The sequence below is a fragment of the Salmo salar genome, chromosome ssa24 (assembly GCF_905237065.1).
Source record: "Salmo salar chromosome ssa24, Ssal_v3.1, whole genome shotgun sequence".
Lineage (NCBI taxonomy): Eukaryota > Metazoa > Chordata > Actinopteri > Salmoniformes > Salmonidae > Salmo > Salmo salar.
Genome location: NC_059465.1, coordinates 20,096,860 through 20,235,000, shown reverse-complemented (window position 1 = coordinate 20,235,000; position 138,141 = coordinate 20,096,860). Strand labels below are relative to the sequence as shown.

The 138,141-nt window shown below is 42.5% G+C and overlaps 3 protein-coding genes and 2 long non-coding RNA genes across 9 annotated transcripts in view; 2 read left to right on the top strand and 3 right to left on the bottom strand.

Annotated features, from left to right (window-relative positions):
- The window catches only part of LOC106585594 (bone morphogenetic protein 1), a 68,569-nt gene extending 25,387 nt beyond the window's left edge, over positions 1-43,182 (bottom strand). The window contains exons 1-8 of one of the 3 annotated variants that reach the window (XM_014171981.2): positions 42,815-43,182; positions 11,716-11,829; positions 11,378-11,462; positions 10,948-11,091; positions 10,531-10,648; positions 8,948-9,126; positions 8,683-8,788; positions 1,168-1,292 (exon numbers count right to left, since the gene is read on the bottom strand). In XM_014171981.2, coding sequence (XP_014027456.2) covers positions 1,168-1,292; positions 8,683-8,788; positions 8,948-9,126; positions 10,531-10,648; positions 10,948-11,091; positions 11,378-11,462; positions 11,716-11,730 — 772 coding nt within the window. In that variant the 5' untranslated portion in view covers positions 11,731-11,829; positions 42,815-43,182. Of the gene's footprint in view, positions 1-1,167; positions 1,293-8,682; positions 8,789-8,947; positions 9,127-10,530; positions 10,649-10,947; positions 11,092-11,377; positions 11,463-11,715; positions 11,830-29,909; positions 29,929-42,814 lie in introns of those variants that run through there. The other 2 variants (XM_014171980.2, XM_045706703.1) reach the window with 2 other exon arrangements.
- Positions 43,183-48,146: 4,964 nt separating this feature from the next.
- On the bottom strand, positions 48,147-59,078 carry LOC106585595 (KAT8 regulatory NSL complex subunit 3). 3 transcript variants are annotated; one of them, XM_014171982.2, is made up of 20 exons: positions 58,738-59,077; positions 57,934-58,203; positions 57,569-57,739; positions 57,297-57,387; positions 56,957-57,142; positions 56,707-56,838; positions 56,299-56,415; positions 56,089-56,187; positions 55,853-55,924; positions 54,839-54,913; positions 54,534-54,691; positions 54,263-54,326; positions 53,882-54,064; positions 51,385-51,541; positions 51,034-51,111; positions 50,440-50,616; positions 50,122-50,209; positions 49,800-49,927; positions 49,283-49,389; positions 48,147-49,187 (listed from the first exon to the last, which is right to left on the bottom strand). In XM_014171982.2, exons 2-20 carry the CDS (start codon positions 58,143-58,145, stop codon positions 48,951-48,953), a joined length of 2,532 nt encoding a protein of 843 aa, XP_014027457.2. In that variant the 5' UTR covers positions 58,146-58,203; positions 58,738-59,077; the 3' UTR covers positions 48,147-48,950. The 3 variants fall into 3 exon arrangements, with proteins under 3 accessions (XP_014027457.2, XP_014027459.2, XP_014027458.2); XM_014171984.2 differs by lacking the exon at positions 49,800-49,927 and having other exon boundaries at positions 58,738-59,078; XM_014171983.2 differs by lacking the exon at positions 49,800-49,927 and having other exon boundaries at positions 49,283-49,373.
- An 11,466-nt stretch (positions 59,079-70,544) lies between these two features.
- Positions 70,545-77,136, bottom strand: LOC106585597 (uncharacterized). The gene is made up of 4 exons (XR_001323985.2): positions 76,984-77,136; positions 71,966-72,053; positions 71,737-71,842; positions 70,545-70,730 (listed from the first exon to the last, which is right to left on the bottom strand). It is a non-coding gene; the product is annotated as an uncharacterized lncRNA (long non-coding RNA).
- A 216-nt stretch (positions 77,137-77,352) lies between these two features.
- LOC106585599 (uncharacterized) lies at positions 77,353-79,219 on the top strand. The gene is made up of 3 exons (XR_001323986.2): positions 77,353-77,642; positions 78,087-78,174; positions 79,142-79,219. It is a non-coding gene; the product is annotated as an uncharacterized lncRNA (long non-coding RNA).
- Positions 79,220-80,546: 1,327 nt separating this feature from the next.
- Positions 80,547-137,122, top strand: LOC106585598 (anthrax toxin receptor 1). The gene is made up of 18 exons (XM_014171985.2): positions 80,547-81,191; positions 96,613-96,684; positions 96,885-96,956; positions 97,880-97,961; positions 98,136-98,169; positions 98,326-98,405; positions 103,676-103,744; positions 103,868-103,948; positions 105,008-105,068; positions 105,734-105,832; positions 119,825-119,894; positions 120,015-120,093; positions 120,327-120,422; positions 121,998-122,039; positions 123,883-123,978; positions 124,239-124,406; positions 125,149-125,229; positions 134,761-137,122. The coding sequence occupies exons 1-18, from the start codon at positions 81,031-81,033 to the stop codon at positions 135,253-135,255; spliced, it is 1,938 nt and encodes a 645-aa protein (XP_014027460.2). The 5' UTR covers positions 80,547-81,030; the 3' UTR covers positions 135,256-137,122.
- The last annotated feature ends 1,019 nt before the right edge of the window (positions 137,123-138,141 follow it).

Below are 138,141 nucleotides of genomic sequence, written 5' to 3'. Positions count from 1 at the left end.
TGCACAACGGTCAGGAAGAATTTTGGACCATTCCTCTTTCCACAAAACTGTTTCAGTTCAGCAGTATTCTTGGGCTGTCTGGTGTGAACCACTCTCGAGGTCATGCCATAGCATCACAAATTGGGTTGAGGTCAGGACTCTGACTGGGCCACTCCAGAAGGCATATTTTTTTTCTGTTGAAGCCATTCTGTTGTTGATTTACTTCTGTGTTTTGGGTCGTTGTCCTGTTGCATCACCCAACTTCTGTTGAGCTTCAATTGGCAGACAGATAGCCTTACATTCTCCTCCAAAATGTCTTGATAAACTTGGGAATTCGTTTTTCCGTCGATGAGAGCAAAGCAGCCCCAAACCGTGATGCTCCCTCCACCATACTTTACACTTTTGCAAACTTCAGATGTGCAGCAATGTTTTTTTTGGACAGCAGTGGCTTCTTCTGTGGTGTCCTCCCATGAACACCATTCTTGTTTAGTGCTTTATGTATGGTAGACTTGTCAACAGAGATGTTAACATGCTCCTTATATTTATGTTAGTCTTTAGCTCACACTCTAGGATTCTTCTTTACCACATTGAGCATTCTGCGCTGTGCTCTTACAGTCATCTGTCCTTTACAACCACTCCTAGGGAGAGTAGCAACAGTGCTGAACTTTCTCCATTTATAGACAATTTGTCTTACCATGGACTGATGAACATCAAGGCTTTTAGATATACTTTTGTAACCCTATCCAGCTTTATGCAAGTCAACAATTCTTAATCTTAGGTCTTCTGAGATCTCTTTTGTTCGAGGCATGTTTCACATCAGGCAATGCTTCTTGTGAATAGCAAGGCAGCTCTAACCAACATCTCCAATCTCATCTCATTGATTGGACTCCAGGTTAGCTGACTGCTGACTCCAATTAGCTTTTGGAGAAGTCATTAGCCTAGGGCTTCACATACTTTTTCTAACCTACACTGTGAATGTTTAAATGATGTATTCAATACAATAATTTGTGTATTATTAGTTTAAGCAGACTGTGTTTGTCTATTGTTGTGACTTAGATGAAGGTCAGATAAAATTTGATGACCAATTTATGCAGAAATTCAGGTATTCAGGTAACACATACTTTTTCTTGCCACTGTATACACCAAAATGTGTTTGAATATTGTTTGCAATAATTGTACTGTTCTTACTGGAACACTTGTAGAGTTTGCGTGCCTGTGTGATATCCCCTTTGCTTAGCCTTGTCCTCTGGCCAATTGGCGGTCTCACTGCATTGACATCATAGCGTGGCAGGATGGTGTCCAAGAAGATTCCTCTGCATTTCAGGAGAAGAGACCGCTGTTAGATCAAAACACTGCATAACCGAGAAGGCACTTGCACATACACACTGGTACACACTTTCTCAGAAAAGACACCATTCAGAGGGCAGTGGTGAACCCTAAAGATCCATCAGCCAGCGGCTGAACTTCTGACACTAACACTGACAGTAGGCATTATTCAGTGATTTACTGAGGATGCTGACATTTATGGAAGCATCAGGCCACAGCTTTACCTGTGTGAGTCTGGCAGCCTGCAGCCAATAGGGCCTGAGCTAAGGAGTGCGATATACTGTATGGGGAGCATACAGTATATAAAACACAGTTGTTGTTTTTTATTGATATGGTGCCAAAACACCACAAAACATGCACTGGAACATTATGCCAGTTAAGAGAGTGGACTGAGTGTGATCCCAAGCCGTGCTGCCCAACAATGTGGTCTCAGGGCAATTTGTATTATTCTGTACATAAATCTGTGACACTCCTTTTAGTATGATATGATACGTTAGGTTACATTATAAATGGAATAACATACAATAACATACGTACTAGAGGATGTGTAGTATCATACGTCTTACTCGGTGGTATAATATCATACAAATTGGATGATGTACCTTCTCATACATCTTGGTTGACGTATAATATTGCACATCTTTATCGGAGACCAGGTTGCTTGTTGCGCCGTAACAACAAAGGAGAATTATGGGGAGAATTTACTTGGCGGTTAGGAGAACTAAAACAACAAAGGTTAGGCGAATTTATGTAGAAGGTTAGGTGAATTGGGTTAAGTTTAGAATATGGGTTAGGGGAGAATATTGGTTAGGGGAAGGTTAGGTAAAACGCTACAGTGGGACCCGACGCAACTCGAGCATTCAAGCTTTGGATTGCTAGACTGTCACAGATAACGCTCACCCATCCTCCCCGACCAACCTCCCTACTGTCGTTTCTGTCTCAAGTAACTAGACCATTAGTAGGTATCATACATCTTGGTGGTGCTCAGAAACACGTCAAGTATATTTTGTATGGCTCTGAGGCAAGGCGGTACCCATTCAATTTTTCTCATCAGTGAACTCAGCACAGAGAAGTGGAGCCACACCCATCAGCAGACCCATGACCCTTATCAACACTGTCAAAAACAATGACCTAACTTCAAATATTATTATATAAAAAAACAACCAATTGACTGTTACTGGTCAGTGGTCCCCTCCAAGGCTGTAGGAATGTCCTCCTCAGAGAGAGGAGGTAGTTCAAACAGGTCTGGGGGTCAAAACTGACCTCCTACTGACCTCGTCATGTGTGCTGTGCAGATGGAAGAAAAACACTATCCAATTCCAATACTAAAAACCAAACGCCCTCCTCTGACAACTCTATGGGAAAATCTAAAACTTGATTGGTTTGTTGTATGGACAACAGGAACATTTAGCATAAGGATTAAAAGTCCAAAAGAACAAGAACAATTAGAAAGATGTACAAAAATCGCATCATGGTGGCTTGCCTTTGGCTTGAAAAGGAGTCCAGAACAGTTGATGCTGAAAAACCAGACCTTTTCACACCACTTTCTCACTTGACACTTTGCTAGTTTATCATCTCCTTTTCTCTCTCTGCAATGGTGAGCAAAGCCTGGTTCCTGGCTGTTCCCATGGTGACGTACCCATCAACGCCAGGCATGTGCAAACAGAGCAGCCTGAGCTAACAGTTTAAGCACTGTCTGTCTGTCTGCCTGCCTGCCTCCAGGAGCCCGTAAGCTGGCTGTCGGTGAACAACGCCACTCCAGCCAGTGTCAGAGCAGACAAAGGGCACACTGGCAGCTCTTTATTTGAGTTGGCTCTGCTTTATGCACCAGGCCTGAAAAATGTCCCCAGCGCAGAGGGGCGGATAAAGCCCAGGGTTGGGTAACATGCCCCAGACAAAAAGCATGGGGAGCTGCCTTACTTGTCCCCAGGAGACACTTCAAAACATGAGGGCTCCCCATGAAATCTTACCAACAACAATCTCGGCAAAGGCCCTGGCTTCCCACGGTGATTTACAGTAAAAACGCTGTGCAAACACACAGGCTAATAATGGGGAAACAAAGCTAGACATTGGGACAGGTACATCAGCATCAGAGGAGGTTGGTAACACCTTAATTGGGGAAGACGGGCTCGTGGTAATGGCTGCAGCGGAATGAGTGGAATGGTATCAAATACATCAAACACATTGTTTTCATGTGTTTGATGCCAATCTATTTGCTCCGTTCCAGCCATTATTATGAGTAGTCCTGCCCTCAGAAGTCTCCACTGATCAGCATGCAGGGGAAGTGTAAACTGGAAACTGAGAAAAGCTAACAGGAGTCCCTTGTCTCCTAATAAGGTGCTCTGAAAACACACTGACCACGCTCTCAATACAATCCATTACTTTTTCATCTCTAAACAGTGAAATCATTAAATAAGGCTGGCTATACTCAGGGAAAATAGGACATGCTCAGAGAGGTTGAATGACAATAGAGCAGAAAGCATCAACAATCACAAACCTGCTTCATTGTCATCCCCTGGAAAGCACATTGCCTGTACAGTTAGAAAAATAAAGGGCTAGGCAGCCCATTCTGTGCAGTGGCCTGAAAGAGTGTTTGTATCCAATCTCAGCCTCCTTGAAGAGAAAGAATCTCTCCCGGTTTCCCAGAATCCAGTTGCCACGCGCACATGGCAGGTTATTTGGGACAGGCTGCAATAGGAGGTATTGAGGAAAGGGCCAGCCTCGGTGAAAAAAGGGCAGAAAATTTTGAACAAAAGGAGAGCCAACAGCTGGTTCTCATACCAGAGAGCTGTGTAGTAATGATTCCAGTCTGGTCTGGCCACCCTCTCCTCCAGCTCTCACTCGCCTTGCATGTACCCAGGCTCACATTACATTCACACTGGGAAGCAGGGGCATGCCAAACCCCTTCCTGCAATTGGGAAAGAGGCATTGAATTGGAACAACAATCACTCCTGCCGATGTCTGTAGCTCTAGACAATTTCACATTTTGTTTATGTAAAAGATCTTTCGAAGAAAGTCCACGTCGAATTGCACAGCAGGTACCAAAAATGTATCACACACATGGCTGAGGGAGGGAACCGCATGTTACCGGTATGTTAAACTCAGTGCCAGGGTATCCCCCCCATTGTCATGCAATCCACTATAGACTGCACACTGCCTGACAAGGATGTCATGCAACCTTCATGCTGGGCTTGTATCACTTATGTAATGACACCAAATTTACAGCTCAATCTCCAACTCAGTCCCAAGTGGACCTTTTTGGCTTTGCTTTGATCTAACGGAAACAGACAGAAACAGTGCCAAACTGCAGCCTAAAAAGCGAGGAGATGGGTAAAACCCAAATAAGCATGCAGTCGTCATAGAAGCTGGGCTGGTCCAAATCTCAAACAGCCACTATGACACCACTGTCTGTATCTGTGACTAACAGGACAGCATCTGGAGAGATTTCCAGATGCATCCGACAGGGAGTCTGGGAGAAATAAAGAGGTCAGCTGGCACAGAGGGACGCACTGGCACAGTGCAGTACCAAAAACCATGACACATGCACTGCTCTCCTTTTCAAGCATACTTCAAGGACAAGAAGCAATTTTGTGAAATATGAATTTCAAATCGCAGCAGCATGTACTACAACAGCACTTAAAGAGTTTGGTTTGAGTGGATAACGGTCTTCCTGCTGTTTAGTATTACATAGATTCTACTGAAAAAAAAAAAATCTTAGAGGGCAAAGTGTGACAAAAATAGAATCTTAACAGATTCTATCTCCGTGGCCATGAAAAAAAAAAAGCCGTGGGATCTTTTACACTCCTTTTGCCCTTTATAAAAGCTGCACAAACCATCTATGACGCCTTGATCACAAAGGCCACAATAGATCAATCATATCAACAATTTATTGAAAAATCTATAGCTTGCAGTCAGAACGCACCTGAAAACAGGATCAGTTTGATTCTGTACTCTCAGAGATTTGACTTGTCAAGTCAATGTCGGGGAAATGACATTGAATGGTCTCCATTTCCACATGGAGACCTAAACATGTTTATGTGATCATTAGTGGTTGACCTAAATCATGCTAGCAAGTAGACCTGACTTTTTTTTTTTTTTTACACCAGGGAGCCATGAAGCTAGCCAGCAGACACCTTGGGAATAAAACCCTATAACCTCCTAAAGAAGCCTGGTATGTGGGATCATGTTGCTAACGACGATCAAAGCCACTTCAAAGGGGCTCTATGTGGCATAATGAGGCAGTTCACACTATGAGAGGAGAACTTTTACAAGGAGCTTCACAGAGGTATGAGTGTGCCATGTAGCCTGATGTGCTGCAGCAGGGCCACTGGCGCTAGCGGCTCTACCTGAACCTGGGGTTGGATGTGGAGGTTTACTGGGCTGCTGCTACACACACAGGCTGCTTGAGCCAACCAAGGGAGTGATAATTGGAACAACCTGTGGCTGTGGGTAAAAGCTGGCTCATCAAAAGGTAGACACAATCAAGCCTTATGGGTAATTCCACGGAAACGGAATTGCACTGAGACTCAGATTTTTCCACTTAAAATGTGCGCCACACAAAAACCATTGATTTCAAAGTTTAACAAACCATATAACTCTACGCACAAAACCTTTTTTTTTTTTACACTGACATTTTTACCCCCAAAAAAATTTCCTGGAAGAACTTTGCAGATGTAAAGTTCGGTAACAGAATTTTGGTGAAATCTCCCTCAGTTCTCTGTGTCCAAGTTTTCCAAAAACTCTTAACTATCTGCTCCGAATTAAGATTCAAAGACGTCTGCAGAAAGAATGGGGTGTCAGCTATGACATGACACATTAACTTTGAAAAAATCTACTTTGGTTAGAGTGGATTTACACCTGGTAACGGAATTGCGGTAACGGAATTTCATCTTGGGTCCATGATCTGTACTACACAGAAATGCATAATTATGGATATGAATGTCATTCTCTTCATGGTGATGTATCCTGAACAGGTACACAAAGGTAGAAATATGCAATATCCTCTTTTTCATATTTGGGTATTATTCCGCCCCGAAACAAGACCAAATTTGGTTGGTCCAGACCGTACCAAATCTGAACCAATCATAGACGTCTACATTTCACAACTTTGGACATTAAAGTACAGCACAGTAGCCCTCAGGAGAGTAGAGGTCAGTACAGTACATTATTGTGTACTCAACTCTAGTGTGTACTGTATTTTTTGGAAATTCCTTTACTGATTTTTTAACAGAATTGAGTTTTAATCACTTAATAATTCATAAACAAAATTGATATCAGTAAAAAGACTATAACTAATTCATAGGTCTACCTTTACTTGTCACTTCTGTGAACTTTCATTATCCTCCCTCCTAATGAGGGAGAGAAATTTAAAAATATATTTTGGTGACAGGTTTTTGGTAACAGAATGTTTATGCACAAGGCAGTTTCTTATGCTAGGCATACACTACATGACTTCTAAAATCGTAACAATTTGGACATGCTCACATTTCGCCATTTCCTTTCACAGATCTTTTCATTCCATCCACATTACAATGATTGATCCTACCCTGCGTCTCTCGGTTTTCGGAGGAAAAACATTCCGACATGCAAATAGTGAGTTGCTTTGTAAGTGTGCACATAATTATGTGCAGAAACATAAAAACACGAGACAGAGGCGCAGAATACCTATTATGAAAATATGAATAATATTTTGGGTTTCTGTCATGGTAGGACATAGAGGTAATATTGTTGGATTTCGTTTTGCATGACATGCTGAATACTCATTGGCTATTGGCAGCAGCCCTTGCCCAATTGCGTCGCAGCACTGCTACTACAAGATGATCGACCAAAATTTCAGATATGTCCAAAAATTCTCGGGACATCCGACAGGGGTATGGAACAGCCATCATTGGTGCGGCCTTGATCCGCGCGAACTATGCCAGTCCCGACCTACTGATCCTAGCTCAAATTCATAGGATTTCACCCCAATTATCAAAATGAATCTGGGACGGCCAAAACATGCCATGGCAAAATCGTGTAGTGTATGCCTGGCATTAAACTTACAGATGGCTGAACCATTTCTCCTAAACTAAATATGTGTTGATATTAGTTGGTAGGCGTCTTTATTATCTTTATTATTATGTTTTCTAAGACCCCATCTGTTTGACCAGAAATCAAAGCCTTCGCTTAATTCAACATTTTAGGATGGAAAATGGTTGAAAAATGTATATATGCCTTAATTTCTCAAAAATATAGACTCTTAGTTTTCATTTGACACCCAATTTGACATGCTCCTATGAACTTCACATGTTGGTGCTCATGGATCCTTTTACATGGAAATAGCCTTATCCAACAAATACCCCCCTTAATACATAGCTGCCACTGGACAGCGTCCCCACTGAGAGACGTAGCTACCTGAAAGACTGGAAGCAATCAATATGATATATGCCTAACCACATAATACAAAACAGACAGGCATTGTATTACATGGGGATGGTAAAGCATGCTGCAGTTTGTGTGCATTGATTTTTGTAGGTGCCCTTCTACTACTAGACTACAGATGGACTGGGTAAGGTGGGCTATACAAGATCAAAAAGTTGGGGCTGTCTAGGAAAACGTATAAAACATTCACCAGGATTGAAAGCGAAAGCTCTGTAATCCTGCTCTTTCTGGGCCCCAAAAAGCTAAATGGGCCAGATGTGTCAACTCTAATGACACGTTACTCCAGGCATCCTGGTGGATTACACTTTTTTACCCTTAGAAATCTCATTACATGGACAAGCAATATAATCCGTTCTGCATCTCACAGAAACCACATCAGTTTACCCCCTGAGCATTTCCACTGCATGCTCAAATGTAAGCGGTGACTGTTGAGAGAGTTAAAAGATCCAAGCCAAAATAAATTGGCGGAAGAGAGAGAAAGAGTAGACACTCCCAAAAAGTATTATATTCTGCAGATGTTCTTCCTTTAAGCCAAGGCACTGACACGTTCATGAGGTCCATCACTGAGTTGTGTCTTTGTCCTGCTTCCCTGTACTTTAAATTCATCAGACCAACCATCATACAGGCTAAGTAACACTGACAAGTCAGCAGTATATTTGTCCCCCAGGCTATGAATGTCAGCAGGTCATTAACTGAATAGTATCTAAGCTTCAATTTGCGCCACCTTTCCTAAGCCTTGAAGTCAGCCCCTGGCTCTAAAATTAAACAAAATAATGGAGAAAAAAAAGAGACATTGACACATTGTAGAACTATGAAGTGACTCACATGGAAAAGACCTGAAGTGAGACATGAGAGCAAAAGTGCCAGTCTGGGAAACTGCTCTCTGGCCTAAACTGTAACTGATTTCCATGATGTCTGTTCTGCTGTGTATGAAGTGGAACTTGACCCATCTCCTACCTTGAGAATGTATTCCTGGCATAGTGCATGATGCTGTCAAAGTCATACACTTCACCCAGAGAGTCCACCTCCCCTGGCTCCATCTTCAAGAAGTTATACTCCTGTCCTGTGAATGGAAGCAAGAAAACAGATACTGAAACCTGAAACCCACCATTACCTCAAATACTGTACCAGAATACTAAATAGCAAAAGCGGGAGGCTATCTCCTAGAAAGGGAAAGATGAGTGGGCTGTTCCATACACAGCCGTCTACAAAGCAGTCTTACCTGGCTGGATGTTGTCCCTGATGATGCTGACGTGTTCGTCTCTGTCGGGCCGGGTGTGCTCGTGCCAGAAACCAATCACGTGGCCCAGCTCATGCACCACTATTCCAAACTTGTCACAGTTCTTTCCTATGGAGATGGCCTGGGGACCGCCACCCCTGCGGCCCACATAGGAACAGCACCTGCAGGGTCCAACACACAGAACAAAGATCAGAGACAGGTCAACAGGCAGGGTAACAAGCTAGTTCAAAGACTGTGGTAACTGGCTACATATTAGACTAAACTAAGTCACTTTTAACTTGGCAGACACAAAGATGAGAGCATTAGCTCAAGATTGGCCATCGTGCTTACCATAGTACTATGTAAATGCTACATTTCTGTGTACATCTCAGTCATGTATTAAGAACTTGGTGAACTTCGTGTTACACCGGATATATAGAACTTTACTTCCACAAACATGAAAGTGTAAACCAGAAGGAGTGAACAAATAACGAATAAGCCAAGTGAAGTAGTCTATGGAAGGAATCCCTGTTCCTGGAGAGAGGCAGGGTCTGACCTCAACAGTTTGTGGTTCAACTCACATCTCTAATGCATATATACAGTATTAGGAAGAGCATTCTTAACAGACTTTCTAGCACGTCATAGGAAAACTAGCGGAGGTGAGGGGACCCTACATCCTAATACAGTGGTGACATTCATTGATGTGTGCTTCACTGTAGATGGAAGGTTACAATGTGTGACAGTGAAGGCTGGCTGACTTTAGACTGCAGGGCTCTCCCTCTCTCCCTCCCTGACATGAAAGGGTCAGTGTGGAAGCCTGGTCCATGGACACACACACCGCACCCCCGTAGGCCAACCAGCCTCTCTCTAATTACTGTGAGCCAGGCTTTCCTGAGACGGGCCTTGAACTTTGCACAGGACAGATGGGGCCTGCAGCAGGCCAGCCCAGAGCCCAGGCATTCCCACTAACTGCGGCCGCCTGAGTGGATAATGTCATCCCTGTTACTCTGGAGGACAGTTACCAGGCTAAAAATGGCTATCAACAGCTGGGTGGAAAAAGGTCAGTTTATGCTCCATATCCACTCTTTAATATGTTCTTCTTGGTAACGGATTTACTGTACATGCAGAGCCAGAGTATAACGCCATCAACGTGGCTACAGTTTTTGTGTGAAATCTTTTGAACTTAAAAACATGCATAGCTGGGAAAAGGACAAAATGTATAATGTGGAATTACGGGTTATGGTAAAGCTGAGGATGTCTCCCTTGGGTGACATTAAAAAAAACATGTGTGACACCAGTGCTCAGTGAAATAATTGCCTGAACTATGAGGCACAGCATGCATTCCTTGGGCATGAATGGCCATCTTTCTCAGGACTTGCAGGGGGCTGCAATTAGCACAACTCACACAGACAGACTGTGGACAGAGGGGATGAGTCAGCACTAAAGGACAATGGAGGAGTGGTAAGGAAAAGTACTTAAGCGATAACTCATTATGGCTGTGTGGATAAAGAACTGTCATGTCTGAGCAGGCTGACCAGCTACACTTCCTTCCTGAGGGAAGTGAGCCCAGGCCTGCGTGGACTTACCCACACGGACGGTAAGTGAACACAATGTAGCTCTCCTCTGTTGTCCTTTCGATAAAGGTCACGCAGGTATGCTTCTCCCAGTGACGCATGGCCTGGCGGAATATCGCCCGCTGGCTGCCTGAATGTGACGGGAAGAAGGGAGGAGATCAGTGAGGCTGACGTCCATAAATCACATAAAAAGGAGGATAAAATACCAACGCTAACAGCTTGCTCGTAGTGCCAAATTCATCCCAAGTAAAGTTAATAAAAAATATTATGTCCAATAGCTGCCAAGACATTCATTTTAATGTAGTGGATGCAAGTATGCTGAAGTATGCTTAATGGACACCAGCTACCACCTTTTAGTAGGGTACTATGTTACAGGGCGCATATAAGACACATAGGGCAAGTAAACAGCAGTGATGATGTGGGACTTACCACTGAAGTTCCCACTGATGACATAGGGAATGACACCTTCTGGCCACACCCTCTCAGGTCTGGAGGTCGCCGCCCTTTTCCTGCGGTGTGATCCTTGCCGGTTTGGCAATGCTCTGTTTCGACTGGACTCATTGGCAGAAGACCCTGTCATTCCCAATTACCAGCCAAAGATGAGGTTTGTACAATATAATCACAGAAAACCACCAAATTAAAAAGTTCAACTCTGGTGAGAACATGGTAAAAACCATGATGAGATTACAACATTTCAGCTGTTCCTAAATGGTAAAGAGATGATAATGACAATGAAGCATGCTTTATAACTTTGTTGAGCATTTTCTTTACATAAACACTTTGGGAGTGCTGGTGATAAACATGCTGTTTGTTTACAACAGGTGTCTTGGCCAACCCAGTGTTGGAGAGGAGTCATCACCTGGTGCTGAGTGGTTCATGCATCGTATGCATCTTCCTGGCAGATGCACTGGGAGAGAGTTACAAAGCCTCCTTGCATAATTGGCCTTGAGGTGGGAAAATGTGGGAACTATTTAACTGAATGCAAGTTTTCTTTCTTGGACTGGTTTGTATTGTATCATTAAGGAGACATTTTAGTCAGCACTATATAATAGCACATGCAATAATGGAGTCAGACTTTTAGAATTGATGACAGGCACGTTTACAAGAAAATGCACGCTTTAAGGCTATGGCGATAGGCCTTAGTCTTTATTCTCAGTAACCATGACCAGGTCAGCCAGCCTCACAGCTCTTGCTCACCTGTGGTTGTCTCATTGAAGGTCTGGACGGTCCGTTGGGCCACGTTTATAATCCGGTCCACCTTAAACATGCGCATGTCCTCCTCATCCAGAGCAATGTCTCCCCAAAAGGCAACTGAAACAGACACACAAAGAGAGAAAGCAAGTCAGACATATTTAAGGCGTCTTTACAATATTGTTTTGCACCATTCAATAGCCTCAAGGTTTTCCTGCTCTGCAGTCCGACAAACCCTGTCGATCACATAGGCATCCATTAAAACAGAGGGTGAAAAAGCTAGACATTCTCTCCCTCTCACACTCCCTCCCTCCCATCTCTTTGGCCCCCTCTCCCCTCTCGCAAACAGACACACAGAGTTGTGAAACAGCAGTTATGTGAAAGTTTGAATAACAGGAGAGGAATGTGGTCTGAATCTCAGAGCTCTATAAGCTCCAAGCTAAATAAGTCATACCATCAGGGGAGGGAACATCTCTGTATGACATTCAGTGGAGGACATATTCAATCAATTAATGAGAACTACATTCAAAAGCTTTCAGATCAGCATACCCCAGATGTGCTGGGTCAATCCAGTTGCCGTTGAGAAAACTCTGGGGGAATATTTCACTTTGTACCGTTAATGAGTCCTCGAGCAGACCTAATACTGTAAGATGCTGCCTCAATACTGTATATGGGGCACCTTGAACAAGTAATAAGTTCTTAATGAGGCCAAGGAGAAGGAAAAATAACCAAACAGTCACCCTTTATGAAGAATGGTATTCCTTGCTAAATGCCCTATTTCTTCGGCAGTTTGGGCAGGAGTCCTCTCCACAGATACAGGCCGCTCTGTTTTAAAAGCTTTTAAACCAGCACGTTTGCTGAATTTACGTCCTGTCCCGTGTGCAGGAGTGGACCATACAACTCTATGCACAAGTACTGCTTTAACAATTTCCACAATTTTTCTTTACAAAACACATTTAGTTGAAGAACAGTGCAGATGCAAAGTTCAGTAGCAGAATGACGGTTTGTGCTGTTGTCACCTAACTTTGCATCTGCATTGTTTTTGTAAATGTGTTTTGTAAAATGTTAAAGTCGTCCTTGTGCATAGAGTGCAAAGTTAAACAACCCATGCAAATCATTGGTTTTTGTTTGGCATACATTTTAAAGTGACAAATCGAGTCTCAGCATCATTCTGTTCCTGTGGAATTGCCCTTCTGGGAACTGCTTTACTGGCAAAAACAACATCAACTGCTATAGTGAAAGATGGATAACTAAAAACTGACAAACTGTGGTCTGGGAATCAAAGTGAATGCATCTTTTCAGGGCTTAAGGTTGTTTTTAGAACTCTACAACAATCATCTAAGACTGTTATAACTGAGCTATCATTGGCCCGACCATTAATAACAGTCAGATCGTGGTGTGCGTTTGTGTCAGAGAGAAAAGACGACGAAGGAAAACAATAGAGGAAAAAACTTTTTAGCTTGTGTCCCTTATCCACCAGAGGATAATTATTTAGACAATATGTAGCTGGCTGAGATGTAGCCACAGTCTCACACAAGCAACAGAGGGTCGGAGAGGGCATGTTGTGGGCTAGCAAGATTACAAGCTAATGACAGCAATAAGAAAAGGTGTAAATCTTTGCCTGCAACTTATTGCATGCTCAGAGCTCAGCGGGCAGGTTTAAAATACCATAAGTCAAAGGGATCCTATCATTTGCACTCAGAAAAATGCTCAATCACTGTGAGTGTCACCAAATCCCCAAAACATTAAAATAGACTATTCGTACTCAGCTCTAATATGGACACTCTGTGCCAAGAGTATACAGTGCCTTCAGAAAGTGTTCATACCCCTTGACTTATTCCACATTTTGTTGTGTTACAGCCTGAATTCAAAAACGATTAAATATATTTTTTATCTCTCACCCATCTACACGCAATACCCCATAATGAGAAAGCAAAAATATGTTTTTCGAATGCTTTGCTAATTTATTGAAAATTAAATATAGAAATATCTCATATACATAAGTATTCACACACACGAGTCAATACTTTGTAGAAGCAGCTTCGGCAGCGATTACAGCTGGGAGTCTTTCTGGGTAAGTCTAGGAGCGTTGCACACCTGGATTGTACAATATTTGCACGCTTTTTACAATTCTTTAAGCTCGGCCAAGTTGGTTGTTGATCACTGCTAGACAGCTATTTTCATATCTTGCCATATATTTTCAAGACGATTTAAGTCAAAACTGTAACTAGGCCACTCAGGAAAAGTCAATGTCGTCTTGGTAAGCAACTCCACCGTAGGCTTTATTTGGCATTGTGCTTTAGCTTATTGTCCTGCTGAAAGGTGAATTTGTTTTATTCCATTACTTTTTATCCCAAAAAACTCCCTGGTCTTTGCCGATGACAAGCATACCCATAACACGATGCAGACACCACCATGCTTGGAATTAGGCCTCATTGGTCTCATGGTGAAATTCCTGAGTGGTTTCCTTCCTCTCCGGCAACAGAGTTAGGAAGGACGCCTGTATCTTTGTAGTGACTGGGTGTATTGATACACCATCCAAAGTGTAATTAATAACTTCACCATGCTCAAAGGGATATTCAATATGCTTTCTTAAAAAAACTCCATGGTCTTTGTGGTTGAATCTGTGTTTGAAATTCACTGCTCATCTGAGGGACCTTACAGATAATTGTAACTGTGGGGTACAGAGATGAGGTAGTCATTCAAAAATCATGTCCTGAACTTATTAAGGCTTGCCATAACAAAGCGGTTGAATACTTATTGACTCAAGACATTTCAGCTTTCTTTTAAAAATGTATTTACCAAACATTTCACTTTGACGACATGGGGTATTGTGTGTAGGCCAGTGACACAAAATCTTAATTTAATCCATTTTATATTCAGTAACACATTTGCATAAAGTTTATTATTTAAATTAATAGGATTCATACAATACATTTAGAGATTTTTTATACTTTCAAAGACATTCAATTTGACTCCTCAGTTTCCAGGAAATCCGCCAGTGTTTTAATGTCCCAGGTTCATAATTTTGTCTTTACCTTCAACTCCGCCTATCCATGCAAGCCTATGGGGTCCCCTGGGGAGCAGCACTAGCAGAACACCCATTGGTTAAACTTCTAACGGACAGACCCCCATCAAAGGGAGTTGTTTCTAATATCTATAGTTAATTAATTCTAGCAGCACAAAAGCCATTAACTCTATCCACTGTATGGGAAAAGGATTTTACACTTGCTGACAGACAAATAAATTCGGAGACAGTGTGGAAAAATATATCTGGATCATCTAGAAACCCCAATCACCAATTAATTAATAAAAACATATCTGGTGGTTAGAGCGTTGGGCCAGTAACCAAAAGGTTGCTGGATCGAATCCCGAGCTGATAAGGTAAAAATCTGTCATTCTGCCCTTGAGCAAGACAGTTAACCCACTGTTCCCCGAAGACGTGGATGTCGATTAAGGCAGCCCTCTGCACCTCTCTGATTCAGAGGGGTTGGGTTAAATGCGGAAGACACATTTCAGTTGAAGGCATTCAGTTGTACAACTGACGAGGTATCCCCCTTTCTATCTAACACCTCAAAAAATACATCACAAGGGCATTAGTCCATCGCCATTATGTGAGTTCTGCACAACAGGGGACCTTGGTACTTTTTAGCATATGCTGTGGATATGCCCGGGGGGGGGGGGATGAATTCTGGGGGAAAGTCAACAATGTCATCTCTGTACTTATAGATAAAATAATGCCATTAGATCCAATAGTGATGTTGCTCTGTGATGACTCTGATTTGCACTTGTCAAAACGCCAACAGAGAGTGTGGTTGGCAGGAACCACAGCTGCTAAGAAGATTATTGTACAAAGGTGGATTCCACCTCATCAGTTACCATTGCAATAATGGTTGCTCACATTTAAGAAAATTGTACTTATGGAGCTCTCCACGGCCAGGATCCACCAGGGCCAAGGTCTCCACTCTGGACACATGGAAAAAAGCAGCAGCGGACATTTCTGAACTCTTAACCAACGGGCCTTTACATCCATGAAATTACTATGTAATATAAATGTATTTGTTTTTATTTCATGATTTATTTTACTTTCTATTTTATTTTTAAAAGCGGTGTGAATACTTTCTGAAGACATTGTAACTGATCACTACAAGCTACCAGCTGTCCATACAGTATGCAATGGATACAAACTGACTGTTACAATGCTTTTATCCTCTTGTTCTTACTTTTGATTCCAAGAACTGACAGCATTAAAGGATGAGAGAATAGAAAGCACTTCGACAAAACCAACATCAATTTGGGGCTGTCACCGAGAGGACAGGGAGCACTCTTTCCACAGTGGAAGATAAAAATGCAGCTGCAATTTGATGACTTAATTTATGAGAGTAACCCTGCTTTACCTAATACGTAATGCTACAGTAATACTAAACTGAGTTACACACAGTTATTAACATTGATTTATTGGCCTAATGCTAGAACCAACTAACCACACAACAAGTTGCAGGATTGTCCCCACCCCCACGCCACTGCCGTGCACAGAGGGCTAATGTACTTTCCGTCCATGGCTGAGACCCACTCATCCACAAAACATTCTGGGGACAAGCTCTTAATCCAGCATATAATTGTTCCCTGACAACAGCTAAGATTGAAGTGAGCAAATGCACAGCCCCGGCGGCATTAGGTCTCATTTCCCCCGGGCTTCCCAGTCGTCCTGGAGACGCTGCAGGTTTAGGGAAAGTCTCCCAGGGATTGAAAATTAATCCCCTTGTCTACTGGCTTTAATTATCCACGGACACAGACAGAATCTGTGGATTCTTCAATATGGAGCACCGGGCAGAGGACAGGATGGCAGTCATTGCACTGGCCAGTTGAGTGAGTGAGTGAGTGAGTGAGTGAGTGAGTGAGAGAGAGAATCATTATTGAGCACAGCACTGCCACCACTCTCTTTCGAGCAACATTCATTACCTAACTGACAACAGCTGCAACGATGGAATTAATTTCAACAGAAATGTAAAGGTTGAACAATTTGATAATTTCCGCTCTAAGAGATCGTTCCATTCCAGTTTAAAGATGATATGGTTCTCAGTGTCCTAACATTAACATCTATTGTGGAGAAACACAAACAACAGGCATTTTCATTTACGTGCCACACTTAGTGGCTGGGACAGAGATGCTGTTCATCACTGTATGGGACATACTGGAAAGATAAAAACAGCCTTTGATTAAACATTTGATTGATTGCACTTTGTGCGTTACACTTTCTCCCTCTCCTCCCCATCGCTGGAATGTGTCTTTAGATCATCTTAACCATCATAATAGCTTTCATCTCAGACCACCCCCATCAATCAGTTTGGCCCGTCAGATTACGCACGAGATCTCTATCAAATTAAACACCATTTGATTCAGGGAATTCCCAGGACACGGCCTCCTTGGTGTAAGATACACACCATGACTGAATTGCAGATTTGCGCAAACAAAAACCATACAACTTTATGTACAATGACTACTTTTAAGAATTTTCACTCAACATTTTACAAAAATACATTTACTAGAAGAACTGTGCAGATGCAAAGTGTGGTAACCGAATTTTGGTAAAATCTCCCTCAGTTTTTTATGTGACCATGTTTTAAATAAACTCAGAAATATCTGTTCCGAATTAAGATTCAAAGATGTCTGCAGAAACAATCGCCTGTCACCTATGACATGACACCTTGAGTTTGAAAAAAATCTGTGGTTATTGAACTACAGTAAGTGAAGTGTATTTATACCTGGTAACAGAATTTCATCATGGGTCCCTGATCTGAACACAGAAATGCAAAATTATGGATATGAATCTCATTCTCCTCATGGTGATGTATCCTAAATAAGTACACAAAAAAGGTAGAAATATGCAATATCCTAATTTACATATTTGGGTATTGTTCTACACACTTGCTATTGTTTTAATAAGCTCCGACACCAACCAAGACCAAATTTGGTTGGTCTGGACAACACCAAATCTGAACCAATCACAAATTTGAACATCAAAGTACAGCACAGTGGAGCTCAGTAGAGTACAGTGCAGTACAGAACAGTAGAGTAGAGTTCAGTACAGCAGGAGTTTTCAAACTTTTCTTGCCCAGGGACCCCCCCGCCCAGGAAAACCTGCAACCCAGGGACCCCCATCATCCCACTGCCAGCAGCATACCACCATGCATCCCACTGCTAGCTTGCCTCTGAAGCTAAGCAGGGTTGGTCCTGGTTGGCCCCTGGATTGGAGACAATATGCTGCTGGAAGGGTTGTTGGAGGGCCAGCACTCTTTCCTCTGGTCTAAAAAACAAATATCCCAATGCCACAGGGCAGTGATTAGGGATATTGCCCTGTGTAGGGTGCCGTCTTTCATGGGATGTTAAACGGGTGCCCTGACTGTCTATGGTCATTAAAGATCCCATGGCACTTATCATGAGAGTAGGGGTGTTAAGCCCGGGGGCCTGGCTAAATTCCCAATCTGGCCCTCATACCATTATGGCTACCTAATCATACCCAGATTTCAATTGGCTAATTCATCCCCCTTTCTCTCCCCTGTAACTATTCCCCAGGTCGTTGCTGTAAATAAGAATGGGTTCTCAGTCGTCAACTTACCTGTTAAAATAAGGGTAAAATAAAATGTAAAAAATCATATGTTAGCAAAAATTTTAATAAAGAGTGACGTCTTGTCTTATCATCAAGTCAACGATAATGGCAAGTAGAAGTAATCAACATTTTAAAATGAATAGATTTGGTAGACAGTTTCATTATTTTAATTAATTTTGACCTCCCCACAGTTTATTGGAAGAGGACGTGTAAACTCTAACAGTCTATTCAGTAGAAAAATATCTTGGCGGCATAGAGCAAATGTTGCTGTTGCAAATTTTCTGCAATAAAAACAAAACAAATACACTGAGCTGAGAGAACATTTAGCAGTTTTGCCATGGCTAATGCTGTGTTCCTTTGCTCAAACATTATAACAAAACTCAATGGGCTGTGCCTGAATGGCCATTAACATTTCATTTATTTTTTTTAATTCTTCCTGACTGTATAACTTATTTCATTGTTAGTTCTCAAATAACTATTTTATCTGCTTGCCCAGAGTTGGATAAACAGGAAGAGCGAGCATGCTAACTGTTCCCGTAGACTTCCAATCATTGTGGTAGTTGGCTTGTGAATATCTAATAAAAAATGTAACCCTGCAGTAGAGTATAGTTCAGTACATTATAGTGTAGGGCTGTGACGATACCGGTATCGCAATATTTTTTCCATGGCAAAAATGAAAACGTGACGTAGGTCAAACTCCTTGGTCCTTTAAGAACCTGCTGTATGTTAAATAGTGTGCTAAAACTTGGAAAATAAATGTGACTCTGGATCACAACATAATGATGTTTGTTTCCAACTGTCACGCCCTCTCTATTTGGGTAGGTCAGGGTGTGATTTGGGTGGGCATTCTAGATTATGTTTATCTAGTTTCTTTTTTCTATGTTGGGGTTTTTGTATGATTCCCAATTAGAGGCAGCTGGTCATTGTTGTCTCTAATTGGGGATCATATTTAAGTAGTTGTTTTTCCCACCTGTGTTTGTGGGAGATTATTTTGAGTTAGTGCATGTTGCACCTCTGTCGTCACAGTTTGTTGTTTGTTTATAGTTTATTGTTTGTTTGGCTAAGTTTCACAACATAATAAAGATGTGGAACGATATTCACGCTGCGCCTTGGTCTCCTCCTTACGACGGACGTGACACCAACATGCTGTTTTCTTAAATAAGTTAAATCCGCTTCGTGTTTTGGTTCCTTGCCACGATACTAACGAGTATCGCGATGCTGGTATAGTCCCGGCCCGATTAGTGTACTTTTTTATTTTATTAATTTTTTATTTCACCTTTATTTAACCAGGTAAGCTAGTTCAGAATAAGTTCTCATTTACAACTGCGACCTGGCCAAGATAAAGCAAAGCAGTGCACACAACAACACAAAGTTACACATGGAATAAACAAGCGTACAGTCAATAACACAATAGAAAAAAAATAAAGTCTATATACAGTGTTTACATATGGCGTGAGGAGGTAAGGCAGTAAATAGGCCATAATAGCAAATGAACACTGTTGTGATAGATGAGCAGATGGTGATGTGCATGTAGAAATACTGGTGTGCAAAAGAGCAGAAAAGTAAATAAAAACAATATGGGGATGAGGTATGTAGATTGGGTGGGCTATTTACAGATGGGCTATTTACAGCTGCAGCAATCGGTTAGCGCTCAGATAGCTGATGTTTAAAGTTAGTGAGGGAAATATAAGTCGTCAGTTTCAGCAACTTTTGCAATTCGTTCCAGTCATTGGCAGCAGAGAACTGGAAGGAAAGGCGGCCAAAGTAAGTGTTGGCTTTGGGGATGACCAGTGAGATATACCTGCTGGAGCATGTGCTATGGATAGGTGTTGTTATCGTGACCAGTGAGCTGAGATAAGGCGGAGCTTTACCTAGCATAGACTTGTAGATTTTCTATGGGATTAAGGTCTGGAGACCTGGAGCCAGTGGATTTGGCGACAAGTATGTAGCGAGGGCCAGCCAACTAGAGCATACAGTGGGGGAAAAAAGTATTTGATCCCCTGCTGATTTTGTACGTTTGCCCACTGACAAAGAAATGATCAATCTATAATTTTAATAGTAGGTTTATTTGAACAGTGAGAGACAGAATAACAACAAACAAATCCAGAAAAACGCATGTCAAAAATGATTTGCATTTTAATTAGGGAAATAAGTCTTTGACCCCTCTGCAAAACATGACTTAGTACTTGGTGGCAAAACCCTTGTTGGCAATCACAGAGGTCAGACGTTTCTTGGAGATGGCCACCAGGTTTGCACACATCTCAGGAGGTATTTTGTCCCACTCCTCTTTGCAGATCTTCTCCAAGTCATTAAGATTTCGAGGCTGACGTTTGGCAACTCGAACCTTCAGCTCCTTCCACAGATTTTCTATGGGATTAAGGTCTGGACACTGGCTAGGCCACTCCAGGACCTTAATGTGCTTCTTCTTGAGCCACTCCTTTGTTGCCTTGGCCGTGTGTTTTGGGTCATTGTCATGCTGAAGTACCCATCCAAGACCCATTTTTAATGCCCTGGCTGAGGGAAGGATGTTCTCACCCAAGGATTGACGGTACATGGGCCCGTCCATCGTCCCTTTGATGCGGTGAAGTTGTCCTGTCCCCTTAGCAGAAAAACACCCCCAAAGCATAATGTTTCCCACCTCCATGTTTGATGGTGGGGATGGTGTTCTTGGGGTCATAGGCAGCATTCCTCCTCCTCCAAACATGGCGAGTTGAGTTGATGTCAAAGAGCTCCATTTTGGTTTCATCTGACCACAACACTTTCACCCAGTTGTCCTCTGAATCATTTAGATGTTCATTGGCAAACTTCAGACGGGCATGTATATGTGCTTTCTTGAGCAGGGGGACCTTGCGGGCGCTGCAGGATTTCAGTCCTTCACGGCGTAGTGTGTTACCAATTGTTTTCTTGGTGACTATGGTCCCAGCTGCCTTGAGATCATTGACAAGATCCTCCTGTGTAGTTCTGGGCTGATTCCTCACCGTTCTCATGATCATTGCAACCCCACGAGGTGAGATCTTGCATGGAGCCCCTGGCCGAGGGATATTGACAGTTCTTTTGTGTTTCTTCCATTTGCGAATAATCACACCAAATGTTGTCACCTTCTCACCAAGCTACTTGGCGATGGTCTTGTAGCCCATTCCAGCCTTGTGTAGGTCTACAATCTTGTCCCTGACATCCTTGGAGAGCTCTTTGGTCTTGGCCATGGTGGAGAGTTTGGAATCTGATTGATTGATTGCTTCTGTGGACAGGTGTATTCTTTACAGGTAACAAGCTGTGCTTAGGAGCACTCCCTTTAAGAGTGTGCTCCTAATCTAAGCTCGTTACCTGTATAAAAGACACCTGGGAGCCAGAAATCTTTCTGATTGAGAGGGGGTCAAATACTTATTTTCCTCATTAAAATGCAAATCAATTTATAACATTTTTGACATGCGTTTTTCTGGATATTTTTGTTGTTATTCTTTTTCTCACTGTTCAAATAAACCTACCATTAAAATTATAGACTGATCCTTTCTTTATCAGTGGGTAAACGTACAAATTCAGCAGATCAAATACTTTTTCCCTCACTGTACAGGTCGCAGTGGTGGGTGGTATAAGGGGCTTTGGTGACAAAACGGATGGCACTGTGATAGACTGCATCCAATTTTCTGAGTAGAGTATTGGAAGCTATTTTGTAAATGACATCGCCGAAGTCGAGGATCGGTAAGATAGTCAGTTTTACGAGGGTATGTTTGGCGGTGTGAGTGAAGGAGGCTTTGTTGCGAAATAGGAAGCCGATTCTAGATTTAATTTTGGATTGGAGATGTTTAATATGAGTCTGGAAGGAGAGTTTACAGTCTAGCCAGACACCTAGGTATTTGTAGTTGTCCACATATTCTAAGTCAGAACCTTCCAGAGTAGTGATGCTAGTCGGGCGGGTGGGTGCGGGCAGCGAACGGTTGAAAAGCATGCATTTGGTTTTACTAGCGTTTAAGAGCAGTTGGAGGCCACGGAAGGAGTGTTGTATGGCATTGAAGCTCGTTTGGAGGTTAGTTAACACAGTGTCCAAAGAAGGGCCAGATGTATACAGAATGGTGTCGTCTGCGTAGAGGTGGATCAGGGAATCACCCGCAGCAAGAGCGACATCGTTGATATAAACAGAGAAAAGAGTCGGCCTGAGAATTGAACCATGTGGTACCCCCATAGAGACTGCCAGAGGTCCGGATAACAGGCCCTCCGATTTGACACACTGATCTCTGTCTGAGAAGTAGTTGGTGAACCAGGCAAGGCAGTCATTTGAGAAACCAAGGCTGTTGAGTCTGCCGATAAGAATACGGTGATTGACAGAGTCGAAAGCCTTGGCCAGGTCGATGAAGACGGCTGCACAGTACTGTCTTTTATCGATGGCGGTTATGATATCGTTTTGTACCTTGAGCGTGGCTGAGGTGCACCCGTGACCAGCTCGAAAACCGGATTGCACAGCGGAGAAGGTACGGTGGGATTCAAAATGGTCAGTGATCTGTTTATTAACTTGGCTTTCGAAGACTTTAGAAAGGCAGGGCAGGATGGATATAGTCTATAACAGTTTGGGTCTAGAGTGTCACCCCCTTTGAAGAGGGGATGACCGTGGCAGCTTTCCAATCTTTAGGGATCTTGGATGATACGAAAGAGGTTGAACAGACTGGTAATACGGGTCGCAACAATGGCGGCGGATAATTTTAGAAAGAGAGGGATTGTCTAGCCCAGCTGATTTGTATGGGTCCAGGTTTTGCAGCTCTTTCAAAACATCTGCTATCTGGATTTGGGTGAAGGAGAAGCTGGGGAGGCTTGGGCAAGTAGCTGTGGGGCGTGTGGAGCTGTTGGTCGGGGTTGGGGTAGCCAGGAGGAAAGCATGGCCAGCCATAGAGAAATGCTTCTTGAAATTTTCAATTATCGTGCATTTATCGGTGGTGACAGTGTTACCTAGCCTCAGTGCAGTGGGCAGCTGGGAGGAGGTGCTCTTATTCTCCATGGACTTTACAGTGTCCCAAAACGTTTTGGAGTTAGAGCTACAGGATGCAAATTTCTGTTTGAAAAAGCTAGCCTTTGCTTTCCTGACTGACTGACTGCGTGTATTGATTCCTGACTTCTCTGAGAAGTTGCATATCGCGGGGACTATACGATGCTAGTGCAGTCCGCCACAGGATGTTTTTGTGCTGGTCGAGGGCAGTCAGGTCTGGAGTGAACCAAGGGCTATATCTGTTCTTAGTTCTACATTTTTTGAAAGGGGCATGCTTATTTAAGATGGTGAGGAAAGCACTTTTAAAAAAGGACCAGTCATCCTCGACTGATAGGATGAGGTCAATATCCTTCCAGGATACCCGGGCCAGGTCGATTAGAAAGGCCTGCTCGCAGAAGTGTTTTAGGGAGCGTTTGACAGTGATGAGGGGTGGTCGTTTGACCGCGGACCCATAGCGGATGCAGGCAACGAGGCAGTGATTGCTGAGACCCTGATTGAAAACAGCAGAAGTGTATTTGGAGGGCAAGTTGGTCAGGATAATATCTATGAGGGTGCCCATGTTTACGGATTTAGGGTTGTACCTGGTGGGTTCCTTGATAATTTGTGTGAGATTGAGGGCATCTAGCTTAGATTGTAGGACTGCCAGAGTGTTAAGCATATCTCAGTTTAGGTCACCTAACAGAATGAACTCTGAAGATAGATGGTGGGCAATCAATTCACATATGGTGTCCAGGGCACAGCTAGGAGCTGAGGGGGGTCTATAACAGACGGCAACAGTGAGAGACGTTTTTCTTTAGAGATTCATTTTTAAAATTAGAAGCTCAAACTGTTTGGGCATAGACCCGGAAAGTATGACAGCCTACAAAGTTCTATCTCTAGAGTAGATTGTAACTCCTCCCCCTTTGGCAGTTCGATCTTGACAGAAAATGTTGTAGTTGGGTATGGAAATGTCAGATTTTTTGGTGGCCTTCTTAAAACAGGATTCAGACACGGCAAGGACATCAGGGTTAGCGGAGTGTGCTAAAGCAGTGAGCACGCAACTATAGTGTGCTCTACTGTGTACTCTATTCTACTGTACAATACAGGACTGTGCTGTACTGTACTACACGACACTGTACTCTACTTTACTGTCCAAACTTGTGAAACATAGACGTCTATGATTGGTTCAGATTTGGTTCAGACCAGACCAAATCTGAACAAATCATGGACGTATATGTTTTGGACAAACGAAGGCCGGTCCGGACGGCCAGGGCGGACTGACCAAACTACTTTTCAATGTCCATGGACTTCCGGTGTCGGACCGTGCACAGCGGGTGAGGATGTTGGTTACAGTAAATGCCTAAATCAGCGGTGGGCAACTCCAGTCCTCGAGGACCTGATTGGTGTCACGCTTTTCTCCATCCCTAGCAAACACAGATGATTAATCAAATTGCATTCTAAACTGAAGATCATGATTAGGTGATTATTGGAGTCAGGTGTGTTAGCTGGGGCTGGGGCAAAACTGTGACACCAATCAGGCCCTCGAGGACTGGAATTGCTGTCAGTAAGATCCGGGAGAGATTACATTCATTGGAGAGAGAGAGGAGAGAAGAGGGAGAAGAGAGAGAGACAGGGGTTGTCCAGATTTTTCACACTTGCTTTGACTATCAGATGACAGAAAGAGAAAGTTTCAGCTGAACATAACAGTATGCCAGTGGAAGGGAGGACAGTAGCAGGTGACTCTGGTTTGTGACTACTGTACTGTGCTGTCCAAACTTGTGAAACATAGACGTCTGATTGGTTCAGCCAATTCAATTGCAGAAATTCTGTTAACGATTTTTCTGAAATTCTGTTACCGATTTGGTAACAGAATGAGTTTATCACTTAATTCAGAAACAAAATTGATTTCAGTAAAAACTCTAATTGATAGTTCTAACTTTACTTGCTAGTTATGTGAACTTTCATTGTCCTCCCTCCTCAATTAGAAAATATCTTAAAGATATTTGGGCTTTTGGCAACAAGGCAATGTTTCTTAAAATTACAGAACGCGGACAACATTTTCCTTAACTAAATATCAGTGTTGATATTAGTTGGCAGGGGTCTTTACTTCCACTTCATTGTGTGTTGATGTATTTCTAATAGCTTTAAATATTTCTTCTGGCAGATGTTTTCTAAGACCCCATTTCCCTCTGTTTGAAAAGAAATCAAAGCCTTTGCTTATTCCACATTTTTAGGATGGAAAATGGTAGAAAAATGTATATATGTATTTAATAATAAAATAAAATAAACAGACTCTTGGCTTCCATTTGACATGCTCCTATGAACTTCACATGTTGGTGCTCATGGATCCTTTTACATGGAAATTACCCTTACTGATCCTCTTTACTGATTATTCTCCCTGTGTGACCACCAGGACACCACATCTGGTACAGTAAAACTACAAACAACCTCTAAAAACCAACACCACTTTCACATAAAGGAAAGTAGGATCACTAGGAGACCTGGACTTCTCTAGTACTCAGTTTGCCTGAAAAAAAGTGATATTTTCCTATCGAAGACCCTGAGATGAGATCTGGAAAAGAACAGCTGACGTGGGCTTGAAATGCATTACAATGAAATGGCAATGCCTCTCACAGTGAGGGTGTTTTGAAAACAAACATGCATTTGAATTCCAATGGCAGCCAATAGTGTATTGCGTTAAGATGATTACCATCTGATGAAAAGGGCAAGTATCACTTTTCAGGTTTCATTCTGTGAATGCCAACCCTATCTGACTTCACACATGTTGGCTACAGTGTGGCAGCAGGGTGATACACTACACTCATGGCACATTTCCACATAGGATTTACCCAAAAGGCTCAGACTTTTCTGTTTCCATCTACGCGGGCCGGCACCTGTGTCTCAATGGGCCATGGCTCCGGCAGACCTGCTCTCACTTGGGGCCAAAGCTAGGCCACTGGTACTTTTCAGATATCATTTAAATAACAATGGCTAACTGTGAACTTCAACACCTTCTCACAACGCAACTGTTTTGATTGCGCAGAGGTTGTTGATTCTGATCTTTCCCTGTCAGCCCTAGCTATGGAAACATATTTTGTTACACTTAGTATACACTAGGGTAACACTGGTTTTCGAGTCAAAATGAGGCATCATTGTGCCTTCTGTGGCTGTATCTTTAAAATTCCTGAGAGAAAAATACAAACAAAATATCCAGGCACCACGAATAGTGAGGCAAACAGTGTTACAGTCTATGAAAAGCTTATAGTAAGAGGTGATTGGTGGTATTATGGAAGGTGGGAGTCTTGTAAATATTGTGCCCCTCTCCTTCTGTAAAAACAACTCCAGCTGTTATTCTTGAGCAAATGCTTACCTTGATACTTCCTCACACTGCAATTTGAGCCCAAGGCAGGAGAAAAAAAACATAACTAAAGGTGTAATTAGGAGAGATTCCGGAGAAGCCTCAGGCTAAAGCCCCAGATTCTAAGAGGGGATTACACTCCAATAAAAGCCTAGAAGTCTCATCAGGCACCACAGCAGAGATCAGTCCAGAGTCATATTATTGACACCATGAAGACAGCTTCAGCTGGAGAGCCACATGTCCAGAGCCTGTCTCTTCTAACGTATTTCAAACTCCATCAGGCCCATTAGCAGGATCTGATTTCCCACATTTATCCATGTCTAAAATGTCATCTTCAAATCATGACTGACATCGTGTTCTCCAATAACTCCCATATCGTATCTTTGCGATGCATTTTTATGGCTAGTGAAGAGTGGTAGCTACATAAGGTACAAATCAGAGATTAGAGAATTTACTTTAGAATTATCATAGTCATTAGTCAAGCTGAGATAGGCTTAAATATGCATTGTGTCATGAAGAGACATCCAAGCTTCTTTAAATAAATTAAAAAGGAGACTTTTAAAGAAACTACAGGTGGGGAAAACACTATTTCCAGATGAACAGTAATGGAGCTCAAATGAATAATTCAGACAAGTCAAAATGAATGACAAATGGGACTGAACTGTAAAGAAGTTCCCTTTTTGCTTGTTTAGCTCCTTATTATTGTTGCTTAATTAGGCATGCTTTGAGTCATTTAAATGAGCACTCCCAGAGCATTTGTTATTTCTTAGCATTGACAACAAACATATTGTTCCCACTAATGCACCCAGATTATGACCACACCATGGCACCCTAATCACCTGAAAATTACAGGAGCAAACCTATTGATGTAAACTACATTATGTGTGGGCTGGTTTGTATACGTTTCATCTTCCATGCATGGCTGCAAAGCCTTTAGATAACTAATTGCCTTGGGAGCTTTCTAGAAGCAGGTCCCAATAGTAACTAAATGGAGTTGTTCTATTTATTATTATTTGAAATTGTTTTTTTTGGGGGGGGGGTAGATCAGCATTAATACTGCAGATAGATTGTGGATTCCATCAATGTAATTGTCTGCACCATTTCCAAGAGTGTGCAAAGCTTTTTTGGTTACTACATGATTCCATATGTGTTATATCATAGTCGTGATGTCTTCACTATTATTCTACAATGTAGAAAATATAACAAATAAAGAAAAACCCTGGAATGAGTAGGTGTGTCCAAACCTTTGACTGGAACTGTATATATTGAGAAACAGACGCCTCACAAGTCCTCAACTGGCAGCTTCATTAAATAGTACCCGCAAAACACCAGTCTCAACGTCAACAGTGAAGAGGCGACTCCGGGATGCTGGCCTTCTAGGCAGAGTTCCTCTGTCCAGTGTCTGTGTTCTTTTCCCCATCTTAAGCTTTTCTTTTTATTGGTCAGTCTGAGATATGGCCTTTTCTTTGGAACTCTTCCTAGAAGCCCAGCATCCCGAAGTCGCCTCTTCACTGTTGACGTTGAGACTGGTGTTTTGCGGGTACTATTTAATGAAGCTGCCAGTTGAGGACTTGTGAGGCGTCTGTTTCTCAAACTAGACACTAATGTACTTTTCCTCTTGCTCAGTTGTGCACCGTGGCCTCCCACTCCTCTTTCTATTCTGGTTAGAGCCAGTTTGCGCTGTTCTGTGGAGGGAGTAGTATACAGCGTTGTACGAGATCTTCAGTTTCTTGGCAATTTCTCGCATGGAATAGCTTTCATTTTTCAGAACAAGAATAGACTGACGAGTTTCAGAAGAAAGTTCTTTGTTTCTTGGCCATTTTGAGCCTGTAATCGAACCCTCAAATGCTGATGCTCCAGATACTCAACGAGTCTAAAGCAGGCCAGTTTTATTGCTTCTTTAAATCAGAACAGTTTTAAGCTGTGACAACATTATTGCAAAAGGGTTTTCTAATGATCAATTAGCCTTTTAAAATGATAAACTTGGATTAGCCAACACAACATGTCATTGGAACACAGGAGTGATGGTTGCTGATAATGGGCCTCTGTACGTCTATGTAGATATTCCATTAATAAAAATCTGCCGTTTCCAGCTACAATAGTAATTTACAACATTAACAATGTCTACACTGTATTTCTGATCAATTTTATGTTATTTTAAAATGGACAAATCTTTTTTGCTTTTCTTTTAAAAACAAGGACATTTCTAAGTGACCCCAAACTTTTGAACGGTAACGTTAGTATATAACATTCTATTGGTTGCAAGAATTTTGTATAATAATTTAAATGGAAAAACTAAAAGTTTTGAATCCAGCGTTATTTTGTGTATTAGTTCATAAACCATGTGTCATGGAATCGGTACATCGAAAATCTCTTCCCAACTATTTTGTAATATATATATGGCACAGCTGTTAATTGTTTGGTCCTTAAATGAAACTAGTATACCTTTTTAACCAATTTTTCTTTAACCAATTTCGGTCTTTAATGCAGGGCCGACAAGTTCTTTACTTTCTCCCCCTTCCACTTGCCTCTTCCATTTTTGCGGTATTGCTGCAATAAGCACACCTTTCCATATAGTTTTGTTAGCTGCATGTATGACATAACTCCACCAGTCATATTTATGATATCATTTACAAAGACTATACCGTTAATTTATTTTTCTCCAAAAATAAGAGATGGAGAGTTTAGTTCTAAAATCAACAAACCATATAACAGACATTAAAAAACTATTGGTTTACAACAACGCTGATATTTTAGATGTTTTTGTTTTGTTGAGTAATATAATCACCTATCAAATTCTCTCCCAATGACAAACATCTGGCTCTTGCTGTCTAAATCACACAAGTAACATTTCACTAGATCTGTTAGAGAATAACCTTACCCGCTGGGATCACATTTTTTGAGGAGTGATTTATATTCAGTGATTTAAATATCCAGGTTTTGAACCCTTGAGTAGCACATGTGAGGTCTCTTAGAGAACATGGCCTCAAGCTACAAGCTCCCTCTGGGGCACACTATCAACAGCGCAGGACACCTGAAATTAATTAGGGAATTATCCAACTAGACTCTTCAGATGACAAAGACATCAGAGTAGACAGCTGCCTTCCAAACATCCCCTATCACCCATGATCCATTGTTTATTATCAAGTCAGAAACTATCTCATAGTCAAATGCATAAGTAATGGTGGGGATGATTAAAGGCTTGGGTTGACTGCATGCATGCAATCCTCAGGGCCAGTTAACAGCTCCTAGATAAGCTGCCAATGGGCTTCACTCACCTTATGCTGGCGTGGCCAGTCTGCCCAGCCTGCCCTCCACCTTCCAGCAGCTCTGCCCTGGCATGGCGTGAATGACCTACAGTACAGTCTGTGGGAACTGCTAGGGACAGTCAGAGGGGAGAGGAGGGGGGTGGGGGAGACAGGAAAACCACTTGCATAAGCGAGGGCTGCTTGAGGCTGGTCTCCTCCTCACCCTCCCTATAGGCTACAGCACGTCTCTTGGTAACGCTTACAGCAGAGGAGCTCAAATGCAGGGCAAAGCCTGTTGTAGCCCACAGACTTCAAATTAAATGATGTCAGAATACAAATTAGAAGGATATATGATTTAAAATCCAACAGACTCATCCCTTGAAAGAAGCTCCTTGGAGATTAAGTCATCTACCCCATAATGCAAACTCAAATGTCACGTCAGTTTCTGCTCTCTTGAAGATCTATCATGATTTAAATACAGGAGACATTGAGCGTGACTTGCATTTTTTATATAGAATTATAGAATCCACTCATTTTTTATAAAGAACTATTTTATATAGAAAATGAGTGGATCTAATCTTAATAGGTTTTTACAGTAAACAAGTTGCTGGGATGCTGCCATGGTTGGAGCTCTGAACTAAGGCGTTTTCCATCAGATAACCTGTTTTAAAATGGATTTTCCCCATTTACAATTTATATTAATCAATTTGTAATGTTAGCAATTCTATTTTGCTCAAGTAAACAATTTATTGTTGAACTTATTGTTTAATCTTGTAATCTTGTAAGCGCACTAACCACTGTTGACCTAAAGCTAACCTTGAAAGCAGCAGACTGCTATCAAATTGACTAAATGCAATGGTATCCTTTAGTAAAAATCGATACAGGCACTAGCGATGGAACACTACACCACTGTCGATTGCTGACAGTGGTTGTCACCTTTTGCGAGAGAGCATGAGTAAGTCAGTGAGCGAGTCATTGAGTGAAGAAGTTTGAGTGAGACAGCTGAAATGGGGCGGAGGCTAGAAATGGGTGGGTGTTGTACTTAACCGTCTTTCCAGAACCTGTCCTTAACATTGCCCACGGGTACGTGTGAACATATTAACCCACTGTTCAAATGATGATGGGACTGGTCTACCATCACTACTAAAATAAGTAATTTCTTGACATGTGTGATTCCTTGACATTTGTTTGTTTGATTTTGGTCATTTGCTCTGTCTAGACAAATTAAAGATATCATGTTAGGTCAATGGAATAAGCAACGAGCAAACAACTGACACCTCGGACCTTTGATCTTTAGCAAACACTGCACATTTTTGTTTATGTGGCATCCTCAATTCCAGCCCATTCAAACCTTACTTGAAGACATACTTGGTTACATTTAGGAATCCCACTTGGAGCACTTGTACTGATTGATTTACTCTGCTTCCAGGGGGCTCCTAACCATTCAATCCCGATTTGAAGACATACTTGTTTACATTTAGGAATCCCACTTGGAGCACTTGTACTGATTGAGTTACTCTGCTTCCAGGGGGCTCCTAACCATGAGTCATGTGTCAGTTATCCTCTTGCATATCAGATCCCACATTTTCCTATTTATAAGTAAAACAATTTGCCTGGACAACTGAGATGACAAATACTATAACTTTGCTCCCCTAAACACATCTATGTAGATAGTAGAGGAAGCAACCTCTTGAACCCCCTGTAAAAACATCTCACGTAATCACGCCTTACTACATACAAGAAAAGTATAAACAAGCTATATGAAATTAGAGCAATGTGTGTGTGATGGATTCTGTATTGCAAAACACCACTTTTATTATGTTCTGCCTCTGGTCATTTCCATGTAAAAGGACCCATGAGCACCAACATGTGAAGTTCATGGGAGCATGTCAAATTGGGTGTCAAATGAAAGCTAAGAGTTTATATATATATATTTTATATACAATTGAAGTCGGAAGTTTACAAATACATTTAAACTCCGTTTTTCACAATTCCTGACATTTAATCCTAGTAAAAGTTCCCTGTTTTAGGTCAGTTAGGATCACCACTTAATTTTAAGAATGTGAAATGTCAGAATAATAGTAGAGAGAATTATTTATTTCAGCTTTTATTTCTTTAATTCCCAGTGGGTCAGAAGTTTACATACACCCAAATAGTATTGGTAGCATTGCCTTTAAATTGTTTAACTTGGGTCAAACGTTTCAGGTAGCCTTCCACAAGCTTCCACAATAAGTTGGGTGAACTTTGGCCCATTCCTCCTGACAGAGCTGGTGTAACTGAGTCAGGTTTGTAGGCCTCCTTGCTCGCACACGCTTTTTCAGTTCTGCCCACAGATTTTCTATAGTATTGAGGTCAGGGCTTTGTGATGGCCACTCCAATACCTTGACTTTTCTGTCCTTAAGCCATTTTGCCACAACTTTGGAAGTATGCTTGGTGTTTATACTTGCGTACTATTGTTTGTACAGATGAACATGGTACCTTCAGGCGTTTGGAAATTGCCCCCAAGGATGAACCAGACTTGTGGAGGTCTTAGATCTTGGCTGATTTCTTTTGATTTTCCCATGATGTCAAGCAAAGAGGCACTGAGTTTGAAGGTAGGCCTTGAAATACATCCACAGGTACACCTCCAATTGACTCAAATTATGTCAATTAGCCTATCAGAAGCTTCTAAAGCCATGACATCATTTTCTGGAATTTTCCAAGCTGTTTAAAGGCACAGTCAACTTAGTGTATGTACATTTCTGACTCACTGGAATTGTGATACAGTGAATTATAAGTTAAATAATCTGTCTGTAAACAATTGTTGTAAAAATGACTTGTGTCATGCAAAGTCGATGTGCTAACTGACTTGTCAAAACTATAGTTTGTTAACAAGAAATTTGTGGAGTGGTTGAAAAACTAGTTTTAATGACTCCAACCTAAGTGTATGTAGACTTCCGACTTCAACTGTACGTACGTACGTACGTACGTACGTACGTATGTATGTATGTATGTATGTATGTATGTATGTATGGGAAACTATGCAGTATTTTTTTTTTTTTATGTGTTATTTCTTACATTGTTACCCCAGGAAATCTTAGGTTTTATTACATACAGTCGGGAGGAACTATTGGATATAAGAGTAACGTCAACTCACCAACATTACGACCAGGAATACGATTTTCCCGAAGCGGATCCTCTGTTTGGCCCACCACCCAGGACAATGGATCGGATCCCAGCCGGCGACCCAAAACAACGGCGCCGCAGAAGAAGGGGCAGACGGAGCGGTCTTCTGGCAAGGCTCCATAGACGGGTACATCGCGCACCGCTCCCGAGCATACTCCTCGCCAATGTCCAGTCTCTTGACAACAAGGTAGACGAAATCCGAGCAAGAGTTGCCTTCCAGAGAGACATCAGAGACTGTAACGTTCTTTGTTTCACGGAAACATGGCTAACTCGTGACATGCTATCGGAGTCGGTACAGCCACCTGGTTACTTCACGAATCGTGCCGACAGAAACAAGCATCTCTCTGGTAAGAAGAAGGGCGGGGGTGTATGCCTTATGATTAACGAGACGTGGTGTGATCATAACAACATACAGGAACTCAAGTCATTTTGTTCACCTGACTTAGAATTCCTCACAATCAAATGCCGACTGCATTATCTACCAAGAGAATTTTCTTCGATCATAATCACAGTCGTGTATATTCCCCCCAAGCAGACACATCGACGGCCCTGAAAGAACTTCATTCAACTCTATGTAAACTGGAAACCACATATCCTGAGGCTGCATTTATTGTAGCTGGGGATTTTAACAAGGCTAATCTGAAAACAAGGCTTCCTAAATTCTATCCGCACATCGATTGCGCAACATGGGCTGGCAAAACCATAGATCATTGTTATTCTAACTTCCGCGATGCATATAAGGCCCTCCCCCGCCCTCCATTCGGAAAAGCTGACCACAACTCCATTTTGTTGCTCCCAGCCTATAGACAGAAACTAAAACAGGAAGCACCCGCGCTCAGGTCTGTTCAACGCTGGTCCGACCAATCTGATTCCACGCTTCATGATTGCTTCGATCACGTGGACTGGGATATGTTCCGCATAGCGGCGGACAACAACATTGATGAATACGCTGATTCGGTGAGCGAGTTCATTAACAAGTGCATCGGTGATGTTGTACCCACAGCGTCTATTAAAACATTCCCAAACCAGAAACCGTGGATTGATGGCAGCATTCGCAAAACTGAAAGCGCGAACCACTGCTTTTAATCAGGGCAAGGTGACCCGGAAACATGACCGAATACAAACAGTGTAGCTATTCCCTCCGCAAGGCAATCAAACAAGCTAAGCGTCAGTATAGAGACAAAGTGGAGTCCTGCGGGCTCTCCTTCACTGCAGCCAACGTGAGTAAAACATTTAAACGTGTTAACCCTCGCAAGGCTGCAGGCCCAGACGGCATCCCCGGCCACGTCCTCAGAGCATGCGCAGAGCAGCTGGCTGGTGTGTTTACGGACATATTCAATCAATCCTTATCCCAGTCTGCTGTTCCCACATGCTTCAAGAGGGCCACCATTGTTCCTGTTCCCAAGAAAGCTAAGGTAACTGAGCTAAATGACTACCGCCCCGTAACACTCACTTCCCTCATCATGAAGTGCTTTGAGAGACTAGTCAAGGACCATATCACCTCCACCCTACCTGACACCCACTCCAATTTGCTTACCGCCCCAATAGGTCCACAGACAACGCAATCACACTGCACACTGCTCTAACCCATCTGGACAAGAGGAATACCTATGTAAGAATGCTGTTCATCGATTACAGCTCAGCATTTAACACCATAGTACCCTCCAGACTCGTCATTAAGCTCGAGACCCTGGGTCTCGACCCCACCCTGTGCAACTGGGTCCTGGACTTCCTGACGCTCCACCCCGCTGATCCTCAACACTGGGGCCCCACAAGGGTGTCTCAGCCCTCTCCTGTACTCCCTGTTCACCCAGGACTACGTGGCCATGCACGCCTCCAACTCAATCATCAAGTTTGCAGACAACACTACAGTGGTAGGCTTGATTACCAACAACGGCGAGATGGCCTACAGGGAAGAGGTGAGGGCCCTCGGAGTCTGGTGCCAGGAAAATAACCACAACAGTCAATTTTAACAAAACAAAGGAGATGATCGTGGACTTCAGGAAACAACAGAGGGAGCAGCCCTCTATCCACAGACGGGACAGTAGTGGAGAAAGTGCAAAGTTAAGTTCCTCGGCATACACATCATGGACAAACTGAAATGGTCCACCCACACAGACAGCGTGGTGAAGAAGGCGCAGCAGCGCCTCAGGAGGCTGAAGAAATTCGGCTTGTCACCAAAAACACTCAAACTTTTACAGATGCACAATCGAGAGCATCCTGTCGGGCTGTATCACCGCCTGGTACGGCAACTGCTCCGCCCATAACCGTAAGGCTATCCAGAGGGTAGTGAGGTCTGCACAACGCATCACCGGGGGCAAACTACCTGTCCTCCAGGACACCTACACCAACCGATGTCACAGGAAGGCCAAAAAGATGAAGGACAACAACCACCCGAGTCACTGCCTGTTCACCCCGCTATCATCCAGAAGGCGAGGTCAGTATAGGTGCATCAAAGCGGGGACTTCTATCTCAAGGCCATCAGACTGTTAAACAGCCATCAATAACATTGAGTGGCTGCTGCCAACATACTGACTCAACTCTGGCCACTTTAATAATGGAAAAATGTATTTAATAAATGTATCACTAGCCATTTTAAACAATGCCACTAATGTTTACATACCCTACATCACTCATCTCATATGTATATACTGTACTCTATACCATCTACTTCATCTTTATGTAATAAATGTATCACTAGCCACTTTAAACAATGCCACTTAATATAATGCGTACATGCCCTACATTACTCATCTCATATGTATATACTGTACTCTATACCATCTATTGCATCTTGCCTATGCTGTTCGGCCATCACGCATTCATATATTTTTATGTACATATTCTTATTCATTCCTTTACACTTGTGTGTATAAGGTAGTTGTGAAATTGTTAGGTTAGATATTACTGCATGGTCGGAACTAGAAGCACAAGCATTTCGCTACACTCGCATTAACATCTGCTAACCATGTGTATGTGACAAATACAATTTGATATATATTTGTTTTTTTAATTTTAATTTTAATTAAGGCATATATAAATTAACACAATGTTGAACTAATATCAATATTTAGTTTAGGATCACTTTTTCTGCCTTCTGTAAGTTTAAGAAACATTGCCTTGTGCTTAGAAATTCATATCTTTAAGATATTTTCTAATTTCTCTTTCCCTTGTGAGGAGGGAGGATAATGAAAGTTCACAGAAGTAACAAGGAAAGGTGGACCTATCAGTTAGTTTGTGTTTTCACTGATATACATTTTGTTTATGAATTATTAAGTGATTAAAACTGAAGTCTGGAACCCTCTCTCTCTCTCTCCATCTCTTTCCTTCTACCTCATCCCCATACTATTACTTACCCTCTTGCACCCCAGTATCTCTACTTGCACATCATCATCTGCACATCTACCACTCCAGTATTAATGCTAAATTCTAATTATTTTCACCTCTAGAGCCTATTTATTGCCTACCTCCCTACTCTTCTACATTTGCACACACTGTACATCGATTTTTCTATTTTTCTTTTGTGTTATTGACTCTGTTTGTTTATGTGTAACTCTGTGTTGTTGTTTTTGGTCACACTGCTTTGCTTTATCTTTGCCAGGTCGCAGTTGTAAATGAGAACTTGTTCTCAACTGGCCTACCTGGTTAAATAAAGGTGAAATAAAATAAAAAATAAAAATGAACGCGACCTCTCCCAACTCTTACAGACACCTACCCATGAGCCCCCTCTCTTTCCTATGTAATTCTATAACCAGCATCCTCCACCAAATCAGAACCATTCATAGATGGCTATGCTTGGACAGCACAGTACAGTAAAGAAAAATAAAGTAGAGCTTAGTACAATACAGTTGAGCACACTATAATGTGCTGTACTGAATCCTATTTAGCATACATCACCATGAAGAGAATGACATTCAACATATCCATAATTATGCATTTCTGTGTAGTATAGATCAGGGACCCATGATGAATATCCGTTACCAAGTGTAAATCCACTTCACTTACTGTAGTTCAATAACCAAAATATATATATTTTTAAAACGCAAGGTGTCATGTCATAGCTGACACCCAATCATTTCTGCAGACATCTTTGAATCTTAATTCGGAGCAGATATTTGGAAAACGTGGTCACATAAAAAACAGAGGGAGATATTCCTGAAATTCTGTCCCAACTTTGCATCTGCACAGCTCTTCCAGTAAATGTGTTTTTGACAAATGTTCATTGTACATTTTTAAAAGTAGTCCTTGATCATAGCGTTATATGGTTTGTTCAACTTTTAAATCATTAGTTTTGGTTTGGCATACATTGTAAGTGAAAAATCTTAGTCTCAGCGCAATTCCGTTTCCATGGAATTGCCCAAATATAGTGGCTGGTATCATGCTCAACCCAGCTTCTACTCAGTAGTTTAACAGGACAAAGAATCCAGGCCACTGGACTGAGGATACATGAAGACAGAGGAGGAGAAGTAGGAGGAGGAGAACTGAACTAACAGGGACATGAAGGACTTTACACATACCCTTCGTCTGCCTGATGCTGTCAAGCACGAACGAGACAGACACAAGCGCCAAGCAATTTAAGTACCAGGAGCCATGTCTCTTGTCTGTACCATAAATGCCTTCAGCAGATGGGGAAAATTATCTCTAGAAATTCACCAAAGACACTTTGGGAGACAGTGAATTCACAGCACATTGTTTATTACGATGACAACTGAGATATGCTCTTCCACACAAAATATATATGCCTATTCTGTTCTGAATGTTGTCATATTTGTAGAAATAAACTAGCCAGAGGATGGTGTAATCAGATCTTGATGTAATCAGAATGTATTGATTGGATTTAATTAGGCTACACATCTTACCTGGGTTATAAATGAAGCACCCCTACAACCATAGCCATAGTTTGGGGGTGGGGGTGGTGCAGCTCAGCTAAACCTAGGGTATGGCAAAGCGGGGTGTGTAGAAATACACCCGCCAGTTGAAGCTCATTTACTCTACTTATACACAATTTTAAAACAATAAAATGCTATTTGGAGAACAGCAAAAACAAACAGAAATGTCCCCCAGGCATTATCACGTCAATATTAGGTTTAAATTTCTGTGAAATGGCGTGTACAATGCACTACTCAACCTCATACATATGCTACACAGACTAATTTAGCCTACTTGGGGAACAGCGCAACATGAAGAAATAGATGCAGAATACACGCTATCAAGGCCGACATTGACACTATGCCAGAAAAATCCTGCACATGTATTGAAATAAAAGGCATACATAAAAGGAATTACTTAGGCCTACAATCGACAAGGTCAAACAACTCGACCAAGGAATGACGAAAAACCTACGCATTAAGGCAGCGTTCGTGATTCAGCACCGCTGAATGGACAGCGCCTCGGTACAGGTAGTGTATCTGTATGTAAATAGTCTGTCTGTAAACAATTGTTGGAAAAATGACTTGTGTCTTGCAAAAAGTAGATGTCCTAACCGACTTGCCAAAACTATAGTTTGTTCTCAAGAATTTTGTGGAGGGGTTGAAAAACAAGTTTCAATGACTCCAACTTAAGTGTATGTAAACTTCCGACTTCAACTGTATATATAATTTTAAAAAGCAGCCAACAAGTGCTCAACATATGTGGGAACTCATTCGAGACTGTTGGAAATGCATTCCAGGTGAAGCTGGTTGAGAGAATGCCAAGAGTTTGCAAAGCTGTCAACAGGGCAAAGGGTGGCTACTTTGAAGAATGTATAAAATACAATATCTTGATTTGTTTAACACTTTTTGTGGGCACCACATGACTCCATATGTTTTATTTCATAGTTGGGATGTCTTCACTTTTATTCTACAATGTAGAATTAGTAAAAATAAAGAAAAACCCTTGAATGAGTAGGTGTGCCCAAACCTTTGACTGGTACTGTGTATATATCTTGGCTGTTGTTTGTTTACGTGGTATTTCTCTCATCATATGGATAGTCTCCCATAGCCTAGGTTGTAGGCATAGCCGTGGGAAGTAGGGGTGCTGCTGCACCCCCTGAAAAATTGGAATAAAAAAAACTATATTATGCACTGGGCCTTAACCAGTTCTGTATTAGCATTTCGATATAGCCGTCTCTAGCGTGCCGAAAAATCTCAGCACCCCCCTCCAGCAGAGGCAACAACAAGAAACGTAGACTAAAATCATACCAATCCATATTTAAAATTGCAATGGCTGTTTACCTGTAAAGGCTGGCTTTAGGACCATGCAAAGCATTGGAGAGCAGCTTCTAGCCTGTGCGCCTTTTTCTGTCACTTTTAGAAAGCAGAGGGCAGAGACAGTGCCATTTCCTTTGCCGATAAGCTGTTTAGGCAGTGTGCTGATTGCTTTGAATTTGATGTTGGCATTTGAACTTGGTCTTGTAAGCCTTGTTGTAATCTGATAGCCAGGGGTTCATTTTAATTGGGAGGAGGGGAGTCCTTTTTTGAAACCAAAAGCTGTTTTATTGCTATTAAAATATAGGTTGTGATAGCTGTAAGCCTAATTTATTATTTTCATTTATTCGTCCAGCAGGCTATCGCAATTTTGGTTTCAAGTAGGCCTATTGGTATGAAAATAAACTACTGAACAAGAGCATTTTCCAAAAATACATGTCTTGTTTTTGGTTTCGAAGACAAAAACAATTGCAGGCTATAACAAATGTGCAGTGACAGAATGATAATTGAGATCATGCAAATAATTAATGATTATCTAGTTGGGCTAACTTTTTTTACTTCTTGCTATAGCTGGCAGTACCTACAGTTGAAGTCGGAAGTTTACATACACTTAGGTTGGAGTCATTAAAACTCTTTTTTTCAACCACTCCACAAATGTCTTATTAACAAACTATAGTTTTGGCAAGTCTGTTGTGTCATGCACAAAGTAGATGTCCTAAGTAATTAATCCAACAATTGTTTACAGACATATTATTTCATTTATAAATCACTGTAAAACATGTTTTTTACATACACTAAATTGACTGTGCCTTTAAACAGCTTGGAAAATTCCCGAAAATTTGGTACAAAAGGTACAGGTACAAAAGTATCTATATCCACAGTAAAACGAGTCCTATATCGACATAACCTGAAAGGCCGCTCAGCAAGGAAGAAGCCACTGCACCAAAACCGCCATAAAAAAGCCAGACAACGGTTTGCAACTGCACATGGGGACAAAGATTGTACTTTTTGGAGAAATGTCCTATGGTCTGATGAAACAAAAATAAAACTGTTTGGCCATAATTACCATCGTTATGTTAAGAAGAAAAAAGGGGGAGGCTTGCAAGCAGCTTGCAAAGATCGTACTTTTTGGAGAAATGTCTTCTGGTCTGATGAAACAAAAATAAAACGGTTTGGCCATAATTACCATCGTTATGTTAAAAAGGAAAAAGGGGGGTGCTTGCAAGCCGAAGAACACCATCCCAACCGTGAAGCACGGGTGGCAGCATCATGTTGTGGGGGTGCTTTGCTGCAGGGGGGACTGGTGCACTTCACAAAATAGATGGCATCATGAGGATGGAAAATTATGTGGATATATTGAAGAAACATCTCAAGACATCAGTCAGGAAGTTAAAGCTTGGTTGCAAATGGGTCTTCGAAATGGACAATAACCCCAAGCATACTTCCAAAGTTGTGGCAAAATGGCTTAAGGACAACAAAGTCAAGGTATTGGAGTGGCCATCACAAAGCCCTGACCTCAATCCTATAGAACATTTGTTGGCATAACTGAAAAAGCGTGTGCGAGCTAGGAGGCCTACAAACCTGACTCAGTTACACCAGCTCTGTCAGGGGGAATGAGCCAAAATTCACTGAACTTATTGTGGGAAGCTTGTGTAAGGCTACCCAAAACGTTTGACCCAAGTTAAACAATTTAAAGGCAATACTACCAAATACTATTTGAGTGTATGTAAACTTCTGACCCACTGGGAATATGAAAGAAATAAAAGCTTAAATAAATCATTCTCACTACTATTATTCTGACCTTTCACATTCCTAAAATTAAAGTGGTGATCCTAACTGACCTAAGACAGGGAATTTTTACTAGGATTAAATGTCAGGAATTGTGAAAAACTGAGTTTAAATGTATTTGGCTAAGGTGTATGTAAACTTCCGACTTCAACTGTATGTATGTATGCATGCATGCATGTATGTATATATACACACACACACACACACACACACACACACCCCTTAAAATAAGTGGATTTGGCTATTTCAGCCAGAGCCGTTGCTGACAGGTGCAGAAAAAAAAAGAGCACACCGTCATGCAATCTCCATAGACAAACATTGGCAGTAGAATGGCCTTAATGAAGAGCTCAGTGACTTTAGCGTGGAACCGTCATGTGATGCCACCTTTCCAACAAGTCAGTTCGTCAAATTTCTGCCCTGCTAGAGCCGCCTCGTTAACCGTAAGTGCTGTTATTGTGAAGTGGAAACATCTAGGTGGAAACGTCTCGGAGCAACAACGGCTCAGCCATGAAGTGGTTGGCTACACAAGCTCACGGAACGGGACCGCCGTGTGCTGAAGCGCAAGAAAATCCTCTGTCCTCGGTTGCAACACTCACTACTGAGTTCCAAACGGGCTATTGAAGCAACGTCACCACAAGAACTGCTCATCGGGAGCTTCATGAAATGGGTTTCCATGGCTGAGCAGGTTCACACAAGCCAAAGATCACTATGTGCAATGCCAAGCATCGGCTGTAAAGCTTGCAGCCATTGGACTCTGGAGCAGTGGAAACGCGTTCTCTGGAGTGATGAATCACACTTCAGCATCTGGCAGTCCGATGGACAAATCTGTGTTTGCCAGGAGAATGCTACCTGCCTTAATGCATAGTGCCAACTGTAAAGTTTGGTGAAGGAGGAATAATGGTCTGGGCCTGTTTTTCATGCTGGTGTCCACATATTTTTTGTCATGTAGTGTATAATTAGAAGATCACATAGGCTCCCAATTAATGTCAACAGAATTGGGATTTTGAGTGGTCAGAAATGGAGATCATACATGAGGATAAAATAAACCAGGTGTGGACTCAATTACAGCACCCCCTCCAGCCGCTTGTTTTCAGTGGTCACATGAACAGCCGGTGAAGTATTAAATGCACGTCATTTTGCGCAATGACAAAACCAAGTGGGTAACACTGGAGCCTCATAACATACTAAAATGCAGCGTTTTTCTTCACGATTAAGGCCTACTTAAGTGAACGTAAGATCGGTAGAATGGATTATAATAGTTTCAATTGACAGTTCAATAGGTGGTTATTTGATGCTCTCCAATGGATCTTTATTCTTCCAAGTTATAGCCTAACTCCTTAATCTCTTTAAATAGGCTATTCTAAAAATGCCATAATGTTTTAACTACACAGAAATATCATACATCGAAAATACTTTCTATAAAGATGACAACACTTTTAAACTAATAACATGTTTGCATTATGCTCCAGTAAAAATTCAAAACTTTTTTTTCTTCCATGCTTTGAACATTATACCCTGAGAAATGACAATGTCCTTATTTTATTTCAACGAGTGCCAGCTTTCCACCACCAGCTATGTCAACAGTATGTTATGTTCAACGCGTGAATCAGCAAAACTATGACAATAGGTCAAAAATAAAGACATTTAAAATATCCTTATACCTTTTAAAACTCGATTCACCGCTGTCATCTCCAAATGCATTTCCTTCACTGACCACAAGCTTCCAGACACACAAAAGCATTTCGTGGCATGTTTGAGCTCCACATAAATGAGGTAAATAGCGTTCCAAAATCTTACCAGCTTTACAGGGATCCTTATAGTCGATCACATCTGATGTGGCAGTGGGCTCCACATAGTAGCTTGTTTCAATTGCTTCTAAATCGATCGCAGATATCATGCAAAGGCAGGGAAGAAGAAACAAACATCTCGTTGTGAGATCCATGATTCGTGAGTGGGGGGTAGGTTACAGCGAAAGACGAAAAATAAGAGATAAAGAAAAAGGGACAGAAGGAGAGAGAGAAAATGGGAGGTTTTGGGGAAATTAGATCTCTCCGGAGGGCGGGTTTAAAATCAGAGCTCAGCCTCTCCACAAAGTCTTGATTATGGGGCAGTGATTCGCTCCCTAGTCGTGCTCCGGCAAACTTCGGTGATCGTGGCACATCATCACGTTGGGCTCTATGGAGAGGAGCCACAGCGATGGGGGCCCGTACCTACTCGTCGGGAGAATACTTATTTATCTTAGTCTTTAAATACAATCCCTAAACTTAACAAACATGATTGCATTGTGTAAACACATTTCATTTCAACAGCACAAGATCGAAATGTGCATGGTCAATACTGGAAAATTAAGAGCAACCAGTCTTATGTTTTTGGGTACCATGTGTTCCTGTACATATGAGAAATAAACTAGACTTGATTTGTGTAATTTGAAGGTAAGTCGAAAACCTATCATTCCAAAGTTACAAATAACATTTTGTTTCATCATCCCAAATGATCACACCCCTCTGCTCCCATAGTCGATATATAAAGAAAGGCCAATGGAGATGGATTGACACACACAGCACACATACTTTTATTCCTGGCTGGCATTGTCATCACTAAACTACTCAGGTGATATAAGTCACACAGTTCATCGTGTATTTTGTCTAGTTGTAAAGAGACATTAAGCTGTTTATCAGAGACAGGCTTCCCCAGACACAAGGCAGAACCCTTCCGTAGATGTGACAAAGATACCACAGCCTTATTATCACTTGATGAAATCTATAAATCAGATATCAAACTAACTATGCAATTAGAGACAAAAATAAAAAGGGAGTTATAACTCATACTGTGTATCATTAAGAACCAGAGTTAAAACAGTAATGGTTTTTACTGAGTTGAGCGCCACCTGTTGCCAACACATGGAATGATCATATTTTACACCAGTTATAGAAATATTTTACCTGACAAGAAAAACACAACTTATTAGTAATCTAAAAGTAAACACGAAGGATGACAAAGATTGATTATTTCATTATTAACTGAATACAAATGACTCGACAGCAAACATGTAAAATATCAAACATTCCTACCTGTTCCACTGATCATGATACTGCACAAAATGATCAATTGTGCAAACTTGAATGTAGACAATTCAAAGTTTGCAAAAACATGTAGATCAGTCTGCAAAGACAAATGAGTTAGCGTTTGATTTGTCATTGCTGAGTTAGCATTTGATTTGTCACGTGTCTCATCCCAGTGATTTGGGAGTGAACAGGATGGAGCTGTGTTGACTAAATACAAGTGACATTTTGACACAAAGATCCTGATCAAATGTGGCCTGAATCATTTCTCAGTAAGTGGGGGTCTCACTCAGTAAGCATGGGAAGCAACCAAGCAAATATGTCCGTTTTGGAGATTTAAAATACACTACATGGCCAAAAGTATGTGGAAACCCCTTTCAAATTAGTGGATTCAGCTATTTTAGCCACACCCGTTGCTGACAGGTGTTTAAAATCGAGCACACAGACATGCAATCTCCATAGACAATCATTGGCAGTAGAATGGCCCGTACTGAAGAGCTCAGTGACTTTCATCGTGGCACCGTCATAGGATGCCCTGCTAGAGCTTCCCCGGTCAACTGTAAGTGATTTTATTGTGAAGTGGAAATGTCTAGAAGCAACAACGGCTCAGACGCGAAGTGGTAGGCCACACAAGCTCATAGAACTGGACCGCCGAGTGCTGAAGAGCATACAAATCGTCTGTCCTCGGTTGCAACACTCACTAAAAAAATCTAATCAAATGTTAATTGATCACATACACGTTTAGCAGATGTTATTGCGGTTGTAGCGAAATGCTTGTGTTCCTAGCTCCAACAGTGCAGTAGTATCTATCTAACAATTTAAACAATACACAAATCTAAAACTGAGTTCCAAACTGCCTCTGGAAGCAACGTCAGCACAAGAACTGTTCATCAAGAGCTTCATGAAATGGATTTCTATGGCCAAGCAGCTGCACACAAGCCTAAGATCACCATGCACAATGCTAAGTGTTGGCTGGAGTGGTGTAAAGCGCGCCGCCATTGGACTCTGGAGCAGTGGAAACATGTTCTCTGGAGTAATGAATCACACTTCACCATCTGGCAGTCCGACGGACGAATCTGGGTATGGCGGATGCCAGGAGAATGCCATCTGCCCAAATGCATAGTGCCAACTGTAAAGTTTGGTGGAGGAATAATGGTCAGGGGCTGTTTTTCATGGTTCGGGCTAGGCCCCTTAGTTCCCGTGAAGGGAAATCTTAACGATACAGCATACAATGACATTCTAGAAGATTCTGTGCTTCTGACTTTGTGGCAAAAGTTTGGGGAAGACCCTCTCCTGTTTCAGCATTACAATGCCCCCTGTGCAGAAAGTGAGGTCCATACAAAAATGGTTGGTCGAGATTGGTGTGGAAGAACTGGTCTGCACAGAGCCCTAATGACTGGTCTGCACAGAGCCTTGATCTCAACCCCATTGAACACCTTTGGGTTGAATTGGAACGCCGACTGCGTGCCAGGCCTAATCGGCAAACATTAGTGCCCGACCTCACTAATGCTCTTGTGGCTGAATGGAAGCAAGTTCCCCCAGCAATGTTCTAACATCTAGTGGAAAGCCTTCCCAGAAGAGTGGAGGCTGTTATAGCAGCAAAGTGGGGACCAACTCCATATTAATACCCATGATTTTGGAATGAGATGTTCGACGAGCAGGTGTCCACATACAAAGCTTAATGTAGAAAGTGTTTGAGACAAACACTTGCAGACCACATTATAGATCACTCTGTGGTAGGAGTGAAACATGGATTGCCTGAAGGAATGGATATTACCATGAACTGTGGGGAGGTTAGTCCAACAGCAGTCTCTGGCTGTCTTCCTGACTGGCATACTTATCCCCTGTTTATCACAGACAAAGCCTGGCTTATATAAGAGCTAAAACATACTCTCTCCTCTATCTTGTCTGACTGTTACCCATGTGTGTAATGAAGACACAGTGCAGAAGAATAAGGTATGAAGATAATGATGTGCTTGTTCAATGCTTCACTACTAGCCAATGATGAGCTATTCAAACTTACATGAAAAGCTCAAAATGATGGTGAACCTCTGTTATAACAATCATGTCCTCTCACCTTGCTCTTGTTCCATTTAAAAGTCAAATGTTTGTGATCTGTAAATACACATTTACAACACAGGAGTAGTCCACCTATTAATAAACACAATCAATGTCACACACATATTTTTGAAACATCTTGCCAGGCCAAAAAGCTTTATAGAATTCCTCTCATGAGATGGAGGTCAAATTATAAATTAATTGACCCAACTGGAGCCAAACAAAGTTACAGAACAAAGCATATAGAAAAAGACTGTTAGGGCTATCCTTTTCAATGATGCTGAGGATTCCAAAATGTGACAAAATACCTTCAATATTGTATGCCCTCAACTGTCAACATATGGCAGTTGGGTTGATGGAGAGTGCCTGTAGCAGAATGGAGACTCATCCACTATACAGCTAGTCATCTCAAACCATGGGGAATGAATCCTTTACGTAATGCAGTGTTCATCTGCTGCATTGGGGTGGGAGTAGACATAAGGGCAGGGGGTACATAAACTAACCCATATCTACATATCTGAATAGTCAGATCATAGCTCCGTTCAGGATGATGGCATCACATTTGGCATCTGGCATGATTCAGTCATCACGGTCATCATTAGGTCATCACTGAAAAAGAGGATATACAGTGTACAAAACATTAAGAACACCTGCTCTTTCCATGACAGACTGACCAGGTGAATCCAGGTGAAAACTATGATCCCTATTTGATGTCACTTGTTAAATCCACTTCTGTGTATGAAGGGGAGGAGACATGTTAAAGAAGGATTTTTAAGCCTTGAGACATGGATTGTGTATGTGCCATTCGCAGGGTGATGGGCAAGACAAAATATTTAAGTGCCTTTGAACAGGGTATGGTATTAGGTACCAGCTGCACCGTTTTGAGTGTGTCAAGAATGACAATGCTGCCAAGTTTCACACTGAACAGTTTTCCTGTGTGTATCAAGAACGGTCCACAACCCAAAGGACATCCAGTCAACTTGACAATTGTGGGAAGCATTGGAGTCACCATGGGCTAGCATCCCTGTGGAACTATTGACACCTTGTAGAGCCCATGCCCTGACAAATTGAGGCTGTTGTGAGGGCAAAAGGGGGTACAACTCAATATTAGGATATGTTTCTAATGTCTGTTCCTATATGTTCCTAACGTTTTGTACACTCAGGATATTTGGTAACAATCCATTGTTTTAGAAAATGTGATAAAAGTTAAGATATGTTTGCTGTTTGTGAGGAGACAGACTTTCATATCAGGATGTTTGGACAGCATTCGTGCCACCCACAGCCTAGCCCAGTGCAGTCATTCTGCTGGGCTGTCCTCGCAGCGTCACAATTATATTTTTGGGGGCTCTCAGCCCTGCTGCCAACACACAGAGATGGCATGGGTTACACACCTACTCAGATCTTTTAACTAGATCTGGGTGTCAAGCTTAGTTCAGACAGAATTTTCCCTCAGACACAGCAAAGCAGGCAACTTTCCAACTGACATTCCTGAACAGCGAGTGTCTAGCAGTGTTAATCCGATGGGGGAAAAAAATATTTAAATCAGATCAAATATTTCTTCAAATGAAACTAAGTTCCCAAGGGCGTATTTGGTGTTTTGGCTGTATTTTCATGTCTGGCTTGCTTTTCTCAATGACAAGAACAGTCCATGTCAAGAGACGCAGTGAGGAAAGATCTCAATTGCATACTCCTCGCGTCCTCTCTCCTTCTCAAAACCCATTGGATGAGAAAGCCAGAGGTCCCTGTCCTCAAATGGGTTTTGTGTAGAGGACACGAGGTGTATGCAATTGAGATCTTCCCGTATATACAGGATTTCTACTGGAGTATGTAGGGATAAAAATAACTTGTTTTAGTCTTAGCGTAAATGATTCATCCAGGTTCGAACTTTACACAGAATTACAGAAATAAGCCTCCAAAGACAACAGCAATCCTGGGGAAGGAGTGGAAGACTTGGATATCTTAACAGCAACATCCATTTCTCAATAAAAAAATAGGAATGAAAACATGGGTTATTTTCCAGTCTTTATTGCAATGATAGAAACAGAGATGGTATGCCGGATGTGAATATTATTGCCTTCAACTCTTCTATTCCCTCCAAAGTGAGTCTGTGGGTCCTTGTGCGCATCTGGAAGTATGGCTGCTGCTTGCAGGTGATTTATATAATATTGTAACATGAAGACTATCTTTACCGAGTGGACGTATGTGGTGAAGAAATTCATTCTGAACAGGGCCATTGACATATTCTGTAGTCATGTGACATTTAGTCATTATTAAAATGCATTCATTTTTGGCCCTCCTGATTCACAATTCTTGTGATATCGATTTTGTATCAAGAGTTCCATGTATTCAAAGCAACATCACGCAAATATGAACATGCCATTGACGGATTCTCATGTCAGCATTTCGAACATTTACATTTGACATACCTGCAGACTTCCATTGATTCAGGAACAATAACTATTAAACTTGACTTCATCAAACCTAATTCTAATGTCACATCCCCCCGGATCATGGTATTCATTGAGGTTTTCTTTATGGCTCTTTCCAAACATGAACATTTGTACAAAGTACAAAAACACATCCCGTACAATACAAATCTATATACTCGATATTACACGGCTGCAAGTCTGGCTTTTCAGATACTGACAACACCTAGGATCTTCATAGATGACTATCTGCATACACATTACTGATCATGCTGTCCACTATCTGTGTCACCCATCTGTAGTGTGGCCAAAGTGAACTGGCAATAGGGCCCGTCCTGCAATTCTAGCTTTCCCGAAACAAGGGGTTAAGGAGTTAACCCCGGGCATTCAGCGTGGCCGCCGTGGTCTGGCAGTTCGAGACGTACCGGCGCTCTGGGTGGAGATGTGTGGCAGGCCGGGGAGGCCACTCGCCAGCTTGGCCAGCCCGCCGTTGTTGAGTAGCTGGTGGATGGCAGTTGTCTTGGTCAGCCCTCCAGTGGAGACCACAGGCACTGCCCGGATCAGAGTGCTGCTGCCAGTACCTTTGGAGTTAAGAACCTGACCCTGGGGCTTCCTACCGAGGGCCTAGGGAGAGAGGAGAGGTAGAGCCTGTCAGTAACAATGAGTCAGCACACACAGACACAAGGATACTTTTAGCAGGTTTTTGAGGCCGGTTGTACCTGAATGCTGCCCATGCTAGCTGTTGTGCTGGGCAGGCTAGGGGATTTGGTCACTATCTCCTGTAGACTGAAACTTAGGCCGTGGAGGAGGCTGCTGGCAGAAGGTGCTGCACACAAACACAGCGAGAATGATTCAGCACAGTTCACATTTAGACACAGTCAATATAGGAAGCTCAACAACACAATTGCTGGTGACGACAGTTGAGAACCACCCCTATTTGTCCATTCAAAATAACGACCTTGAAAAAAACAACCAGAGACATTGCAGGGGTAACGCAAAAAGTAATCAATAACATTGTTTGCGCAGATCGGTTCTCGTGAAGTGCTCAAAATCATGACATAAAACAACTCCACTTTAGTCCCATTCTTTTTACATTGATTCTCTGTTCCTCTGCATAGCAACTAAGACATCTGTGAAAATATACTGTACAACATATTTGGTTGTAGTTCAGTGTTCTGTGAGATAGATCTGCTGCAGTGCCGGGTTAGGACAGTCGTGCAGGCAGGTAGGAGATACCTTGGGCAGTAGCAGGAGCTTGCACCTGGACTTGTGAGGAGGACCCTGACACCATGCAACTCTGCAGATTGTGGAAAGAGCTGGAACCTGAGCTCTGGGCACTAGACACCCCTGTCAGACTACCAGACCTGCATTAACACACACAATCAATCTACTCAAAGTTGCTCCGATAAACAGAGCTGCTGTGGTAGCTACCCTCCCCATAGTTTATTTTCTATACAATAACTTCCAACCAGTTCAGAACTCAATCCGTTTGCAGCACACACCACTGCCCAACGGGAGAGAGTTTGGAAAGTTGGAGATCATGGTGTGTCAGGCCTACCGCGGGGCTGTGAGGAGTCCAGAGACTTCCTTGGCTCCAGACACAGTCTGTCCCACAGTCACAGTCAGGGGCTTCCCAGAGGGTGCCACTGCATTGGAAAACAGACCATGAAGAGAATAAGCCAAATCTGATTGGACAACGCCACAATATAACATTGACAATGGTTTCTAATGAGTTTTGAAATGGTGGAAATGACTATGATCCATATAAGCCCTACAAATATTTAAATTAACTTGGAAACAATTTCTAATTTTTCTTTACTGAATCATTCATTTAGAGGAGCAGAAAACTGCCCAAACTTAAATCTGAGCCAGTTACCTTCCTGTGCTGCAGAGCTGACAGCGCCCCCTGCGGTCTCTCCATGCAGGATGGTCACCTTGATCTTGGCTCTCTTTGAGGCCTTGGTGGGAGTAGGGCTGGGCGTCTGCCTCCTCTTCAGATGGGCCTTCAGCTCGTCTCTCTCCAGGCTCTCAGTCTGCTCACTGGATACAGGCACTGAAACACAGACAGACATCACTGACTGGGATATACAAACCAGACCACTTCAACCCTGATAGAAATTCTCAAAATTGTTATATGACCCTGTAAAAAATGTACATCAATTATCTGGTAACCTAACGTAGAAAGCGTAAAAGAAACATCTAAAACTAGTTCCCCTACATACTGGTCTTGACGAGAAAAAAGAAGTAAAAAAGGGAAGGTTCTCTTCTGCATTGTTCAATAAGTCCAGTAAATGTGGAGGAGTTCAGATGGAGTGTCACCTTGTTAACGTCCAAAAGCGGAAGTCGCGTCATAGGCTCTTTCCATTTCCCCTGAAAACCGGAACATCCAGTAGTTGGGGACTCGGCAGAAGCTAATGATCTGGCAGTAAGAGGGAGATGGCAGACAGAAGAGAAAAAAGGAGATACTTACCAAAGATACAGGAGGGAGCGCCAGGGGGAAGATTTTTCCTCACAAGCATGTTTTGTTTCATAAAAGCAGCAAACTGGGCTGGAATGAATTAAAAAGGTAGAAGGAATAGTAGAAAGAGAAGGGATGAAAATATATCAGTCATGTTCCATTGTGCCCTTCTGTTGTCGTGACTGCTCTAACAAGATTCATGTCTAAGAAAACTATTTTCACCATTCAATATTTCATTCACATTTTCCCAAGCCCACATTGTCAATGGAGGTGACTGACTCATTAGAACAAACTCACACAAACAAATGTGTCAAATGTGAAAGCTGTGTGTGTGTGTTCATGCACGCTAGTAAGCCCACAAACCTTGTGCCTGCTTGTGTGTGAGCACCGTCCCAGACCGCTGCATATGGGTCTTGAGGAGTTGTGTGGCGGTGATCAGGCTGGACTTCTGTGCCGGGGACAGTCCCGAGGTCTTTGGCTTTGGGCCGGAGGTGGGACTGCTGCATACACTGGACCGGTCCTGAGGACACAACCAGAAAACACGGCTAATCAAATGAGCAGCAATGTACACTGAGTGTACAAAACATTAGGAACACCTGCTCTTTCAGTGACAGTCTGATCAGGTGAAAGATATTATCCCTTTTTGATGTCACTTGTTAACCCCCTAAGGTCAATGTCTGCACCTCGTGGAAATGGAATTAGCGTAATAATACAAAATCCCCATACGAATCTGTCAGCCTAAGCTACATATGTTTCTTTTATTTGGATGCCGTCTCAAGCCATCCAACACAATCTCACTCAATTCATGCAAATATGTACAAAAAGTATTTCAGCAGATTTTGTGATTTTGTGTGTGAAAAGACCCCAAAAATTTAACGACTTAATTCGTAGGAAAATAATTATTTGTGGGCAAACTTCGGAACAATCTTTTGAAAGTTAGAGCAATGCATGATGGGCAATGATGTTCTACACTGACTTTTCTTTCTGACCCACATTTATTTATATAATAAAAAAATGAAGTGATAACGACCCTTCAGTAATTATTCAGACCCCTTGGCTTTTTTCATATTTTGTTTCGTTACAGCTTTGTTCTAAAATGTATTACATTGTTTTTTTCCCCCCTCAATCTACACTAAATACCCCATAATGACAAAGCAAAAACAGGTTTAGACATTTTTGCTAATTTATAAAGAATAAAACAGAAATATCAAATTTACATATGTATTCAGACCCTTTACTCAGTACTTTATTGAAGCACAAGCCTGGCACACCTGTATTTGGGGAGTTTCTCCCATTCTCTGCAGATCCTCTCAAGCTCTATCAGGTTGGATGGGGAGCGTTGCTACACAGCTATTTTCAGGTCTCTGCAGAGATGTTCAATCGAGGTTCAAGTCCAGGCTCTGGCTGGGCCACTCAAGGACATTCAGACTTATCCCGATGCCACTCCTGTGTTGTCTTGGCTGTGTGCTTAGAGTCGTTGTCCTCTTAGAAGGTGAACCATCGCCCCAGTCTGAGCGCTCTGGAGCAGGTTTTCATCAAGGATCTCTCTGTACTTTTCTCTGTTCATCTTTCCCTCGATCCTGACTAGTCTCCCAGTCCATGCCACTGAAAAACATCCCCACAGCATGATGCTGCCACCACCATGGTTCACCGTAGGGATGGGGCCAGGTTTCCTCCAGATGTGACGCTTGGCATTCAGGCCAAAGAGTTTAATCTTGGTTTCATCAAACCAGAGAATCTTGATTCTTTAGGTGTCTTTTGGCAAACTCCAAGCGGGCTGTCATACGTCTTTTACTGAAGAGTGGCTTCCATCTGGCCATTCTACCACAAAGGCCTGATTGGTGGAGTGCTGCAGAGATGGTTGTCCTTCTGGATGGTTCTCCCATCTCCACAGAGGAACTCTGGAGCTCTGTCAAAGTGACCATCGGGTTCTTGGTCACCTCCCTGACCAAGGCACTTCTCCCCCGATTGCTCAGTTTGGCCAGGTGGCCAGCTCTAGGAAGAGTCTTGGTGGTTCCAAACTTATTCCATTTAAGAATGATGGAGGCCACTGTGTTCTTGGAGACCTTCAATGCTGCAGACATTTATTGGTCCCCTTCCCCAGATCTGTGGCTCGACACAATCCTGTCTCGGAGCTCTATGGAAAATTCCTTCTACCTCATGGCTTGGTTTTTCTCTGGCATGCACTGTCAACTGTGGGACCGTATATACACAGGTGTGTGCCTTTCCAAATCACATCCAATCAAGTCTCATAGCAAAGGGTCTGAATACTTATGTAAATAAGGTATTTCTGTTTTTATTTTGAATACATTTGCAAAAAAATTTAAAACCTCTTTTTTCTTTGTCATTATGGGGTATTGTGTGTAGATTGCTGAGTTGTTATTTTAATTTTATACATTTTAGAATAAGGCTGTAACATAACAAAATATGGAAAAAGTCATGGTGTCTGAATACTTTCCGAAGGCACCGTATGTGCCATCCAGAGGATGAATGGGCAAGACAATATATTTAAGTGCCTTTGAACAGGGTATGGTAGTAGGTGCCAGGCACACCGGTTGGAGTGTGTCAAGGATGGCAATGGGGCAGAGTTTCACGCCCAACAGTTTCCCGTGTGTATCAAGAATGGTCCACCACCCAAAGTACATCCAGCTAACTTAACACAGCTGTGGGAATCTTTGGAGTCAAGATGGGCCAGCATCCCTGTGGAACGCTTTTGACACCTTCTAGAGTCCATGCCCCGGTGGACTTAGGCTGTTCTGAGGGCAAAAGGTGTTCCTAATGTTTTGTACAGTCAGTGTATATAATTCCTAGCATTACCTTGCTAGTTTTCCTAAGCGTGACTGAGTGATGCAGGATGTACCTCGGAGCCTGAGATGGGTACTCTGAGGGCAGGGGAAGAGGGGCGGGCCCTCTCCAGGTCAAAGGGTAACTCCCGCCAGGGCTGCTTCTTCTTCTCTGTGTCCAGGTCCCTCAGCTCTCCGGAGCCGTGGCCGTGGCTCTCCGCCCGCTCCAGCACTCCCGACAGGAAGTCTGCTATCTCATCCTACACACGAGAGACAACAGGCATGTATATCTGCATCAAAAGCATTTCACTGACACTATATGTGAAGAGTTTGATGGCCATGGATTAATTCTCAAAATTCATTGGAGTTTTTGTAGAAACTCCTGCACTTAGCCAACATTGTCTGAATAAAACAAACATGGTTCCTTTCCAAGACAAGGACAAGAAAAATGGACCAACCTGAATGCAGCGATCCACCATGGTCTGTGTTAGTCCCTCTGATTTGATCTTTGTTGAGTTGATTCTGAGGAAAGACACCATTTAATCATGACTGAGAAATAAACTGAAATGCCCTCAAATTCTTCAATTGAATAGCCATGCAGAAAATGACTATGAGCAGTCAACAAGTTTAAAATTGCTTTTTAAAATTCCAATGTCTTCATATATATTTCAATAGCGTGTGAAGACCACTAACCCTCCTCAGAGTAAACCCAGGGTAGGCTTAACCCACCTGAGGTTGTCTTCAGCTCCCCCCACCACCACCATGCTGTTGTCGACTCTAAGTTTCTCTCGGAACTCCTCCATGGCCTCTGTGCCACACTGCAGAGCGTTCTGACCAACCACAAACAGCACTGGGGTCTTCATGTCCAGTAAGGGGTCGTCCACATCCTGCCAGTCAACAATACAAATACAGTCAATAGAAGTCTATGACTCACATCCCTGACCGGTGAAAGAATGTTGAAACTGTAAGACAAGTAGAAGCATCATATTCTAATGTCTCCACAAGGCAGAAAACATTTGAGCATATTTCCTTACCCCTCTTGACCCATTGATTGTTAGCAGAGGAAAGCCAAGACACACCACAGCGGTCAGGTACTCCATGAGGGAGACCTGGGTGAGGACAACCACGTCAATATGTGCACCAGTGTCACATCCACCCATCGCACACATCAAACCACGGATTGGTTTTCAATAACCAACAGATGTATATCTTTCTGAGCATCACAGAGAATACTCTTAGAAAATGCGGACACCATATATACTGAACAAAAATATAAACGCAACATGTAAAGTGTTTGTCCCATGTTTCATGAGCTGAAATATAAGATCACAGACATGTTTCATATGCATAAAAAGCGTATTCCTCTCAAATGTTGTGCACACATTTGTTTACATCCGTTAGTGAGCATTTCTCCTTTGCCCAGATAATCCATTCACCTGACAGGTGCGGCATATCAAGAAACTAAACAGCATGATCATTACACATGCATCTTGTGCTGGGGACAATAAAAGCCCACTCTAAAAATGTGCAGATGTCTCAAGTTGAAGGAGCGTGCAATTGGCATGCTGACCTCAGGAATGTCCACCAGAGCTGTTGCCAGAGAATTTCATGTTAATTTCTCTACTATTAGCCGCCTCCAACGTCATTTTAGAAAATTTGGCAGTACGTAATACGGACCTCACAACCGCAGACCACATGTAACCACACCAGCCCAGGACCTCCACATCCCGCTACTTCACCTGCGGGGTCGTCTGAGACCAGCCACCCGGACAGCTGATGAAACTGAGGAGTATCTGTCTGTAATAAAGCCCTTTTGTGGGGAAAAGCGAACTCTGATTGGCTGGGCTTGGCTCCCAAGTGGGTGGGCCTATACCCTCCCAGGCCCACCCATGGCTGCGACCCTGCCCAGTCATGTGAAATTCATAGATTAGGGCCTCATTTCTTATTGACTGATTTCCTTATATGAACTATAACTCCTTGAAATTGTTGCATGTTGCGTTTATAAGTGTTCAGTATAGACATAGACAGTATTCATAAAGCAGCCTTACGTGACAGGCGATGAGAGCTCCCACATTCCAGCCAACCAAGATAATGGGTTTGTGAGGGAAGTGACTGTGGACCTGGTGAATAAATGCATTGAAAAGCAAATGAATAGAAGCAAATGAATAGACAGATCAGTCTGGTACATAATATTCAAACAACAATCTCAAATTAGTAGCAACGGTCAAATCCATTAGGAACATTAATCTGGATACACAACTTCAGATTCATAGAACAGCCTTACCTCCATGACTTTGGCGCGGGCTGTGGCCAACAAGTGCTCCAGACACTGAGTGATGCCCACATTGGCTCCACTGTTTACATGGGTATTTACTGGGATGACCTGGGATAGACACATTATACAGTAATTCAATTACTTGCCCAAAAGCCTATTGGGTGTGAATAAAACACAGAGACGCAGTCACACTTGAGTATGAATAGAATAGATACAAACCTTTCCCAAGCAGGAGAGTTGTGACTGCCAAAATCTAAATCGGCGTGGGGTAGAAAGAGCAGGATTGGTGGGACCTGATGGTACAATTAAGATGAGTGGGGAGCCAGGAAGCTTGCTCTGCAATACAAACAAGCACAAAGATAGGCATCTGGTTATCATCACATCATTTGGGAAATGTAATCAAAGTAGTGCAAATCAAAACAGTGGTCAAAGTAAGACAGTTAGCCGAATAAAACAGTATAAAAATGAAACTACTAAGAGCTTTCTCTTACTGCCACAACTATCACTTTCATCCCTATTATAATTTGGAATGTGTGTTTGTTTCCATTGTCCTATTCATTCTTTGACTGCAGTGAATTCTGATTGCTCCCAGCACCACTGACAGGGATATCAGCATTAGAGACGTACCGGTTTGTTGTGAGACAGAACGCCCACGGCTGGATCCCAGGGCCTCTTCAGGAGCAGAGAGAGGGCTTCTGCACCAGCCGCTCCAGTCTTTACTGACGACGTCAGCAGCATCCTGTCAATCAGCAAGGGCAACTGCACAGACAGAGAGGAATGGTGAATCATCCTGATAGAATGTATCCCTCTTTATAAGAATGCATGTGTCATAACATCAAAGTATAATCACATTTTGAGAGAGAGAGATAATGAGTACCTTGCTCTTGAGTGTCTGCAGTACGTCCAGGTAAGCAGCCAGCATGGCCAGACTGAGAGACTCTATCAGGGTGCTGTGTAGCCACTGGGTCAGTTTGGTGTCCCAGTTGACACTGGCCAGTGCATGGCGCACCTTCCGGGCACATTTGTCCACAGCAATCCTGCGCAATACTGGCTCATTGGATGCCTACGAGTCAGAAGGGATGGTGAGACAACAGGGACAGGAACTTTGATAGTCATTCAAACTGAAACATGTCAATGCAATATTTTCGTGTTGAATCACTTTTAAAACAAAATCGGCACCACATACAAAAGCATTTAGGTGGTGTTTATGAACTCACATTTTCATTGGCAAGCCGGGCCAGTCTTTCAGCTTGCAGAGCTTTCAGCACCTTATTAAATAACTTGTTTTGAGTGACCGACCATCCAGCCCTGTAATACAAGCAGTGTGTACCAGTAATGAAGTTTGAAGATGATCACTATTTGCAATGGAGATTGAGACACATTAATAATTTAGGAAAAAAGTGTATACAAGAGCTGAGCAAACAAGGCAACTGCACCACAGAAAACTCTATAGGGTTATTCAAAGGGATGTTGGGTAGAGGCCACTCACTTGTTGATGCGTTCGTCCCAGTCATCAGGGGGTGGGGGACCATCGGCAACTGTGCGAGCAAATAAAACATGTCGCTCACACTCCTTCATAACACTGCGTGCTTTCTGGTTGTCATAGAGTGGAATAGGTGTAGGCGTGACAGATTCCACATCTATTGACAGATCTGATTCCCTGCAAAAGACACAAACATACTTCAGTCAATGTTATCCAGTTTTAGCAGTCACTTAATTATTGCCTTGATAAAGTTACAAAATTAAATTTGTTCTGAGGCAGAAAGATGGACATGTCTTCAGTGTTGTCATATGTGTGCATAAAATAATTTGGACATTGAGTCATTAGTGAGGAATATGAGGGTTGACACTCACGGAGTGGCATCAGGTTGGCGACGGGGTGTGACGAACAGCATGCGCGTGGGCCGGGCACTGCTGGCGTCCGGGTGGACATTCCATGGCTTGGCATAGCTGTGGTCCAATAACACCAAGTCCTGCTCACGCTCATGAACAGACAACTGGAACATCAAGGATGTACCCATCCTCTGCGCTGAAGTCTGGAAGTCCCTGTCCCCACTACGGTACATCCTCTACTGGAGCCCCAAGGCCCTACAGCTCTGGCAGAGTGGTCCTTTCAACACAAGCCTGAAGGGGGAGGCACCATGATCAATATCATATACGTCAAAACATAATGGGACATCACGTCATGTGAGTTGGACCACTCATCTTTAACCCACAGCTGGTTCGTTACAAGCATCCTTCTTATGCATTGGCTTAATAACCAACTTTGTAACGCTAGCTAGCTGGCTAGTTAGCTAACGGTATTATTTTAGCTAGCTAGATTCTTTAGAGATGTTCTCATAATGTTGATAGCATGCAACATGCGTTTGCTTCATGCATGGCGGAGAGCGAGCTGTGCGCTGTTGACGTTACTTTATTATGTAGCTGGCTAACTTGCTAACGTAAGCTAGCTACATGGCCTAGACAGATGCGCTAACTCTAACTAGCTAGTTAGCTACCTAACAACACGAAATATGCATTACACTAACGTTAGCGCATAGCTTACAGAAGGGGTAACTAACAACCATACCGGGCATTACAACGTGGCTACATAGCTAGCTAACTTGGCAAGCATAGTCGCATTAAAGCTAGCACGCGCTAGTCGTATTGGCTACTCACCTTTTCATACTACTACCATTGATAGCATTATGTGATTGCAATCGAAATATCATTTAGTCCAAATTCAGTCAAATATAAACGTCAAAATCTAAATTCCGTGTAAATGTTCACATTTGAGGACTACTCGGCCTCGGGTTTCTATAAATCATTGATTATAGCCGACTTCCTTTTGTTTTGAGTGGGCGCGTGCCACTGTCAGTACACGGATGCAAAACACCGCCTGGATAGCTATTTCCTACGGGCGGTGCATGTACTGGGGTCTTGGCCCGCGCCTGCTCTGAACCCTGAAAAGCAGTGGCTCTATGTAAACCAGATGGTGAAGAATGTATTAAAAATCTACTCAGTACACAATTGTCAGAAAATGTCATAGAAACTGCATGGTGGATTTCCGTACGACGTTTACCAGTGCGTGCCGTAGTAAAGTGGAGCTGTTTTGTTCAAAGTACATTTTGTCCTATGCCTAATTGTTATGATGATGAGAGTTTAGAACACATTTTATGGAACTGCTACAACACACTGTAAACCATGTTATGTAATAATGAATTGATGTATTGATGTGAATGCTGATGTGTATTTATATGAACTATTATGATTGCAAAATGTAAAAACAGTCGATAAATATGATTTTAAACCAATAACCCCTTACCCTAATTCAAACCCTAATTGTATCCCTAAATCTAACCACTTAGCTTAAAATAGTCTTTGTCCTCATGGGGAAGTGGGAAATGTCCCCACAAGGGATAATTTTCCTTTATTTTACTATCCTTGTGGGGACTTTGGGGTTTTAGGTCCCCACAAGGATAGAAGAACCCCCCCCCGCAACACCACCACACACACACACAATTTTTTTAAATCTGAATTATATTTTTTATTGATATTTTACTGGCAGTAAATGAGAGACAACACCAATAACTTCCCCACACCACCAAAGTACAGGCATGGCACAGCTCGATCATTCTTAAATACATCATATTTACACCTCTTCATATCAAGTTCCGTCATGCAGTCATTTGGAACGTTGCAGGGGAATGCAGCCCTACACCAAACAAATCAAATTAGCAAATTATATTGTACAGTTCTTTATTTTCATTAGAACCAACAGTGAACTACTTTTATTCCAACAAACTGAAATGGTAAAGACAACTTGCCATGATTATGACCATTTTTAACAACATGTTTGAATCATGTTTCTTACGCATGGCAGCACATCTCATCCACTGTTCCTCCACCTAGATCCTAGAGAATGCCATGTACCATCCACATGGTCCTGGCAATGGATCATGCCTAAAAAGACACCATGTGATTCATCAGAGTAGGCTTCCTAACACAGCACTAGTTTCTGAAATGTAAAACATAGTTGACATTCTTCTCATTAATTTATGCTCTATAGGCTAATGTAGGCCTATATGTTTTGTCTTGTTTGTTGAGGGGTTGTTGTCTTGTCCTTTGCCTGGTTTCATATTTTGAAAGATGACACGCAGCATGGGACAGTGGAGGCAGAGCAAACAGGATTACAGCTAGAGCTGTACCTATAGGAAATGAGAGAACAATCAATAAGCCCTACAGATAGATTTTCAGTTACATTTTTGTTCCACATTGTGTTAGCAGTTTAGTTTCTCACTCACTATGACTTTGCCTCAATGCCCTTTACTTCTCAGCTTATTATCTGACATACCTAAAATGTAGCTGAATTAGATATTGTCGTATTAATAATATCCCCAGAGTCTATTGACGCACCGGTACGTCAATATAAGTAACATAATAAAACAAATCTGTCAGTTTAAGCTAGATATACAGTATCTGCATTTTTGTTGCATGGGCTGCATCTCAATCAATCGCATCCGCCTATAAGCGTCTACAAGCTCCACTTCATTGATGTGCGTACACGTGGGTGGAGTCGTTTTTTTGTGGCAGCGGACTCTTTAGTTTCGTTCCACCCAGCGAGGAAGTCCATCTTGTGTAGTGTATATCCACTAAAGGGCTTGGTGAGCCAGATTATCTTACCAAGGGGAGGAGGCACTCTTTGGCTCTAGTTAGTAACGACATTTGAACTTCCAATCTGGTGTTATGCCTGTTTACAAATACGAGGAAGCTACCTAGCTACATGTCAGCCTAGTCTGGTGTTATATGCTTTACGACACTACTTTCTTAACCACAGAAGAAACAAACATGTCTCTATTTGAATTGCAATTGCTGCAAAATGGGAAGAAATCCCCAGAGATTTTGGGGATCATTGGAATTATCAGTTTTGTGCAGGAGCTGTCAGTGCCGGGAAAAATATTCGGATCCGAGCTCCGGCAAACTCGGGCAGCGAGTACTACAACTACAAGGGCTTTTAAGCAATGGTCCTGAAGGCAGGCTGCGATCCAAGGTACTGCTTCACCATGATCGACGTGGGCATATATGGTCCGGAGGGAGATGCGGGAATCTTCTCATGACGCAAGTTTGGCTCCCAACTCATTGCAGGCCAGCTGCCGCTACCAAGGCCGGAGTGCTTGCGGGGAACCCAAACATAGAGCCCATATTTCTTCGTGGGATACCAGGCATTCCCTCTGAGGATAAACCTGATGTGACCATATCCAGATAAGATATGCTAACTAAACTCAGCAAAAAAAGAAACGTCCTCTCACTGTCAACTGCGTTTATTTTCAGCAAACTTAACATGTGTAAATATTTGTATGAACATAACAAGATTCAACAACTGAGACATGAACTGAACAAGTTCCACTGACATGTCACAGTTGTCGTATGGATTGGACCAAAACGTAGCGGGAATATTTATACTCATCTTCTTTTTATTTTGAAGAAGGAGAAACAAATAAATACGTATATATAAAAGAACAAAACGAAACAGTCCTGTCAGGTGCAACAAACACTAAACAAGGAACAACTACCCACAAAATCCCATAGAAAACACACCCCTCTTAAATAGGACCTTCAATTAGAAGCAACTAGGAGCAGCTGCTTCCAATTGAAGGTCAACCCAACAACACCACATAGAAATAGTTATACTAGAACTAACATAGAAATAGACTAACAAAGAACATAGCCCAACAAACCCTGAAACACTCTAAACAAACACCCCTCTTAAATATGAACATAGCCCAACAAACCCTGAAACACTCTAAACAAACACCCCCTGCCACGTCCTGACCAAACTACAATAACAAATAACCCCTTATACTGGTCAGGACATGACACATGTGACTAACAGAAATTGAATAATGTGTCCCTGAACAAAGGGGGGGTCAAAATCAAAAGTAACAGTCAGTATCTGGTGTGGCCACCAGCTGCATTAAGTACTGCAGTGCATCACCTCTTCATGGACTGCACCAGATTTGCCAGTTCTTGCTGTGAGATATTACCCCACTCTTCTACCAAGGCACCTGCAAGTTCCCGGACGTTTCTGGGGGGAATGGCCCTAGCCCTCACACTCCGATCCAACAGGTCCCAGACGTGCTCAATGGGATTGAGATCCGGGCTCTTCTCTGGCCATGGCAGAACACTGACATTCCTGTCTTGCAGGAAATCACGCACAGAACGAGCAGTATGGCTGGTGGCATTGTCATGCTGGAGGGTCATGTCAGGATGAGCCTGCAGGAAGGGTACCACATGAGGGAGGATGTCTTCCCTGTAACGCACAGCGTTGAGATTGCCTGCAATGACAACAAGCTCAGTCCGATGATGCTGTGACACACCGCCCCAGACCATGATGGACCCTTCATCTCCAAATCAATCCCGCTCCAGAGTACAGGCTTCAGTGTAATGCTCATTCCTTCGATGATAAACGTGAATCCGACCATCACCCCTGGTGAGACAAAACCGTGACTCGTCAGTGAAGAGCACTTTTTGCCAGTCCTGTCTGGTCCAGCGACGGTGGGTTTGTGCCCATAGGCAACGTTGTTGCCGGTGATATCTGGTGAGGACCTGCCTTACAACAGGCCTACAAGCCCACAGTCCAGCCTCTCTCAGCCTATTGCGGACAGTCTGAGCACTGATGGAGGGATTGTGTGTTCCTGTTGTAACTCGGGCAGTTGTTGTTGCCATCCTGTACCTGTCCCGCAGGTGTGATGTTCAGATGTACCGATCCTGTGCAGGTGTTGTTACACATGGTCTGCCACTGCGAGGGCGATCAGCTGTCCATCCTGTCTCCCTGTAATGCTGTCTTAGGCGTCTCACAGTACGGACATTGCAATTTATTGCCCTGGCCACATCTGCAGTCCTCATGCCTCCTTGCAGCATGCCTAAGGTACGTTCACGCAGATGAGCAGGGACCCTGGGCATCTTTCTTTTGGTGTTTTTCATAGTCAGTAGAAAGGCCTCTTTAGTGTCTTAAGTTTTCATAACTGTGACCTTAATTGCCTACCGTCTGTATGCTGTTAGTGTCTTAACGACCGTTCCACAGGTGCATGTTCATTAATTGTTTCTGGTTCAACACGGTGCATCCACCCCACGTTTGTTGACAACTCCAGACACACTGGGGACCTGCGTCCAGGAGAGTGGAGACAGCTTCCTGGACCCAAGAAACATGTAAATGTTGGAGTGTGGCTTGGAAAACATGCGTACATAGGCTCTCTTCTTCTGGTTGATGTCTGTTCATATGTCATGTTGTGAGCTACACATTTGGTTTTGCTGTTTGGATTTTGCTATTTTTCTTATTCACATTTTACAAATCACAATAAAGACTACTATAATGAAAGTCACTTCATCCTTGTTGTTTAAGTTTTTCATCTTTTTTGGAGGCTAGACCTTCAAGACATATACCTAACCTTGTGTCATGGGTGGTGGCCTTTCAATGAGGACTTTCCTGCTATGGTAAATGGGTGAGAATGGCTGTCCAGCTGTAGACAATAAGGCTAGACCCTCGAGTCATTAACCTGATCTACATAACACAAGGTTGTACATGGTCATGTGTAGTGAGTGGCCTTTCAATGGAGAACTTCCTGCTATGGTACATGGGTGAGTATCCAGGTGTAGACAATAAGGGCAGACCCCCGAGACATTAACCTCATCTGCATATCTCATGTACAAAGCAGTACAAGTTTACTGAGTGACTAATTCAAAACAGTAATGTTTTCTGTCACAAGTACAAATAACCAATATGTATTTACTCTCACAAGAGGAAAATAGTGATATGTAAAACAATGTAATACACAGGTGAAAAGTGTGATGAAAGTAACATGTGAATGAGGAAATACAATAAGTTTAAATATATATATATACATACATACATTTGAAGTCGGAAGTTTACATACACCTTAGCCAAATACATTTAAACTCAGTTTTTCACAATTCCTGACATTTAATCCTAGTAAAAATACCCTGTCTTAGGTCAATTAGGATCACCACTTTATTTTATGAATGTGAAATATCAGAATAATAGTGGAGATAATGATTTATTTCAGCTTTTAATTCTTTCATCACATTCCCAGTGGGTCAGAAGTTTACATACACTCAATTAGTATTTGGTAGCATTGCCTTTAAATTGTTTAACTTGGGTCAAACGTTTCAGGTAGCTTTCCACAAGCTTATCACAATAAGTTGGGTGAATTTTGGCCCATTCCTCCTGACAGACCCGATGTAACTGAGTCAGGCTTGTAGGCTCCTTGCTCGCACACGCTTTTTCAGTTCTGCCCACAAATTGTTTATGGGATTGAGGTCAGGGCTTTGTGATGGCCACTCCAATACCTTGACTTTGCTGTCCTTAAGCCATTTTGTCACAACTTTGGAAGTATGCTTTGGGTCATTGTCCATTTGCGATCAAGCTTTAACTTCCTGACTGATGTCTTGAGATGTTGCTTCAATATATCCACATAATTATCCCACCTCATGATGCCATCTATTTTGTGAAGTGCACCAGTCCCTCCTGCAGCAAAGCACCCCCACAACATGATGCTGCCACCCCCGTGCTTCACGGTTGGGATGGTGTTCTTCGGCTTGCATGCATCCCCCTTTTTCCTCCAAACATAATGATGGTCATTATGGCCAAACAGTTATATTTTAGTTTCATCAGACCTGAAGATATTTCTCCAAAAAGTACGATCTTTGTCCCCATGTGCAGTTGCAAACCATAGTCTGGCTTTTTTATGACGGACTTGGAGCAGTGGCTTCTTCCTTGCTGACTGGCCTTTCAAGTTATGTTGATATAGGACTCGTTTTACTGTGGATATAGATACTTTTGTACCTGTTTCCTCCAGCATCTTCACAAGGTTGTTTTACTGTGCTGTTGTTCTGGGATTGATTTGCACTTTTCGAACCAAAGTACGTTCATCTCTAGGAGCCATACTTGCGTACTATTACTATTTATACTTGCGTACTATTGTTTGTACAAATGAGCGTGGTACCTTCAGGCGTTTGGAAATTGCTCCCAACGATGAACCAGACTTGTGGAGGTCTACAATTAGGGTCTTGGCTGATTTCTTTTGATTTTCCCATGATGTCAAGCAAAGAGGCACTGAGTTTGAAGGTAGGCCTTGAAATACATCCACAGGTACACCTCCAATTGACGCAAATTATGTCAGAAGCTTCTAAAGCCATGACATAATTTTCTGGAATTTTCCAAGTTGTTTGAAGGCACAGTCAAATTAGTGTATGTAAACTTCTGACCCACTGGAATTGTGATACAGTGAATTATAAGTGAAATAATCTGTCTTTAAGCAAATGTTGGAAAAATGACTTGTGTCATGCAAAAAGTAGATGTCCTAACCAACTAGCCAAAACTATAGTTTGTTAACAAGAAATTTGTGGAGTGGTTGAAAAACTAGTTTTAATGACTCCACCTTGGCCAAATACATTTAAACTCAGTTTTTCACAATTCCTGACGTTTAGTCCTAGTAAAAATTCCCTGTCTTAGGTCAGTTACGATCAGCACTTTATTTTAAGAATGTGAAATGTCAGAATAATAGTAGAGAGAATGACTTCAACTGTATATAAAAAAGGGGAATAAAACAAAGTAGATTACCCACCACCCTAACATGTGAATAAGACAAATGCACACAACACCAGTTTTTGGGGTGAGACGGAGGGCTCTGTCTCACTCGAGAGCGGACGGAGCGGACAAACAGTACTGATCGATGTTCCTATGAAAGTACATTGTCATGTCCCTGAGAAACAGGAGACATTGATCAGCAGGAGTCATCCATCTGCTGCATAGTGTCCAAAAGACCCACAGCTGTCTTCCTCTTCCGGCCATTGCAGCTGGGTCGGGGAGATGGGGCGGAGGTTAATGGAGTTGCAGGGCAGAGATCAAGGGTGCGCCTGGACGGTACTTTGGGTGTTGGTGAAAAGGGCCTGGGCGTTGGGAAAGGGACCGGGGAGGTGATGAACCAGGCTGGGGAGATGATTAATTAAGGGGCGATGAACCACCTGTAGATGGGCCCTCGGGGCTCTGCTCTGTCTCTGGGCTGTCCAAGACACCAACACCCTCCCACACCTACAAGCAGATGGCGAGTACATTAGAATACAATGCAAACAATCTTAAAACATATCCATGGTCTCCTTTGAGTTAAAATGTTTAACCAAAAGAACTGACTTTATAAACATATCAATCTAATTATGTTTGAACTAGCCCATGCTAATCATTATGATTTGACAACACAGGCACTGAATATTTCCCAATCCCAATTTCTCCTATCCAGAAAAGAGCTGATTTCACATGTTCTAACTAGGTCTGCTAAACATAAAATCACAAACACATACAAAAGATCTCGGCTTCATGACGAGTACGTTAATGGTGATCTGGCCTACCACTGTTGTGTCGTCAGCAAACTCAATGATGGTGTTGGAGTCGTGCTTGGCCACGCAGTCGTGGGTGAACAGGGAGTACAGGAGGGGACTAAGCACGCACCCCTGAGGGGCCCCCGTGTTGAGGATCAGCATGTGTGTTGTTGCCTACCCATACCACTTGGGGGCGGCCCATCAGGAAGTCCAGGATCCAGTTGCAGAGGGAGGTGTTTAGTCCCAGGGTCCTTAGCTTAGTGATGAGCTTTGTGGGAACTATGGTGTTGAACGCTGAACTGTAGTCAATGAACAGCATTCTCACATAGGTGTTCCATTTGTCCAGGTGTGAAAGGGCAGTGTGGAGTGCGATTGAGATTGCGTAATCTGTCGATCTGTTGGGGTGGTATGCGAATTGGAGTGGGTCTAGGGTTTGATGGATTTGATGTGAGCCATGATCATCCTTTCAAAGCACTTCATGGCTACTGTGGTAGTCATTTAGGCAGGTTACCTTCACTTTTCTTGGGCACAGGGACTATGGTGGTCTGCTTGAAACATGTAGGTATTACAGACTCGGTCAGGGAGCGGTTCAAAATGTCAGTGAAGACACTTGCCAGTTGGTCCGCGCATGCTCTGAGTACACATCCTGGTAATCCATCTGTGAATGTTGACCTGTTTAAAGGTCTTGTTCACATCGGCTACGGAGAGCGTGATCACACAGTCGTCCGGAACAGCTAGTGCTTGCATGCATGCGTCAGTGTTGCTTCCCTCGAGCATAAAAGGCATTTAGCCCATCTGGTAGGCTTGCGTCACTGGGCAGCTCACGGCTGGGTTTCCCTTTGTAGTCTTTAATAGTTTGAATGCCCTGCCACATCCGATGAGCGTCAGAGCCGGTGTAGTAGGAGTCAATCTTAGTCCTGTATTGACGCTTTGCCTGTTTGATGGTTCATCTGATGGCATAGCAGGATTTCTTATAAGTGTCCCGCTCCTTGAAGTGGCAGCTCTAGCCTTTAGCTCGATGCGGATGTTGCCTGTAATTCATGGCTTCTGGTTGGGATATGTACGTACGGTCACTGTTGGGACGACATTGTCGATGCACTTATTGATGAAGCCGGTGACTGAGGTGGTATACTCCTCAATGCCATTGAATGAATCCCGGAACATATTCCAGTCTGAGCTAGCAAAACAGTCCTATAGCGTAGCATCCGCGTAATTGACCACTTCCGTATTAAGCGAGTCACTGGTACTTCCTGCTTTAGTTTTAGCTTGTAAGCAGGAATCAGAAGGATAGAATCATGGCCAGATTTGCCAAATGGAGGGCGAGGGAGAGCTTTGTCTCTGTGTGTGGAGTAAAGGTGGTCTAGAGTTTTTTTTTTCATCTGGTTGCACATGACATGCTGGTAGAAATGAGGTAAAACGGATTTAAGTTTGCCTGCATTAAAGTCCCCATGCCACTAGGAGCGCCACTTCTGGATAAGCATTTTCTTGTTTGCTTATGGCCTTATACAGCTCGTTGAGTGCATTCTTAGTGCCAGCGTCGGTTTGTGGTGGTAAATAGGAAGCTACGAAATATATAGATGAAAATTATCTTGGTATATAGTTTGGTCTACAGCTTATCATGAGGTACTCTACCTCAGGAAAGCCATACCTCAAGACTCCCTTAATATTAGACATCGCGCACCAGCTGTTATTGAGAAATAGACACACACCCCCCCAGCCCTCGTCTTATCGAACGTAGCTGTTCTGTCCTGCCAATGCATGGAAAGCCAGCCAACTGTATATTATCCGTGTCGTCCTTCAGCCACAACTCGATGAAACATATGATATTACAGTTTTTAATGTCCCATTGGTAGGATAGTCTCGAACGGAGCTCATCCAGTTTATTCTCCAGTGATTGCACGTTGGCCAATAGAACGGATGGTAGAGGCAGGTTACCCACTCGCTGATGAATTCTCACAAGGCACCTTGATCTGCTCCCCCTTTATCTCCTTCTTTTCTTGATGCGAATGCAAGGATTTGGGCCTTGTCCGGGAGCAACATTAAAGGAAAATCTTTGTCCAGTTAGAGGTGAGTAATCGCTGTTCTGATATCCAGAAGCTATTTTTGGTCATAACAGACGGTAGCATCAACATTATGTACAAAATAAGTTACAAACAATGCTGAAAAACCCCCACAAAATAGCACAATTGGTTAGGAGCCTGTAAAACAGCAGCTATCCTCTCTGGTGCCATTTTGAACATACAAATAGTTTTTTCTTCACTTGTTTTCCAAGGTGGTGTTATTCTTCCTCACACATGAAATGGCTCCTCCAAACTAGAATAATGTCTTTGTATGGGTGCAGAGGCTCCTGGTTGTGCCCAGCGTTACCAGCTGTCAGCACCACCAGCAACCTTACAGCACCAAGCAGGACTGTTAACCAGGAGCCTCTGCACTTCCTTATTTCTGTGTCTTCATCCAGTATTCTTCAGCATTGAATAGAAGTTATCCGAAAGGGTGCAGTGGCTGCAGTGGAAGCACTAGCGGTTCTGGGGGAGATGGGAGTATGAAATAATTTTTACATAACTAATTTTTGCTATCGTTCTTTTTTTTACATCCTTTATTAGACAGTGGCAACGATGATGATTATGAACATGGTCTTTGCCTGCTAATAGGGATAAAAATGATATGACAACAATAACGTCTAATGTAACTGGCCACTCTAACAGTACAACTGGCCCCAGCTTGGCCCCACCAGTTGAAATGGTCTAGAACCGCCACTGAATGGAAGGCAGAGAGTTCTCTGATGCTATGAATCCAGTCTGTCTCAATTGAGTCAGGAGGCTCTCATCACTGGGTTGGGGACAAGCACAGGCTGCACACACATGCACTGAGCCTCACAGCAGCGCACTTCTCTTATCTTGTTCTTTTCTTTTGCTCTTTCTTACTGTTGGGAAATAGGACAGGGGAAGTGTATTCCAGGCAGCTCCAGAGAAACCTATGTAATTGTGTCTAACTTAAAGTCTCCTTCCACAACTCTGACTTTATTTTCCTTTTTTCACATGGTTGAAGAGGTAATGAAGACAGAGAAATAAAGGCAAACTATTCCCTTCTACTGCCACCTAGTGGTGATAATCAGTGTGACAAGGTTCTATACCAGGAGCTCATAAGATCAGGTCAAATCACATTTTATTTGTCACATGTGCCGAATAAAACAGGTTTAGAATTTACCTGAAATGCTTACTGTAAAGTCTACATTTGTTATATTCGGTGCATGTGAAAAATAAAATTGTATTTAATTTGATATGAGCTCCTGGTATGGAACCTTGTCACACTGATTGTCACCACTAGATGGATAGTTTGTCTTTCTGAAAGTTTCAGTCTGAGGGTTTACCTGAGGAGTATAATATAAAGCAGCATAAAGGTGTTAGCCAGCTAACTTGCGTAAATATACTGAATTAATTTTTATTGTGTAGAAAGATAGGCTTGTAATGGTCTAACTGATTTAACAAACGAAAAGACATATGTACCTTTAGCTTTTTTAATAAATAAAATCAATAGTCATTTCTGGTTGCTTATCAAAGTTAGTTGGCTAACTCATTGATTATGCTTTGTAGTAAATATCTCTGGACTTCAAACCTGTTACGTTCAGTTTCTTCTAAATTGGGAATAGATTAACTAAACATTTCATAACCACAAAACAAATAAGTCAATGACCTGAAACAAACACTGTCAGTACATGGTGTGTGTGGACTTAAGGGGGACATCTGAATTTAAGGTCCTTTATGCAACAATGCAACACTGCAAATAGCCATTTTAAGTCGTTTTTTTACTGGCTTGAACTAGACCTTACAAAAACACTCTCACATCTTTGTGTATTGATATTTTTCTGGCAGTAAATGACAGTTAACATCTATCATGATGTTCTTGAAGTAAATAAAGCACGGACACCCTAAGGTGAGGTGTTGAATAACAGAGGATGATCTATACAAATGAAACAGAAAGTTGCTCACTAACACGCATCTTTCTTTTTCATTTCTATCATGATGTTTTTACCATTTCTATTCAACCAATACAATGAATCAGACACCAAAACCTTCACATTTGACACAAAGTAAGCTGACAACATATTTTATTCATTGTATACTGAGAACACAGTGAAGTAAACAATTCACTTCCCCACAGAGCCGAAAATAGGGCATGAAATTGAGGGATCACTCTTCTTAACCACCTTGAATTCACATGCCTTTTGGTCCCACTCCTTCATGCAATCATCAGGAAAATCATTGGGAGTTGCATACCTGCAATCAAACAATCAACACCAGCAAATCATTTTGTTGTGTAAATCAATTGAATTTCACTCACCCAGTCTATTAATTATCGCCTGAGATTGCTTGTGTGGATATATTGAGAAGATAACAATGGGTTGTATATTTGTGACGTAGAAGTCCGTCACTGGCCGCGGGCAGCATTTGGTACTTTAACGCACGCACACATTCATCACTCCTCCCTGCTCCATTATCAGATAAGTTAACTTCTCTATCTTAGTACATACATTTCACACTTACTTCAGTAACCAGTTAGGGTATAAAGAAATAAAGACAGGTGTTCATATTTAATATTAGCAATATTTAGTATACTTATCGATGTTATGGATGAGCGCGGTTGTTTGTTCTGTTCCTCTCTCTCTCCATCTCTATAGTTTACGGGTATGCTGGATAAGGACCCGAGCTAAGGGAATTGGGCTTACTTTGTAGTGCCTGACCGGAATGGCTCATTAATGTCAATGGAGATATTGGAAGACACTGTCAGTAGTGATGTCATTTTGTAAATGTTATATTGTGATGTTGTTTCATAAACGTGTTGCAATATATATTTTGGTATGTTTAGATAAATGGAAACTGTAGGTTGAATAGGTAATTGCTTAATTAATTAGTGTTAATTGGTCTGAGGGGAGGGGCTACCCCTACAAAAGGAGCCTCTCTTTCAGTTCAGAGTGGCATTTTGGATTGAGCTGTGGGTGGGGCAGCTTTGTTGTTAAGCTGTCCCATAAGGTATATGTTTGATGGCAGTGCTGTTGTTTTTGTTCCGGAATCACTATGTAAATAAACACCTTTGCACAGAAGAATTTTTGCGGCTCCGCCATCTTTTTATCTTTTATAGAGGTTAGGTTTTCCAGTTTAGCCTTCTGGCCTACTCTACGTGACAATATTCCTTTAGTGTGACAATACAGACTGGGAAGGCTGAGGGCTACATAGACCATGCATTTGGTGGGTGCTAGAATAAAGCTGTGTTTACTGTCCTTACCCCTGGCAGCATGTTAAACAATCACAGTCCATGCAATCACTGTTCCTCCAGCGGGAACCAACAGGATGCCATGTCTTGTCCTTGTCGTCACGACAATGGGTTCTGCCTAAACAAGAAAACAATTTAAAATATTGTGTAGGTTTGTTGTCTTTTCCAATGTACTAGCGTAATTAAAAAATGTTTGTGTTTATGTGGGTGGTTAGCTGGTTAGCTTAGTCTTTTACTTTACCCGGGTCAGAAGTCATAGCTTTCCTGTAGCAATAAGCATGGAACAGTGGCAGTAGCGCACACAGGATTAAAGCTAGGGCCAAGGACCTCTTCACAGGGAGAAGGGAGGGAAAACGTATGTTATTGAGGGGAATAAACAAGCCATTGGTCTACCGTTGAACCTTCAAAACATTGAAGATAAAGAACTAGAAAAGGGAACTGACACATTTAAACATGTTAAAATAATTGTTAATTGACCCTACTCTAGAAAATAAATACTGGTAACTTTATTTTTCCAATGTCTTTTCTCTATTGCGTCGTTTAAATCCACCATCCATTCAGACTCAAACAAAGGGGATTTTGCAGTATTTATTTTTATGTCCACATTATCATATCAAAATGAAACCCCATTAGGCTACTTGCAGTGCATTTGGAAAGTATTCAGACCCTTTGACATTTACACATTTTGTTACGTTACCACCTTATTCTAAAATGGATAAAATATTTTTTTCCATCATCAATTTACACACAATACCCCATAATTCCTCTTTGGAGATGGGAGAACCTTCCAGAAAGACAACCATCTCTGCATCACTCCACCAATCAGGCCTTTATGGTAGACTGGCCAGATGGAAGCCACTCCTCAGTAAAAGGCACATGACAGCCCGCTTGGAGTTTGTCAAAAGGCTCCTAAAGGACTCTCAGATCATGAGAAACAAGATTCTCTGGTCTGATGAAACCAAGATTGACCTATTTGGCCTGAATGCCAAGCATCACATCTGGAGGAAACCTGGCAACATCCCTAAGGTGAAGCATGGTGGAGGCAGCATCATGCTGTGGGGATATTTTTCAGCGGCAGGGACTGCGAGATCGAACATATCTGAAGAGACCTGAAAATAGCTGTGCAGCAACGCTCGCCATCCAACCGGACAGAGCTTGAGAGGATCTGCAGAGAAGAATGGGACAAACTCCCCAAATTCAGGGGTACCAAGCTTGAAGTCTTGAGGCTATAATCGCTGCCAAAGGTGCTTTAACCTCTACGGGATCGGTGTCCCTAAACCAGGACGGTTGTTGCTAATGTATGCTAATGTGACTAGAATGAAGTAGTATACAACAGCCAACTTTCCAGGATATAGACATGTCTTAACTGGGCAGAAAGCTTAAATTATTGTTAATCTAACTGCAGTGTCCAATTAACAGTAGCTAGTTTAGTTTAAAAAATAACATGGCGTTTAAGGAGAGTGTACAACAACAACAAACTTGTATCACTGCAACTGATTTGATACGTTCACCTCTGAAGGTAAATAATGTACTTAAATTCAGTAATCTTGCTCTGATTTGTCATCCTGAGGGCCCCAGAGATAAAATGTAGCATAGTTTTGTTTGATAAAATCAATTTTTATGTTAAAATGTAGGAACTGATGCCTACAGTTTGACCCCACTGCTGTCTCTGGATCCACACGCACCTCAATCGGCCATCTAGATGTGTGAAAGTTAGTGTATAAGCGAATGATCCATCATGTATGACATTCCTGGGAGCTTGTAAACTTGAATTCTTTATAACCATAGCATTTTTGCATGTTCTCAATAGTTATGTACTTGAAAATGTATCAATTGACCAATTAGGCACATTTGGGCAAACTTCTAGCAGACACGATACAAAATATTGTGCAGTAATGTAATTCTTCACTGGATCAGTCTGAAACATTGCACACACACTGCTGCCTCCTATCTGAAAATATGGCCTTTCTCTTGCATTTCAAAGATGACGGAACAAAACATTTTTGGAAAACGCATGTTTTTTTGTTTGCGCAGTATAATACTTTACTGTGAGGACAGACGCATGGAGACGAGAAGCAAGAACAGGGAGTGAATATTTAATGGGTAAACAGAAATAAAACAAAATAAGGACCGGGTCTGGACAAGGGGAACATAATGACATTAATGCTGACACGGGGATGAAACTGAGGAAGTGACAGATATATGGGAGGCAATCAATAAGGTGATGGAGTCCAGGTGAGTCCAATGAAGCGCTGATGCGCATAACGATGGTGACAGGTGTGCGTAATGATGGGAAGCCTGGTACCCTCGAGCGCCAGAGAGGGGGAGCGGGAGCAGGCGTGACATTTACCAGATCTAATGTGTTATATTCTCCTACATTAATTTCACATTTCCATAAACTTCAAAGTGTTTCCTTTCAAATGGTATCAAGACAAAGGAGATGATTGTGTACTTCAGGAAAAAGAGGACCAAGCACACCCCCATTCTCATTGACGGGGCTGCAGTGGAGCAGGTCGAGAGCTTCAAGGTCCTTGGTGTCCACATCACCAACAAACTAACATGGTCCCAGCACACCAAGACAGTTGTGAAGAGAGCACGACAAAACCTATTCCCCCTCAGGAGACTAAAAAGATTTGGCATGGGTCCTCAGATCCTCAAAAGGTTCTACAGCTGCACCATCGAGAGCATCCTGACTGGTTGCATCACTGCCTGGTATGGCAACTGCTTGGCTTCCGACCGCAAGGCACTACAGAGGGTAAAGCAAACGGCCCCGTACATCACTGGGGCCAAGCTTCCTGCCATCCAGGACCTCCATACCAGGCGGTGTCAGAGGAAGGCCCTAAAAATTGTCAAAGACTCCAGCCACCCTAGTCATAGACTGTTATCTCTGCTACGGCACGGCAAGCAGTACCGGAGCGCCAAGTCTAGGTACAAGAGGCTTCTAAATAGCTTCTACCCCCAAGCAATAAGATTCCTGAACATCTAATCAAAAAGCTACCCAGTGTCACGACTTCCGCCGGACTCGGTCCCTCTCCTTGTTCGAGCGGCGTTCGGAGGTCGACGTCACCGACCAGCTAGCCATCACTGATCCACTTTTCATTTTCCATTTGTTTTGTCTTTGTTTTTTACACACCTGGTTTCAATTCCCTCATTTCATGTTCATTATTTAACCCTCTGGTTTCCCCCATGTTTGTGTGCGTGTTTGTTTTATTTGTAAGGCTGTATTCTGACGGCTGGTATGTTGTTACCGGCTTTTGTATTTATGCCCGTTTATTTCGTGGTACCGGTATTTTTCCAGCACCATAGTATTGTGTTTATACTAGTGTTTTCTTGAATTAAATACCTTGTCCACGCATCTCAGCTCTCCTGCGCCTGACTCCTTTCACCAATTACCCACAGCCTTGACACACAGACTATTTGCATTGCCCACCCCTCTCCCCCTATTTTACACCGCGGCTACTCTATGTTGTTATCATCTATGCATAGTCCCTTTAATAACTCTACCTACATGTACATATTACCTCAACTAACCAGTGCCCTCGCATATTGACTCTGAACCGGTACCCCCCTGTATATAGTCTCGTTATTGTTACTTTACTGCTGCTCTTTAATTACTTGTCACTTTTATTTCTTATTCTTATTTTTAATTTTTAATTTCACCTTTATTTAACCATGTAGGCCTGGCCAAGATAAAGCAAAGCAGTGCGACAAAAACAACAACACAGAGTTACACATGGGATAAAGAAACGTACAGTCAATAACACAATAGACAATCTGTATACATTGTGTGCAAATGAAGTAAGGAGGTAAGGCAAGAAATAGGCCATAGTGGCAAAATAATTACAATTTAGCAATTAACACTGGAGTGATAGATGTGCAGATGAGGATGTGTTATCCGTATTTCTTTAAACTGCATTGTTGGTTAGGGGATTGTAAGAAAGCATTTCATTGTAAGGTCTACACCTGTTGTATTTGGCGCATGTGACTAATAAGATTTGATTTGATTTGAAGAATATGCATTTCCTTCCTTCAAGTCCTTAGCTACAGGCAGTTAGATTTGGGTATGTCAGTTTAGGTGAAAACCAAGCCATGAGGTAGAAGGAATTTTCGATAGAGCTCCGAGACAGGATTGTGTCAAGCCACAGATCTGGGGAAAGGTACTAAAAAACGTCTGCAGCATTGAATGTCTCCAAGAACACAGTGGCCTCCACCATTCTTAAATGGAAGAAGTTTGGAACCACCAAGACTCTTCCTAGAGCTGGCCAAACTGAGCAATCGGGGGAGAAGTGCCTTGGTCAGGGAGGTGACCAAGAACCCGATGGTCACTTTGACAGAGCTCCAGAGTTCCTCTGTGGAGATGGGAGAACCATCCAGAAGGACAACCATCTCTGCAGCACTCCACCAATCAGGCCTTTGTGGTAGAATGGCCAGACGGAAGCAACTCTTCAGTAAAAGACGTATGACAGCCCGCTTGGAGTTTGCCAAAAGACACCTAAAGAATCAAGATTCTCTGGTTTGATGAAACCAAGATTAAACTCTTTGGCCTGAATGCCAAGTGTCACGTCTGGAGGAAACCTGGCCCCATCCCTACGGTGAACCATGGTGGTGGCAGCATCATGTTGTGGGGATGTTTTTCAGTGGCATGGACTGGGAGACTAGTCAGGGTCGAGGGAAAGATGAACAGAGCAAAGTACAGAGAGATCCTTGATGAAAACCTGCTCCAGAACGCTCAGACTGGGGTGATGGTTCACCTTCCAACAGGACAACTACCCTAAGCACACAGCCAATACAACACAGGAGTGGCTTCGGGACAAGTCTGAATGTCCTTGAGTGGCCCAGCCAGAGCCTGGACTTGAACCCGATCGAACATCTCTGGAGAGACCTGAAAATAGCTGCGCAGCAATGCTCCCCACCAACCTGAAAGAGCTTGAGAGGATCTGCAGAGAATGGGAGAAACTCCCCAAATACAGGTGTGCCAAGATTGTAGCGTCATACCCAAGAAGACCCATGGCTGTAATCGTTGCCAAAGGTGCTTCAACAAAGTACTGATTAAAGGGTCTGAATACTTATGTAAAAAAAATCTCAAGGGGTCTGAATACTTTCTGAATACACTGTATGTTACTGGAGTTATAGTAAATTACAGTAAATTAGCAGGAACACAGCTTCTGGTGTTGTTACATATCATGGAAAATCAACCAAATATAAGGACTGTTCTATCACCTTCAAAATACTGAAAACATAACATGCAAAATGACCTACCATGATTCACACGAATGTAGACTGGATTGTAATGTAATTCTACTGGAGTTCTTGTAGGGAAGTACATGGTTTTAAGTAGTGGGTCTTTTGGAAGTAGCCTGCCTTTGGAATTAAATAAAGGGGTGGGGATGGGGAAAGAGTAAACAAAAGTGAGAAACATGCTTACTATGTTAGGTTCAGGGCTAGGGTTAGGAGTTAGGTTTAGGGTTAGGGGTTAAGATTAGGGTAAGGGTTAGGTTTAGGATTAGGGGAAATAGGAGTTTGAATGGAAATACATTTTAGGTCCCCATGAGGATAGAAGAACAAAATGTTTGTGTGTGTTTATAAAGTCTGGGTTGAGCCAGTAAACAAGAAACTTCATAGCTTCAAAATATGTCCAATAAATTATATATTTTTATATATTTTTTCTCTGAATTAATTTTACCACTACATATCATACACACTAAGGGCTATTTACAAGTTGCTCTGTTGCGTAGAGGACCTTCAATTCTGATTTACCTAAAGTCCACGTGCACTATTTACTGACAGTGTTTGACCCCAGCCCATGTTTGATTCCAAAGGTAAGCTACTTCCAAAAGACCCACAAGCGTGTGAAGTTCTCTACCCTAGAAGATCCCTAGAATTACCTTAGAATCCAGTCTACATTCTTGTGAATCATGGTAAGTTTCTTAAAATTTGGCATGTTATGTACAAGTTAGTAGGAATTTGGAGGAGCTGGAACCGTCCTTGAATTTGGTTGATGAAGCTGTGTTCTTGTTCTAACTCCTAATGGAAAATTGGTGATGGGGTTTCAGTTGCACGTTTTATTTATCACAACGTGGACATAATAAATACTGCTGGCAAAATGAATCTTTTGAACTCCCCCACATATGTGTTTTAAACCGGAATGGATGGTGGATTTAAATTACATAGTAGAGGAGGGCATTGGACAAATATTACGTTATTTTATAACCTAGGGTAGGGTCAATGATAAGCTCAAAATGTAGAAATGTGTCAGTTCGGTTTTGCTAGTTTATCTAGAATTGTTTTGAAGGTTCAATGGTAGGCCAATGGCTTGTTTATTCCCCTCAATAACATATGTTTTCCCTCTCCTCTCTGTGAAGAAGTCCTTGGCTCTAGCTTTAATCCTGTGTGTGCTGCTTCCACTGTTCCATGCTTCTTGTTACACGAAGCCTATGACCTTGAAGCCAGGTGAAGTAAAAGACTATTAACCCCCCCCCCCCCCTCACTCACACACACACACAACATATAATAGTCTGGTTACCAGTCTTTTTAGCTTTTTAGCACTTCTGTTATTTGTCAAAGAGACTGGCCTTTCGGCAATCTCAACGTTCAATATGCAGCTGGATTTCCGACAGAGTTGCTCATTGGTTGTTGGAAATAACATTCATATATTCCATGACAACATGTGGAGCCTCAAAAAAAAGAATTAGAATTATAACAAATTAAAAAACAAACATTTAGAGGTTAGCTAGGCAAGTTGTTTATTTTGAGGCTTAAAATCAAAGCCAGGGCCGACTTTAGCCTTTTACAAGGTTCACCTGTGTAATGATCATGCTGTTTAATCAGCTTCTTGATATGCTACACCTGTCAGGTGATGGATTATCTTGGCAAATGAGAAATGCTCATTAACAGGGATGTAAACAGATTTGTGCACAAAATTTGAGAGAAATAAGCTTTTTGTGCTTATGGAAAATTCCTGGGATCTTTTATTTCAGCTCATGAAACATGGGACCAACACTGTACATGTTGCGTTTATATTTGTGTTCAGTATATTCAGTTTAAGAATTTAGACTTGAGCTAGCAACTGTTGACAGACTGGTTTTTGTCTGGACAACAAAACATGATTGCTTAGCAACCGTACACCAAAGCTGGAACATCCATCTGTGGAGAAAAATAGAGATAGAGTTCCAATTTGCATAACTTTGTGATTGATGATAGCTATGGGGGTTACCAAATCAGAATCAAGTCCCCTGATCTCCTCGAGCTCATTAATGATAGAATGGTGATATTTGAAGATTAAAGAAAGGCCAGTCTCTTTGCAAATAACAGGATTGCTAAGGAGTGGAATGTTGGCTAAAAAGAATGATATGCAGGCTACATCAAATACACAAATACAACAAACATATACAATATGCTATACTATTTTCTTGTTTAGGCATCATTACCCATTGCCGTGATGACAAGGACAAGACATGGCATCCTATTGGTTCCCACTGGAGGAACAGTGACTGCATGGACTGCACTTGTAATTCATGCTGCCAGGGGTACGGCTTTATACTATCACCTACAAAATGCATGGTCTATGTAGCCCTCAGCCTTCCCAGTCTGTATCTATCATTCTAAAAGAATATACAATCCATTGTAATCTTCTCAAAATATCCACACAAGCAATCTCAGGCGTTTATTAATAGACTGGGTGAGTGAAATTCTATCGATTTACACAATATTTACACAATTTACACATTTGTTGATTGTTTGATTGCAGGTATGCAACTCCCGTAGATTTTCCTGATGATTGCATGAAGGAGTGGGACCAAAAGGCATGTGAATTCAAGGTGGTTAAGAAGAGTGATCCCTCAATTTCATGCCCTATCTTCAGCTCTGTGGGGTAGTGATTTGTTTTCTTCACTGTGTTCTCAGTATACAATGAATAAAATATGTTGTCAGCTTACTTTGTGTCAAATGTGAATGTTCTGTTGTCTGATTAATTGTATTGGTTGAATAGAAATGGTAAAAACATCATGATACAAATGAAAAATAAAGATACGTGTTAGTGTGCAACTTTCTGTTTCATTTGTATAGATCATCCTCTGTTATTCAACACCTCACCTTAGGGTGTCCGTGCTTTATTTACTTCAAGAACATCATGATAGATGTTAACTGTCATTTACTGCCAGAAAAATATCAATACCAAAATATGTGAGAGTGTTTTTGTAAGGTCTAGTTTAAGCCAGTAAAAAATACTTCAAATGGCTATTTGCAGGTTGCATTGTTGCATAATACACCTTACATTCAAATTTCCCCAAAAGTTTACACACCCTTTACTGACAGTGTTTGTTTCAGGTCATTGACTTATTTGTTTTGTGGTTATGACATTTTTAGTTAATCTATTCCCAATGCAGAAGAAACTGAATGTAACAGGTTTGAAGTTTAGAGGGGTTTACTATAAAGCAACCATAAATAACTATTGATTTTGTGATGTATTAAATGTCTTTTTGTTTGTTAAATTAATTAGACCATGCCCATTTCAAGGTTATCTTTCTAAACATTAAAAAGTTAAATCAGTATATTTATGCTGGTTTATAGTCTACTCCTCAGGTAAACAGACTGAAACTTTCAGAAAGACAAACTATCCATCTAGTGGTGACAGTCAGTATGACAAGGTTCCATACCAGGAGAAAATCAAATTAAACTGTATTTGTCACATGCACCGAATACAATAGTTGTAGACTTTACACTAGACATTTCATGGTAAAGTCTACACCTGTTGTATTTAGTGCATGTGACAAATACAATTAGATTTTATTTCATCTTATGAGCTCCTGGTAGTGATTGACACCACTAGATGGCAGTAGAAGGGGATAGTTTGTCTTTCACCTCTGTCTTCATTACCTCAACCATGAGAAAAAAGGAAAAGAAAGTCACGGAGTCGTGGAAGGAGGCTTTAAGTTAGACACAATTACATAGGTTTCTCTGGAGCTGCCTGGAATACACTTCCCCTGTCCTACTTCCCAACAGTAAGAAAAGAGCAAAAGAAAAAGGCGAGATAAGAGGAGTGGGCTAATATGAGGCTCAGTGCATGTGTGTGCAGCCTGTGCTTGTCCCCGAGCCAGTGATGAGAGCCTCCTGACTCAATTGAGACAGACTGGATTCATAGCATCAGTGCATTCTCTGCCTTCCACTTCACCCTTTTGGATAAGTTATGTTCAATGCTGAAGAATATTGGATGAAGATACAGAAATAAGGAATCATTTTTTCTCCACTTGTTTTCCAAGGGGGTGTTATTCTTCCTCTCATGTGAAATAGCTCCTCCAAACTGGAATAATGTCTTTGTATGGGTGCAGAGGCTCCTGGTTACCAGTGCTGCTTGGTGCTGTAAGTGCGCTGGTGGTGCTGACAGCTGGTAACGCTGGGCACAACCAGGACAGAGGGCAGGGTGGACCATCCTGCTTCGGGGGCTTTGACCTCTACTTCGTTCTGGACAAGTGAGTTTGTCATTCATCCTTCTCTTTCCACCTCACCTTCGCTGCTTGTCATGTCTATTGGGGGCAGAGTTTAGATGGGGAACTGTTGGTTGTTGAGTGCATCTTGTAAAATCTGTGAACTTCGACTTTAAGACTAGGTAGATAGTGACCATCTTATTTCATATTTCACCAAAGCACAATTCATGTTTAATTTGCAGAAACATCTTGTTGTCACATCTGTCGTTGCCAGTCTCAATGTTTCAAATTTTGTCATGATGTCATACTTAGACACGTTCAGGAATGTTATTGTTATTATCATGCCCCCTGGGGCCATATGAAGCAATTTACATTTTATTTTGCCATATGCTGGTAATAATGCCCATGAAAATATCAAATTGCCAAAATGTCAAAATGAAAGGCTCACAAGCGTTTTCTCAATGGTTATTACACTTATCAAATAAACAATCTGATATTACATAATTGCTATATTTATGTATACTTTATACAATGTTGAATGCAGTCTGACTAGAAATGTAATATAACCTAATGGGGAAAACATATATTTTTGGTTCCTGTATCTTTGACAACCAGTATCTTATACAAGGTGAGTATGATGGTGGGACAATGATCGAGCATTTGGTCCAACTATCTGTAGTTGTCTCTTGTGAATTTATGGTAAGCATGGGTAAAAGGCCAGTGGAATTCCCCTTTGGGCCGGGATGAATGAAGTGAGCAAGATGCTTTCTTGTAAAGTTCTCAGGCCACGCTTTATGGTCCATGATAGATCTGGATTGCTGGTGAACAGTGGCACATTTGATACTCCATCAGTCACATACAGTAAACATGCATAAGTTGTGCAGGCTGAGCTCTTGTTGAATCACAACAGTCAAATCAATATCTTTTTTCTCCATGCTTTACTACAGTTGGGCAAAGAGGCTGAATTTAACTGATCCAACTACAATCCAATACCTCATTTAGGCTACTCTATGAGGTTCTCAAATTCATTTATAAGTAGAGTTTCCCTGTCACTTCTACAGTAGTTCTACAGTAGTGTTAGTTCACCCAAATGACCAAATTACATATTGGTTTCCTTAACCTCCACTAAAAAGGCCTGATTATTGTGAGCAAAGACGAGACAGACCTAATGATTGGGTAAACAAATGGAGCCTCATCTGGTTCTAATAGATGTTGCTACCTTCTGGACTTCAATACTTTAAAACTATAACTTATTGTTTGGATGATTATCTGTCTAATGTGGAAGAGCAGGCTTCATCTTCTTCCTCTTTCATTTGGGCCTGCCTTTCCCTCTCTTCAATTGTTTAAAAAGCATTTTACTCTTGGATGAAGATTGATTTTAAATTTTCCCCTTAAATCAGAATGCCAACTCTAGGCAGACATTTCTGTGGTGGCACAACATTTAGCTAAGTGGAACTTCAGACAGAGATCTGGAATTGTAGGATCCAAAAGACAGATGTAGAGAGAATGATGAACATTTACATACTCTACCTACTGCTGTGTGTGTGTGTGTGTGTGTGTGTGTGTGTGTGTGTGTGTGTGTGTGTGTGTGTGTGTGTGTGTGTGTGTGTGTGTGTGTGTGTGTGTGTGTGTGTGTGTGTGTGCGCATTGTTTTAGCTAACAGAAGAATACATGTGAATACAACAAGAATATTAGACACCCAGCACTGTATTACTCTGTGTATTTGCTTGGATTTGTACTTGCTGTCCCCCTAATTCTGTTATAGTCATTCCTCTGCTGCGCTCTTCTACCTGCTCTTCGTTTGTTTGAATTGATATCCTTCCCCTTTTTACCATAACTGTCCTTCTTCATTCTCTGTCTGTTCATCACTCTCTGTATCTCTGTATCTCCTCCTCTCTGTGTCTGCAGAACCCTTTTTCCATTAGGTCCAGATGTTCCAATGTTTCAGCCTTTTGGCTGCGCTGTCTGTGCTGAGACTCGTATCCTGTTAACAATGGAAAAAGAGAAATGCTTAAAGAGAGAGAGAGAGATAATAGGGCAGTGAAATGAGAAGATGAGAGTAAAGACAGGAATTAAAACAATGACACACACACACACACAGAAAGAAAGAGTATCTAACCTACCGTCTCGCAATTTGATGGTGAGAAACGTTTCGTGAGTTTTCTTCTCTATGGTCATTTGCAGTCAAAAATGTGATTTTCATGTTTTTTATATATACTGCTCAAAAAAATAAAGGGAACACTTAAACAACACATCCTAGATCTGAATGAAAGAAATCATCTTATTAAATACTTTTTTCTTTACATAGTTGAATGTGCTGACAACAAAATCACACAAAAATAATCAATGGAAATCCAATTTATCAACCCATGGAGGTCTGGATTTGGAGTCACACTCAAAATTAAAGTGGAAAACCACACTACAGGCTGATCCAACTTTGATGTAACGTCCTTAAAACAAGTCAAAATGAGGCTCAGTAGTGTGTGTGGCCTCCACGTGCCTGTATGACCTCCCTACAACGCCTAGGCATGCTCCTGATGAGGTGGCGGATGGTCTCCTGAGGGATCTCCTCCCAGACCTGGACTAAAGCATCCGCCAACTCCTGGACAGTCTGTGGTGCAACGTGGCGTTGGTGGATGGAGCGAGACGTGATGTCCCAGATGTGCTCAATTGGATTCAGGTCTGGGGAACGGGCGGGCCAGTCCATAGCATCAATGCCTTCCTCTTGCAGGAACTGCTGACACACTCCAGCCACATGAGGTTTAGCATTGTCTTGCATTAGGAGGAACCCAGGGCCAACCGCACCAGCATATGGTCTCACAAGGGGTCTGAGGATCTCATCTCGGTACCTAATGGCAGTCAGGCTACCTCTGGCGAGCACATGGAGGGCTGTGCGGCCCCCCAAAGAAATGCCACCCCACACCATGACTGACCCACCGCCAAACCGGTCATGCTGGAGGATGTTGCAGGCAGCAGAACGTTCTCCACGGCGTCTCCAGACTCTGTCACGTCTGTCACGTCTGTCACGTGCTCAGTGTGAACCTGCTTTCATCTGTGAAGAGCACAGGGCGCCAGTGGCGAATTTGCCAATCTTGGTGTTCTCTGGCAAATGCCAAACGTCCTGCACGGTGTTGGGCTGTAAGCACAACCCCCACCTGTAGACGTCGGGCCCTCATACCACCCTCATGGAGTCTGTTTCTGACCGTTTGAGCAGACACATGCACATTTGTGGCCTGCTGGAGGTCATTTTGCAGGGCTCTGGCAGTGCTTCTCCTGCTCCTCCTTGCACAAAGGCGGAGGTAGCGGTCCTGCTGCTGGGTTGTTGCCCTCCTACGGCCTCCTCCACGTCTCCTGATGTACTGGCCTGTCTCCTGGTAGCGCCTCCATGCTCTGGACACTACGCTGACACACACAGCAAACCTTCTTGCCACAGCTCGCATTGATGTGCCATCCTGGATGAGCTGCACTACCTGAGCCACTTGTGTGGGTTGTAGACTCCGTCTCATGCTACCACTAGAGTGAAAGCACCGCCAGCATTCAAAAGTGACCAAAACATCAGCCAGGAAGCATAGGAATTGAGAAGTGGTCTGTGGTCCCCACCTGCAGAACCACTCTTTTATTGGGGGTGTCTTGCTAATTGCCTATAATTTCCACCTGTTGTCTATTCCATTTGCACAACAGCATGTGAAATTTATTGTCAATCAGTGTTGCTTCCTAAGTGGACAGTTTGATTTCACAGAAGTGTGATTGACTTGGAGTTACATTGTGTTGTTTAAGTGTTCCCTTTATTTTTTTGAGCAGTGTATATTTCCACACTATGAGTTTAGAAGAACACAGTACTGTGAAATTGTGAAAATTATGATAATTTATTTTTAGTGTAAGAGCTGTTTGAAAAGACTGCCTGAAATTTCAGCCTGTTTTGGTGGGATGGCGTTTTGGCCTGCCTGGTGACATTATCAGGCGGTAAATTACACTAATAGACCAAAAAGAAAGAGAGTTCCAAACCTGTCTGCCAATAACAGCTAGTTTTCAGTTTTCCCCTCCCAACTCAGACCACTACCAGACAGTCCTATCAAAATTCTTGCTTGAGAAATTGCTCTTTGCTAAGAACCCAGCTAGCACATTTAGTTCCTTGGACGTTGTGTGAACACATGTTTTTGGTTTCCTATTGGTTTTGGGAACGGAAGGGAAAATGTAGCCTTTTCTGAGAATTTTTTTTTTAGGTTGCAGGGAGGTTCTGAGAACGTTTTACTCTGGTTCCGTGAACATTTTCCTGGGAGGTTTTATTAACAATCTGAGAACAGAAATTATAGATTATTTGGAAGTTTTTTAATAACTTCCTTAAAACTTTCCCTGAATGTTTCAATAAGACTTTTAATAAAACTGTTATCTTATTTTGGGTTAACCCTTTTAAACTCCAAGCACAGATAAAACACATGGAAATGAATCATGCTTTAATCATGCAAACACATTTCTTTTTTATTGTGATACGGCATCAGTGAGATTCAAACCGATAATCTCTTTTCTATCCATGGAATTAGTACATTGTGCCAACAGGATGGAAACAAGCACTAATTAAGATCAGGTGTGGCCAATTAATGGGGGAGGCCAACACACCTGAACACACTTAACAAAATAGAGGATAGAGAGAGTTTTATTGATGCCGAGAATGGAATGTATACGTTTTTAAATCATAAAAAAAAAAAAAAACATACTCTGAACGTTACTAAAGTTGTCTTAATATCCTCGGAACAATTTGAGAACATGACTTTAAATACAGTCATGAGAAAAAGCAAGTACACTCCCTGGAAAGTTGTATTTTTTTGGACATATTTGGACAGGTGGATATGTAATCTTCACTTCAACACTATTGACAGATAAAGGAAAACTAATTTAACAAATTACACTGAAAGATTATACTTTGCAATCATTTATTCATCAAATCTACAGAAATGCAATTCCATAGTGCGGAAAAAACAAGTGCACCCTTAGCTTCAACAGCTGGTGTTGCCCTCTTTGGCTGAAATAACTCAATGTAGCCATTTCTTACAGTCTATCAGTCTCTTACATCGACTCAGAGGAATTTTTGCCCATTCTTTACTGTACTGCTTCAACTGTGTCATGTTTAAGGGCTTTCTTGCATGCAAGTCTCCCCATAGCATTTTGACAGGATTGAGATCTGGGCTTTGACTTGGCCATTCCATAACCCTCCATTTATTATTTTTGAACAATTCTGTTGTAGGTTTGCTTTTGTGTTTTGGATCATTGTCCTGTTGCAATATCCATGTTCGGTTGAGCTTCATCTATTTGACAGATGGCCTCACCTTTTCCTCAAGAATTCTCTGGTACAATATTGACATTATGGTTGACTCAATAATGGCAAGTTGGCACGTCCCTGAGGTAGCAAAGCAGCCCCAAACCATAATGCTACCGCCTCCATGCTTTACGGTTGGTATGAGGTTCTTCTATTCAAAGGCAGTGTTTTGTTTTCGCCAAACATGGCATCTGGCATTGTGGCTAAACAACTCCCCCTTTGAATCATCTGTCCAGAGCACATTGCTCCAGTAGTTTCAGTCTTTACCCAGGTGTTGTCTGGCAAACATCAGTCGTGTCTTGGTATTATTTTTTGAGAGCAGAGGCTTCTTCCTTCCTGACCTCCCATGTAGGCCAAGTCCCTTTCTGACAGTTGACTCATGCACATTGATTGTGGTAAGAGAGGCATGTTGATCCCTTCATGTTACCCTGTTTTTTTTAAAAGTCTTCTATGACATCTTTTGGTCAGCTCTTGGGCTGAATTTGGTGGGATGACCTGTCCTTGGTAGATTGCCAGTGGCCTGGAATTTTCTCCATTTGTAGTTGACTGTTGGACAGTGAAATGATGCACTTGGAATTTCTTGGAAATTGATTTGTAACCCCCTCCCAGACTCCTGATCATCAATTATCTTTACTTTGAGGGCCCCGGATAGGTCTTTTGATCTTGGAATTATGTGTTACCAAACATCCATATGGTTAAGACTAAACCAGACCAAGTTTCTAATCTTAATGGAAGGCTGGACCCTCCCAAACCCGTAGGAAACTTTATGCTGAGGTACTGAAATTCCCACAGAAGAATGTTGTTTCTTAACATTCTTGGACAAATTTGAGAACATTACTTTAAAAAGAACCACGAGGAAACATTATGCTGAAGTATTGAAATTCCCACAGACCGTTGTTTCCCAATGTCAGACAAGTTGGAGAATGTTCCTAGAACATTATCAAAATTGAAATGCAAACATATTGTAACTTTTAGGACCCTTTCTTTTAAAGTAATGAAATACCACCCCCAAAAATGTTTTTTAAGATCCTTAAATGTGCTCAGAATGTTCCAAAGCCAAATAATTATCCTGCACCATTCCCAGAAAGTTGTGGGAAGGTTGTGTCATGGAAATTCTTACACAGGGACACTTGAAGTCAATCTTAAATGAATCATGTTTATTGTCAGCGCACTGGAGAGGTTCCAACCAACTCAATGAGCCATAGTACACATGTCAATCAGGAGCTCTGCCTGGGCAGTCCCAGCAGTTGTCTTATATACGGCTATACACAGACAAGTTATATTTGCATGATTTAGCATAATTAATGAATCATTACCATTTTCTTTCATTCATGTGACTGACCAATACTGGTTCATAACATGTGACAGACCAATACCTCACAAGGCTTCTCTCTAAGCTGAGACCTTATAACTGAGATATCTTTCGTTCTTGTTCTCAAAATAAGGTCTGGGGTACTGTCAAATTGCAGCTACTGATAGTGAGGATTCGTTCAGACAGCCACTTGCATGAACACAGAAATTGGTTTATAGAACAGCACATAAATAGAACACAGAAATTAGTTGTAAGAAAAGCACAAATATTAAAATTCCATTACATTCCATCCTCTTATCACTTGTGTCATAATAATCATTACATTTTTAAGTAAGCATTTAGATTTTAGCTTCTATATAAAAAAAATGATATACTCCTATTAAAGTAAGGGAAATCAACATAGAAAATAATTGAAAACCTTTCATTCTGGGTTGTACAATCTACTTAGTATGGTAATACTGTAATCATAATAAAGGTTATATTTCTATTAATGGGAGGGAGTATCAAAAATAGTTTGAGGTGAATAAATCTCTCAATTGTTTCCATATTTCTTACCACAATCGGGTTGCATTGACTTGTTTTTAACTAACTGTCCCTTGGACATCAACTTAGTTAAAATATAAAACACTGTTGTTTAACAATTCTAATAAGACCTTCAAAAGGTTGGTGCTTGCTCATCAGCTCAGTGTTCCACATAATAATTAAGGGTTTAGATGACCTTACCCTCAACTTAAAAGAAAACATCCTTCAATCATTACCCATCGTCCTTATCTACAGCAGGAAATGGGGGCTCATCCAGAGTTGGCAGCTCATTAGTTTCACCATCCTCTGGAGGAGCAGAAAACATGATAGCTTCTGAAATCTTACCAGCCAGAGAGGCACAGATCACCTTACAGCATTTTAAGAACAATTCACAAGGAAGAGAGAGAGAACATGTTATAACAGTTTCACACCAACCTTGCTACTAAGAAAGACCCTCACTTTCCTCATCACTTGTGGTAATGACAGATTGGTATTTTAACGCATTCTTAGTTTAAATTAGTATATGTTTCACAGTGTGCAGACGTCCACAATCAACCTGATATCCCAAATAAACAATTTTGGATAAGCCTAAATCAATTTGGTATTTTATTAGGATCCCCATTAGCTATTGCAAAAGCATCAGCTACTCTTCCTGGGGTCCACACAAAACATGATATAATACAGAACATCAATAGACAAGAACAGCTCATGGACAGAACTACAATTACAGGCACGGTTGACCAACCCCCTCCATCCCCGGCACTCATCCTTCCTTTCCTGGCATTTTTTCATGTTCTTCTTCAGATAGTGTTTCAGTTTGTCCTTTTAATGGCACATGTTCAAAGTGGATGACCCTTGATAATGGACCTTACAGTCCATTATGTCTTTATCCATTTTCCTACCAGTACACCAGCAGCATGCGAGAAGTTTGAACTGGATCTCTTTCCATGCTCACTCCACATAGACCCATGTTGCACTCCTGAGAGAAAAAGCATGAGAGAAAAGGCAGTTGATAGCTTCTGGATGCTGGGTACAGGTTGCTGGCTCAGACTCAGGTCTCATTGTAGAAGTGGTGAAGGACCATACTGAACGCTATTTTTGTGATTTTCAGCCGATTAGAGGGGGTGTTGAGGTTCACACGGTTCTCGGCCGAATTATCTTCCATGCATCTAGATACCATCTGTGGTCACCTTCGCCATAACCTCGAGAGAGGACAGACCAGAACAACAGTTTAGTTTAGAATAACACCCCCCCCCCCCCCCCTGAATTGGCTTATCTCACTGCAGAGTTACAGGTCAGAGAGTCAGAGGGCTAATCCTTAGGGAGAAATCCCGACCATCCAGCAGACCCAATCTGGTGAGATTTGTTATTGAAGCAAGACAAAAACTAAGAAAATAAAACAACAGCAATACAAATCTATCACTCGAGGTGAGGGAAAACTTCAATTAATTTGGAGTAACTGTCATCCATTACCAACATCTATTTTTTCCTTTTACAGGCAAGCATGTGAAGAAACCAATTTTCATATTTACGAAAGGGCCCCAGGGGACTGGTAATTCCCCCTTTGGACACATGACTCACATCGTGAATCATGCATCCCCAAAAAAACAATACTGCCTGTTAAATCAAAAATAAACAAATTAGAATAACAAATCGAATTCTCTCTTGATATCTTCATAAAGGACATAATTGTGTCCCATAAGGTAATGGTAAAATAGACTAGAGACAGTTCTCTCTCTCTCTCTCTCTCTCTGTGTCCTTCTCATGGTGTGAATCACACATAGGACTATTCTTAATTATTTGTTTTTACAAAGCCCATAAAAAGACAATGTCTCCTGTATTTCAAAAATTATGTTTGAGAGTGATCTGTGTGTTTAAGCAGTAGTGATTGAGGTATTCCTATTGGGAAAGGAGACGAAGTTGAGGGAAACATATATGGAGACTAGTGAAAGTAACAAAGTGAATGGTAATTGGCTTTCATATAGGAATCCAATAATGCAATATCTTAGTAATTTGAAAGAGTAAGACAAAGGGATGAGCATTGGGACTGAAATTAAATTAGAGGCTGCTCACTCTTCAAGGCCTGGTCCACTGCCCTCCTGTTTAAGCCATCTGTTGTTTGGGTTAGAGATAACCTTCCTGTGGAACAATAGATAGCCGCCAGTACACACTGAACTCAAACAGGCTGTGAGAGACACAGTGGAGTGGGGAAATTAGGGACAGTTTGTACATAATTCTATATCAATGCAACAGGTCAAAAAGATTAAGATTACAAGATAGTTGTTTACTTTAGAAGGTGCCGAATTCAGCTTTATGGGACACCGTATCATCTGATGTGTCTGAAGTATAAATGTGTCTGAAGTATAGTTCTGTATACGCATGGGTTTATTGAGAGTTCCTGCTCAAGATGAAGTAAACTCGTTTAACTCTTTAGTGACAGGGGGCAGTATTTGGAAATTCAGATGAATGACATGCCCAAATTAAACTGCCTGCTACTCGGGCCCAGAAGATAGGATATGCATATAATTAGTAGATTTGGATAGAAAACACTCTGAAGTTTCTTAAACTGTTTGAATGATGTCTGTGAGTATAACAGAACTCATATGGCAGGCAGAAACCTGAGACAAATCCAACCAGGAAGTGTGGAAATCTGAGGTTTGTAGTTTTTCAAGTGATTCCCTATCCAGTATACAGTCACTTAGGGTTCATTTTGCACTTCCTACGGCTTCCACTAGATGTCAACAGTCTTTAGAACCTTGTTTCATGCTTCTACTGTTACTGGGGAGAGAATAAGAGCTATGGACTGCCTGAGACCAACGAGTTGTCACACAGGTGCGTCGTTCCTTCTTTTCCTCTGTAATGAATACGCTATTGTCCGGTTGGAATATTATCGAAGATTTATGTTAAAAAGACCCTAAGGATTGATTGTAAACATCGTTTGACATGTTTCTACGAACGGTAATGGAACTTTTTGACTTTTCGTCTCGAGTTTTGCGCTTGCGCATTATGCATTTGGAATAGTGATCTGAACGCGGAACAAAACGGAGGTATTTGGACATAAATATGGAGTTTATCGAACAAAACGAACAATTCTTGTGGAAGTGGGAGTCCTGGGAGTGCATTCTGACGAAGATCAGCAAAGGTAAGTGAAGATTTATAATACTATTTCTGAGTTTTGTTGACTCCAGAACTTGGTGGGTAACTGTATAGCTTGCTTTGATGGTTGAGATCTGTAACCACATTGTCCGATTTCAAAAAGGCGCGAAAGCAAAACATTAGATTATGTTAGGACACCACTTAAACAAGAAAAGCCACACAGCCATTTTCCTAGCAAGGAGAGGCGTCACAAAAACCAGAAATACAGCTACAATTAAGCACTAACCTTTGACGATCTTCATCAGATGACACTCATAGGACATCATGTTACACAATACATGTATGTTTTGTTCGATCAAGTTCATATTTATATCCAAAAACAGCATTTTACTTTGGCGAGTGATGTTCAAAAAATGTTTGCCTCCCAAAACTTCCGGTGAATGTGCACATTAATTTACAGAAATACTCATCATAAACGTTGGCAAAATATATAATAATTCATTAAGAATTATAGATAGACTACTCCTTAATGCAACCGTTGTGTTAGATTTCAAAATAACTTTACAGAGAAAGCACATTGTTCAATATTCTGAGTACAGAGCTCAGCCATCAATGCAAGCTATACAGCTACCCGCCAAGTCATTGCATCAATAAAACTCTAAATTAGTGTTTAAATCTTTCCTTACCTTTGCTGATCTTCGGCGGAATGCACTCGCAGGACTCCCACTTCCACAAGAAATGTTCATTTGTTCGATAAAGTCCATCATTTATGTCCAAATACCTCTGTTTTGTTGGCGCGTCCAGAACACTATTCCAAAGGCATGATGAGGGAGTGCAAATCAATAGACAAAAAGCTCAAAAGTTCCATTACCCTTTGTAGAAACATGTCAAACAATGTTTACAATCAATCCTTTGGGTGTTTTTAACATAAATAATCGATAATATTCCAACCGGACAATAGCGTATTCATTACAGAAGAAAAAAAAAATGCTAGCCATGTGTGAAAGCGCATGAAGTAACTACATGACCTCAGAGGGTCCACTGCTTGAACCAGCTGTTATTCCCTCAAAATTCACCATAGAAGCCTCAAACAACTTTCTAAAGACTGTTGACATCTAGTGGAAGCCTTAGGAAGTGCAACATGACCCCACAGACACTGTAGTCTGAATAGGCAATGGTTTGAAAGACTACAAGTCTCAGATTTCCCACTTCCTGGTTGGATTTTTCTCAGGTTTTTGCCTGCCATATGAGTTCTGTTATACTCACAGACATCATTCAAACAGTTTTAGAAACTTCAGAGTGTTTTCCATCCAAATCTACTAATAACATGCATATCCTAGTTTCTGGGCCAGAGTAGTAGGAAGTTTAATTTGGGTATGTTTTTCATCCGGACGTCAAAATACTGCCCCCTACCCTAGAGAAGTTAACTGACTCCAATAACACACAACGACTGTTCATTTACCTGACTCCAATAACACACAACGACTGTTCATTTACCTGACTCCAATAACACACAACGACTGTTCATTTACCTGACTCCAATAACACACAACGACTGTTCATTTACCTGACTCCAATAACACATAATGACTGATAATTCACCTGACTCCAAAAACACTGAGATCATTACAGGGGCTGCATTATAAAACACATTGACATTTAGGCATTATGACTGATCATTTACCTGACTCCAATAAGATCATTACTGGGCCTGATTTACAAAGACATTGACATGTACAGTACCTGTCAAAAGTTTTATTTCTACTATTTTCGACATTGTAGAATAATAGTGACGACATCAAAATTAAGAAATAACACATATGGATTCATGTCGTAACGAAAAAAAGTGTTAAGCAAATCAAAACATATTTTATATTTGAGATTCTTCAAAGTAGCCACCCTTTGCCTTGATGACAGCTTAGCACACTCTTGGCATTCTCTCAACCACCTTCACGTGGAATGCTTTTCCAACAGTCTTGAAGGAGATCCCACATATGCTGAGCACTTGTTGGCTGCTTTTCCTTCACTCTGTGGTCCAACTCATCCCAAACCATCTCAATTGGGTTAGGTCGGGTGATTGTGGAGGCCAGGTCATCTGATGCAGCCCTACATCACTCTCCTTCTTGGTCAAATAGCCCTTACACAGCCTGGAGGTGTGTTGGGTCATTGTTTTGTGGAAAAACAAATGATAGTACCACTAAGCGCAAACCAGATGGGTGGCGTATCGCTGCAGAGGTAGCAATGCTGGTTAAGTATGCCTTGAATATTAAATAAATCATAGACAGTGTCACCAGCAAAGCACCCCTACACATCACACCTCCTCCTCCATGCTTCACGGTAGAAACTACACATGGGGAGATAATCCGTTCACCTACTCTGCGTCTCACAAAGACATGGCAGTTGGAACCAAAAATCTCAAATTTGGACTTAGACCAAAGGACAGATTTCCACCGGTCTAATGTCCATTGCTCGTGTTTCTTGGCCCAAGCAAGTCTCTTCTTCTTATTGGTGTCCTTTAGTGGTATCTTTGCAGCAATTCAACCATAAATCAAATCAAATACATTTATTTATAAAGCCCTTCTTACATCAGCTGATATGTCAAAGTGCTGTGCAGAAACCCAGCCTAAAACCCTAAACAGCAAGCAGTGCAGGTGTAGAAGCACGGTGGCTAGGAAAAACTCCCTAGAAAGGCTAGAACCTACGAAGAAACCTAGAAAGGAACCAGGCTATGAGGGGTGGCCAGTCCTCTTCTGATTGTGCCGGGTAGAGATTATAATAGAACATGGCCAAGATGTTCAAATGTTCATAGATGACCAGCAGGGTCAAATAATAATAATCACAGTGGTTGTCGAGGGTGCAACAGGTCAGCACCTCAGGAGTAAATGTCAGTTGGCTTTTCATAGCCGATCATTCAGAGTATCTCTACAGCTCCTGCTGTCTCTACAGCATTGAAAACAGCAGGTCTGGGACAGGTAGCACGTCCGGTGAACAGGTCAGGGTTCCACAGCCGCAGGCAGAACAGCTGAAACCGGAGCAGCAGTACGGCCAGGTGGATTGGGGACAGCAAGGAGTCATCAAGCCAGGCAGTCCCGAGGCATGGTCCTAGGGCTCAGGTCCTCCGAGAGAGAGAAAGTAAGAAAGAGAGAATTAGAGAGGGCATACTTTAAATCACACAGGACACCGGATAAGACAGGAGAAATACTCCAGATATAACAGACTGACCCTAGCCCCCCGACACAAACTACTACAGCATAAATACTGGAGGCTGAGACAGGAGGGGTCAGGAGACACTGTGGCCCCATCCGACGATACCCCCAGACAGGGCCAAACAGGCAGGATATAACCCCACCCACTTTGCCAAAGCACAGCCCCCACACCACTAGAGGGATATCTTCATCCACCAACTTACAATCCTGAGACAAGGCCGAGTATAGCCCACAAAGATCTCCGCCACAGCACAACCCAAGTGGACTGAAGGCCTGATTCACACAGTCTACTCTGAACAGTTGATGTTGAGATGTGTCTGTTACTTGAACTCTCTGAAACATTTATTTGGGCTGCAATTTCTGAGGCTGGTAACTCTAATGAACGTATCCTCTGCAGCAAATGTAACTCTAGGTCTTCCTTTCATGTGGCGGTCCTCACGAGAGCCAGTTTCATTATAGCGCTTGATGGTTTTTACGACTGCAATTGAAGAAACTTTCAAAGTTATTGAAATTTTCCAGATTGACTGACCTTCATGTCTTAAAGTAATGGACTGTCATTTCTTTTTGCTTATTTGAGCTGTTCTTGCCATAATATGGACTTGGTATTTTACCAAATAGGACTATCTTCTGTATACCACCCTACCTTGTCGCAACTTAACCGATTGGCCCAAACGCATTAAGGAAAGAAATTCCACAAATGAACAAGGCACACCTGTTAATTCACATGCATTCCAGGTGACTACCTCATGAAGCTGGTTGAGAGAATGCCAAGAGTGTGCAAAGCTGTCATCAAGGCAAAGGGTGGTTACTTTGAAGAATCTCAAATATTTTTTCCTTTGTTTAACACTTCTTTTGGTTACTACATGATTCCATATGTGTTATTTCATAGTTTTGATGTCTTTATTTTTCTACACTGTAGAAAATAGTAAAAATAAAGAAAAACTGTTGATCGGAATTGCAGGTATTATGACTGATCATTTACATGACTCAAATAACACTAAGATCATTACTGGGGCTGCATTATAAAAACATGGAAAGTAATCTGAGAAGAATGATGTCACTGCTCTGCATCATATCTTTGGGGCAGTCCAAAGATGGCAACTATCTAATAAATCCAGAGTTATACACTACTGTACACTGTGGCTCTTCAACCAAGGTTACGTGTTCAAATGGAATGTGCTTCCAAAGCTATGTCGTCATTTTCTGGTAGGAAGAGAATACAGGCCGGAGTGTTGCTACAGTAATGGAGCCAGACAGCTTGAGGAACTGTATAACAATTACACACAGGCAGGGAAAGACTGCATGCAGCCAAGATAAACATCACAAACTGTAATAGTTGGATAGGATGAAGCGTGTACACTAGGTGGGGATACAGCATGATGTGCAGAAGAAGTAGCACAAAGTTAAGTAGAAATCTGTTAGTTGATTACAGAAAATATTGTAGGAAGTGCAAAGGTTTGGTGTGCATATTTGATGCACATTCAAGCCTTTGGGTCAAACACTCTTTGACTGTAGAGAAGGATCCACATAACAGTGAAAATGTTTAACGGCAGACGCTGCCTTCCTACAGATAAAGTACAATTCGACCCCCCTGACTCCCTTTCACAATCAGGTACCTTAACCTCTCAATTTCCTCCAGTGTCACGTTCGTTGGAATGATCGGACCAAGGCGCAGCGGTCCACATAATTTATTAGAAAGTGAAACTTAGAAAAAAATACAAAACAATAAACGAACCGTGACAACAATGCAACTACACAAACACATTCTCCCATAACCCACAGGTGGAAAACATGCTACTTAAGTATGATCCCCAAATAGACACAACGATTACCAGCTGCCTCTAATTGGGAATCATACAAATCACCCAAACATAGAAAAACTAAACTAGAACCCCACATAGAAAATATAAACTAGATTAACCTCCCAGTCACGCCCTGACCTACTCTACCATGGTCAGGACGTGACATCCAGACTGTTATGCAAACTCCTCATCAACATGTCATCTCACTTCGCAGATCTGGGAGTGTGCAGCACCACTGGGTTGAAATCTATCACTTTGTGGAACATCTTGTTCACAAGTTCTTAAGGTGAGAATACTTTATCCCACATTGTTTAAAGGCCCTGTAATGAATATAAACTTTAGATAAATTCAATATAAACACAAATATTAACCATTAACCACATGGTGTGGGTATGATGTATTTCATTGCTTGTTGTGATTGTTAGTGTACTGACAACAGAGATAACATTAATATAAATGGTCTGGGTATTGTTCATTTCTCTCCAGTCCACAGCTGCGCATGTCCTTCATTGTGTTCTCTACTGAGGGAAGGATTTTGATGCGGCTTACAGAGGACAGGTAAGGGAACAATCTTTTTTTCTTAGGATAAAGGTATTACGTCTGCCCAAGATGTCAGCTATTTGCTGATTCTGAACTGAGTTGATTATCAAGAACCCAGAAACCAGATAAACATGCAGGATTTGTTTCATTGAATTAGAGACATAAAAAAATCACAATACCCTCACATTGAGCTCAACTGACAATGCTGTCAATCCCTTGGCAAACTGTATGCTTCAGCATGTGGCTTATAATATATCATGTGTTGCATATGTGTCTAATCTTTCTTCAGGCACAGTTTCCACACAGGCACTGAAACTTTTTAAATGTTTATGGTTTTCCTGCTATCTCATTTTACACAAGACTCATTTCCTTACTCTCTGCTGGACAGTGTCCTGTGGCAATAGATCCCCAAATCTCAGCTTGATCTCTTAAAACCTGAAGCACACACAAAGCCCATCACTACTCTCTGAAATGGAATGCCACTTCAGTAAATAAATTGTTTCTGTGCTTATTAAAAACAATTGTCTTTGTCATTTCATATCTGTCTGTGACTGCTTTTAGTTTAGGGAGAAGATTGAATTTCACAAGAAAACAGTAAAAAATAAAATCTGTTAAATATTAATGCACAATTCTATTTTTAGGGTTGAAAGCGACTCACTTGTCATTCAAGATTATGGGCATGCATGCATGCAGTTTAATGCTGTACCCAGTGTTTTAGTTTGACAGTATGATTTAATAGTAGCACACCAACCACATGTATCACTATGATGACTCTATTTACATCAATACCTATAGCTACTTCTTTAATGTCTTGCAATTTACAATTTTCATAGCTTTATAGCTGCAGTTATATCAATGAGACAGGGACTTCTGCAGGGTGAGGGGTGATACATGATGAGTATGTACTGCCCTCTCATCTGTCTTTTGGTCTGCTTGCTCAGGGAGCAGATTCGAAAAGGTCTGGAGGAGCTCCAGAGGGTACTTCCAGGTGGAGACACCTTCATGCACGAAGGCATCCAGAGGGTGAGCTGTCTGCTTTTAGCTGAGCTCTGAGCTGTAATCTATCTCCACTCTGGCTCAAGAACAAAGACCATGGTTCAGAAACAAAATGGCACCTGTATCAGTATGAATAGTTGCTTTATTCACAGGACAGATTTAGCCAGTGTCCTTTTTCAATCCATTCCTCTTCTTTTACAGGCCAGTGAGCAGATATACTATGGAAACTCTGAAGGTGTGTAGTTCAATAATAATATTTCAATTTATTCCTGTTATACGTCTTGCGTCATATATTAGTTTCTCAAGTATATGTTTGTCTATCATTATTATTATTTGAATAGCTCTGTGGCCGCATTTAGATCTGAATCAAAGGTTTTGTGTCTGTTTATAGGATACCGTACCGCAAGTGTCATTATCGCTCTCACAGATGGGGAGCTGCATGAGGACCTCTTCTACTATGCTGAGAGGGAAGTAAGCACAACCTGTCTATTCCATTTGCTTTGGCAATGTAAACATATGTTTCCCCTGCCAATAAAGCTCTTTGAATTGAACTGTATTTAATTGTGTGAAGAGAAAGAGAGAGAAAGAAAGAGAGAGGTCTGAGGGCATCTGCCTTTGGCCTAACGAGCAGGAACCCAGACTTCATCAAATAAATTGAAAATACAGACATTGTAATCCTACAGGAAACATGGTATAGAGGAGACTGACCCATGGGTTGCCCTCTAGGTTACAGAGAGTTGGTAGTCAAATCCACCAAACTACCAGGTGTGAAACAGGGAAGAGACTCAAGGGGTATGCTAATTTGGTATAGAGCAGACCTAACCCACTCTATTAAATTAGTCAAAACAGGAACATTTTACATCTGGCTAGAAATTCATATGGAAATGATCTCAACAGAGAAAAATGGCCTTGTGTGCTACCTACACTACCATTCAAAAGTTTGGGGTCACTTAGAAATGTCCTTGTTTTCCATGAAAACATACATGAAATTCGTTTTTTAGTATGTAAACTTCCGACTTGAGCTGTATGTATTTATTCCATAAAAAATCTGCCGTTTCTAGCAACAATAGTCATTTACAACATTAACAATGTCTACACTGTATTTCTGATCAATTTGATGTTATTTTAATGGATGAAAAGTGGGCTTTTCTTTCAAAAACAAGGACATTTCTAAGTGACCCCAAACTTTTGAACGGTAGTGTATATCCCCCCCTAGTAGAATCCCCATACTTTAACAATAACAGATTCTCCAACCTAGATGGGGAGATCAACCATTTCCAGGCCCAGGGACATGTACTTGTCTGTGACGACCTAAATGCCAGAACTGGACAAGAACCTGACACTCTCAGCACACAGGGGGACAAACACCTACAGTTGAAGTCAGAAGTTTACATACACCTTAGCCAAGTACATTTAAACTCAGTTTTACACAATTCCTGACATTTAATCCTTGTAAATAATTCCCTGTTTTAGATCAGTTAAGATCACCACTTTATTTTAAGAATGTGAAATGTCAGAATAATAGTAGAGAGAATGATTTATTTCAGCTTTTATTTCTTTCATCATATTCCCAGTGGGTCAGAAGTTTACATGCACTCAATTATTAATTGGTAGCATTGTCTTTAAATTGTTTAACTTGGGTCAAACGTGTTGGATAGCTTTACACAAGCTTCCCACAATAAGTTGGGTGAATTTTGGCCCATTCCTCCTGACAGAGCTGGTGTAACTGAGTCAGGTTTGTAGGCCTCCTTGCTCACACATGCTTTTTCAGTTCTGCCAACAGATTTTCTATAGGATTGAGGTCAAGTCTTTGTGATGGCCACTCCAATACCTTGACTTTGTTATCATTAAGCCATTTTGTCACAACTTTGGAAGTATGCTTGGGGTCATTGTCCATTTGGAAGACCCATTTGCGACCAAGCTTTAACTTCCTGACTGATGTCTTGAGATGTTGCTTCAATAAATCCACATAATTTTCCATCCTCATGATGCCATCTATTTTGTGAAGTGCACCAGTCCCTCCTACAGCAAAACACCCCCACAACATGATGCTGCCACCCCCATGCTTCACGGTTGGGATGGAGTTCTTTGGCTTGCAAGCCTCCCCCTTTTTCCTCCAAACATAACGATGGTCATTATGGCCAAACAGTTCTATTTTTGTTTCATCAGACCAGAGGACAGTTCTCCAAAAAGTTCGATCTTTGTCCCCATGTGCAGTTGCAAACCGTAGTCTGGCTATTTTTTATGGCAGTTTTGGAGCAGTGGCTTCTTCCTTGCTGAGCGGCCTTTCAGGTTATGTTGATATAGGACTCATTTTACTGTGGATATAGATACTTTCTACCTGTTTCCTCCAGCATCTTCCCAAGGTCCTTTGCTGTTGTTCTGGGATTGATTTGCACTTTTCGCACCAAAGTACGTTAATCTCTAGGAGACAGAATGCATCTTCTTCCTGAGCAGTATGATGGCTGCGTGGTCCCATGGTGTTTATACTTGCGTACTATTGTTTTTACAGATGAACGTGGTACCTTCAGGTGTTTGGAAATTGCTCCCAAGGATGAACCAGACAAATCTGACCCCAATAACTACCGTGGGATATGCGTCAACAGCAAGCTTGGGAAAATCCTCTGCATTTTCATTATCATACATTCCCTCAGTGAAAACAATGTACTGAGCAAATGTCAAATTGGCTTTTTACCTATTTATGGTACAACAGACCACGTATTCACCCTGCACACCCTAATTAACAAACAAAAAGACCAAAACAAAGGCAAAGTCTTCTCATGCTTTATTGGTTTCAAAAAAGCTTTTGACACAATTTGGAATGAGGGTTTGCTATACAAATTGATGGAAATCTGTGTTGGGGGAAAAACATACCACATTATAAAATCAATGTACACAAACAAGTGTGTGGTTAAAATTGGAAAAAACACATGTCTTTCCACAGGGCCGTGGGGTGAGACAGGGATGCAGCTTGAGCCCCAACAAATTGGCAAGGGCATTAGAAGAGTCTGCAGCACCTGGCCTCACCCTACTAGTATCTGAAGTAAAATGTCAACTGTTTGCTGATGATCTGGTGTTTCTCTCCCCAACCAAGGAGGGATCTTCTGCACAGATTCTGTCAGACCTGGTCCCTGACAGTAAATCTCAGTAAGACGAAAATAATGGTGTTCCAAAAAATTCCATCTAGACTCCATTGCCCTAGAGCACACAAAAAACTGTACATGCCACAGCCTAAGCATCTGCGCCACAGGTTCCACAAAGCTGTGAACGATCTGATAGACAAGGCAAGAAGGGCCTTCTACACCATTGAAAGGAACAAAAAATTCTACATACCAATTAGGATCTGGCTAAAAATACTTGAATCAATTATAGAACCCATTGCCCTTTATAGTTGTGAGGTCTGGGGTCCGCTCACCAACCAATAATTCACAAAATGGGACTCTGCATGCATAATTCTGAAAAAACGTACTCAGTGTACAACGTAAAACACCAAATAATGTATGCAGAGCAGAATTAGGCCGATACCCGCTTATTATCAAAATCCAGAAAAGAGCCGTTAAATTCTACAACCACCTAAAAGGAAGTTATTCCCAAACCTTCATAACAAAGCCATCACCTACAGAGAGATGAACCTGGAGAAGAGTTCCCTAAGCAAGCTGGTCCTAGGGCTCTGTTAATAAACACAAACCAAGCCGCAGGACAGCAACACACACAATCAAATCATGAGAAAACAAAAAGATAATTACTTGACACATTGGAATGAATTAACAAAAAAACCTGGCTCTCAAGTGAAGACAGTCTATGTGCACACTGCCCACAAAATGAGTTGGAAACTGAGCTGCTCTTCCTAACCTCCTGCCAAATGTATGACCATATTAGAGACACATATTTCCCTCAGATTACAGACCCACAAAGAACTCGAAAAACAAATCCAATTTTGATAAACTTCCATATCTATTGGGTGAAATACCACAGTGTGCCATCACAGCAGCAATATTTTTGACCTGTTGCCACAAGAAAAGAGCAACCAGTGAAGAACAAACACCATCGTAAATACAACCCATATTTATGTTTATTTATTTTCCCTTTTGTACTTTAACTATTTGTTCATCGTTACAACACAGTATATAGTCATAATATTTGAAATGTCTCTATTCCTTTGGAATTTTGGTGAGTGTAATACTAACTGTTTATGTTTGATTGTTTATTTCACTTTTGTTTATTATCTATTTCACTTGCTTTGGCAATGTAAACATATGTTTCTCATGCCAATAAAGCCCTTTGAATTGTATTTAATTGAGAGAGAGAGAGAGAGAGAGAGAGAGAGAGAGAGAGAGAGAGAGAGGGGAGACAAAACCACAAATTGTAAACAGAACTTGCACTCCTGTGGTGTCACAAGGATTAGACCAAGGTGCCGCGGGAACGTATATACTCATTTTCTTTATTTTTATTAAAAGAAGGAAAAACAAAAGAACCACGTATACAAAACAACAAACGACACTAAACAGTCCTGTCAGGTGCACAGACACAAAACAGGAGACAACTACCTACAAATCCCATAGAAAAAACACCACTCTTAAATAAGACCTTCAATTAGAAGCAACGAGGAGTAGCTGCTTCCAATTGAAGGTCAACCCCATTAACTCAACATAGAAATAGAAAGACTAGAACTAACATAGAAATAAACTAACAAGAACATAGCCCAACAAACCCCGAAACACTCTAAACAAACACCCCTCTTACATAGGAACATAGCCCAACAAACCCCGAACCACATAAAACAAACACCCCCTGCCACGTCCTGACCAAACTGCAATAACAAATAACCCCTTATACTGGTCAGGACGTGACATGTGGGCACAGATCAAACACCAGCACCATATACTGTACATCACCTCAGTAACACTTTGATCCCCTCTTTTCAGAGAAGGGAAAGGAGGTCAAAGCGTCTGTGAGATTTATATCTCCCATCTGCCCGGTGAATTAAAAAGGCCCAGACATTCGCCACACATCTGCAAAAGGAACCAATGATTTACCCCCCCCAGATTGGGCTGGGATTGGGAGTGCAGGTGCAGCAGGGGTGCAAAGCTGGGGCTTTTTAATCACTTCCAAACACCCCTGGACACATGCAGACAGCAAGGCCAGACACTCAGACATTGATGAAGTGAGGCTGATATCTCTCTCAGTAGCTTTCAAAATGTGTGGGGAAAGTGTCACTTACCCTGAACAGGGAGCCTTGCAACAATAGTTTGAAACTTCCTGTCACTCATATTGAATAATATTGTCAGCTTAGCTCTGTAGGGCCTTCTTTCAGATGTTCATGAAATGTAACATTTGGCTCATGGGCTCTATTGGCTCTAGTCTACAGGCTATAGCCAATAAAGGGTTTCCTTCAACGTCTAATTCTTTTTAGAAACGATATTGAATATCAGTCAGCCAGAGGTCAATGCTCTTAGCTATTTGTCAAATCTACACATCGGTGTCCAGAGTACACTTTCAGAAAAAAAGTGTCCCAAAAGGGTTCTTCGGCTGGAACCAAAAATAGTTCTTCAAAGGGTTCTCCTATGGGAACAGCCGAATAACCCTTTTAGGTTCTAGATAGCTACAGTCTTAGAAAAAAAGTGCTATCTGGAGTGTTATCAGTGTTTGTGTTTTGATTGATGCACTGCAATGCAGTGCTTTAATAGGTTCCAGGTGTCGACAGTCTTTACTGTTTTTTCTCCTCTGTGAATACCTGTCAGGCCAACCGATCGCGGAGTCTGGGTGCCTCAGTATACTGCGTGGGGGTGAAGGACTTCAATGAGACACAGGTGTGTTGACGCATCTTGCTTCATTGTGCTCTGATTTGACTTGGTCTCAAACTGCATCTCCAACGTAATTTGGAAAAGAGGTTGGTGGGTGTGTAGAACTGTAAGACACTTTTTTTTTTTCAGCTGGCAACGATTGCTGATAGCAAGGACCATGTCTTCCCAGTGAATGACGGCTTTGAAGCACTGCAGGGGGTCATTGATTCGGTAAGAGGTTCAGACTTGACGACTAACACAAGGAACCCACTGGGCAAAAACTCAATGTTGTTTCCACGTCATTTCAACAACAAAAATTATACGTGATAAGGTTGAATCAACGTAAAAACTGATTGAATTTGCAAAAAGTCATTAAGGTAAGGAAATTTCATATTTTTTTTCATCCAACTTGTAATCTAAATAAAATGTTATTGTGACATTTTTGGAAGATAACTTAACCAAAAACTGACATCTGTGCCCAGTGGGAAGGCTAGAATAACAGCATCTTTAATGTACACTGCACCATCCATCCAGAGATTGTGTTCAAAACTTCTCACTGCAGTACATATCTAAATCCATTAACACGTTAATCAAATAGGAAACAAAGGAGAATAGGATTAAAGAAAACAATAAACAGAAATATTCTATCCATCAAAACTCACCAGAAACAGAATTTCAGGAAATCCTGCTGTGACTCTGACTTCCCAGCTTTTGATCCAAGCTAGTGGAGTCTACCCAAACAGGATCAAAGTGTATGCATTCATTCATTATAGCTTCCACCTCAAAGGTATTGACTTATATTTTTGTATCCGCTCAAACTATTTCAATAGCGGAGGAATGAAAGAAAAGGAGAGTCGTGGAGAGGCCATTGTCGCCCGGGCACTGAGTTCCTCTAACAGAGCTAGAGGTCAGTCAGACAAGTTGACTGGCATCTGGAGCCCATTAACAGCATGCTGAAAGCTGCTGGCTCAGACTCAATGAAGAAGGACAGCATTCAGTAAATCAAACCGATTTTCAGGCTTACAACACATACTTTCTCTGAACAGTGGGGGTATAGAGAGAGACGTACACCCAGAACACAAGAACAGAGAGGGGCACAGAGAGGAGAACAGGAGACATTAAGCAGACCCTATAAATGAGGTGCACAGGTACACACTGATACTGTAATTCCCAGTAAAAGGAGTATAGGGATTATATTATTAAACCAATACCCTCAATAAAGCAACACACAACGCTCTGTAACAAGCCAGACCTTGGCCCAAAGCCCACATGTCTCTCTTAATCCCACAGATCTTAAAGAAGTCCTGTATTGAGATCCTGGCAGTGGAACCCTCCAGTATCTGTGCAGGAGGTAAGTGTATAGACCTCTGACCCATATTTATCCTCTCTGGCCTCTCAGATAATTTAATCAGACATTTAAAGGCCCCCTCATATTGGAGCGCACAACAGGACGAGAAAACCAATCTGACTAGCAGGGCCAGCAGACTGGTGTGCAGTAATTATCTCCTACACACAGTAGCAACAACTTCTTTTGTCATGAACGATTCAACCTGGACCTTGTCCCAAGAAAACTACTGTACTAAGGACACAAATAATTGCTTTCTCTCTTTTATCTGATGTGTAATGCTGTTGTCATTGTCCATTCTACAGTCTTACAACCCACCACTTTCCTCACTGTAAAAATAAGTATTTACGCTTCATGTTTTCTGCGTTATGTGGTATTGGCTCCAGAGAGCCACTAAATCCCCAAATGTCTGGACAACTGCAGTTAAAGTCTCATTGACTGCAAAATCTCAATTCTTAAGGCATTCAGATAAATCGTTTATCTTCAACAACCACTATGGTCAGGGCATGGTGGTTTAGAGTTTGTTGGCTGAATGTGACCAGAGTGTGAGATGCTGGGATGATAGACTCAGATGTTAGCTTGAACACATGGTGTGACAAATTCAGTTCAGTTCTACACTCTAACTGGCTGTATGCCTCCTCAGTCATTGTGTTTCTCTCTTCCCTCTCTAGAAACGTTCCAGGTGGTGGTGAAAGGAAATGGCTTCCTCCATGCTCGGAATGTCCATAAGGTCCTGTGCAGTTTCCGAATCAACGACACACTCACCAAGAGTAAGTGGAGCACCAACATCAAAACTAATAAACAGTGGACCTGTGTTCTGTTTGTTTTAAAGACATGTTTATAATGCGTAAAGAATTTGCTAATCATGCAATAGGACACACAAAGTCGTATTTACTGCAGCTGTAAGAGTAAAACTGCTCAGGAAATATATGACAGACGTGGTGTTATGAGTTAGACACAGTAAAAGTCTATGTTTTCTTATTGATGTCTCATAATGCTTCCCAAAAGTGACGTTCAGGAGATCAGTAGGGGTTCTCTATGCCCAAATAAGTGCCTATGCCATTTGTTTCTGGTATTACTGTTTTTTGATTTTAAAGGGTACATTTGTACTTTAATGGCCTGGGACTGTGCCAGAGCTAGAAGATAAAGGGAAACAGTAGCACACACAAGGCAGTCTGGGGAAAAGCCCTGGAGGCACATCCAAGTTCCCCCTGTGGTCTTGAAGTGGCTTAATGGATGTGTGAAACCAGCCCCCTCTGATGCATGCCAACATATAGCTGTGGGAGGGCATGCTCTAATTACAAACAAAGAGAAAATATAATCTGGGCCTGAGAGGAAGGGGATGAGGGGATGTTTAGGCCGGAAGTGATTTATACCCTCAACAGCTGAATGTCAGGACAGGGTCTGGAGCAAATAAATAGGCATAAAGTTGATTTCCATTCTAAGTTATTGGCCTTCATTCTAAAGATCTGAATGGCCATGAAGAATTGAATCTATGGAATGTGATAGCAGATCAAAGTACAGTCTTCAGCTGCGTTCAATATTACGGTTTTATACTTTTTACAGTATGGTGCTACTTAGCAGGAATGACCTGAGGACTGCTAGCAAATGTCTTCTATTCTGAATTAGTGTTGAAGAGAACGGTTTACGGTGACCCAGAATGTAAATTGTTTGTATGTAATTTAACATCCAACTCCCCAAGCGGAAGACATGGAAAACATTTAGGAAAAAAGGATACACCACCTCTTTGTTTACTTCCCTCCTCCATCCCTTCTTTCAGATGTAAACCCAAAGATATGTGTACCAACTGTCCAGTAGAATATGTTTACCCTTAAACAGCTCAGCCATTTCAGACACAGCAGGTGCCATCTCTAAATGGCCACTGTTGGCTCATTGTTTCTTGTGGTTGAGTGTCATTGGCTTCATTTGATTGATTCCAATCATTCCACGTTGCGCTCTTCTATAATCTGCAGAACTCCTAATGCACCCCTTGACCATCACCACAGACACCACCACTCCTCTACCGCCTCTCCATATTCTCCAAAGGCTCCAGCCCTCGTAGGAAAGGAGCAATGTGTAGCTACATGTGTTCAGCAACTGAATGTCTGAGTCCATGTCTCCAGGAATAGCAGCAGCAGCAGATACAGGCCCTCCAAGCTTTGGCAGTGAAGAGACGTCGGGAGCATTCCTTCCTCCCTGTGACAGATGCTGCCCTGATGGCTCCAGTGAGCATCATCTTGGAGATACAGTGCCTTCGGAGAGTATTCAGACCCCTTGACCTCCACATTTTGTTGCGTTAGAGCCTTATTCTAAAATTTATGAAATCGTTTATTTTCCTCATCAATCTACACACAATACCCCACAATGACAAATAAAAACAGGTTTTTAGAAAATGTTGCTAATTTATAATAAGTATTCAGACCCTTTACTCAGTGCTTTGTTGAAGCACCTTTGGCAGTGATTACAGCATTGAGTCTTCTTGGGTATGATGCTACTTGCTTGGCACACCTGTAATTGGGGAGTTTCTCTCATTCTTCTCTGAATATCCTCTCAAGCTCTGTCAGGTTGGATGGGGAGCGTCGCTGCACAGCTATTTTCAGATCTCTCCAGAGATGTTTGATTGGGTTCAAGTCCGGGCTCTGGCTGGGCCACTCAAGGACATTCAGAGACTTGTCCCAAAGCCACTCCTGCATTGTCTTGGCTGTGTGGTTAGGGCCGTTGTCCTCTTGGAAGGTGAACCATCGCCTCAGTCTGAGGTCCTGAGCGCTCTGGAGCAGGTTTTCATCAAGGATCTCTCTGTACTTTGCTCCGTTCATCTTTCCCTCGATAGTCTCCCAGTACATGCCGCTGAAAAACATCCCCACAGCATGATGCTGCCACCACCATGCTTCACCGTAAGGATGGTACCAGGTTTCTTCCAGACGTGACGCTTGGCATTCAGGCCAAAGACTTCAATCTTGGTTTCGTCAGACCAGAGAATCTTGTTTCTCATGGTCTGAGAGTCTTCAAGTGCCTTTTGGCAAACTTCAAGCGGGCTGTCATGTGCCTTTTACTGAGGAGTGGGTTCCGTCTGGCCACTCTACCATAAAGGACCATCGGGTTCTTGGTCACCTCCATGACAAAGGCCCTTCTCCCCTGATTGCTCAGTTTGGCCGGATGGCCAGCTGTCACGTTCGTCATAATAATCGGACCAAGGCGCAGCGTGAGTAGTGTTCCACATAATTTATTAGAAAGTGAAACTTTAGAAAAATACAAAACAAAATAAAGAATAAATGAACCGTGACTACAATGCAACTACACATAAACAATATCCCATAACCCCATAAAACAATATCCCAATATCCCATAAAACAAGCTACTTAAGTATGATCCCCAATTAGAGACAACGATTACCAACTGCCTCTAATTGGGAATCATACAAATCACCCAAACATAGAAAAACTAAACTAGAACCCCACATAGAAAATAATAACTAGAAAAACCCCCTGTCACGCCCTGACCTACTCTACCATAGAAAATAAGAGCTTTCTATGGTCAGGACATGACAGTACCCCCCCCCCCCAAAGGATCGGACTCCGACCGCAAAACCTGAAACAAAAAAGGGAAGGTTGGGGGGGTGTCTAGTGTCGGTGGCAGCTCTGGTGCAGGACAAAGAATCCTCTCATCCTGCGGATCCGCCAGCATTGGAGGCGGCTCTGGTGTGGGATGAAGAACCCGCTCATCCCGCGGATCCGCCAGCTTTGGTGGCGGCTCTGGTGCGGGCCGAAGAACCCGCTCATCCTACGGGTCCAGCCATGGACCCAGGCTGAACACTGTGCCTGGAAGCTGGGGAAGACTCTGGCCTTGAAGCTGGAGGTCCCGAACCGTTGATGGAAAAATCTAAAGAAATCAGCCAAGACCTCAGAAAAACAATTGTAAACCACCACAAGTCTGGTTCATCCTTGATAGCAATTTCCAAACGCCTGAAGGTACCACGTTCATCTGTACAAACAATAGTACGCAAGTGTAAACACCATGGGACCACGCAGCCATCATACCGCTCAGGAAGGAGACGCATTCTGTCTCCTAGAGATAAACGTACTTTGGTGTGAAAAATGCAAATCAATCCTAGAACAACAACAAAGGACCTTGTGAAGATGCTGGAGGAAACAAGTACAAAGTATCTATATCCACAATAAAACGAGTCCTATATCAATATAACCTGAAAGGCCGCTCAGCAAGGAAGAAGACGCTGCTCCAAAACCTCCATAAAAAAGCCAGACTACGGTTTGCAACTGTACATGAGGACAAAGATCGTACTTTTTGGAGAAATATCTTCTGGTCTGATGAAACAAAAATAGAACTGTTTGGCCATAATGACCATCGTTATGTTTGGAGGAAAAGGGGGGATGCTTGCAAGCCGAAGAACACCATCCCAACCATGAAGTATGGGGGTGGCAGCATCATGTTGTGGGGGTGCTTTGCTGCAGGAGGGACTGGTGCACTTCACAAAATAGATGGCGTCATGAGGATGGAAAATTATGTGTATATATTGAAGCAACATCCCAAGACATCAGTCAAAAAGTTAAAGCTTGGTCGCAAATGGGTCTTCCAAATGGACAATGACCCCAAGCATACTTCCAAAGTTGTGGCAAAATGGCTCTTGAGGACCCCTTCGAGATACAATCCCGCTAAAGGGATTGGTTGGGCAACAACCAGTGAGATAGCACGGCGCGAAATTCCCCCCAAAATAATCTCAAAATTAAAATTCAAGTATTATACGGCATTTTAAAGATACTCTACTCGTTAATCCAATCACATTGTCCGATTTCAAAAAGGCTTTACAGTGAAAGCAAAACATTAGATTATTTTAGCATAGCACCTTAGCAAAAAAAAAAGCCATTTTCCAAGCACGGATAGCCGTCACAAAACCAGATATACAGCTAAAATTAAGCACTAACCTTTGACAATCTTCATCAGATGACACTCCTATGACATCATGTTAGACAATACATGCATTTTGTGTTCGATCAAGTTCATATTTATATCCAAAAAAACAATTTCTACATTGGCGCGTGACGTTCAGAAAATGTTTTCTCCCCATAACTTTCGGTGAATATGTTACGGCTTGGTAATCGTGGAGGAGGAATGAGGCGCAGGAAGCAGCGAACACAGGGTAGTGGTGTTTTTAATATACACTCACACAAAAAACAAATGTTCCCACACACAGGGGAGAAAATACATACGGCGTCCAACAACGTCGACACGAACATAAGCCGTCTAACAAGAAACAATCATTAATCCCGCACGAACAGGAGCGGGCCAGCTAAACTAAATAGCCCCTCTAATGGCTAATTGACCACAGGTGTCACAAAATAAAAAAAGGGAAAAGCAAAAGGGAATCGGTGGCAGCTAATAGGCCGGTGACGACGACCGCCGAGCGCCACCCGAGCAGGAGGGGGCGCCACCGTCGGTGGGAATCGTGACAGTACCCTCCTCCTGACGCGCGGCTCCCGCAGCGCGCCGACACCGGCCTCGAGGTCGACCCGGAGGGCGAGGCGCAGGGCAATCCGGACGGAGGTGGTGGAACTCCCTCAACATAGATGGGTCCAGGACGTCCGCCGCCGGCACCCAGCACCTCTCCTCCGGGCCGTACCCCTCCCAGTCCACGAGGTACTGTAGGCCCCTCGCCCGGCGTCTCGAGTCCAGAATGGCCCGTACGCTGTACGCCGGGGACCCCCCGATGTCCAGAGGGGGCGGAGGGACCTCCGGCACCTCATCTTCGTGAAGGGGACCAGCTACCACTGGCCTGAGGAGAGACACATGAACGAGGGGTTAATACGGTAATAGGAAGGGAGTTGCAACCGATAACACACCTCGTTTATCCTCCTCAGGACTTTGAAGGGCCCCACACACTGCGGCCCCAGCTTCCGGCAGGGCACGCGGAGGGGCAGGTTCCGGGTCGAGAGCCAGACCCTGTCTCCCGGTGCGAAGACGGGCGCCTCACATTGGTGGCGGTCAGCACTCCTCTTCTGCCGCGCACTGGCCTCCTTTAGTGAGTCCTGGACGGCTCTCCAGGTCTCCTTGGAGTGCTGGACCCAATCCTCCACCGCAGGAGCCTCGGTCTGACTCCGGTGCCATGGTGCCAGGACCGGCTGGTAACCTAACACACACTGAAAGGGTGATATGTTAGTAGAGGAGTGGCGAAGTGAGTTCTGGGCTAACTCAGCCCAGGGAATATACCTCGCCCACTCCCCTGACCGGTCCTGGCAATACGACCTCAGGAACCTGCCCACCTCCTGGTTCACCCTCTCCGCCTGCCCATTGCTCTCGGGGTGATAACCGGAGGTCAAACTGACCGAGACCCCCAGCCGCTCCATAAACGCTCTCCAGACCCTGGTTGTGAACTGGGAACCTCGATCAGAGACAATGTCCTCCGGCACCCCGTAGTGCCGGAAGACATGGGTAAATAGGGCCTCCGCAGTCTGCAGGGCCGTAGGGAGACCGGGCAATGGGAGGAGACGGCAGGACTTAGAGAACCGATCCACAACCACCAGAATCGCCGTGTTCCCCTGAGAGGGGGGAAGATCTGTCAGGAAGTCAATGGACAGGTGCGACCATGGTCGTTGTGGAACGGGGAGGGGCTGTAACTTCCCTCTTGGTAGATGCGTAGGAGCCTTACTCTGGGCACACACCGAACAGGAAGAGACATAGGACCTCACGTCCTTAGCTAAGGTGGGCCACCAGTACTTCCCCCTTAGACTCCCCACTGTCCTCGCCTCACCAGGATGACCCGCAGTAGGTAGCGTGTGCGCCCACCGAATCAAACGATCACGAACACCGAGCGGCACATACATGCGCCCTACGGCCACCTGCGCAGGCGCAGGTTCCAACACCAATGCCCGCTCGATGTCCGCGTCCACCTCCCATACCACAGGTGCCACCAGCCTAGACGCTGGAATGATGGGAGTTGGATCGATGGGCCGGTCCTCCGTGTCATAGAGACGGGACAGCGCATCGGCCTTAGTATTCAGGGAACCCGGTCTATAGGAGATGGTAAACCTAAACCGGGCGAAGAACATGGCCCACCTCGCCTGACGTGGATTCAGTCTCCTCGCTGCCCGGATGTACTCCAGGTTTCGGTGGTCGGTCCAGATGAGAAAGGGGTGTTTAGCCCCCTCAAGCCAGTGCCGCCACACCCTCAAAGCTTTAACCACTGCTAGCAACTCCCTGTCCCCCACATCGTAGTTACGCTCCGCCGAACTGAGCTTCTTCGAAAAGAAAGCGCAGGGGCGGAGTTTCAATGGCGCACCCGAGCGCTGTGATAGCACGGCACCCACCCCAGCCTCGGATGCGTCCACCTCCACTACAAACGCTAAAGACGGGTCCGGGTGCGCCAACACGGGTGCGTCGGTGAACAGCGTCTTCAACTTCTTGAAGGCTCCGTCCGCCTCCGTCGACCATCGCAAACGCACTGGCCCCCCCTTCAGCAGTTAGGTAATGGGAGCCGCTACCTGGCCAAAACCCCGGATAAACCTCCGGTAGTAATTGGCAAAGCCTAAAAACCGCTGCACCTCCTTCACCGTGGTTGGAGTCGGCCAATTACGCACGGCCTTAACGCGGTCACACTCCATCACCACCCCCGTGGTGGAAATGCGATAACCCAGAAAGGAGACGGCTCGTTTGGAAAACTCACACTTCTCAGCCTTAACGTATAGGTCATGCTCCAGCAGTCTACCAAGCACCTTGCGCACCAGGGACACATGCGCGGAGCGGGTGGCGGATTATATCAGAATGTCATCGATATAGACAATCACGCCCTGCCCGTGCAGGTCCCTGAGAATCTCGTCAACAAAGGATTGAAAGACGGCTGGAGCATTTTTCAACCCATACGGCATGACGAGGTACTCATAATGGCCTGATGTGGTACTAAAGGCGGTTTTCCACTCGTCTCCCTTCTTGATACGCACCAGATTATACGCGCTCCTGAGATCCAGTTTTGTGAAGAACTGTGCTCCGTGAAATGATTCCACCGCCGTAGCGATGAGAGGTAGTGGGTAACTAAACCCCACCGTAATAGCGTTTAGACCTCGGTAATCAATGCACGGACGCAGACCTCCCTCCTTTTTCTTCACAAAAAAGAAACTCGAGGAAGCGGGTGAGATGGAGGGCCGAATGTACCCCTGTCCCAGGGATTCCGTGACATATGTCTCCATAGCCGCCGTCTCCTCCTGTGACAAGGGGTACACGTGACTCCTGGGAAGCGCAGCGTTAACCTGGAGATCTATCACACAATCCCCCGGTCGATGAGGTGGTAATTTAGTCGCCCTCTTATTACAAAAAGCGATCGCCAAATCGGCGTATTCAGGGGGAATGCGCACGGTGGACACCTGGTCTGGACTCTCCACCGACGTGGCACCTATGGAAACTCCTAGACACCTACCTGAACACTCCTCTGACCACCCCTGGGGAACCCCCTGTTTCCACGAAATACGGGGATTGTGACCAGCCAGCCAGGGGACCCCCAGCACCACCGGAAACGCAGGCGAGTCAATAAGGAAAAAACGAATGCATTCCTTATGATTCCCCTGCGTTACCATGTCCAGTGGCACCGTAGACTCCCTGACTAGCCCTGACCCTAATGGTCGGCTATCTAGGGAGTGCACGGGGAAAGGGGAATCTATCGGCACCCGCGGAATGCCCAACTTAATGGCAAGTCCACGGTCCATAAAATTCCCAGCTGCGCCTGAATCGACTAGCACCCTATGCTGGGAAGAGGGAAACAATGTAGTAAACAAAACAGGTAAAAACACATGACCAACAGGGGGTTCTGGGTGAATCTGGTGCTGACTCACCTGAGGTGACCGAGAAGTGTTCTGCCTACCATCTCGACTCCCAGACTGGCTCCTCCAGCACCGGTCGGCCGTGTGTCCTCTCCGACCACAGCTGGTGCAGGAGGAGCCACCTCCTCCGGTGCCCCTTGGCACGGCCCCCCCTACCTCCATAGGGGTAGGGGCGGGGGTGCACGGGGGTGGAACGGGCAGGACCCTCTCCGAACGCCCGCGGGCAGCCAGCAAATTGTCCAGTCGTATGGACATATCTATCAGCTCGTCCAGGGACAGAGCTGTGTCCCGACAGGCCAGCTCCCTGCGGACGTCCGCCCGGAGACTGCAGCGGTAGTGGTCTACGAGGGCCCTGTCGTTCCACCCCGCCCCAGCAGCCAAGGTCCTGAAGTTCAGCGCGAAGTCCTGGGCACTCCTCGTCTCCTGCCTGAGGTGGAACAGCCGTTCACCCGCTGCTCTTCCTTCCGGAGGGTGGTCGAACACGGCCCGAAAGCGGCGGGTGAAATCCGGGTAGTGGTCCCTCGCCGAGTCTGGACCGTTCCAGACCGCATTAGCCCACTCCAGAGCTCGGCCCATCAGGCAGGAAACGAGGGCACTCACGCTCTCCTCCCCCGTGGGAGCAGGTCTGACGGTGGCCAGGTACAGCTCAAGCTGGAGCAAAAACCCCTGGCACCCAGCCGCCGCCCCATCGTACTCCCTCGGGAGCGTCAGACGAAGCGCACCAGAGCCAGACGTCATGGGAGGCGAAGATGGCTGTATCGGGGGAGGTGGAGGTGGAGAGAGGATACCACTTCTCTCCCATCTGTCCATCCTCTCCATCATCTGGTCCATTGCCGATCCGATGCGATGGAGGACTGTCGTGTGGTGGAGTACGCGTTCCTCCATCGAGGGCAGAGGAGTGGCCGCTGCTCCCGCTGATTCCATGCCTTCTATCGGGGTGCGGGATTCTGTTACGGCTTGGTAATCGTGGAGGAGGAATGAGGCGCAGGAAGCAGCGAACACAGGGTAGTGGTGTTTTTAATATACACTCACACAAAAAACAAATGTTCCCACACACAGGGGAGAAAATACATACGGCGTCCAACAACGTCGACACGAACATAAGCCGTCTAACAAGAAACAATCATTAATCCCGCACGAACAGGAGCGGGCCAGCTAAACTAAATAGCCCCTCTAATGGCTAATTGACCACAGGTGTCACAAAATAAAAAAAGGGAAAAGCAAAAGGGAATCGGTGGCAGCTAATAGGCCGGTGACGACGACCGCCGAGCGCCACCCGAGCAGGAGGGGGCGCCACCGTCGGTGGGAATCGTGACAGAATAGGCACATTTAATTTACAGAAGAACTCATAAACGTTGACAAAATTTATAACAATTATTTAAAGAATTAGAGATAATCTACTCCTTTATGCAACCACTTTGTCAGATTTCAAAATAACTTCACGGAAAAAGCACATTGTTCAATATTCTGAGTACAGAACTTAGCCTTCAATGCTAAGCTATACAGTTAGCCTACAACCACAGCGTCGACAAATCTCTAAAAATATGTTTGAAATATTTTCTTACCTTTGCTGATCTTCGGCGGAATGCACTCAGAAGGGCACCCCCTTCCACAAGAAATGTTAATTTGTTCTGCAAAGTCCATCATTTATGTCCAAATACGTCCGTTTTGTTGACCCATCCAGAACACTTTACAATGCCATGTGGCGTGGATGCAAATCCATAGACGAAATGGTCAAAAGTTCCATTACCGTTTGTAGAAACACGTCAAACGATGTTTACAATCAATCCTTTAGGGTATTTTTTAATGTAAAATTGCGATAATTTTACAACCGGGCAATAGGTATTCATCCCAGAAGAAAAATAAAAAACAACGAAGTCACATGCACGCGCGCCATAAGACACCTGTCCTCAGACTGGCCAGTGATTGACTGAGACACAATTTTCTGCCCGGTAACAGGTGACGGATGAAACCAGTTCCTAAAGATTGTTGACAGCCAATGGAAGAGTTAGGAGGTGCAACGTAAATCCTATGTCACTGTAGTTTTTCAAGGGATTCAAAAGAAAAACTACATTTCTAATTTCTCCCACTTCCTGATTCAATTTTTCTTAGGTTTTTGCCTGCCATATGAGTTCTGTTATACTCACAGACACCATTCAAACAGTTTTAGAAACGTCAGAGTGTTTTCTATCCAAATCTACTAATAATATGCATATTCTATTTTCTGGACCAGAGTAGTAACCTGTTTAAATTGGGTACGTTTTTCATCCGGCCTTGAAAATACTGCCCCCTAGCCCCAACAGGTTGGACAACAAAGTCAAGGTATTTCAGTGGCCATCACAAAGCCATGACCTCAATCCTATAGAAAATTTGTGGGCAGAACTGAAAAAGTGTGTGCGAGCAAGGAGGCCTACAAACCTGACTCAGTTACACCAGCTCTGACAGGATGAATGGGCCCAACTTATTGTGGGAAGCTTGTGGAAGGCTACCCAACACGTTTGACCCAAGTTATTAAACAATTTAAAGGCAATGCTACCAAGTACTAATTGAGTATATGTACTTCTGACCAACTGGGAATGTGATGAAAGAAATAAAAGCTGAAATAAATCATTCTCTCTACTATTATTCTGACATTTCACATTCATAAAATAAAGTGTTGATCCTAACTGATCTAAGACAGGGAATTTTTACAAGGATTAAATGTCTGTATTTGTGAAAAATTGAGTTTAAATGTATTTGGCTAAGGTGCATGTAAACGTCCGACTTCAACTGTATGTAAATAAGGTATTTCTGTTTTTATTTTTAATACATATGCAAACATTTCTAAAAACCTGTTTCACTTTGTCGTTATGCCATATAGTGTGTGGATTGCAGAGTATTTTTATTTATTTCATCCATTTTAGAATAAGGCAGTAACATAACAAAATGTGGAAAAAGTCAAGGGGCCTGAATACTTTTCGAAGGTGTAACAGTATAGCTTCCGTCCATCTCCTCGCCCCTACCTTGGCTCGAACCAGGGACCCTCTGCACACATCAACAACTGACACCCACGAAGCATCGTTACCCATCGCTCCACAAAAGCAACTAATTCAAGGTCTCAGAGTGAGTGGCGTCACTGATTGAAACGCTATTAGCGCGCACCACCGCTAACTAGCTAGCCATTCGACATCGGTTACACTGGCACTGTTTTAAAGATGAAAATCCACCCCTTGTGAGGAAATGCCCAGTAACCGGAGTAATCATAATTTTATTGGGATTGTATAGTCCTTCACAAATCTTACTTGACAGACAGCAGTACAGCTATGTTATTGTATTCTCTGAAGCAATGTCATGTTAATGTCATGTTGTCTCAGTATTGGTTAAATAGGCTGGTCTGCACTGTTGGAGCTAGGAACACAAGATTTTCGCTACACCTGTAATAACGTCTATTAAATATGTGTATGTGACCAATAACATTTGGCTGTAATTTCTGGTTATTTATTGAGTAAGCTTTAACAGTGGGCACATGTCTGCACTCAGTAGTAAATCTTTACATTACCTTTTATCATGCGCACAGAGTAAACTGTGTAATAAAGTGTTGTGACATGAAGCAAAGCTGTTGGCGGCAGCATCTAGATCCCTATGGTATTAAATGTTAGAACCCTTCACCTGAGAGAGGGACCAGAGAGTCCGTTATAGTCAGCCAGTCAACCAGTCTTTCTGTCTTAAAAGAGGCCCTCAGCTCTCTCGGTCCCCTTTGATAGCTTAGTATAAGGTGGGTGACCGCTGAGTTGAACTCTGAATGAGATATCTGGCTGAGTTTGTGTTGGCTCTGAGCTCAGCTTGGCAGCCTGCAGTATTGATCTCCTCCTGGTCCCAATTCCTCCCCTCCATCCTGCAGGGTGTTACTGGAGAGGAGAGGAGCGGTCATCCGTTTGCTGTGGAGCGCTCATGTTGATTTCCTCAGTGCAGGGGTATGTTAACCCTGAGCCAGGATAAACAGGCAGTCTTGGGCGATGACCATGCTCACTGGATCTGTTTTCCAACGTTTCATAAGTTGGACACAGAAAGAATAGAGGTTCTCTTTAAAAATGAAGGCTTTTAATCATTGTCTTTGTCTCTGCTCTGTCAAATGGGTGTACGTGTCAGGACTAGGCTATTGAACTATGGTCCTTAAGCATCTCTGTATTATATTAGATTGGTATGTTAAATGAGTTACCATCAAGAGAAATTACAACTGCTCTCTGTTGTGATCACTAATCATGTCACAGTCCAATACTGAAAATCCAATAAGATAATGTCATTTCATGATCATTAGTCAATGAACTCCAGACATCAGTTGAAGAGAGATTTGGGACATGATATACAGTGCCTTCAGAAAGTATTCATACCCCAGCTGCGACAAAGCCTGGGCTCAAACCCAGAATCTCTGGTGGCACAGCCAGCACTGCGATGCAGTACCTTAGACAACTGCGCCACCAGACATTCTGGGTTCGAGCCCAGGCTCTGTCGCAGCTGGCCACGACTGGGAGACCCATGGGGAGGCGCACAATTGGCCCAGCGTCGTCCAGGCTGGGGAGGGTTTGGCCGGCAGGGATATCCTTGTCTCATTGCACACTAGTGACTCCTGTGTCGGGCCGGGCGCAGTGCATGCTGACCAGGTGTACTGTGTTTCCTCCGACACATTGGTGTGGCTGGCTTCCGGGTTGGATGTGCATTGTGCATCCTACACACAATACCACATACGACAAAGTGAAAAAATGTTTTTTATTTTATTTGCTAATTTATTGAAAATAAAATACCGAAATATATAATTTACATAAGTATTCACACCCTTGAGTCAATAGTTTGTAGAAGCACCTTTGGCGCCGGTGATTACAGCTGTGAGTCTTTTTAGGTAAGTCTCTAAGAGCTTTGCACACCTGGATTGTACAATATTTGCCCATTATTCTTTTAAAATTCTTCAAGCTCTGTCAAGTTGATTGTTGATCATTGCTAGACATCCATTTTGATAGACTGCCAAGTCTTGACATATATTTTCAAGCCGATTTAAGTCAAAACTGGAACATTCAATGTCGTCTTGGTAAGCAACTCCAGTGTAGATTAGGCCTTGTGTTTTACGTTATTGTCCTGCTGAAAGGTGAATTTGTCTCCCACCATGGCCTCATGGTGAAATCCCTCAGCAGTGTCCTTCCTCTCCGGAAACTGAGTTAGGAAGGGCGCCTGTATCTTTATAGTAACTGGGTGTATTGATACACCACCCAAAGCCTAGTTAATAAATCACCAAAGGGATATTCAGTGTCTGCTTTTTTTCTTTTTACACATATACCAATCGGTGCCCTTTTGTGCGAGTCATTAAAAAACCTCCCTTGTCTTTGGGGTTTAATCTGTGTTTGAAATTCACTACTCGATTGAGGGACCTTATGGATATTTGTATGTGTACGGTACAGAGATGGGGTAGTCATTCAAAAATCATGTTAACCACTATTGTTGAACACGGAATGAGTCCATGCAAATTATTATGCGATTTGTTAAGCACATTTTTACTCCAGAATGTATTTAGGCTTGCCATAACAAAGGGGTTGAATGCATATTGATCCAAGACATTTCAGCTTTACATTTTGCATTAATTTCTAAAATTCCCTACAAACAAAATTCCACTTTGACAATATTGTATATTTTGTGTAGATCAGTGACACAAAATCTGAATTGAATCCATTTCAAATTCGGCCTATAAAACAATTTGTTTTTGAAAAAGTAAAGGGAGGTACATACTTTTTGAAGCCACTGTACATCTAAGCTCCTGATACATGTCTGCATCAGCGCCACTTCTCGAAAGGTCAATGGATTCTGATGACTGAAATGGAAGTTTGATCTGTGCAGTCTGAATTACACTCTGACTACAGCAGAACCATTATGGTTTGTGTATGGGTGACCCTTCGTTCTCCTCTACTCCTCTAGGTGTGAAGCCATTAATAGTGGAAGATACATATCTCCTCTGTCCTGCCCCCATTCTACAGGAAGAGGGAATGTAAGTACCACCATCACTGAATGAATGTCAGGTTTTATCTTTATCTGCTATTCATCTGCTGATATTTCTGTCACCCATCCTCACCACACTCTATCTCTTTACACTCCATCTGTGTTCCAGGGCAGCCAACCTCTATGTCAGCATGAATGAAGGTCTTAGTTTCATCTCCAGTTCAGTCACCATTACAACTGTGAGCTGTGTAAGAACAAAATGCACCACACCACTGTGCAACACATCTATGTGCTATGCAGGACCCCATCAAAGATTCACAGGAAACAATAACTGTCTCAAACTATGCCTTATTATGTTATTCCCCTGTAGTTACACAATAACAGGCACTTGAACTTTCTGATGGTTCTCAGCCTTTGCACTGTTGTGTAGCTCAGTAGAGACTGAGTTTGACCGGTGTCCCTCACTCTCTGTCTGTCCCAGTCTGATGGAACCATCCTTGCCATCGCCCTGCTCATCCTCATGATGCTCTTAGTCTTCATGCTGCTCTGGTGGTTCTGGCCTCTCTGCTGCACTGTGGTGAGTCACATACACTATCTGTCACATTCACACTCATGGACAGTGTCTTACAAGCTTTAACTTTTTTTAATTAAATGCAAATTGCCCTATACGGTAGGTAAACTTATGTGTAGCTTACAGCATTTCCACTAAGTCTTTTCTGAGACAACTCTTTATACTATTTATACACTGTGATCATGGATTTATTTTCCAGAGTTATTTTGTCTGACCTTGGCACACTCAGAGTACCTTACCTACCTGAACAACATTTCCATGGTGAGACGGTTATGAGTTAGTGAAGGATGAGACTCCTTGGCCTTTTTGGCCTCCAATTGATTTTGTTAGTCCATTATGCCCAGAGGTCACCAGAGGTCAAAGCCCAGTGGTAAATGTGTGCTGAAGTAATTAGTCCCTCTGTTGAAGTCATTTGTTCGACTGGAGGTCACAGAACCGCTGCCCCCTCAGCTCATGGAGGTCAAGGGCAATGTAGCTTCTCAGTATTGTTCTAGTATTTAGACAAAAACATTGAGAGAAGAGAAGAAACTTACACCATCATCAAGATATGGGAAGTAGGTTACACAATCACACAGTGTTCATGTTTGCCAAAGCTCCTAAAACAAATTCCATGAGGTCACATCTCTTTCCCAGAATTCATAGGTAAGTCATTCTCAGAATAACTCCATGCCAACTCCAATCTACTGCCTCTCCCTCCCAACCATGCCTAACAAAATGCAACACTTCTGGTCTATGGTGTGTATTGCCCTTTCAATATCTGTTCTACCAGCCTGGAAACAGAAAAGTTGGAAAGACGCAGAAAAATATGCCAGTTTTTACTATGTTACTCTCTCTCTCCTTACCTTTATAGTTCTTGTCAGTTATTTTCGGTGGAAATCCTTGCCCAGCACTGTTTAGGAAAGTGATGTTAGGTTACCATGGGAAATCAGCTAGTATTCCAGCCTTTGGGAAGCACAGAGGAAAATCAGTATCATTTCAAGTCATGTATATTAATTGTCTTGGCCAGGTTATTTTCTAAGTGCTTACAGTTATAGTTGCTCAACGTTTTGTTGGCCATAGACACACCACAAGCATGTCTTTTGCTATATATTGAGAAGTGGATCTGAGGAAAATACAGTTTTATCTATATTTACTAAACTTTTAAATGATTCTAATATTCTACTACATCATCACAGGGCTCTGCCTAAATCCAACAGGAGGAGCTGGTAGTCAAAAGCTGTCTGTAAAATGTTTTAAGATGTCCTTTTCCTGCAATTCGCTTTACACAGGTTTCCTTGAATTTCATCACAGTTGTAAACAGAAAAACAAGTGCGCATGGAGAATACACTCGCATGCCCTTTACTCTCCCCCACCCCATCCCTCTTCTGCTCCCCACCCAACCAACATCCCAGGTTTAGGAATCTGGATGGCAGATTTCTAGGTCAGTCGCTTGTAAATAGTTGAACAAGGGAGAGAAAAAAACTATTCCTGAGCCATGTGTTTTCATGTAACCCTGTGTATGTGTATTTTGAAGTACATGTATGTTTCCTTACATGCTCATTACATGAATGTAAACTCTTTCTCTTCACCCCCCAACAACAGATGATCCATGAGCCACCACCACCAGTACTGGAAGACAGTTCGGTAAGAAAAAATACATGAAAAAAATAAACCCTTTATTTTGATTAATGTTGGAGTGTGGGTTAGATTTTCCACAGTATGTCTGACTTTATAGTTAGAGATTGTCTCTGGAAGGGTAGAGAAGTCTCTATTCCCTCACTGTGGCACAATGATATGGCTCTAAATGTAATGGCCATTAAGCAGAAGAGAAATACACTTTCAACCATTTCTTTTATAGGTAAAGTAATAATACTTTTGGTGGATAGTTTTAGTGAACTAGAGAGATGCACTACTGTAGGCTACCAGGTTACAGCTGACTGACTGACATGTAGCAAAACCATTTAGAATGTTAATAGGTGTTGCAAACCATTGCTTTTGGTCCATTTTCTTCAATTATCACAAACCTCACTGACCATTTGGAATATTCCCCATGATTTTATAGACTGACATATGACCAAGATATTTCTTCCGCCCATTTGCTGTGGTTTTGTCTTTGAAGTAGTGTCAGATAGATATGTAGTACTGTATCCATCAACCAGAGCATGGTCAGGACAACACCCTCCCACTATGAAGACCTGTCTTTTTCCACGCATCATGTAGTCCTAAACCACCCCTTACTCCCCGCAAATACATTCTGATAAAAAAGGCAGGAGATCGTCCTTGAACAGCCCCCTTCTCTGGTCACTGTACAAATTGATAATCAATTTCTATACCCCCCATGTACAGTATGATAAAAATAAAGCTGAGAATAATTGTCCCTTTACTTCACTGTCTGGGATTTTCTTTTAGTTTAAGGTTTCAACTAAGGCCTTATTTAAGAGCCATCTGTTTGGAGTCCTTTCCTTGAAATCCCTCCAGACCTCTGGAAATTCACTGACTAATCAGATGAAACAAACAATACTTCACAACAATAAAAACTTTCACGGTGAACAACAAACAACACCGCAAAACAACACAAACATTTTCAACTGTCAACAGAATTCTATCAAATTTGACTCATTTGAATGTCAATAAGCTTTTTTACAGCACACACTCTTTTCATAAATGTTGCAATTATTTCCTTTTAGTATAGACCCGTTTTTTTGAGGGGGGTGGGGGGTGCGCGACTATGGTTGTCATCAGGAAAGAATAGAGAGGCAGGTGTATACTGTAGTGACACAATCCAAGTACTTGTCTTCTCAACTGATATTATTATGTTGATACCAGTGCTTCTTTTAGATGTTGATTTTGTAAGATATCGATTGTCGTAAAATCACCTCATTAACCCGGCACATGGACTGTCCACACAAAATTGGTGAAGTAAGCATCTCCCCCACTCCAATTCAATTAGATCATATAGGAGGTATCTCCTCCAGTTTTCTGTGAAGCTCTTTGCCCATTGTCTGTGTCTCTCTGAGGGTCAGTGAGGGTGATGGCGTCAGCCTATTGTTATTGCCACCTCCTCCCTGGCAGGCCCTGATCATAGTCCTGATGGATTCAATTAGTCTGAATCTGGGCTTGTGAAAGAGCTGAAACATGAGGAGGTGGGCTGTGGGCTCTGCCTTTTCCTCTGATCTGACGCACGCCACGGAAGGGGACTGGAGGTAATGAGGCGAGGGGGAGAGTGAGTAGATGGAGACTGACTTAGACAATAAAGGAAATCATACCCAGGACCTGAAATATTAGACTGAGAGTAGGGTATATGGAAGATGGAGAGGCAGGGGGCTTGGTGTTTAAACTGTATCACAGAACCAACAGTGTCCGTGTGTGTGAAATGATCAATCATCTCAGACCTATATTTTTATTAACCCTGTCTTAGATACTGTGAACCAAATGTGAGATATTGACACCTGTCTTTACACACTATCTCTATTTCCCCCCACTTCAGGATGAGGAAGAAGATGGGATGCCCAAGAAGAAGTGGCCCACGGTTGATGCTTCCTATTATGGGGGCAGAGGTGTGGGTGGAATCAAAAGGATGGAGGTGAGCTTCCCTGAAGCCCTGTTGTGTTTAAGTTCTGACAATCAGCTTTCATTCCTACTACTGTACTTCATACTACAGTAATGTACCTGCCCTTCCTCACAATCTACAGCTGTCCTCTCCATGCTATTTGACATAGGAAGACTCTGTTTGAAAGAACAGCAATGGCAAACAACCAAGCACACACTTAGTGGTTGAGCCGACTGCTCGAATGTGGTTGAAATGAAGCTAGACCGGTCTGAAAACCTCTTGTTATTTGTCAGGTGCGTTGGGGTGAGAAAGGCTCTACTGAGGAGGGAGCCAAGCTGGAGAAGGCCAAGAACGCCAGGGTGAAGATGCCCGAGCAGGAGTTTATACAGACCCCGACTCGCATCCTCAACAATGGCACGCGCAAGCCTCCTGGCCCTCATAAGTGGTACTCACCAATTAAGGTATTGACCTGGACAATATACACTGCACACACAGTTGTCAAGTTCAATCACATACTCAACATAGGTTCCTGTATATATGGCCATGTATTTGACTGATAGGATGGGTTGAAGCTGGAGTTTATTATGTAGGCATTTCATATTTTAGTGTTGGGGTCCCAGTCCTTACATGACCACGGGTATGGAGCCCCTACACACAGGGCCAGGCGCTAGTTAAAGGCATTGTTCTATATTTACATTTACATTACATTTAAGTCATTTAGCAGATATATGTATATCTATATGTCTTGACAGTCAGCAGGGGATGGCTAATTGAAACCAGATACACACTGGACTGACCTCCAGGGGACAAGGGCTGCAGAACCAGTAGTTTTGTGTAAAAAAAACGGATTATTTTTGTTCTGCCCCCTTCCCCAGCCTCTTAGCAATGGCTGGGTCTATGCAGAATTCACAATGAGCAAATATCATTTGTTCAGGTTCTGGCTTTGATAATAATCTGGGTCAGCTGTTTTATAATGAAATTGAATTTCAATCTACAAAGTGAACACTCTAATTGGTAACAGATAGACATGCATTGAGAAAATTATGAAGTTATGGGTTGAGTTCGAAGATAATCCCTGGAAATTCATGTAAAGTATTAGTATAGTGTGTAAATGTATGTTGCATAGCGACTTATAGTCACACCAACACAAAGCCATACACAAAAAGAATCTTATTGGTATTGTGTACTGCTCTGTGATTGCAGGGCAAGCTGGATGCTCTGTGGGTTTTGTTGAGGAAAGGCTATGACCGTGTGTCTGTGATGCGACCACACCCAGGAGATAAGGTAAGACCTAACAAGCTGGATACATGTAGACAGAGCAAGGTTCATGTGAGGCCCCCTTCTACAATCCAACTCTGCCTGCGTCATATGGAATCCAGGGCTCTATGAAACACGTCATGGTTTCCACTGGAGGAAAATTGAATTATTTTTGCAATTTCCCTGATCAAGCAACCTGTAACTAACCGGCGTATAGTAACACAAGTGTTCTGTACATGAGTCTCTAAAACATACTGTAGCTATACTATTATATTGCCACATGATGTTCATTGACCTGTTTAAATCTATCAGAGGTTGTGACTTTCAACTATTAAACAATAAGATTTTTAAATAAGTTATATTTCAATAGGGAACTATGAAATCCAAGCAAAAAAAATCTTGTGTTAACATTTTTACTTGTAATTTGCTAAGGGGTATAGTCCATTATTCCATTAGAAATAGACTATAATGAACTCCCTCCTCCTCCTCCTCATCCTCATCCTCCTCCTCCTCCTCCTCATCCTCATCCTCATCCTCCTCCTCCTCCATAAAGCCAGTCTGTGTTTTTATTTGGTGACGCATGAATCAGGCTCTGCATGATGAGTACATTTTGAAGCAACAGAATATGTAGCAACATAAATGGGCACAGCTGCCAGTAATAAAGCACACACACTGTAGAAAAAGAGGACTGCTGGGAAAACTACAGTAGTAGTGAGCTGGCACCCATAACTTTAGAAACCCCCCGAGAGTTACAGGCTGTGTTGAGAGTTACAGGCTGTGTTGAGAGTTACAGGCTGTGTTGAGAGTTACAGGCTGTGTTGAGAGTAACAGGCTGTGTTGAGAGTAACAGGCTGTGTTGAGAGTTACAGGCTGTGTTGAGAGTTACAGGCTGTGTTGAGAGTAACAGGCTGTGTTGAGAGTAACAGGCTGTGTTGAGAGTTACTGCCTGTGTTGAGAGTTACTGCCTGTGTTGAGAGTTACTGCCTGTGTTGAGAGTTACTGCCTGTGTTGAGAGTTATTGCCTGTGTTGAGAGTTACAGGCTGTGTTGAGAGTTACAGCCTGTGTTGAGAGTTATAGCCTGTGTTGAGAGTTATAGCCTGTGTTGAGAGTTACAGGCTGTGTTGAGAGTTATAGCCTGTGTTGAGCAAGGTTCATGTGTGTTGAGTTACAGGCTGTGTTGAGAGTTACAGCCTGTGTTGAGAGTTATAGCCTGTGTTGAGAGTTACAGCCTGTGTTGAGAGCTGTGCATACGTAGGTTGTTGGTGGCACCTTAATTGGGTAGGACGGCCTCGTGGTAATGGCTGGAGCGGAATTAGTGGAATGGTATCAAATACATCAAACACATGGTTTCCATGTGTCTGATTCCATTCCTTTTGCTCAGTTCCAGACATTATTATGAGCTGTCCTCCCCTCAGGAGCCTCCACTGGAGCTGTGGTCAGGTTCGACTGGGCTGTGCTGAGGAGAATGAGAACAGGGTGGATGGAGCTAAAGTGCATTGTCAGCAAAGTTCTTCAGTCATGTCATCTGAGGGATGGGCTCAAACAAATAATTCTCCAAAGATTTTAGCATTTTCCAATGTGGCTGATTTATTAGTTTTTTCTTGTACATAAAGCTATGTGGTTAATTGTGTAACTTGTTGATGCGAATGTGAAGATATTACAGTAAAGTACACAGCAGGGCGAGGGGAAGCATTGTGGCCAGCAGGGGGCACATGAAAGGCCTGTTACACTAACTGAACACATAATGACCAATGAGGCTTTTTATACTGTCTTCTTAGGTACAACTGCTTACTGCAGCTCCATTGGTCTGCACACCCCACCGTAAGATGGTGAATAGAGACAGTGGAAATTACAGAGACATCAGAAAACTTGGAACGCTGTCATGAATTTACCTTTGCTAGCACATGAGGGGAAATAAGACTTAAAAAGCAAAAATAAAAACTAGCAGACTCTATTCTAATGCCTATCACACTGTAAATGACTGCTGACATTAATAACAACTAAGCCGTACATAATTAAGAGTAGGAGTGAAACCTCGTCTCCATAAAGCTGTTAGTTCATTAGTACACAGGAAGCTAGGCAGAGACCTCTCTAGTTTTCTTGTTGACTCTCAGTAAACAAGCCTGCTCTGGTTGCAATTAAGATCTCAAGTTAAGGCATTGTTTTTATAGTTTCCTCCAAACCAATGCAGCTGTGGGAGGGAGAGAATCTGGCCAGGATTCCAGCAATACTCCCACTGGACATCACATACTCAGTCCGATTCCCTTTATCCAATGTTCCAGTGCACTGACAGGGCTAGTAGGGAGAGAGCTGAGCCCCTGCTTCCTCTCCTCTGCCCCTGCGTTGGTGCCAGGAGAGAACAACTTGCCCCTCTCACTGAAGCCACAGAAGTTCAAGGCCAAGTGCAGAACTGCATAAAACAGGATCCCCAGTCAATGGAAAAATGTAAATCTTCATGTAAATAACAACATTTTTAGAAGACAATCATGGTACCAATAATTGCGTCTAATATACCAGATGTATGTCCTTGAACCAATAATTTTTTTAATCACACACAGAACAAGTTATAAGGACAAATTAGTTGCTAATGGCAGACTGAGGACCCTGGTTGGCCTTAAACTAGAGTTATTTAATAAGAGGGGGGAGCACTGAGCTAGCCTGCAACATCACTTCCTGGATTAGCTCAAACTGCGCATGTTATGTGTGATTGAGATGCCATCTTAACCAACTTCATTTGGCTTCTATGTGCTATTGAGTCTTCACATAGGAATGAATGGTGTCACATGATCAATGGCTTTGTCCATTCACATACAGTCATTGGTTGGGGCTCCAATGAGGAGCTGTACTGTTTTCAATTTAAGACACAAAGAAAACATCATGCTGTGGTGGCACACAGCAAGGGTTGCATCAGCTGTAGATATTTCATCCACATTTGGTATTCATTGTTTGACGTCTTAGTTTGTGCTTTGAAGTCAGAGAGCTGAACTCAAGAAGTAAAACATATTTGTATTCCTTTCAGGTAGTCTTTCATAAATGTACTATTTTTCAAAGGTCAGGGGGCAGTAAAAAAAAAAACTGCTCTGCTACGTGAGTCAAGGGAATAGGAGTGTTGATTTGAGTTAGTGGTTCAACCTCAGGATTCCCAACAGCAGTCAGTAAAGGTCTCACCAGCCTGCCTCAGTGCTCCTAGAGGATGAGGCTTATGCTCTCACTTCAGTCCTCTCTCAGGCTGCTCCACAGGGACTAAGATAGACCCAGACAACTGGTAACCTATCCACTATAGTTGGATTGTAAGGAGAGAGGTAGGTAGGCACAAAAAAGGGTATACACGCAATATTGTCACTGACAATAATCCTGACAAGAGGAAAGCTCACACAGAAAGCAAAGAATGTACTTAGGGTTATTGTTTAATTTCCAAAACATAAGCCAGTGTTCCAAAACACTGGCTATTGTTTGGAATATAAATGCATAAATACATCCAAACTAAACTGCCTCCTCTTCCTAGTATCCTGATGGCTAATGTCCAATTGCTGGAAAATAAACTTTGTGAACTCACAGCAAGGTTTCAATTGCAGAGGGACATCAGGGAATGCTGTGACTTTGTTTTTACTGAGACGTGGCTTACCAACAATACAATCGGCTCTGCTATTCAACCAGATGGCTTCTCCATATTTTGAATGGATCGAATGGCGGCTTCTAGTAAGAGTCAGAGAGAGAGGGGTATGTTTTCTCATAAACAATTCCTGGTGGACCTAAGTTGAAAACATTGCGAGCTCCTGTTAACCCGACCTGGAGTTTCTGATGCTAAAATGCCGACCCCACTATATGCTGAGGGAATTCATGTGTGTTATTATAACAGCTCTGTACATACCGCCACAAGCAAACACCAAGACGGCACTCAGCGAACTGTAGAAGATCATTTACATTTACATTTTAGTCATTTAGCAGACGCTCTTATCCAGAGCGACTTACAGTAGTGAATACATACATTTCATGCATTTATTAAAAAAATATATATGTTTTTGTACTGACCCTCCGTGGGAATCGAACCCACAACCCTGGCGTTGCACACACCATGCTGGCGTTGCAAACACCATGCTCTACCAACTGAGCCACAGGCTCATTAGCCAACAAGAATCCTCTCACCCGGAAGCAGTCTTTATTGTTGCGGGTGACTTTAGTGCAGCTTTTGACATTATCGATTATAGTCTGCTGCTGGAAAAACGTACGTGTTATGGCTTTACACACCCTGCTATAATGTGGATAAAGAGAGGGTGTTCTTTAATGGAAGCCTCTCAGATATAATCCAACTAGAATCAGGAATTCCCCAGGGTAGCTGTTTAGGCCCCTTGCTTTTTTCAATTTTTACTAATGACATGCCACTGACTTTGAGTAAAGCCATGTCTATGTATGCGGATGACTCAACACTATATACGTCAGCTACTACAGCAACTGAAATGACTGCAACACTCAACAAAGAGCTGCAGTTAGTTTCAGAGTGGGTGGTAAGGAATAAGTTAGCCCTAAATATTGTCACGACTTCTACCAAAGTTGATGCCCCTCCTTGCTCGGGTGGTCGACGTCACCGGTCTTCTAGCCATCATTGATCAGTTTTTCATTATCCATTTGTTTTGTCTTGTCTTCCTACCCACCTGTTTCCAATCCCATTAATCATGTTGTGTATTTAACCCTCTGTTTCCCCTCATGTCCTTGTCGGTGATTGTTTGTGATGTTATGTTACGTGGGTTTATGTATCGGTGTGCGACGGGTATATTTTACCCATGTTATTTTGTACTTCGATTTTGGAGTTTGTTTTTTCATTAAATACTCCAGATTAACCAATTTGATTTCTCCTGCGCCTGACTTCCCTGCCACCTACATACACGAATATGACAAATATTTCTAAAACTAAAAGCATTGTATTTGGAACAAAACACTCACTAAACCCTAAACCCTAAACCTCAACTAAATCTTGTAATAAATAATGTGGAAACTGAGCAAGTTGAGATGACTAAACTGCTTGGAGTAACCCTAGATTGTAAACTGTCATGGTCAAAACATACTGATGCAGTAGTAGCTAAGATGGGGAGAAGTCTGTCTATAATAAAGCAATACTCTGCCTTCTTAACAACACTATCAACAGCATACACATGGATTTAGTACTGTAGATATGTGGTAGTGGTGGAGTAGGGGCCTGAGGGCACATAGTGTGTTGTGAAATCTGTGAATGTGTTGTAATGTTTTTAAAATTGTATAAACTGCCTTAATTTTGCTGGACCCAAGTTTCAGAAGAAAGTTATTCATTTCTGGCAATTTTGAGCCTGTAATTGAACCCACAAATGCTGATGCTCCAGATACTCAACCAGTCTAAATATGGCCAGTTTTATTGCTTCTTTAATCAGAACAACAGTTTTTAGCTGTGCTAACTTAATTGCAAAAGGTTTTTCTAATGATCAATTAGCCTTTTAAAATGATAAACTTGAATTAGCTAACACAACGTGCAATTGGAACACAGGAGTGATGGCTGTTGATAATGGGCCTCTGTACGCCTATGCACAGTAGATATTCCATTAAAAATCAGCCGTTTCCACCTAAAATAGTAATTTACAACATTATCAATGTCTACACTGTACTTCTGATCAATTTGATGTTCTTTTAATGGGCAAAAAATGTGCTTTTCTTTCAAAAACAAGGACATTTCTAACTGACCCCAAAATTTGGAATGGTAGTGTACATATACAGCTGAAGTCGGAAGTTTACATACACCTTAGCCAAATACATTTAAACTCAGTTTTGCACAATTCCTGACATTTAATCCTTGTAAAAATTCCCTGTCTTAGGTCAGTTAGGATCACCACTTTATTTTAAGAATGTGAAATGTCAGATTAATAGTAGAAAGAATGATTTATTTCAGCTTTTATTTCTTTCATCACATTCCCAGTGGGTCAGAAGTTTACATGCACTCAATTAGTATTTGGTAGCATTGTCTTTAAAATGTTTATCTTGGGTCAAATGTTTTGGGCAGCCTTCCACAATCTTCCCACAATAGGTTGGGTGAATTTTGGCCCATTCCTTCTGACAGAGCTGGTGTAACTGACTTAAGTTTGTAGGCCTCCTTGCTCAAATTGTCTATAGGATTAAGGTCAGGGCTTTGTGATGGCCAGTCAAATACCTTGACTTTGTTGTCCTTAAGCCATTTTGCACCAACTTTGGAAGTATGCTTGGGGTCATTGTCCATTTGGAAGACCCATTTGCGACCAACCTTTAACTTCCTGACTGATGTCTTGAGATGTTGCTTCAATATATACACATCCTTTTCCATCCTCATGATGCCATCTATTTTGTGAAGTGCACCAGTCCCTCCTGCAGCAAAGCACCCCCACAACATGATGCTGCCACCCCGTGCTTCACGGTTGGGATGGAGTTCTTCGGCTTGCAAGCTTCCCCCTTTTTCCTCCAAACATAATGATGGTCATTATGGTCAAACAGTTCTATTTTTGTTTCATCAGACCAGAAGACATTTCTCGATCTTTGTCCCCATATGCAATTCCAAAACGTAGTCTGGCTATTTTATGGCGGTTATGGAGCAGTGGCTTCTTCCTTGCTGAGCAGCCTTTCAGGTTATGTCGATATAGGACTCGTTTTACTGTGGATATAAATACTTTCGTACCTGTTTCCTCCAGCATCTTCACAAGGTCCTTTGCTGTTGTTCTGGGATTGATTTGCACTTTTCGCACCAAGTACGTTCATCTCTTCCTGAGCGGTATGATGGCTGCGTGGTCCCATGGTGTTTATACTTGCATACTATTGCTTTTACAGATGAACGTGGTACCTTCAGGCATTTAGAAATTACTATCAAGGATGAACCAGACTTGTGGTGGTCTACAATTGTTTTTCTGAGGTCTTGGCTGATTTCTTTAGATTTTTCCATGATGTCAAGCAGAGGCACTGAGTTTGAAGGTAGGCCTTGAAATACATCTGCAGGTACACCTCCAATTCACTCAAATTATGTCAATTAGCCTATCAGAAGCTTCTAAAGCCATGACATCATTTTCTGGAATTTTCCAAGCTGTTTAAAGGCACAGTCAACTTAGTGTATGTAAACTTCTGACCCACTGGAATTGTGATACAGGGAATTATAAGTGAAATAATCTGTCTGTAAACAATTGTTGGAAAAATTACTTGTCTCATGCACAAAGTACATGTCCTAACTGAATTGCCAAAACTATACTTTGTTTTGCAATGTAAATGGTCTGGGTAGCATTTTTGATTAGATGTTCAGGAGTCTTATGGCTTGGGTGTAGAAGCTGTTAAGAAGCCTTTTGGACCTAGACTTGGCGCTCCGGTACCGCTTGTCGTGCAGTAGCAGAGAGAACAGTTTATGACTAGGGTGGCTGGAGTCTTTGACAATTTTTAGGGCCTTCCTCTAACACCGCCTGGTATAGAGGTCCTGGATGGCCGTAAGCTTGACCCCAGTTATGTACTGGGCCGTTCGCACTATCCTCAATCGTGCCTTGCGGTCGGAGGCCGAGCAGTTGCCATACCAGGCAGTGATGCAACCAGTCAGGATGCTCTCGATGGTGCAGCTGTGGAACATTTTGAGGATGTGAGGACCCATGCCAAATCTTTTCAGTCTCTCGAGGGGCAATAGGCTTTGTCGTACCCTCTTCACATCTGGCTTCTTCACCTGCGGCATGGTCTGAGATCAGCCAGCCACATAGTGGATGAAACGGTGGGTTTGCACATCCGAAGAATTTCTGCACAAACTGTCAGAAACCGTCTCAGAGAAGCTCATCTGCATGCTCGTCATCCTCACCAGGGTCTTGACCTGACTGCAGTTCGGCGTCGTAACTGACTTCAGTCGCAAATGCTCACCTTCGATGGCCACTGTCATGCTGGAAAAGTGTGCTCTTCACAGTTGAATCCCGGTTTCAACTGTACCGGGCAGATGGCAGACAGCATGTATGGCGTCGTGTGGGAGAGTGGTCTGATATCAACATTGTGAACAGAGTGCTTCATGGTGGCAGAGGGGTTATAGTATGGGCAGGCATAAGCTACGAACAATGAACACAATTGCATTTTATCGATGGCAATTTGAATGCACAGAGTTACCTTGATGAGATCCTGAGGCCCATTGTTGTGCCAATGTGCCACCATGTTTCAGCATGATAATGTTTCAGCATGATAATGTTTCAGCATGATAATGTTGTTGATAATGTTGCAAGGATCTGTACACAATTCCTGGAAGCTGAAAATGTCCCAGTTCTTCCGTGGCTTGCATACTCACCAGACATGTCACCCATTGAGCAGTTGGGATGCTCTGGATCGACTTGTACGACAGTGTGTTCCAGTTCCCGCCAATGTCCAGCATAATTTTTGCACAGCCATTGAAGAGGAGTGGGACAACCTTCCACAGGCCACAATCAATAGCCTGATCAACTCTATGCAAAGGAGATGTGTCGCCCTACATTGAGCCAAATGGTGGTCACACCAGATACTGACTGGTTTTCTAATCCACGTCCCTACCTTTTTTAAAGGTATTTGTGACCAACAGATGCGTATCGGTATTTCCAGTCATGTGAAATCCATAGATTAGGCCCTAATGAATTAATTTCAATTGACTGATTTCCTTATATGAACTGTAACTCAGTAATGTCTCTGAAATTGTTGCATGTTGCGTATACATTTTCTTCTTGAATTCATGCTACACACATCACAGCTGTTGCTACCAGACTTTTATTACACTGCTCAATTTATACACTTGCTATGAATTGTGCCTTCATACGTTATACTTATGCTAAAATCTATTATTCTATTCTATTGCAATTTACTTTATGTTTGTATTCTTACCTTTTATTATTTCTTATTGTTGTTGCATTGTTGTGAAGGAACCTGCAAGTAAGCATTTTGTTGGACGCTGTCTACCATGCGTATCCCGTACATATGAATAATACACTTGAAACTACATGAATCTAAAAGCATAGGCCTATGTACTCTCCGTTCTTTGCGTTGATATTGTTTGGGATAGCATTACAAACATCTTCTTTTGACTAAAAGTTTTGCAGCAAGGATTTTTCTTTGGATTTAGCACTGACACTATGCAGACATGAATTATGATGACAAATCACAGCATGTGTGTTGGTCTCCCTAACCCAGTCATTTGAAATAGAAATGTTGATGGTGGACAGTGCACACATGCTCTTAAAAAGGTTGCCATGCTGTAGGAACATGTGTTGTAGCAATCAGTCCATTCAATTTGTGACAGTTCGAAGCAAGAGACATTTTTATGCCTCCAGCTAAGTCAACTGACCAGCATAACTGACAAAGCAATAGAATAGCATAAAATAAAATCTCCTCACTGGTGTCTGTGAAACAGCAATGTGACCAACTTTCCTAATTTTTATCATGAGATCTGTGTCTCTTAAATATGTATAGAGACTGGAGAATGTATACCTTTATTACTTTTTACTTTGAACCACACCACCTCTACAACTGACCAGTGAATTCAGAAATAATACATTGCGTTATTCTAACCTTGTCGCTCTCTTACATTTCAGGGCCGATGCATGAACTTCACCCGGGTCAAGTCCAATCCTCCTCGCTACCCCCACTACAACCATCACTCAGCCCCCATCTACACCCCTCCAAGAGGCTGCAACCCACCACCTCCCCAAGGCAAACTCCCCCTTCCCACCGGCAGCCCCCCAGCCTCCCCCTCTCCATCCTCCACCTCCACACTGACTCCACTGCCCTCAAAACCCCCTCCTTTTTCTACCACTCCTCCTCCTCCCATTACTCCACCTCTTACCATCACACCTCCACCTTACACTCCTCCTCCAACTCCAGCCCTTCCTCCAACCACTCTGCATATACCCCCTCCTCCTATGTGCCCCCCTTCCCCTCCACACCCTGCATCCCCAACCAGCTCCCTGCCCCCACCCCTCAGGCCCCTCCTCCAGGACAAGGCTCCCTGCCCCCACCCCCTGCCCGCCCACCACCGCGCCCCTCTCTGTAAATCCTCAGCAGTGATTGGGAAGGCAGGGGTTGACTAGTACTAGTACAAGGAAGATCAACAGGAATCACAACTGTCCCCTCCTTCTACTGCCACCCAGAATATCTGTGTGGCTCACTCGCTTGTCAGCTATTTGTTTACAGTGGCCCATGTACACATGTAGGTCAAGAGTACAAAGGGAAGTTGTACTTGAGGTTCCAGGGATATCTCCTGATGGACAGCTTTCCTTATAGACAGATCTATGATGTCCATAGCTGGCCAGGTCTGCACAAAACACTGTTACCTTGCCATGGCAATAAGGGCTAAGCCCATCTGTCCATTCTACAACCAACAGAAAAATGGATGGATATCGTCGTAACAAAGTAAAGTCAAGTGTTGGATGGTTGCCTGTTCTTAAATAATGAACTGAGGCTCTTGAGAGATGGCTGAGGTATTAAGTTCAGATTTTTTTTTTTAGATGTCTCCAAATGACATTCCAATAATGTATCAGTCTGAATTTTCCACATGCAATATTTGTTTTTCACTGACAAACAAGTTATTATGAGCAGCGGAAGGATTCTTAGAATCACAAAAATGTCCCAGTGCCAAATGCCCTGCTGCATTGCACAACTTCTGTCAAGTCGAGGACAATTTTTCTTAATGACAGCATAAAGGATGATTTTACACCTTAAATGTGCCTTTAATTAATAACAGAATGTTATTGGAGAGCAATTACATTCCAGTGGTTTAAGTCATTTGTTCATCCATGTGACAGTGTTTGATTCATATGATGGGTCTTTGTTCATTTATAGCATGTTTTATACATATAGCGTGTATAAATATGTCTTAATTTTTGTCTTTGTATTGTCCATTCAGTATTGGATAACTATTTTGCAGAGTATGATGGTTGTGGTGAAAGAAATAATCATTACGAATAAATGACAATAATCGAGTCCTCACAATTATGCCAAATTCCTCAATCAGCACTATCAATGGTTAATGTTATATAGTTGGGTTTACAATGTTGTATTTCATCTCAAAATGTTATGACGTATATATATCTTTGGCCTTCCCCCAAAAATGTTTTAAAATGTTTTTGTCATTGCTGCTCCTGTGGTTCAATGTAGTTTATTGAATTCACTTTTTTTTTTTTATCGAATTACATATTGTGTAACTGACCAAAGAATATAATAGGGTAATGATGGTTAGACTCTGAACCGGGCCATGACGACTTCAACTATTGATGCTAAGTTTATAGGCAGTCTATGGGTCAAATTATTCCAAGCACAAGTTGGATTATGTAATGCTTTGAGTTGCCCATAAAACAGGATGAGTTTTATGTAAACACACTTGATGAAACTATATGTCTTACTATCACACCCAGACACACATGTAGGCAGGCATCTGCATGTGTGGTTCTGTGCCAGTGACTGGGATCTTGTCCACACAATGGATCAGAATCTCCCCTGCAGCATTAGACACTTTACTATACCTCCAGATGAGGTGTAATATAGGCCAGGCCTTCTGCCTATCCATAAGAGAAAGATTGGAGACAATCATGGAAAGTTGGCTTTGCATTGAGTCAAGTTCATGAAAGTACATATTGATGTACAGATGTCTGATTTTGTATAGTAAAAGGCGCATCCAAATATTTAGCAATCTGAATACGTGTAGCAAAGGAAGGTATTTTAAGTTGGGTCTAGAAAACTTGAAGTGGAGTCACTCTCTGTGTTCCTTTGTGAAGGAATGATATTTTCATTACAGACTTATTGACTTTGCACCTGCCAGGCTCTCAGGTCAAAAGAAGTGTACTGTAACCTGGAAACTGGAAAGCAAGGCAGTATAAGCAAGTACAGATTTAGCTGTCATTGCTATGTAACCAATTGTAATTTAGAATTTATGAAGTAAACGTTGAATCCTTGAAGTAATTTTTTGAAATTGTGTCTTTTTTATGATTTGTTGTTATGCACACATACACTGAGTATACAAAACATGCTCTTTCCATGACATAGACTGACCAGGTGAATCCAAGTGAAAGCTATGCTCCCTTACTGATGTCACTTGTTAAATACACTTTAATCAGTGTAGATGAAAGGGAGGAGACAGATTAAATAAGTATTTCTAAGCCTTGAGACAATTGAGACATGGATTGTGTATGTGTGCCATTCAGAGGGTGAATGGGCAAGACAAAAGATTTAAGTGCCTTGGAACGGAGTATGGTAGTAGGTGCCAGGTACACCGGTTTGTGTCAAGAACTGCAATGCTGCTGGGCTTTTCACACTCAACAGTTTCCTGCATGTATCAAGAATGGTCCACCATCCAAAGGACATCCAGCCAACTTGACACAACTGTGGGAAGCATTGGAGTCAACATGGGCCAGCATCCCTGTGGAACGCTTTCAACACCTTGCTGCTCTGAAGGTAAAAGGGGGGTGCAACTCAATATTAGGAAGGTGTTCCTAATGTTTGATTTGCTCAGTGTAGTAAAATGCTTGTATGTGACATTTAAAGTGGCGAGAGCAATGTCTTGGATTGAAAAACACTGATTTAAAGCAGATTGATACAATTCTTGACCTGTGAAATGTACTATTTCGATGTACTTCATGGTGCTCTTAATGACAAGGTGCAAGCAGGCAATGTCCCATTGTTTAAACACATCACCAGAGACTTGTAAAGAGATTAGTAGACTTACCTCACATTTCATAAAGCCACCCTCTTATCCCCAAACCCCACCCAGCTGGATAATAGGCATGCTCCAAACTCATTCTGGAAGACATCCACATGCCATTTTTAATGAACCTATTTCAGTGCCTCTTTTAAAAATGTTCAATATTAAAAGCATACAAAAGAGAAACATTACATTTACCAGCTGGTTAGATATCACTGAAGCAACATGTTTTTCAGCCCCTTTCGTTTGAAAACCTTGCTCCTACTGTTGTTAAGGATGT

What these genes read in the sequence shown, in the direction of transcription:
- LOC106585595 (XM_014171982.2), bottom strand. Translation starts at nt 58,145, where the DNA reads ATGTACCGTAGTGGGGACAGGGACTTCCAGACTTCAGCGCAGAGGATG. An exon ending in TTCTGTCTCACAACAAACCG is followed by an intron (nt 56,416 to 56,706) that starts GTACGTCTCTAA and finishes TTTGTATTGCAG; the next exon opens with AGCAAGCTTCCTGGCTCCCC. An exon ending in GGACTCCTCACAGCCCCGCG is followed by an intron (nt 49,928 to 50,121) that starts GTAGGCCTGACA and finishes GTGTTAATGCAG; the next exon opens with GTCTGGTAGTCTGACAGGGG.
- LOC106585598 (XM_014171985.2), top strand. Translation starts at nt 81,031, where the DNA reads ATGTCTTTGTATGGGTGCAGAGGCTCCTGGTTACCAGTGCTGCTTGGT. An exon ending in CCATTACAACTGTGAGCTGT is followed by an intron (nt 120,094 to 120,326) that starts GTAAGAACAAAA and finishes TGTCTGTCCCAG; the next exon opens with TCTGATGGAACCATCCTTGC. An exon ending in CAGTACTGGAAGACAGTTCG is followed by an intron (nt 122,040 to 123,882) that starts GTAAGAAAAAAT and finishes CCCCCACTTCAG; the next exon opens with GATGAGGAAGAAGATGGGAT.